Source organism: Coptis chinensis, chromosome 1 (genome assembly GCF_015680905.1).
Source record: "Coptis chinensis isolate HL-2020 chromosome 1, ASM1568090v1, whole genome shotgun sequence".
Taxonomy (NCBI): Eukaryota; Viridiplantae; Streptophyta; class Magnoliopsida; order Ranunculales; family Ranunculaceae; genus Coptis; species Coptis chinensis.
In genome coordinates this window covers 13447962-13592140 of record NC_141456.1, presented here as the reverse complement: position 1 = coordinate 13592140, position 144179 = coordinate 13447962, and the positions used below count along the sequence as shown (strand labels likewise).

The 144179-nt window shown below is 37.9% G+C and overlaps 13 protein-coding genes, 1 long non-coding RNA gene and 1 pseudogene across 27 annotated transcripts in view; 7 read left to right on the top strand and 8 right to left on the bottom strand.

The window, feature by feature from the left end:
• Positions 1-17197: 17197 nt before the first annotated feature.
• Positions 17198-21015, top strand: AGO7 (Argonaute family protein). The gene is made up of 3 exons (XM_086592651.1): positions 17198-17726; positions 18078-19308; positions 19492-21015. The coding sequence occupies exons 1-3, from the start codon at positions 17369-17371 to the stop codon at positions 20945-20947; spliced, it is 3045 nt and encodes a 1014-aa protein (XP_086448777.1). The 5' UTR covers positions 17198-17368; the 3' UTR covers positions 20948-21015.
• A 42702-nt stretch (positions 21016-63717) lies between these two features.
• LOC147522304 (SNF1-related protein kinase catalytic subunit alpha KIN10-like) lies at positions 63718-69460 on the bottom strand. 2 transcript variants are annotated; one of them, XM_086592588.1, is made up of 11 exons: positions 68984-69460; positions 68709-68907; positions 68447-68631; positions 68167-68349; positions 67912-68043; positions 67449-67634; positions 67191-67280; positions 66985-67068; positions 66117-66257; positions 65516-65761; positions 63718-64120 (listed from the first exon to the last, which is right to left on the bottom strand). In XM_086592588.1, the coding sequence occupies exons 2-11, from the start codon at positions 68902-68904 to the stop codon at positions 64007-64009; spliced, it is 1557 nt and encodes a 518-aa protein (XP_086448714.1). In that variant the 5' UTR covers positions 68905-68907; positions 68984-69460; the 3' UTR covers positions 63718-64006. The 2 variants fall into 2 exon arrangements, with proteins under 2 accessions (XP_086448714.1, XP_086448716.1); XM_086592590.1 differs by having other exon boundaries at positions 68990-69460.
• LOC147522305 (U6 spliceosomal RNA) lies at positions 64590-64698 on the top strand (annotated as a pseudogene).
• Positions 69461-69553: 93 nt separating the features above from the next.
• On the bottom strand, positions 69554-73723 carry LOC147522303 (transmembrane protein (DUF872)). Of its 6 annotated transcripts, none has more exons than XM_086592614.1 (4): positions 73587-73697; positions 71242-71273; positions 70721-71051; positions 69554-69965 (listed from the first exon to the last, which is right to left on the bottom strand). In XM_086592614.1, exons 3-4 carry the CDS (start codon positions 70986-70988, stop codon positions 69886-69888), a joined length of 348 nt encoding a protein of 115 aa, XP_086448740.1. In that variant the 5' UTR covers positions 70989-71051; positions 71242-71273; positions 73587-73697; the 3' UTR covers positions 69554-69885. The 6 variants fall into 6 exon arrangements, with proteins under 6 accessions (XP_086448740.1, XP_086448744.1, XP_086448733.1 ...); XM_086592618.1 differs by having other exon boundaries at positions 70721-71140; positions 73587-73696; XM_086592607.1 differs by lacking the exon at positions 71242-71273 and having other exon boundaries at positions 73587-73723.
• An 86-nt stretch (positions 73724-73809) lies between these two features.
• On the top strand, positions 73810-76660 carry LOC147522302 (Prefoldin chaperone subunit family protein). Its single transcript, XM_086592637.1, has 6 exons — positions 73810-73942; positions 74011-74040; positions 74127-74228; positions 74313-74420; positions 75572-75626; positions 76316-76660. The coding sequence occupies exons 1-6, from the start codon at positions 73848-73850 to the stop codon at positions 76358-76360; spliced, it is 435 nt and encodes a 144-aa protein (XP_086448763.1). The 5' UTR covers positions 73810-73847; the 3' UTR covers positions 76361-76660.
• Positions 76661-76776: 116 nt separating this feature from the next.
• Positions 76777-80817, top strand: LOC147522301 (nuclear ribonuclease Z-like). Its single transcript, XM_086592631.1, is given in 9 exon segments — positions 76777-77128; positions 77236-77398; positions 77470-77540; positions 78076-78171; positions 78375-78446; positions 78448-78489; positions 80047-80115; positions 80249-80323; positions 80511-80817. Coding segments are annotated over 9 exon segments (876 nt in total). The 5' UTR covers positions 76777-76915; the 3' UTR covers positions 80586-80817.
• A 214-nt stretch (positions 80818-81031) lies between these two features.
• Positions 81032-83893, bottom strand: LOC147522300 (uncharacterized). The gene is made up of 2 exons (XM_086592626.1): positions 82831-83893; positions 81032-81476 (listed from the first exon to the last, which is right to left on the bottom strand). The coding sequence occupies exon 1, from the start codon at positions 83798-83800 to the stop codon at positions 82841-82843; it is 960 nt and encodes a 319-aa protein (XP_086448752.1). The 5' UTR covers positions 83801-83893; the 3' UTR covers positions 81032-81476; positions 82831-82840.
• Positions 83894-87475: 3582 nt separating this feature from the next.
• Positions 87476-91422, bottom strand: LOC147522299 (uncharacterized). 3 transcript variants are annotated; one of them, XR_015212948.1, is made up of 5 exons: positions 91321-91342; positions 89135-90811; positions 88931-89050; positions 88429-88538; positions 87476-87786 (listed from the first exon to the last, which is right to left on the bottom strand). It is a non-coding gene; the product is annotated as an uncharacterized LOC147522299 (long non-coding RNA). The 3 variants fall into 3 exon arrangements; XR_015212949.1 differs by having other exon boundaries at positions 89135-89564; positions 91321-91335; XR_015212947.1 differs by having other exon boundaries at positions 89135-91422.
• A 2983-nt stretch (positions 91423-94405) lies between these two features.
• LOC147522298 (uncharacterized) lies at positions 94406-94822 on the top strand. The gene has a single exon (XM_086567473.1). The coding sequence runs from the start codon at positions 94406-94408 to the stop codon at positions 94820-94822; it is 417 nt and encodes a 138-aa protein (XP_086423599.1).
• A 1500-nt stretch (positions 94823-96322) lies between these two features.
• On the top strand, positions 96323-97990 carry LOC147522297 (uncharacterized). The gene has a single exon (XM_086592585.1). The coding sequence runs from the start codon at positions 96581-96583 to the stop codon at positions 97613-97615; it is 1035 nt and encodes a 344-aa protein (XP_086448711.1). The 5' UTR covers positions 96323-96580; the 3' UTR covers positions 97616-97990.
• Positions 97991-98737: 747 nt separating this feature from the next.
• Positions 98738-104280, bottom strand: LOC147522296 (F-box protein At3g07870-like). The gene is made up of 4 exons (XM_086567468.1): positions 104189-104280; positions 103530-104045; positions 100216-100333; positions 98738-100076 (listed from the first exon to the last, which is right to left on the bottom strand). The coding sequence occupies exons 1-4, from the start codon at positions 104278-104280 to the stop codon at positions 99792-99794; spliced, it is 1011 nt and encodes a 336-aa protein (XP_086423594.1). The 3' UTR covers positions 98738-99791.
• An 8895-nt stretch (positions 104281-113175) lies between these two features.
• On the top strand, positions 113176-114748 carry LOC147522295 (uncharacterized). The gene has a single exon (XM_086592580.1). It carries the CDS (start codon positions 113424-113426, stop codon positions 114390-114392), a length of 969 nt encoding a protein of 322 aa, XP_086448706.1. The 5' UTR covers positions 113176-113423; the 3' UTR covers positions 114393-114748.
• A 333-nt stretch (positions 114749-115081) lies between these two features.
• Positions 115082-120647, bottom strand: LOC147522294 (DHHC-type zinc finger family protein). Its single transcript, XM_086592575.1, is given in 10 exon segments — positions 115082-116187; positions 116504-116686; positions 116926-117006; positions 117250-117378; positions 117767-117838; positions 117925-117952; positions 117954-117991; positions 118342-118740; positions 120268-120381; positions 120474-120647. Coding segments are annotated over 10 exon segments (1821 nt in total). The 5' UTR covers positions 120516-120647; the 3' UTR covers positions 115082-115452.
• A 3497-nt stretch (positions 120648-124144) lies between these two features.
• LOC147522293 (formin-like protein 20) lies at positions 124145-138257 on the bottom strand. Its single transcript, XM_086592570.1, is given in 21 exon segments — positions 124145-124768; positions 125178-125549; positions 126688-126754; positions 126853-126921; positions 127997-128113; positions 128201-128272; positions 129476-129570; positions 129987-130068; positions 130158-130208; positions 130301-130381; positions 132182-132223; positions 132376-132474; positions 132941-133012; positions 134192-134324; positions 134414-134737; positions 134818-134848; positions 134941-135812; positions 135815-136392; positions 136464-136685; positions 136780-137483; positions 137966-138257. Coding segments are annotated over 20 exon segments (3936 nt in total). The 5' UTR covers positions 138039-138257; the 3' UTR covers positions 124145-124768; positions 125178-125397.
• Positions 138258-141517: 3260 nt separating this feature from the next.
• Positions 141518-144179, bottom strand: part of EMB1895 (ARM repeat superfamily protein) — a 5979-nt gene continuing 3317 nt past the window's right edge. For 2 of the 6 annotated variants that reach the window (XM_086592544.1, XM_086592565.1), the window contains 2 exons: positions 143022-144179; positions 141518-142103 (listed from right to left, as the gene is read on the bottom strand). The exon at positions 143022-144179 is cut by the window's right edge and continues 701 nt beyond it. In XM_086592544.1, the coding sequence (XP_086448670.1) occupies positions 141560-142103; positions 143022-144179 (1702 nt within the window). In that variant the 3' untranslated portion in view covers positions 141518-141559. The remainder of the gene's footprint in view (positions 142104-143021) is intronic. The other 4 variants (XM_086592556.1, XM_086592551.1, XM_086592546.1 and 1 more) reach the window with 4 other exon arrangements.

Sequence of the window (144179 nt, the reverse complement as noted above, 5' to 3'; positions counted from 1 at the left end):
TCCATTCGACAAACAAGATCTCAGGCACCTAATGACAAAGAATTGCAAAGAAATGGATTCTATGTGAAACTCGACATATGTTCAACACATATATTCAATTGCATACATCAATCCATGGATGCTTCGGAAACTCTAGGTAATCTTTCCTACTAAGTAACTCTCCGTGTATGTACGTATTTGCTAGAGACATTCAGGGAAGCGCTTAATTATTCGTGTATTTGAATAATTTTTGAATTAGATAGATAACTTTGTTATAAACAAGATGGCCAAAGCTTATATAATTATCTAGATTAATAAGGATCAGATTGGAAAAGAAAATCAACTTGATAAATAATTGAAAGTACAAATACAATTGTAATCAGATGTAATTAACTGAATGACAGACTACTTGCTTTGTAATTCTTTCTTCCCGCTCTTATCTTATGTATCTGAAGTCCTTACTGCCGTTGCAACTAATATTGTTCTATCATGTAATTTTCGCCAAGTACTTGAGTGTAGCAGCAAATCATCATCTGGTATCCATGTGTTGACTAATTAATTCACCTTCTATATATATATATATATATATACTGCAATTTTTCATCGATAAGAAAATGAATGAATGCGTATACCTTGATTCTAGCTACAACATCTGAGACATACTTAATTTAACGCGCATTTGGGGGTAGAAGCTGACGACTAAGTTCATCAGAAATTAGTATGAACCTACTAATGTTCATGGTTCAAGATGGTATGAAATCCGCAATAGTTATAATCTTTGTTATATATGCATGATTCTTGTATATTGCTTCTAGATATGAAGGTGTCTATATTTTATGTTACAGTATGTGTATCTCTATGAGAATAGGGTTTCACCTATTTAAATTCCTAGAACAATAATAATTGGACAGTATATTAAATCCTTTCAAGGAGTCTACTTTCGAAACTCCTTGATTTTCTTCGTCTTCTTGTTCTTAGCATGATCAGTAAGTTCTTAATACTGCTTTAGGCACAACTAATGGTTTATAAATGCGATTTGGTACTGTAGACTCAACCAGAATCATGAGGCTCTTAACCTTCATTTTGTTTTGTCGAATTACCTAGACTAGAAGGGCTTAAATTTGGTCACATACAATTAGCATAACTAATAACCAGATACTAATTGCATGGAGTATTTGTTAGGGTTAATACCAATACCAATTGATTTCCCACGACAGAGATAATTTGTATTTGAATACAATTCAACTCCAAACAAATTCTAAATATCAACTACAACCTATACTAACATGCCCAACTTGCTAAACAACTATTAACAACAGATAATAATGTAATTAAAAGCGAATTAAACGCATACCACAACACAAAGATATACCGTGGTTCGGCCAATAGTGCCTACTTCCACAAGAACTAGTCCTATATAAAGTGGGAAGGAAGATTATAATATTTCCTTTCAGTCTCTCACCTTACTAGATCACTCATCTCTCTTTAAAGGGTTGTCTCTCAATCTTGATTGCTTTCAAGATTGGATTTCTCTCTTTGTTCTTGTGTATTTTCGTGTCTCTTCTGGGTGTTAGGTTTTGTCAAAAACCCCAACCTTTATTGCAAACTCGCGGTCCACAAAAAAATAGAATTCTTCTGAAAATAGACATGAGTCTTGGTCGTGGGCAAGGCAAAGGCCAAAGTCGAGTCTTGGTCAAAGTGAAAATCTTGGAGGTCGACCAAGGCATGGCTGGTCGCGCCAGGCAAGTTTATGATCGAAGCGGCGGGTCGCTACCGCTTATCTGCACGCAAGAATAACACCTTTTCTCCTCATGTGAGGGATAACGCCAACAATCTCCCCCTCCCGAGTGGGGAGGGGATCAATTCAATGCAATTTCAAATCAAGCGGGATGAGTGCGCTACCATTAGGCGGTAGCACATCAAACATCAAACTTACCTTTCAATAAGACTTTGGTCATCATATCAGACCCATTCTTGTCGGTATGGATCTTCTCGATATACATATTATTGTCTTCGAGTACTTCTCTAATCCAATGATAACGCACGTGTATGTGCTTGGATCTAGAATGAAAACTCAGATTCTTGCTCAAATGGATGGCGCTCTAACTGTCACATAGAACTACAAACTGTTTTTGCTTTAGCCCTAGTTCGTCGAAAAACCTCTTCATCCATAACATCTCTTTGCAATACTTAGTGGCTGCAATATACTCGGCTTCTGTAGTGGAGAGGGCAACACATTTTTGCAACTTTGATTGCCAAGAAACTGCTCCCCCTACAAAAGTAACCAGATAACCGGAGGTGGACTTCATCGAAGTCAACATCACGCCATATGCTGCATCAGTGTAGCCTTCAAGTAAGGGCTTACTTCCACCAAAGCACAAACACGATTTGGAAGTGCCCTCGAGATATCTTAATATCCACTTAACACCTTCCCAATGCTCCTTCCCCAGATTTGACAGAAATCGGCTTACAACACCAACGGCGAAAGCAATATCCGGTCTTGTACACACCATTGCATACATCAAGCTGTCCATTGCGGATGTATAAGGAATCTTTTCCATCTGACTCTGCTCATGCTCACCCTTTGGACACATCTCTTTGGTCATGCGGAACTAGCCACCAAGCGGACAACTGACTGGCTTCGCTTGATCCATGTTGAATCTCTTCAACACCTTATCAATGTAGCTTTCTTGAGAAAGCCATAACTTTTCACTCTTTCGGTCACGAGTGATCCGCATCCCAAGTATCTGCTTTGCTTGACCCAAATCCTTCATCTCAAAGGACTTACTTAAGTCTTTCTTCAGTTTGGATATCTTGTTGATGTTTGGGCCAACTATCAACATATCATCCATATACAACAATATCACTATGAAATCCCCATCTGGAAATCTCTGAATAAACACACAATGATCAGAAGCAGACTTTTTGTATTCTTGCTTCGCCATAAAGGAATCAAACTTTATGTACCACTGCCTCGGTGCCTGCTTCAACCCATACAAGCTCTTTATCAGCTTGCATACTAGGTGCTCCTTGCCTTTGACCTCAAACCCCTCTGGCTGGTCTATGTAGACATCTTCAATTCTTCAAGGTCTCCATGAAGAAAAGTTGTCTTAACATCTAGTTGCTCAACCTCTAGGTTCATACTTGCGGTCATACCCAATACCACCCGGATAGAAGTCATCTTCACTACAGAGAGAAAATCTCATCAAAGTCAATCCCTTTTCTTTAACTGAATCCTTTCATAACAAAGCGAGCTTTGTGCCTTGGGTGAGGATTGTTCTCCTCATGCTTGACTTTGTATATCTACTTATTCTTGAGAATTTTTCGTTCTTGCGATTTCTCAACTAACTCATAAGTGTGATTCTTATGCAAAGAATCCATCTAGTCATGCATGACCTTCAACCACTTTTCTTTGTCTGTACCTTCAAGTGCCTCTTGATAGTACATATGTTCTCCACCATCCGATAGTAGCACATACGTATGTGGTGGATACCTGGTTGAAGCTAGTCTCTCTCTGTTTGACCTCCTTGCCCCATCTGCTGGTGCCTTAGGAGGATGCACTTTTGCTTGCTCTGGTGGTGGTTCATGCATCTCATCTACATCTTCTATACCAATAGGTTATATCCCATCATGAGCTTCAAGCCCATGGTTCTCACCCTCCTCAAAGTCTGCTATGGTTTGGTCTTTTAAGAACACAACATCTTGACTTCGGATTACCTTCTTGTTAATAGGATCATAGAGTTTGTAAACAAACTTTTCATCTCCATAACGCAGAAAAATGCACTGCTTGGCTTTGTCATCAAGCTTAGATCTCTCATCCTTCGGAATATGTACAAATGCCCTGCACCCAAATACCCTCAAGTATCCATAATCAACATCTCTGGCTGACCATACTCTCTCCGGATAATCACTATTCCCGAGGAGGCTTTTGGCGATAGGTTGATCACATGCACGGTTTGTGACGCATTGCTTCTACCCAGTAGGTTCTAGGTAGCTTAGAGTGAGATAGCATGCATCTCATCCTCTCTACAATGGTACGGTTCATTCTCTCTGTTATTCCATTCTGTTGCGGTGTCTTGGGAACGGTCTGCTCATGACGAATCCCATGACTTTGTGGCAATACTCTTCAAATGGCCGAATGTACTCACCCCCATTATCTGAGCGAATACACTTCAACAACTTCATAGTCTCTCTTTCCACCATGTTGTGGAATTTCTCAAACACACCAAGTACTTCATCCTTGTTCTTCAAACTATAGGCCCATATCTTTCTTGATGCATCATCAATGAAGGTCACGAAGTATGAAGCTCCCCCATGGGACTTCACTTTTATAAGACCACATAAGTCTGTGTGCACTAGTTCAAGGACATTGTCCTTTCTGTGAGACGGGAATCTTTGGAAAGACACCCTGTGTTGCTTTCCTACCAAACAGTGAGTACATGTATTTAAATGTGAACCTTTGATGTCTGGCAAGGCCTTTTGCTTAGCAAGAACTTCCATCCTTTTTATGCCCATATGACACATGCAGTCTCTTATGCCACAGTTCGGAAGAAACTTCTTCTTCTACCGCATTCACTTCTGCTTTACACAAACTAGTCTGTGTTTTGTAAAAAGTGCAAGTTTTCTTTTCTCTGGCTGCTACAATGGAACCTCTACTCAGTTTTCCATACCCCGTTACCAAACGAGTTTACAAAGCCATCGTCATCTAATTTTCCAACCGAAATTAGGCTTAGCCGAATGTCAGAGACATGTCTTACATCCTTGAGTGTTAAGGTGTGACCGACATTGGCTTCTACATGAACATCTCCAATGCCTATAATTTTCGAGACGTCACTGTTAACCATCTTCACTTCACCATATTCACCACAGCTGTAGGTAGTGAAAATTCCCTGTGCGGTGTGACGTGATATGATGCTCCTATATCTATCACCCACTCGTATCGACATGAGGTACTAAGACAAAGACACACCACAATCGACCACAATTCCCATTTAGGTCGTCTACTAGATGCGCGGTATATCTGCACTTTTGTGTTTCCGTTTCTCTGCACCATGTCTTCATGTAATACGGTTATTCTTCTCATCCCTCTTCGATTGTTCGCACTCATATCTCGAAGTGGCCCTTGGTGGCACAACAATAGTAACATTGCCTCTGCGCGCCCAGAGTTCTAGCTTCACCTCTAGATTTATACGTCATCACCTCTAGAGCGAGATAGTTTTCTATATCGATCTATCTCTCCCCGTTTTCTGTGACAAAGGATCTCGGCGAGAGGAGAAGCTTCCTTTTGAACTCCTTCTAGTCTCCTCATTCAACAAAGGCGTGGTAGCCATCTCCATGGTAACAATTCCATCCTTGGTCGCTCCGGGTGTAGAGGCGCTAATGTCTCTCAACTTTCGGGTAGAGAGCCTAATAGAAACAAAGCCTCAACTTCGTCTCCTAAATTAATCTTCATCAAATGCATCTGATTGATGATATTATGTACTTCGTTAAGATGCTCAGACATTGAAGAACCTTCTTGGTACTTCGTGTTGGCAAACTTTTTAACTACCAGCACTTTGTTTCCGCCCGACTTCCTCTCATAAAGGTTTTCGAGTTTCTTCCACAAGCCAAAAGTTGTTGTCTCTTGGGATACATGGTGAAAGACACTGTCATCAATCCACTATCGAATGTACCCAATTTCTTTTCTGTCAAGCTTGTTCCACTCAATCGCAGCAATCGCTTCCAGTCTTTCTCCTCCATTCTCAATGGTTGTGCCAAGTTCTTGCAATAAAGCAAGTATTCCATCTTGGCTTTCCAAATAGTGTAGTTCTTCCTATTCAGACTCGTCATGCGAGTGTTCACGGAATTGTCTATTTCTACAAGTTATTTAAACTCAAATCTTCTCACAGGAGTTTTGTCAAACACCTTCCAACCAAAATTTGGATAACACCCTAGGCTAATCTAACCAAGACTCTAATACCACTTGTTGGGGTTAATACCAATATCAATCGATTTCCCACTACACATATTACTTGTATTTGAACACAATTCAACTCCAGACAAATTCTAAATATCAACTACAACCTATACTATATGCCCAACTCGCTAAACAATTAATAACAACAGATAATAATGTAAAGCAAAATTAAACGCATACCACAACATAAAAATATACCGTAGTTCGACCAATGATGCCTACTTCCACAAGGGCTAGTCCTTTATAAAGTGGGAAGGAAGATTACAATCTCTCCTTTCAGTCTCTCACCTTACTAGATCACTCTTTAGGATAGATATAAAGTTGTCTCAATCTTGATTGCTTTCAAGATTGGGTTTCTTTGTTCTTGTGTATTTTCAGGTTCTTTAGGGGTGTTAGGTTTTCAAAACCTTAAAAGGTTGTAGAATTCTCCTAGAAAATAGATCTTGATTGCTTTCAAGATTGGGTTTCTCTCTTTTGTTCTTGTGTATTTTCGGGTCTCATTAAAACATAAGGGTGTTAGGTTTTGCCAAAACCTTAACTTGTTTATTACAAACGATGTAATCCCACTGAAAAACATGTTTTGAATTTAAACTTGACAAAGAAAAAAAAAACTAGAAATTGAACACCGACATTAAAGCTTGACTAAGTCGGGGAGCCGATATCTTATTATGCAAAGTCTTGTTTAATGGTCGACCAAAGCATGAGTGCGGATCGAACACGGGTTATAGCGACCTCCAAAGCATAACACCTTTTCTCCTCATGTGAGGGATAACGCCAACCGTATTATGGGCTGTACGTGGAGCATTAAAAACATAAGATGTGTATTCTACTATTCTTACACCATGTGTCTTCGGTAACATTTCGTAAAGGCGAGAAGAATGTTAATCTTGTTTCAGTGTATCGATGTAATCCAAACTGAGAATATGTACATGTTTTGAATTTAAACTTGACAAAGAAAAAAAAAAAAAGAGCATATGGCCGTGTAATGGATTTAACCATCGAGGGGGGGTAATCATTAACTTCGGTTGAAACTGACATCTGCACTTGACTAATCATATATGATACCAAAAACATAGTAATTCATCTTAACTAGTATATATATAGCGCAATGCAAATGATGAGAAAACGAGTATATAGAAAAGGGAGGAAGGATTACCTGAGAAAAAGAAACACGGTAGTAGTGACGTACTAGTGACTAAGGCGGGAACAAGGCTTCATCCAATTTTTTCTATTCGGGAACGAAGTTGAACAGTAGTACGTCCAGTTGGATACCGGCGTGGGCTTATAGGAGTTTTCACTTGTCCAATTATTTGAGCCCAATGGGGCTTCTTGAAAATAGCTTTGAGCCTTTGACATTCTGCATATGTTTTCACAAACAATATACACTACATTTGTCACCAAGACCTGAAGACCAACTCCTCCGAGGTAAGATAAGTGGGGCATAATACGATCACTGTCCGTGACATAACCTTTTTTTGTTCCCTGTATTCTACCGATGTGTACTAAAATCTAGATCCAATGCTTTCATATAATGGTGTTGGGAAAGGAAACCTGGAGACTGGCGTTAGGATTCCCTTTAGTAGCATTGAACCAAGAGGCAAGGACTAGTATATTTTCATGGTTGGATAGTTGCGAAATTTCTCCAATATTTATACAACAATGAATGAATAGTTTAAAGGGCCACGACCTTGTTAGAAAACTAGAGTTAATGAGCATCTTATTGGCTATATGTAAGTTGGGCTTTGATGTATGTAGGAGTAAATTAGATCTGAAATTGAGATCTGATCGTGATAAATTCATAAACTAAACTATTTGGGCATCTCTAGAGTTGAAGTAAAATTCGTTGGTCAATCTTCAGTAATTACCAATGCTTGCTGCCGAAATTTGCTGGTAAAAGCTTGTAGTCGTTCCATGATTGATTTACATATCCCTCTCGAAATCATAGGCTTGTACTCTAGGAGCCGAGGACTTACTAAAGCAAGGCGGGTCCAGCAAATGCGAGGGACTGATTGCCGATGGCCCGATAGAATGCTACTGCCCTCCAAATTGCTGGACTGTTAAAGATGATTTTTCAACCACGCCACCAAATTTTCGTAGGTGACACACTGACAATGATATATTTGCTGCACCATTTGAGATGCTCTTAGTAGAAATATGATTATGACCATACCGATAGGGCTGAAGATAATGTTCCCAAATGAAGAGGGAATTAGACACACCATAAAGCGTGTAAATTGACTTGTGCATAATTTGGCTTCACAAGAGGAGTACCCACATTTCAAGCCGAGATTTGGTCGGGTGTGAATTCCATTTTCTTTTTGCAAGAGCAGTAGTGTGATTGTGAAAGTAGTAATTACTTGGTCTATCTTAATAATGATGTTTATGTGTTGTGAATAAATAACTGCGGAAACAACATTATCCACAACAAACGGATTAATCCAACACAAGAATCGATCATTCTCAATAGACAAGACTTCAACACCCTCCAAGCAATATCCCAACACTTACCGATATCGAATATGGCGTATATAAAGTAAAAACAATTAATGTAAAGAGTTAACAAACCACAAGAGCGAGATATATATCGTGGTTCGTGAATTTGCTCACGCCCACCGGGCGAGTTCCAAGCTTTACTAGATGTCCGGAATAACAGATTACAAGTCTCTCAATTCACTCACAAAGAATGAATACTCAACTCACAAAGAATTACTCTCTTATAATCTCTCTCTTTCTTGGTTTTGGAAAAATTAGATTTCTACAGAAAAAACCTATTTTTATACTATTTCAGAAAAGCTTCCGAAACAGTGAATTTCGAGCTCAAATTGGTTGGAGCGCGGGTTGCGCCCATCGTAGGCGTCGGAGGCGCAGGTGCGCTCTAGACATGAAAGAGAAAAAAAATCCCTTTTTCTCTACATTCTCCACCTCGGTGAGGTTTTAACACATAAAACCAAACCGAACACATCCAGCAATAACACATCCAGTAGGAACACATCCAGCAAAGAAGACTCGCAGTCAACTACCCCGAAGGACTATGCCCACACAGGGCTCTTTCAAACATGTAGGATTTGGAGCAAGTCCAAACAGTGTTAGAACTTAACTCCGGTGACAACTTTCATCAGCATATCAGCAGGATTGTCATGGGTGTCCACTTTCTCAAGTGCTACATCACCATCCTCAGCGACATCACGTATAAAGTGATAACGGACATCAATATGCTTTGGTCCGAGCATGATGAACTTGGTTCTTCGCCAAATGAATAGCACTCGACTATTACAATACAAAGCAACACGTTACGCTTCAATACCCATATCATCTAGAAGACCGCCGAAGCCATAGTGCCTCTTTCATCGCCATATACTCGCGGTAGTAGTAGATAGAGCAAGAAAGTAACTGTAGCATAGACCTCCAATTAACCGGTGCACCATGCATCATAAACACATAACCGGTGAGTCGATTGTCGTCTATCTAGATCACTCGCATAATCGGAATCCACAAACCCATCGACATAACAAGTGCCTCCACCATAAGCTAATCCCACATCCATCCAAGGTACCGCTTCAAGTACCTTAGTACCCATTCATAACATACATCAAACCAAGGCCAAATATTTTTGGGATATTAGGATATATCGGAGGGCCAAAAAGATTTGTCGGATATATCGATATGTCGGAGAGATAAATCGTTTTTTTGCCTATTTTGGTGATAAAATAAAAAAAAAAAGCGAAAAAATCGGAATATATCGAATACACGATATATAAGCGATATACATCGGGAAACTACCCGCGTCCAACCAAGTCAAGCGATATATATCGAATATATCGAATATGTCGAAATATATAGGTGATATATACATCTTTTAACCGATATATATATCGATTAAAAATATCAAATTTTCGAAATTTGGATTTTTCGAAGTCGGATCCAACCGATATTTTCGGACTTTGCATCAAACTAACATTTGCATAAGGAACATTAACCATATGTTTTGTTCCTCCACCTAACTAGGAGAGAACTTATTTGAAAGTCTAAAATGCCGACTAAAGGTGTAGAAACCGACTTTGCATTCTTCATACCAAATCGTGAAATTACTTTCGAAGGTATTTCTTCCGAGATACAACTATCCGCCGCTTCTTCCTATCTCTCGTCAATCTCCATGCCCGTATCTTCTTGGCTCCACCTAAGTCTTTCATCTCAAACTCAGAGCTAAGTTGAGATTTCAACTTGTCTATCTCCACCATGCTTTTGGAAGCAATAAGCATGTCATCAACATAAAGCAGGAGATAGATGAAGTCATTACCACGAAGCCTTTTAAAGTAGACACAACAGTCATACTTACTTCGGGTGTACTCATGTTGCATCATGAATGTGTCAAAGCGCTTGTACCATTGCCTGGGCGATTGCTTTAACCCATACAGTGACCGATTCAATTTGCATACATGATCTTCTTTCTCAGCAACAACAAACCTTCAGGTTGTCTTATATAGATCTCTTCCTCCAAGTCCCCATGCAAGAAAGCAGTTTTCACATCAAGTTGCTCTAACTCCAAGTCGAAGTGAGCAACTAAACTCAATAACACATGAATGGAAGTATGTTTGACCACCGGAGAAAATACCTCATTGTAGTCGACTCCTTCCTTCTGTGAGAAACCCTTTGTTACTACTCTTGCCTTGTACCCAATACTGTCGGACTCAGGAAGGACCTCTTTCTTTCTGAACACCCATTTACTGTCAATAGTCCTTTTGCCCTTTGACAATAAAACTAGGTCCCATGTGTGATTTTTATCAAGAGACTCCATCTCTTGTTGCATAGCAACCAACCAATCTCTGTAATGAGCATCTCTAACAACTTCCTTGAAACTATCTGGCTAATCATCTTCGATATTCAGTGCATATGCTACTAAATCCACCTGACCATAGTGTTTCACCGGCTTCTCGTGCCCATACTTGTGCACTTTTTTAACTTGTCTCTTTGGCCTAGGTTCAGCCAATACAAGTTGCGGATGCTCTTGCTCTTCTTCCTGTTGCTGTGTGGTTCCATAATTTAGTACCTCATCATGAACCAACCAGTCATCTGCTGCATCAGACAACTCAAGCTCAGTGGCTTGAACTTCTATAAACTCACCATTCTGCCCAGCTCTTTCCGGCGTACTGAAAGATAACATGGAAGTCTCATCAAACGTAACATCTCTACTGACCAGGAACTTGTGGTCTTCTAGACACCACAATCTGTATCCCTTTACCCCATTTGCGAAGCCTAAGAATATGGCTTTCTTAGCTCACAGGATCTAGCTTGTTCTCCTTACATGGTAGTAAGCGGCCGATCCAAACACTCATAAAATACTATAATCGGTGGGTTGCGACCACACCTCATAAGGTGTCTTGCAATCTATAACGAACGGTGACCTATTATACAGGTAACACGCCATGGACACTTTGCATCGCCTAATACTCTTTTGCCTAGGCGGCATTAGACAAACAAACATCTCGCTCTTTCAAGCAAGGTTCTATTCATCCTCTCTACCATTCCATTTTCTTTGAGGCGTGCCTTTCGATCGTCGATTAATCCGGCAATTCCATGTTGCGCACAAAACTCTTGGAAGGGCCCATAGGTATATTCTGTACCATTGTCAGACCGTAGTGTCTTTACCTTCCTATCTGTGCGATTCTCAACCCTTGCCTTCCACTTCTTAAATATCTCAAACACTTCATCTTTCGTTTTCATCATATACACCCACACATAGTGGGTATGATCATCAATGAATGAGACATAATAGCGATTACCTCCTTTTGAAGCCACTCTAGAGGGTCCCCAAACATCCGTATGCACATAGTCAAGGATGCCTGTGGTTGTGTGCTTGCTTAACTTGAACTTGACTCTGCATTTCTTCCCATACATGCAATGCTCACAGAAACCCATACTTGGCTTCTTCAAGTCTTTCAAGAACCCCCGCTTGCATAACTCAGACAAACCTTTTTCACTCATATGCCCTAGTCGCATATGCCACATCTTAGTACATTCAGAATCATCACTACATGCACCCACTGCTACATCGCCTATCACCGTACTACCCATCAAAGTATACAAGGTTCTGTGTCTTTGACCCTTCATAACTGTTAAAGAGCCACTGACAATCTTTAGGACTCCACCTTCGCCCACAAACTTGTGGCCTTTGGAATCCAAGGTACCAAGAGAAATAAGATTTTTCTTTAGCTCAGGAACATGCCTCACGTCAGTTAAAGTCCTCACTATACCATCATGCATCTTAACCCGTATAGTTCCAATTCCTACCGTCTTACAAACAACGTCATTACCCATAAAAACGGAACCACCATTAATGCTCTCATAAGAAGTAAACCACTTTCTATTCGGGCACATATGGTAGGAACATCCGGAATCAAGAATCCACCTTTTCACCATATAGTCTTGTGTGGATACACGAGACTCAACTCGTCCCCTTTCGAGAGCCCTGAAGCATAACTTGCCTCAATTTTTGCCTTACCTTTCTTCTTACCATCTCTCTTGTTCTCTTTCTTCGGGTGAGGACAATTACTTGCGTAATGTCCCTTTTCATCGCAATTGTAGCACTTCACATGTGTCAAAGGCTTCTTTGACTTGGACCTAGACTTCTCATTGCTTGTAGAAGCCTTTTCATACGACCTTCCTCTTGCCACTAGCCCCTGACCTGCATCAATGCTATTATCTACACGTGTCTTCTTCATTAACTCATAAGAAAGAAGTACACTCTGAACCTCGTCAAGATCGACGTCTTCTCTGTTCATAAATGTAGTAATTAGATGTTCATAGCTTTCTGGTAAGGAGAATCTTAAATATGCCGCTTGATCCTCATCATCCATCTTCATACCAACATTCAAATAATCCGCTAGACATCGATGGAATTCACTAACGTGCTCTTGCATCGTTGAACCATCAACCATCATGTACCGATAAAGACGCTTCTTAAGGTATATCTTGTTCGTCATGCTCTTGGTCATATATATAGACTCTAGTTTGAGCCAAATACCGGCAGTGGTATTTTCTCCCATCACACTATACATGACCTCATTAGCAAGACATAACCGGATTGATGAACAAGCCTGAAGATCGAACTCTTCCCAATCATCATTACTCATACTCACCGCCTTAGATTTAATCACCTTTAAAGCCTTGTGCAAACCTTGTTGGATGAGGATGTCCTTTACTTGGACTTGCCAAATCCCAAAGTTATTCTTCCCATTAAACTTTTCTACTTCAAACCTTGCGTTTGACATCTTGGCAACCATCTTTCAAGTTACACACAATAACCCAAAAAAAAAAATTTCACCTTGGAATTTAATCGAACACCTTGTCTACACAAATTTCGAGCACTAAACTCAAAATCCTAAGTCATATACCTACGCTCTGATACCAATTGTTGTGAATAAATAATTGCGGAAACAACGCGTTACCCAGCGAACAAAGCGGATCAATCCAACACAAGGATCGATCCTTCTCAATAGACAAGACTTCAACACCCTCCAAGCAATATCCCAACACTTTCAATATCAAATAACAAACATATAAAGTAAAACAATTAATGTAAAGAAGAACAAACCACAAGATGAGATATATCGTGGTTCGCAATTTGCCTACGCCCCACATCATGCGAGTTTCAAGCTTTACTAGATGTCCGGAGTAACAGTTACAAGTCTCTCAATTCACTCACAAAGAATGAATACTCAACTCACAAAGAATTGCTCTCTTATAATCTCTCTTTCTTGGTTTTGGAAAAATTAGGTTTTCTAGAAAAAACCTATTTTTATACTATTTGGAAAAGCTTCGAAACAGATGAATTTCGGGTCGAATTGGTTGGCTGGTCGCTTCATCAAAAGCTGGGTGCTTCAAAACACTGGAGGTGGTCGCCCATCGGTTATGCTAGCTGCGCTCTAGACATGAAAGAGAAAAAAAAATCCTTTTTCTCTACATTATGTTTCATTACCTCGTTCTTCCTCCAATAAAAATTGTAAAAGATAGTTCAGTTTCTTCTAAAAGCATCTTAAGATTCATCATTCACCTAATTGTCTCTATTTTTAAAAGAAGATGTCACTTGAATCTTGATGAGGTAACTTTGCTACAAATTTTGAAGAACCACAACACAATTAGGTATGTTGGCAAAAGATGAGGCAAAAGTGAGGTTAAGACTTGAGAGTAGGGAGGAAAATATATGAAATTTGAAGATTGGATGAGTCAAGAGACAAGAAAGCATTGGACTTGTGCATTATTTGAGCAGGATGCTTTGGGTATATGTATAGTTCTTGAATATATATATATATATATATATATATATCATGGCCAATGCTAAAATTAGTAAGCACATGTTCGATTCATTGGATAGTGGGTCAAAAGGTAGCCAAAGGTTGGAGTACATTTTTGTTTCTCGGCAAGATGATTTGCAACCAATTTGTTAATGCTATAAGATTCAAAAAAGGTACTTAATGTCATGGTGTGGTCATGGGTATTTGGGCATGCTTACTAAAAATTAACCTGAAAGCCTCCCTTAAAAGACAGGCGACAAGCTACATATACTGTCGGTTCCATAACACCTTAACACCTTACTGCTTGTTGAAGTGGAGAGAGGCACGGGTGCTACAGAGTAACCTTTTGAAGTGTGGTGGGCGGCACAAGGTTATGGTTACAATCATGGTCTAAAATATCCTAAAACATAGGAAATCACCTAGAAAACAACTCAAACCTTCTCCCACCAAAAGTTAGGTGATTTGGGTCATAACTCATAAGTAGGATCCTATTCACCATGTTCTTCAATAATAACATCGCTTTCCACAACCCCACCTCAAGTCCAAAGTTAAATGTTTGAATGCCTACAATGAGGTCTATCCATCTATGTTAGGATCCAAGAAACTGTTGGATACTGTCAAATTCTAAATTGCGAATTCGCAATGCATTATTCCCGCATTATATTTTCCTTTATGAATAGTGGTCGAGGTAATTTGTTTTTCAATTTACATCTCCAGTTGATAAGTTGATTGAACAATTCTGTCTTTTTTATTTTCCTTTGCTGTAGTTTTGCATCAGGGTTATGTTGGTGGCAAGTGGCAACACACACATCTTCTGAGTTATGTCTTTTTCTGTGAGAAGCTCTCCCATTTGCACATTTACCCTTTCTGGTGTCAATCAAACAGTCCATATCTTTACCTAAAAAAAACAGTCCATATGCATATTGGTGTTGACGTCTTGTCTGCTACAGCACTACGGTGCAAAATAGGTTCATTCATCAGTGGCTCAGTGCAAGCAGAGTTTCATACTGGCACCTATCCTCATTACATCCAAACATTTAGAACAAAATTTATGGGTCCTGTATTGGGCACTCATCAAATTGGATTGGGGAACCCCCCAAAAATAAAGAAATATTACACATTTGCCATATTATAAGTTTGCCATTAAAGCCCAGGCCCAACAACCAATTCAACCGGTCTCGCCATAACGAAATCCTCAGGTCGTTTGAGTATATACTCAAACGGTTTATCCATATCGTTTGAGTGTACACTCAAACGGTCTCGCTATGTCATTTGAGTATATACTCAAGCGGTCTTCACGTGTCGTTTGAGACAAAACTTTTGGTTTTTAGCTAGACAATATGGCTGGGTCATTTTGGTAGTTTCCAGGACAACATGGCAGGGTTGTTTGGGGACTCTCTTGGGCGACATGACTGGGTCGTTTGGACTTAAAAATTCGATTTGTTTGTCACGATGTTCATTTTAAAAATCAACTTTCACTTAATCAACCCAAACTCGAACTCAAACTCGAAATGACTTCATCAAGCTTGGGCAAACTCGAACTCAAATTTAATCAGCCCAAACTCCAAAAAAACATCAAGTTTGAAATCATCAAATTTAATCAACCCAATCTTCCACCCAATCAAATTTAATCAACCTAATCAAGTTTAATAGTTTGAGTATATACTCAAACGAGACACGACTCGGATTGGGTGAAGTCACCAACTTCAATTTCAATTGTTAATTTACAACTCAACACTCGAAGTATGAACACGACAGAAAAGTTTTTTTTTTTTTTTTTTTTGGGGTTCAGTCTCACAAGAGAGATGATACCGGCTAAAGGTTTGAAAAAAATGGTAGATGGTATGCGTTGAGGGGAGGTGTATTGGGTTGTTGTTGGACTTAGTTGTCGGGCTTGGGTCGGAGGCTGACAAATACAATTTGATAAGTGCCCGACTAAATCACCAAATTTATTTGAGTAGCACTGTAGCAGTGTGAGTTTGGTGGTCCATTGAAGTATCAGTCCTAATAGTTTGTGATTTCAACGGAATTTTGCAGTATATTTCGGTTTTTGAGAAATTCAAAATTGCGGTTCAAGAGTCGAAACATATAGAATTTTGGAACGTGCTCGGAATATAACGGAATAAAGCCCGGAATTCCGAAATCTTGAACTACAACTCACAAGAGACTATTCTAAATTACAAGACAGATGTACAAGGTTTGAGATCAGAATCCCCACTTCATGGTTGTCAGAACGCTGAAGTGGACAGCAAATACAACCGGTGCGCAAGTTCAAGACCATTAATCTCATCATCTTGTGGAATTCTTTCTGTTGAGTTTTAGTGGTGCTACAATTATTATGTTGATAGGGCCACTTACTATGTTTTCTGCCACAATTCTGTAACACATACCTTGTGTCCTTGACTCCTCGTGACACTACTATCAAAACAAAAAATGTTCATTTTACACACTCGCAAGGTGATTTTGAACTTCAGGAAAACCTCCTTGCCTGAGTTCAGGTAAATTTTCTCATTTGCTGCTTTTTATTGATTTCATTTGTCAGAGTAATAATAAAAGAAAGGTGCAATGCCAATAAAGAGAGCAATTACTGTAGTGTGTAGTAATTTTCATACTGAGCTGATCTTGAACTGTATTGCTGAACCCTTCCCTCTTCTTTTTGACTTCAAATTCTATTCAATATTATGATACTCAGGATCTCAATGCCAATAAGATGATAGTGACCTTAAATAGGTCATTAATAGTCTTATACACAAACTTGTACTATAGTTCCACATAGCCAAGTCCCTGCCTACAGTGATATGGTCTGCACATTTCTTTGAAGGAAATCCAACTCCAGCATTTTCCACTTGGAATTTTTTTGACATCATCAGTCCCTCTTCTTCAGAAGTAGACAGAAAGAAACTAAAGTACTGAAAAACAAGAAAAAAAAAACCAACTTCTATAAACACCAGAATAAACCCAACCCATCCCCATCTCTCTCTGCAATAATTACTGATGCTTCTATGACACTTCACCCTCATGGTCAGCAAGAAGCATAACTCCATATCCTCTTTGGCTTCTTTCTTATTTGTCTCCCTTTCTCACACATACACACATATATGCTCTTCATCTCTGCTACTCACCCTTTGCTACAAAGAAAACAATGGAAGAAACAGAAAACTCCAAAACTACTAAGAAATGGAATTCTAAGACTAAGTATATAAAAGGAAGGGCTGACTATCAACAGCATCAACAGCAACAGCAACAACAACAACATCAGTTGTTGCAGCATTCTTATCATCATAGTAATGGTTTTTTCTGTCAAACTTACCCAGCTCTTCTTCCTCTACCTTTACCTCCACCTCCATTGATACCTTTCCAACTACCTTGGACTCCATTTCTTCCTCAAAACCAGAGGTATAGAACAAATACCCATTTGCACAAGTCTTCATGGAAGCAGCAGAAGCCTTCTTGTACCTCTTCTTCTCATACCCAAGTCCCAGTTTTCACTGTTTCACAAGGTAAGTCAGTTTCTTATATACTTTATAAACTCTGCTTTTCATTTGTTGTATTTTGCTTATGTATGTGTATGGCTGTTTGATTTTGGTGAAATTTTATTGGTTTATGAATACTCTTTTGTAATAAAAAAACAATCTTGAAATTTTATCAATGATCCCAGAATAGTTTTTGAAACAGAATGCAGCAGAATATTGGTTTTATGTTAATAACAAACTTTCTTTGAATCACTGGGTTGTGAGTTCTATCTATACACATGTATGTTAAGCTTTCTATGTTCTAGCTGGAATCATTGGTGTGCTTCCTTTTTAAGTTCTTTATATCTTACTCAATCTTACCACATACTATTTAAGCAGCACCACAGAGGCTACAAGAGAAAACCAGCTTACCTGTTGTTAATGGGGACCTGCTTACCAGTTCTAGACCAAAATCACATGTGGCAATGAAGAGACCAGACACCGGCGGCGTCGATGGGTCTGTTATTCCTATTATTGCTAATCATTTTCTAGTACAGTTTGATTATTCCCAACGAATTTTCCATTATGATGTTGAGATCACACCACATGTTTCAAAGGATGTTGCTAGAATGATCAAACAGAAATTTGTACAAGACAATCAGGAAGCCCTTTCTGGTGCTTTACCGGCCTTTGATGGTCGTAAGAATCTGTATAGCTCAGTTGAGTTTCAGAATGACAAGCTTGAGTTCTTTGTTAGCCTCCCTATCCTCACAACCAAGTCACTTCTTCCTTTGGGAGACAACAATGACATGCTAGGCAAGCAACAAAAACAGCACAAACTGTTTCGTGTGAACATTAAACTTGCTTCAAAGTTGGATGGAAATGATTTAAGAAGTTACTTGAGTAATGAGGGGGGTGATTGGATTCCCCTTCCGCAGGACTATCTCCATGCTTTGGATGTAGTACTGCGGGAGACCCCGGCAGAGAAATGTATACCAGTTGGGAGATCTCTTTATTCAAAATCTATGGGAGGAGTCAAAGATATCGGGGGCGGAGCAGTTGGTTTGAGAGGATTCTTTCAGAGCCTTAGGCCAACTCAACAAGGCCTTGCTCTTAATGTTGACTTCTCTGTGACAGCTTTTCATGAAAGCATCGGCATAATTTCCTATCTGCAGAAGCGGCTAGAGTTCCTTCATGACCTTCCTCAGAGGAAAACGAGAGGTTTGGCAGGGGAAGAGAAGAAGGAAGTTGAGAAGGCCTTGAAGAATATAAGGGTATTTGTCTGTCATAGAGAAACTGATCAGAGATACCGGGTTTTCAGCCTAACAGATGAAGCTACTGAGAATCTATGGTTCAGGGACAGGGATGGGAAGGATTTGCGAATTGTGGATTACTTCAAGGAACACTACAACCATGATATACAGTTCAGGAACCTGCCATGCTTGCAGATTAGCAGGAGTAAGCCATGTTATCTCCCAATGGAGCTTTGTGTGGTCTGTGAAGGCCAGAAGTTTCTTGGGAAGCTTTCGGATGACCAGACAGTAAAGATCCTTAAGATGGGCTGCCAGAAACCGAGGGAACGAAAAGCCATTATTAATGGAGTCATGGGAGGAACAATAGGACCAACAAGGTAACTTGGTTAAATTTAAGCAAATCACTTGGTTTGAAAGCTTTCAATTCTTACTTGTTTCTACTTTGTTTTAAATAATTTCTCTCTCGAATTATAGATAGTATGCATTTCCAGTACTAGAATTTTCAAAGAGGATCATGACTGGTAGTTGCTTACTTGAATTACGTTTACTTATCTTGGCAGTGGTGACCAAGGACAAGAGTTCAAGCTTCATATCTCGAGAGATATGACCTTGTTAAATGGGAGAGTCCTTCAACCTCCAAAGCTGAAGCTTGGAAATGGTGGCCATATAACGGATTTAACCCCCTCCCGCCATGACCGCCAGTGGAACTTTCTGGATAGCCATGTCTTTGAAGGTACTCGAATTGAAAGGTGGGCACTACTAAGTTTTGGGGGAACTGCAGAACAGCGGTCTTACATCCCAAGATTCATAAACCAACTATCTCAAAGGTGTGAGCAACTTGGCATCTTCTTAAATAAGAATGCAGTTCTTCATCCTCAATTTGAGCCAATCCAAATGCTCAACAATGTCCCACTATTGGAATCCAAGCTCAAAAAAATCTATAGAGCTGCGTCGAACAATCTCCAGCTGCTGATATGTGTAATGGAGAGAAAACACAGAGGGTATGCAGATTTGAAGCGAATTGCTGAGACAAACATTGGAGTTGTGAGCCAGTGCTGCTTGTACTCAAATCTTGGGAAGCTGGGATCACAATTTCTGGCTAATCTAGCTCTAAAAATAAATGCCAAGGTTGGGGGGAGCACTGTGGCACTGTACAACTCATTTCCCTCTCAAATACCAAGGCTTTTTGGTGATCCGGCTATCTTCTTAGGTGCTGATGTGACTCATCCACACCCTCTCGATGATTTCAGCCCCTCAATTGCTGCTGTAGTGGGAAGCATGAACTGGCCTGCAGCTAACAAGTACATTTCAAGAATGAGATCACAGACTCATCGCCAAGAAATCATTCAGGATCTCAAGGAAATGGTGAGAGAATTGTTGGAAGAGTTTAAGCAGGAAGTGAACATGCTCCCCAAACGAATTCTCTTCTTCAGAGATGGAGTGAGTGAGACCCAATTTTATAAAGTGCTTGAAGTCGAATTACAAGCTATTAGAGCTGCTTGTTTGACATTTCCCAGATATAAGCCTACCATCACTTTTGCAGTCGTCCAGAAGAGGCATCACACTAGACTGTTTCCTAATGAAACGGACTCCCCATCCAGTGGAACCCAATATTCCAATGAAAACATTCCTCCGGGTACAGTTGTGGATACTGTAATTACTCACCCAAAAGAGTTTGATTTCTATCTATGTAGCCATTGGGGGATGAAGGGAACGAGCCGGCCAACTCATTACCATATTTTGTCGGATGAAAATCAGTTCACTTCAGATGAACTACAGAGGCTAGTGCACAATCTATGTTACACGTTTGTAAGGTGCACCAAGCCAGTTTCTTTGGTTCCTCCGGCTTACTATGCCCACCTTGCTGCTTACAGAGGCAGGCTCTACATTGACAAGTCAGACTCAATAGGATGTGGTAAGACACCTGCGACAGTATCGCGAGCTTCCCCTCCATTGAAGGCTACACCATTGCCTAAACTTAGTGAGAATGTTAAGAAGCTCATGTTTTATTGTTGATTATCTTGCATCCTCCTTGTTAAGAATTTTATTTTGGTTTACAAAAGTAGGTGATTTTTTGTTACAAAGGTTTCCTCTACCATCCATTTATCTTTGTGGAAGATCTTATGATGAGTTACATAATCACGTCAGCCCAATGATTTACGAAGAAAATGTTTACTACTATATATATATGCATAAACAAAATAATATGCCGCTAAAGTCATGTCATGAATTCGTCTCTTAGAGGCTGGCCTGCATAGAGTATTATCTCTGCTATTAGAGTCACTCAGTCACATCATGCATATCTAGATGACAGCACAACTGCACTAGGATTATACTAAACGAGCTCTGCAATATGTTTAGGCTGTTGAGCTAGAAACAAATGGGCATCAGTAAAGAAACACAAGGAGCATTGCTGATGTATGGACGGTTGGGTTTAAAGGAGGCATGAAGTCAAGAAGAGGATTGAGAGCCTATTGTTCTTCCTTAGCTTGGTGAATCTTGTAGTCCACAGCATTAAATCATTTCATAGTGTCGTCGGTTGCTTTTGTAGGTTCTCCCTATTTCTCTTTTAACGTCTCCATGACTCTAAACCAAAATTTCTTTTAGCAGTAACTATTGGTCCATCTTCCAATATATTTTGTTTATCTTTTTCATTATTGCATCTAGAGTAATAGTAGTTCTCACCAATTGAAGTGTGATTTGATCTTTTCACCTTTCACAATTTCGCTGAGCTTTCATTACGAAGAAGGTTTAATTTTTAAAGCGTTTGGGGGAGTAGTGCATTGGAAATTTCTAGGTCTTCATCAAGGAAGTGTGAAGGAGATGTCACTTTATGCTTGGAGAAGGGCTATTTGTAGGTGCAAAATAACTTATTTTTGCTGTTTAAGACTATATTTTCCGGTAAGAAAAAGTTTAAGAAATATGGAAAATGGAAGTTATCTAACAAAAAACTGGAATGTCGACCCAAAAGAAGCTAAAAATGAAATAACGTTACACATATATTGGTTGAGTAGTAGTTGACTAAACTCCCTAAGAATATGTCAGCAAGTACAAAGTACAAACACAGTCCAGGAAAAAAAAAAAAAAAAAAAAATGGTAGGCAGAAGATACGAAGTTCCATCTTTAAACTGATCTGGGGCTAGCTCTAGGCACATGCTTAGGATTTATACCAAAATTAATGAGAATATACCTGTTTGAAGAAATCTATACTACAATGTATACTGATCAATTAAATCAGGTCGGTATTGGCATGCCGCATGCAGTATTAACTGATCGAAGCCTTTACACATGGGGAGAAAGTTAGTTGTCTTTTGCTGATCTGGCGTTGGCATGCCGCATGCAGTATTCAATGAAGCCTTCACACACATAGGGAGAAAGTTGTATTTTGGTGATCTGGCGTTGGCAAATGTAAGAGGTATGATGTAACATAAGATTGAGCTAAAGAAAATTGAGGGAATTAGAGATACTATACACTGTATACCCTCGGCACCTTGAACATTGAACATTGGGATCCCTTAAACATTAGGAATTTAGGATGGAGCATGTGATGTACATTCTCCTGAACAACTGCGCGCGTTGCAATTTGCAAAAAATAGGATATTGGGGATTTGGGCGGCAAAACAGAAATAAAGAGAATCAAAGGTTCCTGATGAGACAGCTGAATTTTTCGTTTATAAGAATTCAGAACTGCACATGCACGCTTAATTTGCATGCATGGCAACCTATACTCCTTTTGCACGCAAGACCCAAATTAACTACTCGGCTCAAAAAGGGTTAAAGTTTGGTACAGGTCAAAGTTCTGAGCGTTTCACACTTTCACTGGGAGAAGTAAGAAAAGTTGAAATAAATCCCCGCTGAAACTCTGACTTTATTTGGTTTCAACTCATTTTGTAGAGGTCGCCATAATTAACACTCCTCAGTCTTCATACATTGAAGTCAATAACCACATCTCCCTCTCTACTCCCTATGGGTTTGTGGTTGCAGAGTGAGCAATTGTTACGTTTGCAGTGAAGAAACTTTGCTAAACAACGAGTAGGAGTAATACTATACGTACCAATGACTCCACCAACAAATTACACAAATTACAACAACACAGTGCATGGTCAGTAAAAAGAGAGGATTCAAAAGCAGACGTAAAGTGGGGAAAAAGACTGAACAAAAAGATAAGCTGTGTATGCCTGTTGCCATGTACTAGAGACTTTGAGATTTGTGTGACTTGAGGATATCTATGGTTGTACGTATGACTTGTATCAGTGTAAAGGTAACTATTATGTATTTTGGGCTTTGGACTAGTTAAGTACGTTTTGTCTGCTGCTTTGGCTTTTGTTCTGCAGTTTTATGGTAGAATTTATGGATTGGAAAGCTACAAGTGCCTGTTTTACAGAAACAAAGTTTAATTTGATATAGACAAGTCTTTATAGAAATTTTAGACAGGCATCTCACAAGTCACAAGTAAATATTCCAGGTACTACTCTGTACTCTCTCCCATAGTCACAACTTCGACTATGGATGAAATGGTTAATTTGTACAAATTAGTTAAAAAAATTGAAAAAATTCAGAAATTACATAAATAATTAAAACATAAAATAGTATGTAGTGTACTAGTGTGTGATTGTGCATTATGTCATGGTTATTATGAACATATATCAAATTCAAAATTCACAAATATATATATATATATATATATATATATATATATATATATATATATATATATATATATATGTGATTGTGCATTATGTCATGGTTACTATGAGCATATATCAAATTCAAAATTCACAAATATATATATAGAGTGTTGTTATTCTTTGCAATATCTTACAAATATTTACAATTAAAAAAATAAAATATTAAAATAAAAGTAAATAAAGCTAAAAAATAGGTAAACATGGAGAATTATAAATTTCGCCCTAGTGGAGATTTTGAACTATACTCCTAATCCGATCCTACGTATTACCTATAAATATATATATGTTTTAGATAGTGTGGTGAAAACTATGTTACATGGTGAAGTCGTAGTATAAAATGCCCCTTTCGATTTGTCATCTCCTGAAATCTGAAGATTACTGTCAGTGACTTGGAATCTCGGTTAACCTATATGCCGATTTTATGGGTTTATAATGTTGAAATTTCCAGAAATAGTATATAACGCATTAAAGCGTCTAGATTTTGGCCTATGCTGGAGCTTGGATGGATTGCATGGTATCCAAACTACACAGAAATCTATTTTCTTATTATTATTATTATTTTGGTAGACAACACAGAATGATGTCCCTTGGCCTAATTCATCAGAATCAAAACAGTTTGTCCAGTTTGCGTAGTTAAAAGAGATTGGACGTTGAGTTGTCGAATCTTTGTCATTTCATTCTTCTCATCAATCCAATCTGTCACCCCATTTGGTCGGACTGATCTAAAGAGACAATACGTACGTCCTCAAATTTAGCTTCAGACGCTCATTCAAAGAAAAAGTGTCCAAGTCCATTCCACTATTTGAAGCAGCACTACGACCTACCCTTGTCATTTGTTAATACAATGCTTTGATGGACTGGCCTCCATGGGCAGCAAAAATCTGTAGTGGGATCGGAAACACTGTGCTAAAGAGCCCATTACAGTGTTCATGGGCTCGGTAACACTCCACTACACTTCATAAATTGGTGCACTTGTATGATTGTATCCAAAAGCCCACCAGCACCTCATTTACATCTTTTTCCATCTTTCGCTTTATTTCTTTTTTGAAACAGAAGTTCATCCACTTTCTGATTTTTTATCATCATCATAAGTTGTAACCAACTTATTTTATCTAAGAATCAAAATAGTACAAAATAGTCGTACTATATTCTTACCGAAGATAATGTCAAAATAATGAAGAAAACTCAGCCAAGTTGAGAAGAAAAAAGCATTACGCAATTTTAGATAACTTGAAGTCCAAAATAAATAGTTCTTCAGGTAATTAATTAAGTTTTCCTGTAAGGGCTCCAAATTGCTACGTAATTCTTAGGGGTCTTTTCCTTGCATAGTTGTATTTGACCCCTCCCTCTAACAATCATACTAGGGAGGAATGTAAGTATTTTGGTTTTGATTAATGATACACGCTCTATCGAAAACAAAAGATTAATGACACACACTGGGGTCTGCCTTAACCCTAAACCTTTATTGAAAAGAAAAGAAAAACACTCTAGGCGGCGGTTCATTCTTATCAGCTATACTCGAGCTAGAGAACATTATAAAAAGTAAAATTCCAACAATAGAAGCATAAAGGTACTCTGATTCTTGTTTTGCAATAGTTTATTCCCAATCCTTAATGCTAAATCTAATGATGCTGCAAAACACCAAATGTGAAGGAATGATATTCTCATTCTAGAATATTAAGCACATGTCCAGCAGAGCGGAAATACCACATTGACCTCGTCTCCCGAGCTGCCTTCAGAGCGACCTACATCATTAGTTCGTGGATCCGTTCTACTAGATCGGTCCAGAACAGATCAACTCGCACATATTTATATAGAGCGTTTTATATCATGACTCAGCCTATCTTCTAGAAGCAATCATTGCCAAAGCCTTATTTACACATTATATTATTGCAAATTATGAACTACTGTAACCACTCCCCATTATTACAGAATTCCTACTAACACCATTTCAACACTCCTTTTCAATCTGGACCATACATTTGTATTTGTCAGTACACGTGTTGGATAGATATCCACATTCACCAGCTATAAATACCTCCTATATGAACTACGCCAGACCTGATTCTTCTTTCTCCCCAGAATTGAGAGATAGATACGTAGGCAGTTTGCTTAACAACGAACTCGATCTTTCCCATTTCTAAACCCATTCTTCTCCCCTATCACATTTGTAAGGGATAGCTAAAACACTCCTTTACATTGGCACCGTCTGTGGGCTCGATTTCTTGAGAAACCACTTTCCAAAAACAAAAATACTCAAGCCCACGAAGCATGACAAGCCTCGAAGCTCAAATCCAAAGCTTAGTAGGTCAGCTAGGTACCATGAACGAGCACATCACCCTACTAAGGCAGGAGAATGTTGCCCTGAAAGCACAAGTAGACGCGCAGACTCCACCTGGTGCTCTAGCAGAAGACGGTATTAACAAAGTAAATCAGCAGATTAACGAGCTTTTACAAAGAATAGATCAGAGCGCAGTCAAGAAGGACGCCACCCAGATCGTTCAGAAGATGCTAAAGACGTACCCTTTTACTGATGAGGTACTCAGTAAAGCCTCCCCTCCAGATTTCGTCCAACCAAATTTCGTAATGTACGATGGCAGCACGTGTCCAGGTCAACACGTAGCTTACTACATTCAGAGGCTTGTACTCTATAGTGCTCAGGAGTTCGATTATCTCCATTGTCGTTTGTTTCCGGCCAGCCTACAAGATGACGCTCTCGATTGGTTCTTTTCACTCGAGCCAAACTCGATAAAGAACTTCAAGAATCTCACCGACCTATTTGCTAGTCAGTACATCCACAACAGGTGTAAAAAAGCAAATCTAGATTCACTATTCCAATTCTCACTTGGCGAAAATGAAACAATTCGCGCCTTCTTAGGTCGGTTCAAAACCGAACTATTTGGCATGGAAAGCGGCCTCAAAGAGTCGTTCGCCACATTGGCATTCTCTAAAGCCTGTCAAGTATGCAACACAGTGCTATCCAGATCGCTCATGAAAGAAAGACCAGAAACTTTATCTGAGCTGTACGCTCGAGTAAACAAGTACATTAAGTTACAAGAAGGCCTGAAACGTCATGGCTTAACATAAGAACAAGAAGTAGCAGCAATCTCTTATGACCACCCAAGCTTCAAAAAAGCGGCCCAGACAGCAAAGACAGAAGACTGGGAACAAACCAAGCAACAACCGCGAGTTCGATGTACTTACCCAATCTCCCAGTTACATACTGGACAAGATCAAGCGAGCTGCTTATTACCGACCTGACGTACGGCAACCAGAAGATCGCCCTGGCAAGCCTTACTGTGCCTTCCACCGAGCAAAATGTCACGAGACCGATGTGTGCTGGGGGCTTAAGCACTACCTCCAAGACCTCATCGAATCAGGACATATCAAGCATTATACCAATATTGCTGACAACGACCTGTGCCATAAGCTTATGGCTTGCAGAGAGCGCAGTAGATCTCCAGCTCGCCATAATCGCCATAGTATCCAAGCTCGCTCGTAGGAGGACGCCCGGACAAATCGCCATGGCGCCATCGGCCTCGTCGCCGACAGAAAATGACAGAACGATACACATGATCACGTTCCAGGATGATTCTGTTGCATCCTCTAGAGAAAAAAGGAGGCGCGTAGGCGCTCTCCAAGAAGTCTACCAGTTCTCTTCACAGGCCGCACCTGCCCCACGCAGTTCAGGCCGCAGATTAGGTCATATAACTTTCACAGAGGCCGACCTCAACAAGGTTTGCCTCCTTCATAATGATGCTTTATTGGTCCATGTCAAAATCAGCGACTGGACAGCCAAACATGTCTTGATAGATCCTGGTAGTTCGTGCGACATCTTGTTATACCATACCATCCAAGAGATGAACCTGCCAAAATCGGTCTTTATAGACCCAATAGCTCCTCTATATGGGTTCAATGGCTCCAGAGCCTACCCAATTGGTGACATCATACTACTAGTCTCTATTAAATCTAGGGAAGACAAAGTTAGCTTCAATCCGTGTTTCAGCGTTCTAGACATCCAATCGTCCTATAATGCCATCCTAGGACGACGTTAGATCCATCAAATGCAAACTATACCATCAACACTGCATCAGGTACTCCGCTTCCCTGGCCCGAGGGGTATGATGGAGCTTCGCAGCAATCAGCTCGAGGCTTATCACTGCAATCAGATCCTCTCAGCGAACAAGTTCGGCTGACCCGTCTATTAGCACTAGGAGTGAGCCCACCAGCTACACGATGGCCAAAGATTTAATCACTGAGGTCAAATCCAAAGCACCAAAGCAGAATGCTGGGGGATTCATAAAAAAAGTCCATTCGTCAGTCAGGACCCCAGAGGTCGCCCAAATTCCTATTAATCCACCAGTTAAGACCCCAGAGGTCGCCCCAACACTTGTTAATCCACCAATACAAATTCCAGAGGTCGCACCAGCCCCGACCCTGTTGTCATGACCACAGAGGTCGTATCAGCCCCTGTTGTCATAACCACAGAGGTCGCTCCAACTCCTATTGCCAAGACCTCCATTCCTCAGACCGACAAAGCATCACCAGAGACCAGTTCCCCAGAGGTCGCTTCATCTTCAAAAGCAGCAGTTCAAACTGAAGAAAATGAGCGAGTGAACTTAGGAACAGAAGACAATCCCAAGTTCGTCTATGTGGGGGCTAACCTTGACCCTACACTCAAGGCCCAGCTTGTAAACTTTTTATCAATGAATAAAGATGTTTTCGCTTGGTCGTATATCGATGTGCCTGGTATAGATCCTAGTGTTGCATGTCATAGGTTAAATGTCAACCCTAATGTTAGGCCAGTTCGGCAGCGACCTTGAAAGTTATCCCTGAGATTTCAAAAAGCAATCAATGATGAGATCGACAAACTCAAACAAGTCAACTTTATCCGGAAGGTCGACTACCCAGAATAGATCGCTAACATAGTAGCAGTTTCAAAGAAGAATGACATAGTTTGCCTCTGCGTTGACTTCACCAACGTCAATCAAGAAACACGTAAAGATAGCTTCCCTTTACTTAGAATCGACCGACTTGTGGACTAGACCTGTGGCCACGAGCTCCTATCATTTATGGATGCATACAGTGGATACAACCAGATCCCACTCGCTGAAGAAGATCAAGAGAAAACGTCATTCATCACAGAACAGGGAATCTACGTACTGCTACAACGTCCTCCCGTTCGGCCTTAAGAACGCTAGAGCTACCTATCTGTAGAAACCGTTATTTCATAATGCAAATTTCTACAAACCGCGAAAACCCACGCGCAGTTGAATTGATGGGGTTCACAGTTTTGGATAGAAAACATACCTTTAAATCCGGCTAATCTAATTCTGAGAATCCAATAGCTATGAATCCGAATCAACAATCAATCCCTTAATCTTCTGTTGTATTCCTTTAGAATAGATTGGACGTTGTGTGGGCAATGATCTACCAACCCCCTTCTTTCTCACAAAGCTAGGTCCAATTTTAGATCTATCTTTCCTTGCCTCTCTTTTCAATCCAGTGAATAGTGATTTCGGCCAAGAGAAAAAAGATTCTATTTATAGGCTACAATAGGGACCATGAGGAGAAATTAGGGTTGGGCCTTCTGACGGGCTTGGGATTCCCATGTTCGCCCAGAACACACGGCCCAAGTCCGTCAACAAATGGCTTATTCCACGAAAGGCCATTGTTGCACTACCGCCCTAATCCCAAATTGCGTGTCAGCGTTTATGGGTTCCATATTATATGCTCGATGATCTCCCCGTGTTTAAGATATCGAATGTCCGTTGATTAAGTCAAGTTACTGACAACAACATCAATCAATTTCTTATGTCCTTGAGTAGTACCACTCAACCTCATTGTCATGTCAGATCAAATCCACCTGCAAGGTTTACATGACAATCCTTATGAGCTCTTCAAGGGGACATCATCAACCCGACTTCTTGCGGGACATGGATTCCTTCTATAATCAACAACACACCTTACATACAATGTCATTACCCAATCCATCGAGTTTGTTGATTCACAAATGAATCTCATTCATTGATGATTTAAAGCAATGTACAATGCACGTAAGTGCCCGTTATTATATTTAGATTAAGAGGACAAACATCCATAATAACAGAGGCATGTGTTCTCTTATATAGTCAGTATAAAGAGAAACAACCTTACTTGGTCCTGTTCAATACACACAAAGTGTACTAGTGTAATCATATAGTCAAGATAGACTAATACCAGATTATACTACAACCGCACCAATGGTTTGTCCAAATCCATCTAGGTTGTGAACGATTACTTATACTTTATAAGGTACTGATGATATGATCTTCTGTGTGTCCACACCATATCATTTACAACATAAAGTATTAGACACATGCATATAACTAATAACATATATAATATGCATAATATTTGCCCATATGATTCTCATTCAAAATATATAGAATTAGAGTTAATACAAAAGTAATGCTTTTAGTATATAATCCTATCACTATCAACGGCTCATCACTAACATGTTCCAGGACATGTTAGGTGACATTATAGAAGTCTATATCGATGACATGGTAGTCAAGAGCAAGAAAGTGGTTGACCACCTCACTCACCTTGAGCAGGTGTTCTCAGATTACACCGAACTCAGATGAAGCTAAATCCCGAAAAATGCCTTTTTAGAGCGTCCTCCGGGAAGTTTCTTGGGTATCAGGTATCACAACGAGGGATCGAGGCCAATCCAGACCAGATCCGAGCGTTCTTGGAAATGCCCGATCCAAAGACAAAGAAGCAAATACAGAAACTATCAGGAATGGTTGCAGCACTCAACCAATTCATATCAAGAGCATCAGACAAACGCAGACCTTTCCTGCAGCTTCTCAAAAAAGGAGAGCAGTTCTCATGGAACGACCAGTGCCACCAGGCGTTCTCCACTCTCAAAGAATACTTGACAACACTGCCCGTCCTAGCAAAACCAACAGATGGGGAAACGTTGGGGCTCTACCTTGTGGTGTCAGACTTTGCTATCAGTTCGGTTATTTTCAAGGAGGACAACAATTCAGAGAAGCTGATCTACTTTACAAGTAAGACATTAACACCAGCTGAAAAGAACTACTCTTACATTGAAAGAGCAGTACTCGCATTGTTATACTCTGCAAGGAAGTTCATGCCGTATTTTCAAGCACACCCAATCAAAGTACTCACCGACCTCCCACTGAAGAAAATCCTTCTTAAAGAAAATAAGACAACTCGCATGGCAATATGGGCAGAAGAGCTCGGGGAACATCATATCGAGTTCGTCCCACGCACTTCTCAGAAAGGACAGGTCGTTGCAGACTTTCTAGCAGATTTTCCTGTCGATGACCTGAATTGGGAACCAGAAACAAATATCCCATCCACGAAAAATAGGACAAGTCCATCTGGTCACTCTCTGTGGATGGTTCTAACAACCCCGGAGAAAGTGGAATCGGAGTCATATTAGTATCCCCAGATGGATCTATGGTTGAGAAATCAGTTCGTATCGACTTTGCAACCTCTAACAACGAGGTGGAGTACAAGGTACTAATCATGGGGCTCAGAATGGCACTACAACTCGGTGTATAGGAACTTCAAGTCTTTAGTGACTCGCAACTGGTTGTTTGCCAGATTGCTAAAGAGTACACTACCCATGAAGGTAACCTTTCTAAATACCTTCAAGTTGTTTATCAATTAATTCTTTCTTTTAAGAAAGCCACCATACATCACTTCTTGCGGGACGAGAACCGTCATGCAGACAGTTTAGCTTATCTAGCTACCCAAACACCGAACTGCACCCCTAAACAGTTACTCATCGAAGTAATTGACCGACCTACTTACCAAACTAAACACATACTGGAGATTAGCGACCTGTGCCCACTCTCTGACAGTCAGATGTGTCAAACATGGATGCGGCCCATAATAGAGTACATCCAACATGGTACAACCCCAGAAAAACGTACTAAAGCTAGACAAGTTCAATATCAGGCACGTCGTTATTGCCTAATCAACAACAAACTATTCAGAAAGTCTGCTGGCGGACCTCACTTGAGGTGCATAAGCCTAGAACAAGGTCAGTTGATTTTTGTAGAAATCTAGGAGAGCGAATGCGAGAACTATGCTGGCGGACGCTCTTTGGCCCACAAAGCGATCTCCCAGGGGTACTTCTGGCCACGAATGCAGGCCGATGCCAAAAAGTACCTACTTAAATGCATCAAATGCCAAACTTTTAGCCACAGTATCATTCAGCCAGCTCGCGAGTTAATCAACATTGCCAGCCCTTGGCCATTTCACATGAGGGGTTTGGACATCATGGGACCATTCATCCCACAAAAGAACACTGGTTTTCGATTCGTCTTGGCCGCAATTGATTACTTCACTTAGTGGGTCGAAGCAATCCCTTTAGCTCATGTCAAGGAGTCGCACGTCAAAAACTTCATCTGGACACACATCATCATCAGGTTTGGCTTGCCACACACACTGGTAATGGATAATGGTTCCCAGTTCAAGGGAAAAATAGTCAAGGAGTTTTTGGCCAAGTGGAAGATCATTCATGTATTTTCCACTCCCCAGTACGCCCAAAGCAATGGCCAAGCAGAAGCCAGCAATAAGGCAATCTTGGAAAACTTTAAGAAAAAGATTGAGAAGATTAAGAGCTAATGGCCATATCAACTAGAGAACATTCTATGGGCTCACCGAACTACAGCTCGTTCTAGCACAAGCGAGTCACCATTTTCATTATGCTATGGCACGGAAGCCGTTATTCCTACCAAATTGACAATCACCATGACTCAGTCAAAGCTCGTCACATCTAGACAAAATGACTCTGTCCTAGCTCGAGAGGTCGACTTACTGGAAGAACATCGTGACCTAGCAGCCATCACAGTGACATCTTACCATCAGACTCTAAAGAAATCATACAATAAGCGAGTCAATCCTCGATCCTTTCAACCTGGTGACCTAGTTCTGAAAAAGACTCAAGATGACTCCAAACTGGCACCAACATGGGAAGGTCCTTACATAGTGGAACGAGTCGTTGGCAATGGGGCGTACTGGATCAAGACCCAAGAGGGGAAGCCATTACCACGTCCTTGGAACACTTACTTGTTAAAGAAATTTTATCAATAAAAGTGTAATAATGTGTTGCAATCTATATTTCTATTTACAGCAAAATTAGATATACTATACTTATGTTCTTTATCACCACCCACTCCGTTCAAGGTCATCAACAGACATGGAACTCGCACTGAAAGAGCCACCAACACACGCAAACCACAAACACTCTCAGCAAGCACCACACTTTCTTAAGCTAACACGCTTTCAGTGAGCAACACGCTTTCTTAAGCTAACACATTCTCAGCGGGCAACACGCTTTCTTAAGCCAACACGCTCTCAGCGAGCACTATGCTTTCTTAAGCTAACACGCTCTCAGCGAGCAACATGATAAGCACCCAAAAGTGTATTATGAAACCCCATTGAGACATATAAATTTGGTTAATTATGTGTTTAATAATCATGAAATAAATATGTTTTCATACTTTTGCAGGTATTTGCAGTAAACATGGAAATATTGATTAAACCTGAAATAAAGCACGAGGAACGGCGTATATACGAATTCTCCCAAATCCACACAAAAGCATCAAACTTCCAAAGCTCCTACCTCTTGAACCGGGACTCGAATGCGACCACGAGAGATGCTCGGACATTAATCGGGCGATGAACTCTACGCGATAGGCTTAGAAATTGTAACAACGCCCAAAAAATACCCGGACCGCCATGGATCGCACATGGACCCACTATGCGGGGCCACAAGATTGGATGAGTCATCAATTATGGAGCATGTCAAGACAAAGATAACAAATTATTGGTGCAAAGTTGACACCTTGCATGTAATAAATTAGATTAGGTGTTAATAGTGAAAAAAAAGGCAAGATGTCACTTTGTTTTAATGTGGTGGATAAAAATTCATTAATGTGGTTTGATAATTCACGTGGGAGGAAATGAGATTTCTCTCAAATGGAGAAGAAATTAGACAAGGGTGGGGGACACTCCATTTACTCCCTTGACTTATTTTCCTCACATGGCATTATTTTAGTTCCTTAGTGAAAGAAATGAAGTTAGTTTTAGTTTTTATTAAAAAGCTTGTAATAGTTTTAATAGTTCTTTCTTCTAGAAAAGAAATAGAAGTGAGTTTGATTGTTCATCTTTTCTCTCTCTCTCTCTCTTTGTATTTTTCTTAGTTTATAAATCCTTGTCCCAAGGATCATCATGAGCTAACTTCCTTTTGGGGAGTTAATCCAACTCATGTGAGGGTAAACCAATTGTTGTTGGTTTGGTAGGTTTAGGAAGAACAACTAACTCTACATCCTATCCCAAAATGGTAGTTGGTGTAGAGTTTAGTTAGGAATCAAGCAATGAGTTTAGAGATAAGTCATTGTTTGGTTTCACTTGCTAGCATGTATAAGCTATTTAGTGAGCCATGCATGCTAGGGATCAAATCTATTTTTCCGTTAGGGACTTGTCTATGAGTCTAGGAAGAATCAAAACCTTTTTCAAATCAACACTAATGATAATTTCACATGATGAGGATTAACTCTCCACCTTCTCTTTCAAATCTCTATTTCGGTATTAAGTGAATGTTTTCAACGTTAATGTTTTCTTAATGTTTATGTAGGAAGGAAAAATCTAGCATTTATATTATGACCTTACTCCTTAGTTTTCCTTAATTGTAAATTCCAATTTGTAGTTGTTCTAAGCTTTAGTTTAGTTGAATCTTTATTCCAACTCTACTAAACGAAGATCGTGAGTAAGGAACCTTGAGTGCTTTTGCATCAATTCTTAGAGATCAAAACTCTAAGTAGTAGTAAAGAGCATATATCAAATGGCATATTTGCTTTGTTCTAAAGCCATAGAACTTGTGGTAAAGATCGGAAGTTGCATCAAGGGGAACCCCATTCTCTTCCTTCCTTTCCTTTTTCGTTCGTTTACGTTTTTTGTTGTTTTTTCGTATTTTTGCCTCGCGATAGACCTGTAATCTAAAAACAATTTCGTTCCACTTTCAGGTACCAAAAGTTAGGACTGGGAAAGATAAACACAGGCGATTATAAGACTTCTGAGAAAATTTGAAAGTATTCTGAATTCTTGGGACGCGGCGTCTTGTGGTGTGTAGTCGTACAAGCAGTGTGACCCGCGTCTGCGAGTGATTTTTCTTTTTTGCTGCTCCTGTTCAACCACCAGCATCTCCAGATCTACCTTGATCCATTTCCAGGCCTAAATATCTGGTCATGTACCTGAAAAATTCGATAATCCTTTGGGATTAATCGCGTCGACGAATTGAAACGTTTGTTTCAAAGGCTTAAAACGGGAAGAGGTTCAATTTTCAGTATTATTGTAATTTTTTTATTATGTGTTTTTCTGCATGTATGCCATGTATATAGTATTAGGAAATATTTATGGATTATTATTTAAGTTTTAGCCTCGAATTATGTATGAATCAAGTTAGTATACGGTAAATATTTATATCACGATTACGGACATGAATTGCATATGAATGTATATTTACATATTAATGGAATGCTTGTATTGCATGGGTATATGTCTTTCTATTATAAATATTTCTTGTTACATGTTTGATATTTCTCTCATTATCATTACCGCGGTATTGTCTAATAAGTCGATTTTGTCAAGAAAGAGGAGAACATTCCAACGAGGGATAAAATCTGAATTGGGTAAGTTGTTTCTAAACCCTACGGGGTAAAGCTGCTCTCTATATGACATTCGCAATCTCAATGAGTATTGTCGAAATCGAATTATTATGCAATACAAAGAGTATATTTTAGTTTATGTATAATACCTTGCATGTTTAGTTTTGTATTATTTCTCTGCGTATGTATACTATCTCACGCATGCTAATGTATTTAGATCACGTATGAGTGATTCAAATTTGCATTCTTTGTTGATATCGTTTACGTAATATCGATTTATAAATTAGCGCATACATATCATTATTCTTGATGTATATTTGCCCTGCAGACGTATGGAAATATTTATCGATGACACAAGCTTGCCTATTTCAGTATAGCTATCATTATGAGTAGAGTATCTTCACATGCTACTGCACTTAGTATTGTATGAGTAGATCGTATTTGCATGTTTGTATTTTAACCCTTGCATAAATCTTTAAAAAAAAAAAAAAAAAAAAAAAAAAAAAAAAAAAAAAATTAAATTAAATTAAATTAAATTAAAATTAATACCACCTTTGCATAAATTTTAATTCCATAAATCTTAAATCATATTCCAATGGTGTCTAGGAAACTTGAAAGATTGAGGTTACTTAATTAGAACCGTTTGCACGGAAAGCCTCCCTCATATATCTCTCTTGTGACTGGTTTTGTTGGTTTTATGCACGCGTATTCCTAGCTTCACTTTCGTTAGCACCAGCTTAGGCATATGTTATTAAAATATAATGCTTAAGATAATAATAAAATTCGAGTCCTACTAAATTCCTTTACGCTAATTTTTGCATGAGATTAAGGTGCGGTTCCACTAAAGAAATTGAACATACCTATCGTCGAAAAAAATCGATAAGCAATTGCGTAAGTTCTCACATAAAAATTGTTCTTCTTACGCTAATTACCTTCATCACAATCCTTCGCCGCCATCAACTTCGTCATTATGGCCGACGATCCTCCATCAACAGAGAAGCCCCCTCTCGGACTTCTATATTTGCATTCTGGGGAAGGACCTTCTTCTGCATCAAACTTGAGGACATTGTCGGTGATTTTTCGTTATCCCACCAAAGCGTTTTCAGTTTGTTACCAATATATCATGGTTTGGAGCACGAAAAATTGTACAATCATCTTCGTGAGGCTTCAACAAGTGGCAACAACATTTCATCATCCGGTGATCTCTAAGGAACAACTCTTGCCCATTTGTTTCCATTCACTTTAAGCGGAAAAAGCGTCAATCTGGCTAGCAGGACAACAATCACAATCCATAGACACATGGAATAAACTAGTTCAGGCTTTCATGCTTCAGTTTTACACTCAGAAAAAAACAACTGAAATGCTTCAGAAAATTCAATTCTTTCGTCAAAATCCTCATGAATCCTTTACAGAAGCATGGAGTCGTTTTACTGATCTTCTGTTAGAATGTCCTCATCACCAACTGGAAAAAGCTGTCCTTGTTCGTTCATTCTTTAATGGTCTTTTTGATCATCAAAAACAAACTCTTGATATAATGAATGGCGGTTGCTTCATGGACAAAGGAGCTCTTGAAGCTTATACTTTTCTTGAAAAACAAGCGAAAAAGGGTACACTGTTGGGGGGGTAAACGAGTCGTCTAGGTCATCAAAGGACAATGTTACAAAGGCCACATCTATTTTTGAGGTAAAACCCGATCCCGAAATAAAAATTTGATAGAATCCCCTAACTAAAAAGTAGATGCCCTTGCGGTTCAAGTAAGCGATCAACTACCAAAACCGGTCATGAGCGTTGACGCGCCTTGTGTCCTTTGTCTTAGTCGACCATCGATGCATATTGTCCCTTGTTATATGCTTCCCCTACTCAACAATCGGAGGAGGCATGTGCATTCAACATTCCCAATGCACCGTGGAGACAACATCCGAATTTAAGCTTGGCAAAATAACCAACAAATGGGGGCTCCTCCGGGTTTAAGCTAATAATCCACTGTTAAGCCCTACCAACAATTTTATTCCATACCGCCAAGGAAATAATCAACAATACCAACAAGGTCAATTTCCAAATAATTCCAATGCTAATTATCAAACCAACCGCATGCCTTGTTCGGCTAATCCGGATCCCAACTATAATCAACAACTTCTAAGCAATAATCGAGAACTACTACTTTGCTTTGCACAACTGCGCGCCAACCATTACGGATAGGACAAATGAGACTTTCTTGGCTTACATGAACCAGCGGTCTCAAATTTTAGCGTCTATCCAACAATCACTTCAACAATTGTAAAAGAAAGAGTCGAGAAAGGCGTGTTTCTGCCTGGCAAGGTTCAAACCCTAAACCACAAACCACGACCTTTGAACTGACCAATGCCCACGGTACAAGCACCCCAACCAAGGTGAGGTGCATGCAATCACTACTCTACGATCTGGAAAAGCTGTAGACAATCGGATCACGTATGCGGATGATCAACCAAAAGAAAAAGAGGGTTCAAGGAATCTATTTCTAATAATGAACCTACGGAAGATTCCCCAGATTCAACATGAGTCAACACCTCGAATGTAGGAAACAAGCAAGTAGACCCTTTTGCCAAATTCAGCCCTAAGGCACCATTTCTGCCGCTTGGCAAAGAATAAACGATGAGAATTTTCTTTGAAATTGAGAGACTTTTCAAAATTTAACAATCAACTTACCTTTTCGATGCCTTAAAATTATTACCAAAACATGCAAAATTTCTGAAAGATATGTGCACCACAAAAGGAGAACTAATGTTCCTCAACAAAGCGTTCCTCATTTGAACGGTTTCCCTCCATCCGAACACAATGGTATAGTAAAATACACAAGGACCACTGGTAGACCGGCGGTTCCATGCACCTTAGGTGACAAATACGGCTCTCTTGCACTACTAGACCTAGGAGCTAGTGTGAACTTACTTCCATATTATTTATTTAAACAACTAGGTCTTCATGAGCTCAAACCTACCACCATGACTCTACGGTTAGCGATCGTTCCATAAAGTATCAAAAGGAATTGTGAAAAGCGTCCTTGTAAAGTCAAGATTTCTTCTATCCTGTAGACTTTGTTATTTTGGATCTGAAGTTGCATGTGATTCCATTCCGATCATCTTAGGGCGTCCGTTTCGCCCTTTGCTAATGCTCTTATTAAGCTGTCGAGATGGTTCCATGACCATGTCCCGGAAATCTTTCGGTTGAGGTGAATGTGTTCAAGTTGATGAAACAACTTCGAGCGACATTGATGGTGAAGTCAGCGGGATTAATGACATTCAAGAGTATTTCACAAACTCTTTCACGAAGATGAAGTGTACCAATTTCTTTCCTTTAGCGAATCTGAATTTGAGGGCGATGATTACACACAAGAAGTAAATGAGTTATTAGAGTCGATTACCATTATTTGACCCTACAGCGGTGATGTCAAGTAACTTGGATGATCATCAATCTGTTTTACTACATGGATGATGACCTTCCTCAAGAATCTTTAATACCAGCTCCGCCCCCCTGAATTAAAACCACTTCTTCGAATTAAAATCGTCTGACTTGATCTTTGATGGTCGTCACCCAGTTATTATTTCTTCACAATTAACTGACGATAAGGAAGCTCGTTTATTTAATGTCATTCAACAACATCGTTCTGCTATTGGATGGTCCCTCGATGACATTAAAGGCATTGAACCTAATGTGTGCACCCATCGCATACACCTGGAAGAAAATGCTAAGACGTCGCGTGAACCACAGCGTCGCCTAAACCCTACCATGAAAGATGTGGTCAGGGAGGAAGTGTTAAAATTACTAGATGCGGGTATTATTTACCCTATCTCTGATAGTGTTTGGGTGAGTCCTGTACACGTGGTTCCAAAGAAATCTGGCATTACAGTTGTGCGAAATGATAAAGATGAATGCATTTCCGCTCGTATCCCAGTAAAATGGCGAATATGCATTGACTATCGCAAACTTAATGCCGTCACTCGTAAGGATCACTTTCCACTTCCATTCATCGATCAGATGCTCGAACGTTTAGCCGGTCATGCCTATTACTGCTTTCTTGATGGTTATTCAGGTTATTTTCAGATAGTCATCGACCCTGGCGATCAAGAAAAGACAAGCGTTCACTGTCCATTTGGTACATTTGCATATAGGCGAAATGCCTTTTGGCCTTTGCAATGCACTGGTACTTTTATTTTGCATGCTTCATATTTTTGATGATATGGTTGAGCGGTTTATGGAAGTATTTCATGGGCGACTTCTCAATTTATGGAGATTCTTTTCGATATTTGTCTATCAAATCTTGAAAAGGTCTTTACGTTGTGAAGAGAAAAACCTTGTTCTTAATTGGGAAAAATGTCATTTCATGGTTACTAAAGGAATAGTTTTAGGACATATCGTTTCAAAGGGCCGGAATCGAAGTCGACAAAGCTAAGATAGAAAAAAATTGCTTCACTTCCTATACCAAAAACAGATTCGAGACATTCAGCGCATTCTTAGGACCGCGAGGTTTCTATAGGAGATTTATTCAAGATTTCTCAAAGGTTGCTAGACCTTTAACCAATCTCTGCTTAAAGATGCGGCTTTTGATTTTCGGTTTGGTTGCAAACAAGCCTTTGAGGTATTTAAAACCGCATTAACTACGCTCCTATAATTCAACCCACGATTGGTCTAAACCTTTTGAATTAATGTGTGACGCGGCGACTATGCTATTGAGCTGTACTAGGGCAACGCCGGAAGATAAGCCCGGTTGTCATTTACTATGCGAGTAAAACCCTTAATGAAGCTCAGCGTAACTATACCACCACCGAGAAAGAGTTTTCGCCGTTGTATATCGTTAGATAAGTTTCATCCTTACCTAGTGGGTTCTCCAACTATTGTCTACTGCTTGACCATGCGGCGCCTTTGTTATCTGTTAGCGAAAAAGATGCAAAACAAAGGTTGATCCGATGGATTCTCCTTTTGCAATAGTTTACTCTCGAAATTAGAGATAAAAAGGTAGCGAAAATGTGGTTGCAGACCATTTATCAAGACTTGTCGATTGATGTTGATATTGATACCGAACCTATATCGTGATTCCTTTCGGATGAACACTTGTACTCTATTTTTTTGTCCCTTGGTACGCGGACATAGTAAATTACTTAGTTACCGAGGAAGTTCCTTTATCTTGGTCTCGTAATGACCGGAAAAAGTTTTTATCCACTGTGAAATTCTATTTACGGGATGATCCCTACCTTTTCAAGTATTGTTCGGACCAACTAATCCGCCGTTGCATTCCGACGGGGGAACAACGCGATGTGTTATCCTACGCCATGAACAATCTTGTGGTGGTCATTTTAGTGGTAAGAAAACTGCGGCCAAGGTTCTACAATGTGGTTTTATTGGCCAACATCTTGTTTAGAGATGCACATGAGCATTGCAAAGCATGCAATCGCTGCCAGTGATTAGGTCACATTACTCAACGCAATATGATGCCCTTAAATCCCATTCTAATTGTGGAAATCTTTGATGTATGGGGCATCAACTTCATGGGTCCATTTCCAAATTCTCATGGCTTCCTATACATACTTGTAGCAGTTGACTATGTGTCAAAATGGATTGAGGCATTGGCATGTCGTGTTAATGATCATAAAGCGGTCGTTTTGTTTGTAAAAGAAAATATTTTCTCTCAATTTGGTGTTCCAAAAGCTATAATTAGTGACGGGGGAAAACATTTCTGCAATAAATTTTTTGAATCATTAGTAAAGAAATATGGAGTCACGCACAAAGTGGCAACTCCGTATCATCCTCAAACCAGTGGTCAAGTAGAAGTCTCTAATCGAGAAATAAAATCCATTTTGGAAAAAACTGTCAATCCATCTTGCTAGGAAAGACTGGTCTCTACGATTATCTGATGCCTTGTGGGCATACATAACAGCTTTTAAGACACCTATAGGGATGTCTCTGTATCGCCTCGTTTTTGGAAAACCTTGTCATCTGCCGATTAAACTTGAGCACCGTGCTCTATGGGCCATCAAAAGCCTCAATTATAACACTAACGTGGCAGGCGAAAAGAAAAAATTACAGTTAAATGAGCTTGAGGAAATTCGGAGTGATGCCTATGATCTCTCGAAATCCTATAAAGCCAACATGAAAAGAGTGCATGACAAGCACATATTGGGAAAAGAGTTCAAAGTCGGTCAAAAAGTTTTGATGTACAACTCAAGATTACACATTTTTTCGGAAAATTAAAACTTCGATGGTGCGGTCCTTTCCTTTGTCTCTGCTATCCCCCATATGGGGCTATCTCTGTGAAAAACGTAAATGATGGTAGCGAATTTCAAGTAAATGGGCGGCCTTAAACATTATCATGAGTTAGCTCTCGGATGTCGAAGAGACTCTTCTAAATGATCCGGTCTACGACTAATAGATTATTTGGTGTACTTCTTTCCATGTATTTAGCGGGGAAAAGTATGCCATTAAGGTAGCCGGGCCCTCTTCTATTTTCTTTTCTAAAAATCCCTAGAGAGTGTGTGGTTGCAAAGTGCGGAACCTTAGTCCACAAAACTCTATTTCAGAAGGCTGAGTATAAATGTCTTCGATAATCGAGCAAAGCGTGCCTCGGAAAACAATGGGTACCAAAATTTCAACTCCTTCTTTCTCCTCCCTTTTCTATTCTCTTCCTCGCGAACTCCAACTCATCATTTGGTCCAAATCTCACCCATCTCGAATTGGTAATGGTCGTAGTACTTTTTGCTTTCGAAAGCGGCAAGCGAAAAGGATGGGGTGGTGTATGGCTATCAAACTCCTTTCTGTCCGGTCTTGATCTTCTATCCGAGATGAGCGGTATAAGGTATATTATTATTATGCGACACCAACTCAGCGGGATAAACCGTCGTCGTCCCGTTATTCCCCGGGTTTGGGAATCGTCTTGAGATCGGCGTTAAAAGACTCACAATCGTCTTGAGGATCGGCGTTAAAAGACTCACAATCGTCTTGAGGATCGGCGTTAAAAGACTCACATTCGTCTTGAGGATCGGCGTAAAAAGACTCAACATGTATATACTTTTTTTTTTAGCACCCGAATGGTGCCCAAAGAGAGTCGTGATATGCACCATCGGAATTTCCTGGTTAAATGCGGGCAATGGATTCCACCGGGCCAACCCGATCAGTTTTCTATGTGACTATTTGGGGTGGTTTGAGGCTATACCATATGTACTAAGGGTAATATTATTATTAGACCATTGCACATTGGTCAAGGATGATGCCGATCCCGAAACCCTAGGCCCCAAAACATAAAGGATAAGCCCGCGATCGGCTGGATTGGGTTCGCCAGAGCCGACATGAAAAGTTACGAGTTAAAACATGTTATGATGTGTTGTTTTATTTGGATTTCGGTGTTGTTGACCGCGTTCTTCTCGATTTGTACATTTGTATATAAAAGTGTAAATAAATAAAACCAAAGATTGTTAAAAAAAAAAAAAGATTGTTAAAAAAAAAATGTTTGAATGTGATTTTTTTTTTCATATTCTAGTGGATGGCATTTTTAATCTTTGATCGTTTTGATATCTCATCCGTTCAATTTGGGTTGAAGCGAATCAATTTTCCGTTTGAAATTTGAACATTTCGGGACATAAGGGGAATTTCTGAAATTCATTTGTACTTGGGCCAAAATTTTGACCCGACCCCAAAAAATCAAAACCGGGTACAAAGCCCCGGTGGGGGCACCCAGCGTCCACCCCCTCATTTCTTCTTCCACAAAATCGGATCTTGGTCCCCCACAATCGATCGATTTTGGCGTAGCCTACCTACCCCGATGAATTGAGGCGCCGCGAACAAACTCCACCAACCTCAACCCCTTCCTCCCGGCACCACCTCCTCCACCTCCTCTTGCTATTTGCACCATCAAAAGTTAATCTACAACAGTGGCTATGGCGCACGAAGGAGAATCACGGTTGAGAGAAATTTCACAAATCTCTACAATTAGGGATGTTTCACCCATTTTTCGATGAGGAAATTGCTGTAGAGAGTGGGAATATCTATTGCATCGAATTCCAGCTCAATATTCGAAGAATTGGTGTTGAAATTTTACAACAATGGAGGTTTCGGGGTGGCGAATTTTGGATTCTGGCGGATGGGTTGGAGCGTGAACTCATCTTTGGAGTTGATTTGAATACCGCTTGATTCGATTAACTCGATAGCCCGACCACTGTTATTGTCGAAGTATCCGACCACGAGGGATTTGATGTTTGACGCTTCTTCGAGGGGAGTACAACACTGGCTCGAGCTGCGTGTACCAAAGCATTCGCTCGAGGCGTAACCAATTAGCCGTCACTTTCGATGGGGGCGTACAAGCGTCATTGGAACTTCAAAGGCGTTTGGCGTGAACAAGACTTTCTTGCACCTTTGTGGATCCTGGGAGAGGAAGCACACTTTCTGTATGGTCCATTTCTGGGCCATATTCTTCGACAGCGTCAAGCGGGTTGACTCCTCTTCTTTGTACTTGTTACTTTCGGCTTATGCTTAACTTAGGGTTCGATCTACTACTCCTTTCATTGAAACAAGGTCTTTCGAGAATTTTGGAATTTTTGAGACTTGTGTTTTAGACCATTGGGACCCGGTAGCTAGAGATGACATTGAGCATGATAACATACCTCCTCCTCCTCCTTCACCACGTTTTTTTAATGAAGATACCATCGCCCGAATCAATACTCCTATGGATGCCTTGAGGAACATGAATTCTAGTATGCGAGGATGTTTCTTCGCCGAGGAAGAGATGATTACTTTCGAATGACTTCCGGCCAAGAAATGAGAAATTGCCAAGGCCAATTCAGGAGAATGATGATGGCAAATCGGCGGCAATTCAAGATCGGTTCTTCTGATCTATAGGCCACATTCGGACCGGTCATTTCGGCTGAAGTTAAATTGCGTGGCGAAGGCGTAGAAACCGGGTTCATCTTACGCTAACCGGAGGATTCCACGATAGTTTTGTTTATTTCCTTTGGTTTAGAAATGACTATGTCATTTATTTCCCTTATGCATTGCATTTTTTATTTTTAGTGATAAATTATTATATATCGGTTGATTTCTCATAATTTTGTATCTCGAGACGGTTTGAATGAGAAATTATTTATGTTATGCGAATATAGTACTTTCAAAATATGAGTTTGCTCCTTGATTCATTGGGCCTACTCTCAAAGCCCAACGATCGGAACCAATGATTTGATCCAAGCGGTCGGATGCCCACGATGGAGAAATCAAGTTATAAATACAACTCTCCTTTCCACTTTCACTCATTCCTTCTCTCACTCTTCACACATTCTTCTTCACAAATTTTCAATTTCTTGAACATAATGAATAAAATAGAAGCGATGGGAAAAGGGGAACAGCTTGTGAATGGACTATCACATTAATTGTGATAACGGTGTTTATCATTATTCTTTTGTCACTCATGCACAACATGATCGAACATCTAGATCTATGTAACCGTTTTTTTTTTTTTTTTTTTTTTTTTTTTTTTTTTTTTTTTTTTCATTTTGTATATTAGTATGGTGTGTTAAATAATTCTCACACATTTTATGCGGGTTTCGTATTAAATGGGAAGTTCATTATTAAATATTTGTGTATATTAGTTGTCTTTTCCTCATATATATATATATATAATAATAATAAAATAATAATAATAATAATAATAATAAGTAAATAAATAAACAAACCATAACAAAGAAAGGCCATCCAAAACTCACCAAAATAATTAATGGATACACATAGTGTTCAGAGAAAATCGCGCACGCTACAAGGTACACATAACACTTGTCACACATGCAGCTCGATTATTCTATCCATATTCTATTACTGAGTTATGATCATCATTTCTGAAATTACGTGTAAGTTTAACTACCCTGTGAAACTTTCCTCCGTATTTTCTAAACATTAAACCATCTCATTAATTGTATTTGGATATCTGACATGACAAAGACTTACTGTGGATCCCCTATGATCTTTGTTCATAATCACATGGGTCATTAAATACACTTGGACTCAGATTGGTATAGCCTCATAGATTGCCTATAAATCTCTTCTTTTTAAGCCATTCTTATTCATACAATTTTCACTATCCTTCCCTCGAATGGCTCTGAACCAAGAAAAATAACGGCAGAGAAAGACTACCTAAAACTTTCGAAGAAGGCGTTTTTTCACCTTATTTTGACACCGAAAATCATCGTCGCGGATGGGCGCCTCTTCTATATCATTCATTGACTAGTTATTTCGAGAATTGGTTTTGATGTTCTACCAATTTAGCGGATATGAAGATGGAAAATTCTACTTCAATGCCTATGGACAATGATTGGAATTGAATAAGGAAATGATCTCCGACATACTTCAAATCCCAATAAAACCGGGGAGTCCCTTGTTCAAGAGTCATCATTCGATTTCATAAAAACTTTTCTCTGCGAGCTACAGGTATCTCATGGCGGCGTCGAAAATACACATCACATGGTTCTTCAACGCTCTTTGAAGCGAGAATCAGCGTGTTGTGCTCCACTGGTTGGGACATAATGTGGTAGGTACATCACACCAATCTGAAGTCACAAAGCCTCAACTTCACCTACTTTGGATTTTGCAAACTCAAAGAGATGACTTTTGTGCGATCCAACACCTCACGGAGCGTAATCACCAAGAAAACAAGAAGGTCGGCAGCTCTACCCACTTTGGTTACGCAGATTATGATCGTTGGGGTTATCAATAATTTCTCGAGACACCCTTCAAAGAGCATATATAAAGGTACTTCAAGCGGACTACTCCGTTGGTTTTGGACCCACGATACTCACGATAGATGAAGCGAAGAACACCCCAAGCTCAAATTGACCATTTATTTGATGAAAATGCCATCTTTGAATATTATTAATCCCATGGAAGGCATTAAACTTCTTCATCGGGGTTTGAGGGAACTACGCTCGTCGAGAATATCATCATCACAACTCTTGGGATTTCCAAGATCGTCAAGCAGCGTAATGTTGAGCAGGGAGGAGATCTTGGAAAATCATTCTCAATTCTTGCAAAATCACGCTCTCTAATGGAAAATCAAAGCGTACTCTCTGCCCAAGAGGGGACATTCGGATGCATTTCGGCCAACAAATAGAAGACCTAAACAGTTTGGTGCAAAATATGCATCTCCAAGAGCAATATAAGAATCCATGATATTACTAAGTCAATAAGTATATAATCATCTATGTTATTACGTTTTTTCGTCTTACTATGTATTTTGTCTTATCTTTTTGTCTTCTTTTGTATGCAATGCTTAATAGGATTGTCATCATTTCCATTGTGACTAATATAATTTTAACATGTGCTACATGAGGGTCTATTTTCTTACATACTTATTTTTCCATCCAGTTTGCCTGTATCGTTACCCATTTCTTTACTTCATCCACCATGGCATCTTCATCAAACATTGCATCTTCATCATCCATGGTACCTCCCAAACTCATTCTGAGCAATCCTTTTTCGATCTATGATGGATTCCAATGCCTATGGCCATCTCTTCCATGATTACATCACAAACATTGGGTGGTCTTCCCTAATTCTTCAACCGACCAAACTTATTCTCGAGTTTGGCTGCATACTTTATGCTAATATGGATGACACACTAGCATTCAACCATGCGCATGGTTTCTACTTAGACGGGTTCACAATCCGAGTTGGTGACACACCTCATATCTTTTACGAACAACAACTTGCCCTATCTTTGGACCTTCCATACCCACGAACCCATTTGCATCTTGGCGGTACATCTATCATAATTCTTACCGTTCTTTTCGGTGGCAAGCGTTTAGCGACTCTTATGGTGATGGTCTTGAGATCAAGCGAAGGAGATGGCCATGTGCCATGGCGCAACATCACCATTCCATTAGCAAGCATGACAATGAACATGGGGACTGCAATGTTATTTGTACTCCTAAACATTATGGGAGATTGGCATTTTTCTCGCCAATGAGAACGCTTGCGTTGTATTGAGTGCACTAGCTTCGAGGGTCATGCATTATTTAACATTTTAGGTTGTGTTATCTCCGGCTGAAGCGAGCTCGCGACTTTTCAGGGATCGGTATATACTTTTACCGATCCACCGCTTGCGGATCATGAAGACACATTTTCCACGGTTTGCAACCACTTTTCATGGATGGGTCAAGGTAGATTCCATGTGCCCGACAAAGCAGAATCATTCACTCATTGAGGTTTCATCAATGGAGCGTCGTCCTTCGATACGAGGCATGTTCGATGTTACCCAAAGGGCGAAAAGATGAAGACCAATTTGAGGGAATCGGAGACAAAGAATGGGCAGAAATTTGGCGGACTATTATCTATTGGTAGCGATGCTAAGGAAATGCATTTCCTTAAAGAGGGCGCGCCGACCTTCCGTCTTCTTTGGATGGTAAACTTGAGTTTGCCATTGTACATATATCTAGCTAAACCTTCGTTTGGTGTGCTATTGTTTTTCATGTTTAGGTATGCTATGGTTCATTATTTCGGTGTGCTATGTATCGGTGTGCTATGTTTAGTGTGCTATTGAACATTTACTTGTTCTTTCTGAATAATATATTATGATCTCCACCTCTCTGTTCAGCAATCTAGCCCTAATTTTGCTCCACGGTTCTCGGTACTTTCTCTCTTTAATTATTGATCCTTGAGGACTAAGCATCATTACGTTTTGGGGTGCTTTAAACCTCAGTAGCAAAAATTAGGCATCTTGTAGCCTATATATAGTTTTATTTTCATATTAATAATTGTACTTAGTGACAAAGTCTTGTTTCCTTTTCAATGATGAAAATTGTCTAGAAATCTCACATTAGTATCCGAATTAGGATTTGTTTTAAGAAACTTTAGATATCATTATGCAATAGTTTATACATCTTTTCATGAATATTCATGTCTTGAGTATCATTGATTGTACATAGCGGTAAGTTTCGGAACCAGCGGTTAGTTACTTAAACTATAAATCCTGTGAGAATCTAACCAAAAGCCTTGATATGAGTGATTTTGTGTGATGACCACAGGAGGAGTAGTTTTTCGATTAGAGGAAATTACGCATCTACTTACTTGATCACCACCCGAACCCTAGGCGAGAATTTAGGCCTTCTTTGGATCGACATAGCTAAAAATTCTTACCTGTTACAAATTTTACCGCTAGTCACTCCACTGAACCGTTCATCAAACCTTTCACTTTCACCAAAAATTCCTTACCCATTTATTAAACCAAATAAAAGAACCTACCTAAGTGATGAGTATGAGAAATAGGATGAAATGTGGAAAGAATAAAGAGAAAGACTTGTCCCAAATAAAAGTCAGTTACTTGCTTCAGGAAAGGAAAATAGAATCATGTTCTTATATATATATATATAAAATCCTTAGTATCCAGAGGCTTAAGAACAAGGTTGGAAAAACTCAGTTAGAAGAAGGAAAGGAAACAAGGATTTCTCTAGTGTAAATATATGAAGAACCTATTCTCTCATACTCGTAAATTTTGATTATCCATTTCCATTTTCTTGTACACTATCACCTAAGCCCCACAATACCTAATAAAGACCTCTAGCTCAATTAGGAGTAGGGTGGTGTGATAATAAGTAGTAGATGTGATTGATCGACATCGGCTCCTCATTTGTCATTGAGATGTAAGGGGCGTGTGCCCACTGCACCTTTGGAGTTAACAAAACCCGAGTGGTAAAATTTTGAGTGGAATTGTGTTTTGACACATACCGTGAGAACCCATTTAGGTGCGCTCTCCAAGGGATCGAGGAAACAACCCCCGCTAGTATAGTTCAATGAAAAGTTCACTGCATGAATAATCATATGTAGATGTTTTAATTATTGAATATAATACATATTAACTTGAGTTTCAAAGAAATCAATCCTCGTTCCTGCTAAGGAGATGTATGGATATCGAGATTAATTTAGGAAACGAGTTTACATCCTTCGAAGTCGTTGTAGTATAAATGAAGTTTGTGAGTATCTTTTTCGAAAACTCTCACGAGGCTATAACTTCGTCCACTAGGGAATTCCTAGTGGTTTAAGGCCTTGTTGCATATGGTCAATGCAACCCGCTCTGCTAAACGAGAATTAGTTTAGGACTACACATTTTTTGGCCACTTATCTATTTTAGTGTCTCTTAACAGCGAGGACAAGCAAAGTCTTTTTTGGGGGTAATGTGATAAGCACCCAAAAGTGTATTATGAAACCCCATTGAGACATATAAATTTGGTTAATTATGTGTTTAATAATCATGAAATAAATATGTTTTCATACTTTTGCAGGTATTTGCAGTAAACATGGAAATATTGGTTAAACCTGAAATAAAAGCGAGGAAGCACGTATATCTGAATTCTCCCAAATCCACACGAAGCATCAAACTTCCAAAGCTCCTACCTCTCGAAACCGGGACTCGAATCGACCACGAGAGATGCTTAGACAATCGTAGGCGATGAACTCTACGATAAAGGAAATTATAACAACTTGCCCAAAATACCGGACCGCCACTGGACTGCACATGGACCCACTATGCGGGGCCACAAGATTGGATGAGTCATCAATCATGGAGCATGTCAAGACAAAGATAACAAATTATTGGTGCAAAGTTGACACCTTGCATGTAATAAATTAGATTAGGTGTTAATAGTGAAAAAAAAAGGCAAGGTGTCACTTTGTTTTAATGTGGTGGATAAAAATTCATTAATGTGGTTTGATAATTCACGTGGGAGGAAATGAGATTTCTCTCAAATGGAGAAGAAATTAGACAAGGGTGGGGGACACTCCATTTACTCCCTTGACTTATTTTCCTCACATGGCATTATTTTAGTTCCTTAGTGAAAGAAATGAAGTTAGTTTTAGTTTTTATTAAAAAGCTTGTAATAGTTTTAATGGAGGAACACTTGTTTCTTCTAGAAAAGAAATAGAAGTGAGTTTGATTGTTCATCTTTCTCCTCTCTCTCTCTCTCTCTTTTGTATTTTTCTTAGTTTATAAATCCTTGTCCCAAGGATCATAAGATAACTTCCCTTTTGGGGAGTTAATCCAACTCATGTGAGGGTAAACCAATTGTTGTTGGTTTGGTAGGTTTAGGAAGAACAACTAACTCTACATCCTATCCCAAAATGGTAGTTGGTGTAGAATTTAGTTAGGAATCAAGCAATGAGCTTAGAGATAAGTCGTTGTTTGGTTTCACTTGCTAGCATGTATGAGCTCTTTAGTGAGCCATGCATGCTAGGGATCAAATCTATTTTTCCGTTAGGGACTTGTCTATGAGTCTAGGAAGAATCAAAACCTTTTTCAAATCAACACTAATGATAATTTCACATGAGGAGGATTAACTCTCCACCTTCTCTTTCAAATCTCTATTTCGGTATTAAGTGAATGTTTTCAACGTTAATGTTTTCTTAATGTTTATGTAGGAAGGAAAAATCTAGCATTTATATTATGACCTTACTCCTTAGTTTCCTTTAATTGTAAATTCCAATTTGTAGTTGTTCTAAGCTTTAGTTTAGTTCGAATCTTTATTCTAACTCTACGAAACGAAGATCGTGAGTAAGGAACCTTGAGTGCTTTTGCATCAATTCTTAGAGATCAAAACTCTAAGTAGTAGTAAAGAGCATATATCACAACACACTGTCTTAAGTTAACACGCTCTCAGTGAGCAACACGCTTTCTTAAGCTAACACGCTCTCAGCGAGCACTACGCTTTTTTAAGCTAACACGCTCTCAACGAGCACCACGCTTTCTTAAGTTAACACGCTCTCAGCGAGCAACACGCTTTCTTAAGCTAACACGCTCTCACCGAGCACTACGCTTTCTTAAGCTAACACGCTCTCAGCGAGCACCACGCTTTCTTAAGCTAACACGCTCTCAGCGAGCACCACGCTTTCTTAAGCTAACACGCTCACTCGAGCTACCAGGCTCCATAGCATACATAGTTCTTACTAGTTGACGACCTACAACTCTAGGAGCAACTAAGTAAGAACGCTCTCTACGAGCAAAACGTTTCTTCCAGCTAATTCTCAGGTTCCTTAGCCCCTACATACCTTATTTACTATGGACAAAACAATAAGTACAGGCAGTTAAGCATAGGCAAATGACATGCATTCCAAAAAATCCATAATTTGAACTGCCTGAACAAACTCAGGAAACCAGTTCACCAATCCACCGATCTGCTGGGACTACCCAGAAATCCAGATCGGTTTGCATACAATTTTTGGAAATATCGAGTTGCCACTTACGTGGAAGCCAGTTCATTCTGTAGCGATGTAACCATAAAGCAAAGCGAACTGCCTAGACGAGCCTGGGAAACTAGTTCTATAGTTTTAATCTCTTCCAAGGAAAGGAACAGGCAAAACATTTCAAGTATTTCACAGCTTACATTCAAAATACAAGTCCATAAACCATAATCAAGAACCAGGAACAATATGTTTATCATCAGCAGGCACATCGGGAGCAACACTGGTCGAGGGAGCGTTCCTCGCATCTCTTGGTACGACATGCATACTCGTACCTAGAGCCCCACAATCACACGCCTCTTTCAACTGCAAGTTTTTCTCTTCCAGCATTGCAAATTCGCTGCATGCCCAGTCGTATGCACCTTGCGCCTTGCGTGCAACGCCCTGGCAATGCTAAGTGTACTTCGTCACAACAGCCAGCTTTTCTTGCAAGTCCATCATTGAAATAACCAACACCAACCTCTCATCAGCTACGTCAGGGTGTTTTTTTGTCATAGCTTGCAATTTCTTCTTATCATCCTCCCACGCAGCTCGCATCCTCGCCAGTTCTTTCTTGGCCTTTCTCACATCATTTTTGCCATTATCAGTACATTGGACGGTATTCTTTAACTTATCATATTCAGCAAGGAACTACAAATGGAACATTAATGTTATATTCGACAACAAGACAACAAGAAACCAGTACAGATAAGGAACTCACCAAACAACATGCCATATCTATGGTCTTCAGAGTTGTCTCCAGGGTTTCATCTTCAAGCTCTGCCTTGTCACCATCCAACACAATCCCCTCCAGAATACAGGTCACTATGGGTGCTGAGTGGAAGCTACAATTAGAACGTTTCACCATACATTTCTTTCCTATATTCCCAGTGTAGAAGAACTCGCTCCCCAGATCGCCAATACACTGCACAGAGCTTTCACCAGCAACACGTTGGCCCCAACCCAGGTCGCTACGTTCCTCACCAGCCAAGTCGGCCCCATCCCTACGACTAGGGGACCTAAATATAATACCTCCAGCAGAACAACCTGAAAATTTAGGTTGTTTTCTACTTTTTGATTCAGGAGCAACCACCTTTCGTTTGCCACGATCGCATTGACAACGAGGTTTAAATTCTATATCTTCCATCACAAAGGGAGAGGTTTCCCTCGCCCCCTCATCGTCAGCAACACTTTCACGTCGCCTGGCCATAGTATATTTTACAAACAACCCAACGTTTAGCAAACAATCACAAAAACAAAGCTATCTTATTCAAAACGTAAGGAAAACAATGAAAGACACTTACCTGCAGCGAGCAAAGAGCAGACACAAGTACCTTGGAGAACAACTTGAAGAAGAGGTAGAGCAAATACCATTGAACTTCTAACAACAGTTCCTATTTATGTTCAAGTAACGTACCTTCCCAAGACACGTCATAATTACATCGAGATGCCAAACGTCAGGCCACTTGGCAACCATCATCTGGTATCTCCAACTGTTCATATTCATACATGTGCTACAGTCTCCTCTCACTAGAGCAATCTATAAGGGAGAACGCTTCACAAGAGCAAGACGTTCACCCGACCTTTCATAATTTGAGCCATACAACGCTAGAATTAAGCAGCAAAACGCTCAATTAGGCTCACAGATTACGAAGCCTCACCCATTTTTACTAAGGGTCGCATACACAGCCAAACAATTACAACAATATCAAGAATCACACATTCAAACCATCAAGGAGCTTAAACAAAACGAAAGAAGCAAAAACAGGCATTTCATAAAGGCAAAAGACGAACTGCTCGACCAACCTTAGGTCCCAGTTCATCTACTAACCGAGCTGCTGAGTCTACTCAGGAAATTCAACTCGGTCAGTCACTATTCATCACCCCACGAGCTTCTCAAAATAGTTCGGGAAGCCAGTTCGTTCAGTATTTTTACAACCCAAAAGAAAAGAGAACTGCCTAGGTTACCCCAGGAAACCAGCTCTAATGTATCACAACATACACCATCAGAACAAGCAGAAAGCACTCACAACTCACAAATTCAAAGAAGAACAGACAAATTTTCAGTCGATAGAGGATCCAGTTCAACCTCTACAGCGTTCCTATCACCCACAGCAATAGAGAGACCAGCAACTTCCACATCCACAAGCACGTCAACAGCAACTTCTTCAGTTTGGGACTCAGCGACCTTCAGATCTGGTGCAGAGAAGATAGGAGCATCACATGGATCTCCCAGTACGGGTACCACTGATGTATTGGGAGCCCCGCGTTCATGGCCCTCTTTAAAAGCTTTATACTCTTCCTCCAACTCGAGGAAATCCACGTCCAGGGTTTCGTATGATTCAGTAGCCTACCGAGCGACGTCTTTACAGTGTTGTGCATAACCAGTCACTCTGGCAATCTCCGCCTTTGTAGCACCAAGTTCTTCACTTACAGCACGAAGCTTCAGCTTTGTTTCGTCCAACTCGGTGCTCATCACCATATTTGTCAAGCAAACGTCCTGATGTGTTTTCTTCAGGTCCTCGAACTCCTGGCGATCAATGCCATACGCCTCCTAGACATTCTTAAATTCCTCCTTTAGCTTGGACACCGACTCCCTGTCAGACTCAGCGATCTGAGCAATCTCCTTTAGCTTCTGATATCCACTCACAAGCTACACACATAAACGTACAATAACAGTCGATATTTGCGATGCAGATACAGAAGTAATAAACAAGATCTAAAGAGCGTCACTTACCAGGCAGTGAGCCACATCCATTCGCCTAAAATTGCAACAAGGCCTTTGGAGTCCAGTTCCTTACGACTGCCATCCAGAGACAAGAAATCAATAAGACAAGACGCAATCTTACTCGACTTGAAGCTGACATCGGTTTGCTTTACAGTTCACTGCACCCCTGGTCGTCCAAGTACACCACTTGGTGCTCCAAATCATCATCAGCCATAACAGACTTCCTACTCACCTTACTAGAGACTTTCAACCTCGCAGACGAGCTAGGCTCTCGGGACACTGGTGGTGGACTCTAACTGACCCCAAAGGTCTCCAGATCAAGGAGACTCAGGTCGGGCACAGGCCTCGACCTGGTGCTACAAGTGGTTTTACCCCCAACTTGCTCACCACCAGCAGCACTACTAGCACCAGAGCTGCCCCCAACAATGAGTTCCGCAGCCCTTGCAACCTTAGTAGCCCTAGGCTCAGCCTCAGCAGCTTTTCTCTTCAACCAGCTGCTCTGCTCGCGAGGCTTGAAGACCATCTAATCCAAGTCAAGGGGAGAGCTACTAGAACCCCCTCCCCTTTCAGATCGCCTAACCGACCCACCAGCCCCCGAGGCTCCAGCACCTCCGGCAGGTCGCTTAGGACCAGAGCGGCTGCGATTCCTGTCCTCCCTCGTCACCAGGTCGCTCTTATTCTTCTCCATCGCTGCTTCACTAGACGAGTCACGAACAGTTTGGCCCCGAGCCTTTTTCTTCTGATCTCTCCTCTTCTCCCTGATAACGCGACCTCCTCGCTCTACAAAATAGTGCGCGACCTCTGGCAGTTTCTCCCGTTTATGAGCCCGAGTTAACTTCGTAAACTTCTCTATCACCTCCCGATTAGTTCGCTTCTTTATAACGAGCTCTACAAAAATAGCACGGAACCATGTCAGTTAACATATCAACAACTCAAACATCGAAACAACAGAATAATTCACTCCTACCCACCCGAAAAATTGCAAATCCTAGTTTGCAAACTACATCCTCAGGCACGAAAGTTCCCCACTAACAGCAACAGCCTCCTCTCCCAAGCCTCATTGCTCACACCATCCAACACGCTAGATTTTCCTGTTACCATTTGCAAGCTAAAGTTAAAAGCACGATATCACTTTACTAAGTAATGCTCAATAATGTCAGCAACCCTATGCGGTATTCACCACTCGCATTCAGCAGATCAAACACCCTAAGCAGCCGCCAGGTATTACTCACAAACTGGCAGGGCGCTTTCCAACAGAACGTTAAAAAGTCACAAGTCAGCTTCGAGAACGGTATCCTCATACCAGCCCTCAGCTGCCCCTCGCAGACTATTATCCCATAGTTTGGTGGTGTGTACCTTTCACTGAACACCTTTATGTTCTTGTCCAGTTCGTATATCTCCAAGTATCCCCCCTGGATACCATACATTTCCCTTAGATCAGCGAAAGCTTTTGTTGCACGTTTATCTACAGCCCTAGGGGGCAACCCATTAGAGGACGACCCCTCATCACGACTTGAAGTACTAGCTACAGCAGCAACAGATTCAGATCGTATTTCCTCCTCCACATCCTCACTCTCAAACTCTACTGATTCCTCCCTCTTATCCTCCATTTCCCCACAACTCAACGACATTTCTCGAATCTCTTCAGATCGAGTATCGTCCGAATCAGACATTCCCTTTTTTTTAGTGACTACATATCCTAAACAAGACAAGCTAAAGACGACCTAACAACTGAACGCAACAAACAAGAACACAAGAAAAATAAGCAGCAACAATGGCGGAAGCACTAACCTGAAGAGTTCTAGTCTCTGCGGTTCTGGAAACGAAACAAAAAATGGCTTTTCGAATCTCCAAAAGTTGTTTTATACAACCGCCCCTCCAGTTCCCAATGCATCATGATTACAACCTAAGTCCTAGCTCGCACACGTCTACCAAAGACCTGTCTTTTCAAAATTTCTGAAAAAGCGGCGACATGTTTCCTCACCAACTGCTCAGATTCTCTCACGTGCTAGCAACGTGCCAACTTTCACCCCACATCAGTTCATCATACAACACGAACTGACCTCCATAGCACGGTGGGTATTTCCATTCACACCAATTTGCTTCTTCACTCATGCTCAACACGCGCCACCGTTGTTTCTCAGCAGATCACTTCAATGCACAACACGACCTACTGAGAGGGGGTTGTGTGAGAGAGTGATATTCTCATTCAGGAATATCAATCACGTGTCCAGCAGAGCGGAAATACCACACCGAACTCTGACTCTGACCTCGTCCCCCGAACTGCCTTCAGAGTGACCTACATCATTAGTTCGCACATCCGTTCTACTAGATTCTTCCAGAACATATCAACTCGCACAACTTCACATAGAGCGTTCTATATCATGACTCAACCTATCTTCTAGAAGCAATCATTGTCAAAGCCTTACTTACACATTCTATTACCGCAAATTACGAACCACTGTAACCACTCTCCATCATTACAGAATTCCTACCAACACCATTTTAACACTCCTTCTCAATCTTGACCATACATTTGTGTTTGTCAGTACACGTGTTGGATAGATATCCACATTCACCAGCTATAAATACCTCCTATATGAACTACGCCTGACCTGATTCTTCTCTCCCCCCAGAATCGAGAGATAGATACGTAGGCAGTTCGCTCAACAACAAACTCAATCTTTCCCATTTCTAAACCCATTCTTATCTCCTATCACATTTGTAAGGGATAACTAAAACGCTCCTTTACACCAAATATCACGGAAATTTTGATCCAATAGTGCGTCAAAACGCTAATCCACCAACGCTATCAGTATAAGTTTACCTATCTATAGCGCCAGTTTTAACGAGATAGCATCAAGTCTACACGCCAGTATGAGTAGCAGGTAGAAGAAATCTATGCCACATGCCACATTGTGTGGCAGTTAGAATTAAAAAAATTTTGTTTCCCACATGCCTTTGAGAATGGCGGTTGGAGAGTCCAAAAAAAAAATCCTATACGCCATTGGTACTAGTGGCTGTGAAAAAAATCATTGGCTTTGGAAACGCTAACCCGCTAACTCTATACATTATACTATTGTGGTTTGGTGGGATGGCGCACCAAACCATTGGACTTAGCCTAACATCTATGTTTTCAATACTCCTTAGGTTAAGTCCAATGGTGTGGCCAAACACCAAATATCACAAAATTTTTGATCCAATGGTGCGCTAAAACGCTAATTCGCCAATACTATCGGTATAAGTTTACCTATATATAACGTCAGTTTTAACGAGATAGCATCAAGTCTACACACTCCTATATATAGCGCCAGTTTTAACGAGATAGTGTCAAGTCTACACACCAGTATGAGTGGCGGTTAACAGAAATCTAAGCCACACACCACACTGTGTGGCGGCTATTTTTTATTTTTATTTTTAAATTTTGTTCCCACATGCCTTTGAGAAATGAGAAGAGAATGGTGGTTGGAGAGTCCAAAATAAAAAATTCCTATATGCCATTGGTACTAGCGGCTGTGAAAAAAACTATTGGATTTGGAAACGCTAACCCGCTAACTCTATACACTATACTATTGTGGTTTGATGAGATGGGGCACCAAACCATTGGACTTATGCTAAGCCCAATAGTGCGGCAAAACACTAAATATGACAAGAATTGTGATCCAATGGTGCGTCGAAACACTAACCCACCAACGCTATCGGTATAACTTTACCTATTTATACTACCAGTTTTAACGATATAACGTATGGTCTACACGCCAGTACAAGTGGCGACCAGAAGAAATCTAATCTATATGTCATACTGTGTGGTGGCTGGAATTTTGGTTCAGTAGCAAAAGAAGGAGATATAGTTGGGAGAAATGGTAAAATGGGGAAGGGGTTTGAAACAAAATTACTAATGGCGGATACAAAACAAATTTTTTTTTCCACCCGCCATGTGGCTAGATGGGCCGACTTTTTTGGACTTTCCTCTACACGCCTATGCCACTGGGGGTAAAAAATACAAACCATTGGATCCAATCACGCTATCCCGCTAACCCTATCCACTGTTGTATTGTGGTTTGGTGTTTTAGCACTCCAAATCATTGGACTCAGCCTTAGCCTTAGCCTTAATTTTGTGGAACCTCAACCTGATTGTTTCCATTACAACACATTATATGATTCCAACATGTCTAAGGCAGCCCAAAGTATAGTTCGGGATTTTGGAATTCTCGAAATTCCGACAAATTCAAAAACCGAAATTCATTAAATTTCAACCCCTATCATTTGGAATTTCAATTGATTTTAAAATAATCAATATTTCTACTCTATATTCGAAATTCCAGTTTTTTGAAAACTCGAAATACTGGTCGGAATTTCAAGATTTCGTTTGGAATCACAAACACTGCCCCAAAGTAAGCAAAATAAGAAAAACGCATAATAATAATAATAATAATAATAATAATAAAGAATGAAAACAAAAGACAATAAAATTTAATTTAGATTCATTGATTTGGTATAAAAAATGTAAAGACTGACGAGCCATACTTCAAATGACGCCTGTCCTGACTCCTGACCGTAGTGTAGTTCAAACTAGATTTTGGACCCGGGCATACGCCTGGGATCTATTAAATATTTTGTGTGCTGAAAAGGCTTTACAAAATGTCTGACACAAATTCTATTTGAAAATTACGGCGGCAAATTTTTGAATCAGAATATATTTTTATTGAAAATAAACCAAAATACGTTAATGAGTAGCGATTATGGTGCATAATTATTTGGAAACTAAAGGATCAAATTGAGATAACTTCTTCACTTTGTGGTTTAAAATATTAATCCGTAATTTTCAAATGAAATTATCTTAAACTCGATCTAGCGTGTATAATAGTTTTATTAGATTTATGGTAATTTAGCGGTAAATCATCACCGTTCGGCTTACGTACTAATGTGTACAAATCACTAAAACAGATTGATTGTTTTTATATCCTCAAAGAATACACTACTCCCACTTGAAATTTTTTATCACATGAACGTATCCTACGAATAGGTGTCGTTATATTAAATTATTCTAAAAAATATTAGCAACTATGCATAGCTATGAGATATGAAAATTATATTAATTACTCATTTAAATTTCTTATACCACTCTCTATAAAAAGGAAGCATCAAACCTTGATAAAACTCATCAACTTCTTTTTATTGTTAGGTTTAATAATAAAAGTTTGATTGAAGTTTTGTGAGAATGCCCAATGTGGCGAAGATAATATTGAAGCTACTTGAATAGCAAGGCATTCCCAATCACAGTAAAAGAATTATAATAAATACTAGTTGAAATGCAAAACTATATTTGTCGAGACATTTATTCCCCCTACATATAATACAAATATGTTTTAGGGTTATTAGTTAAATGCATTTGCATCAAGTTTCTGATTTTTCATTCATTATTCTTTGAGATTAGTTTAATGTATTACGTTGCATCCAGTTTCTAATTTCTCATTAATTATTCTTTGAGGTTAGTTCAATGCAGTTTAATCAAATTTCCGATTTTCTGTTAATTATTATTTGAGGTTAGTTCAGTGCAATTACATCAACTTTATAATTTCCCGTTAGTTATTCATTAAAATGTTAATTCAGTATAGTTGCATCTAGTTTTCGATGTTTTGTTAATTAGTGTTTGAGATTAGTTCATTGCATTTGTATCCAGGTTCCAATCTCCCGTTAATTACTCTTTGATGTTATTTCAATATATCTGTATCCAGTTTCTGATTTCTCGTTAATTGTTTTTCTAGGTTAGTTTACAATTTCTATACAGTTTGCATACATGTAAGAGTTTGTTTTTACAAACTCACTTTTGTTTTAGGTTCCTAATTACTTATAATTACTCATGTGAGAAGGCTAAAAAAGTTGACATTTATGCTTTGAGGTCAATGCGATGTAGTTACATCCGACTTCCGATTTCTAGTTAACTATTTTTTGAGGTTATTTCAATACATTTGCATCCAATGTTGGATTTCCCGTTAGTTAATCTCTGATTTTAATTTAATGCAGTTGTATCCAATTGTTGGTTTTCCGTTAATTATTCTTTGAGGTTAGTTCAATTTAGTTACATCCAATTTCTGATTTTATGTTAATAGTTCTTTGAGGTTAGTTCAATGCATTTGCATCAAGTTTCCGATTTTCCGTTAATTATTTTTTGAGGTTAGTTCAATGCAGTTACATCAAATTTATAATTTCCCGTTAATTATTCATTTAGGTTAGTTCAGTGCAGTTTCATCCATTTTTTAATGTTTCGTTAATTAATCTTTGAGATTAGTTTATTGTATTTGGATTCAGTTTCCGATTTTCCATTAATAACTCTTTAAGGTTAGTGCAATACATCTGCATCTAGTTTTTTATTATTTATGTTTTTAGGTTAGTTCGATACAATTATATCCAGTTTCTGATTTCCCGTTAATTATTTTTTGAGGTTATTTCAATGCATTTGCATTTAGTTTCCGATTTCCCACCAATTATTTTATGAGGTTAGTTCAATGCAGTTGCATTCGGTTTTTGATTTTCTGTTAATTATTTTTTGAGTTAAGTTAAATGCATTTGCATCCAGTTTCTGGTTTCCCATTAATTATTATTTGAGGTTTCTTTGATGTATTTGCATATCATTTCAGATTTTCCATTAAATATTTTTAAAAGATTTGCATCCAATTTCTAATTTCCCGTTAGTTACTCTCTGTCGTTAGTTTAATATAATGCAATTTGCATAAAGTTTCCGATTTCCCGTTAATTACTCTTTGAACTCAGTTATATATGTATTTGAATCCAGTTTTCGATTTCCTTATAATTATCCAATGAGGTGTATAATATTAACGTCTAGTGATTCATTTGTAGTGTCCTTGCAAACATGACATAAAAGTAAATTATGCTTAATTTACTATGTGCATGGGATCATCAAAGATTATCCAGTTCCTGATTTTTCATTAATTATTATTTAAATTATGCATGACTCACTATGTGAAATCTTCAAAGATTATCTACGAACGGGTGTTGTTATATTAATTACTCTTAAAAATATTGGCAAATATGCATAACTATTATATATTAATATTATATTGATCACTCAACCAAATTTCTTATAACGTGAAAACCTTACTCTCCATTAAAAAAAAAGAACTCAGCTTTGATAAAACCCTTCCACTTCATTTTGTTGTTTAATAATAGAAGTTTGATTGAAGTTTTATGAGATTGCCTAATAAGGCGAAGTTCATATATATTGAAGCTACTTGAATAGCAAGGAGTTTCCAATCATACGGAAAGAGATAAGATAAATATCATTTTAAATGCAAAACTATACTTATCGAGACATTCCCACAACATACAACCCAACTATATTTTGAGGTTAGTTCAATGCATTTGCATTCAGTTTCTGATTTTTCGTTATTTATATTTTGAGGTTAGTTCAATGCAGTTGCATCCAATTTCCAATTCCCGTTATTTATTTTTTGAGATCAGTTCAATGCAGTTGCATCTAGTTTCTTATTTCTCGTTAATTATTCTTTTTGGTTAGTTTAATACATTTGCATCCAATTTCCAATTTCTTGTTGTTAATTGTTATATTATTTGAGGTCGGTTCAATGCATTTGCATCCAGTTTCTGATTTTCCGTTAATTATTCTGTGAGATTAGTTTAATGCATTTGTATCAAGTTTCCAATTTTTCATTTATTATTTGATAAAGTTGCATTTTCATCTAGTTTCCGATTTCCCGTTAATTATTGTTTGAGGTTAGTTCAATAAGTTTGCAGTCGGTTAGGCAGCGCCTAGAGACTTCCTAAGCGGCCGCCTAGACCGATTTTTAGAACAGTGCTTTTATACGATGGGACGTGGGCCAATGTTTGAGTGGACTGGACTGCATATAATTTGACTGGACTGAACAACCTTGAGTCCTTTACATGTGGTCTAGTGGGTATAAAATTATACTTGGGGGCCCAAAATTTAACTAACAAACTGGGGACCTAGGCGGCCGCCTAGTTGGCCTGTCTTCATAGTCGGCCCTGAAAGTAATATTAGATCATTAGCAATGATGCTCAACACTCCTCCATCCCATGGAAGCCCACTTCCCAAACCTTCCTAGAAATACATACGGTTTATGACGCCCACTGTAAGGCAGCTGCAAAATGCAATCTATCAAAAAATGGTAATATATAACGTAACCTTGCATGTAACCACAATGAATGCACAACAAACAGGTGATAAAGATTAACTTGGACAATTCAAGTTATGTTTTTCGTTCAGTTCACTTTGATTAGCATTTAGCAATAGTCTTGTTTGTATATCAGTTATAGTCCTGAACTCCTGATGTATATTAAGAGTCCTATTATTATGTACTCCATATTGTGTTGGGCAGACTCAAAAAAAAAACAATTATTATAAGTGTGTCATTGGTCTTAAAAAATCTAAAAAAAACAAATTACAAGTGTGCCATTGGTTTTAAAAAATTGAATTCGAAAACCCCAAGCTTAAACGACCCGGCTAGATCGTTTATTGTGTAAACCCAACAATATGGTCACACCGTTTGGACTAAGTCTCCAACGATATGGCCAAATCGTTTGGACTAAGTCCCAAACGACTTGGCCACACCGTTTGGAACTTAGTCCAAACGATGTGCCCACACCGGTCAAGAGGCCAAAAAACAGAACTTTATATTTTTTCAAAGTTCAAATCCCAAACGGTGTGGCCATATCGTTGGACCTTTTAATTATTTCTTGAGGTTTTGCATCAAGTTTATTTTTTGAGATTAGTTCAGTGCAGTTGCATGCGGTTTTCGATTTCTCGTTAATTACTTTTTAAGATTAGTTCCACGCATTTGCATTATGTTTCCAATTTATAATTAATTTTTATTTGAAGTTAGTTCAATACAGCTGCATCCAGTTTCTGATTTTCCTTTAATTTAATCTTTGAGGGTTAGCTCAATGCATTTGCATCCAGTTTTTGATTTTTCGACAATTATTTTTTTATGTTAGTTTGATATATTTGCATCAAAGTTTTAATTTTTCGTTAATTATTCTTTGAGATTAGTTTAATGCAGTTCTATCCATATTCCAATTTTTTATTAATTACTTTTTAAGATTAGTTTAATGCTTGCATTTGCATCCAGTTTCCGATTTTCCGTTAAATATTATTTGAAGTTAGCTTCTACAAATCACCTATTGTTTTTAATATATTTTTTTTATTTGATCAAATATATAAAAATTGAAAATACACTCAAACTCTCCAAAGAGGTTCCATGTATGTGGAATTGTAGGCTATTAGAAAATACTATCTTTCATATTAGAGTGCCACATATAATAGAAAAAATACTAACTCTCATATCTCATATTAGAGTACCACATAGGAGAGAGAAAATCCTCCTTTAAACGTCTCTGCTTTAGTATATAGATAGTAGATGTTTTTGATCAGCAAATCATGAAAGAGTTACGGGGAGAAGTTCAGCGCCACAAAGGTATTAAAATTTCCGGATGAGTTCAATTCCTACTACCATTTTCCAAAGTTACATAAGTGTTTTTTTCGCTGAAGTTACACAAGTGGCTGACAGCTATAGGCCGGCAATTAAAGCCAAAAGCTCCACTAGAGTCGGATGCTGAAAGTGAACCAAACTCACAACCAGCCAAATAACCCATAATTTAAAATTTAGGGTGCAGTGGAATGAAGCTTTACGGATTCACATATACAAAACAAGCACACAAGCATGCATAAAACTACTTGGGCAGAATTTCACTCATGCTCCTCAGTTCAGAGAACACGAAGCTGAGCAAGGAAAGCAGCGCAAAGATCCAGGAAGAGAAACTGTGGTCCGGTGATTCTTTGTAGATCAAGTAGATACTTCTCCTCACGAGTCTTGTATAGCTGCATTCATACAAGAGACGCATATCAGTAAAAAGTTCTTAATCAGAATCACCATCAAACAGATGATTGCCAACAATAGTCTCATCAGTCTTCAGTTTCAGGGAACCTTAAAAGGAAAGATTTTAACTATATCCACAACAAAATAGGAAGCTGATGGCAGTACAATAAGAACCAAACAGGAAATTATGTGGAGTAACCTGGGAGATCTCTTAGCTTAACCTATGAGGCATCTTTTGTCATATAAATCAAACTGGAAGATCTAATCATCCACTAAAGCGGGTGTACTGTCCACTACAGACCACTTCCATAAAACCATTCACCAATCAGCCAATGCTGGTGTTACAAGTGATATAAAATGTTATACTATTTTGTGTATTATATTTTAGTAGTTATAATTAGTTGCAAGTATCTTGCCTAACATAACACATGTCAATTTGAGCAAAATGATATGTAACATATGACGTATCCTGTCCCTTCAGGCCTTCAGTGACATCCGTTAAAATTGGAATGATACGGAAAAAATTAGCATGGCCCCTGCACAAGGATGACACACAAATCGAGAAATAATCCATTTTTTCTTATTTATTTTAATAATAATCTATATAACAAAGAAGGGTGGAGTGGGTTGACAAATTCCACCTCATAAGGTGATACGTGGTTGTGCCATCCCCTAACCATAGCCACTAAAATGTTTTTCTGGGGTGAGTTAATAAGTTTTTTTGGGGTGAGTTTAAAAGTTTTTCTCACCTCACCCACCTCACACAAAAAAGCTCTGGACTGTTTTTGGGCTAAACTTGTATGGATTGTTGGGCTATGGAAACATGAGTATGGACTCATTTAAAAAAAAATGGGGGGGGGCAGATGCGCGTCGGGGGCGCAGAAGGTGCTCGTATCTGTGCCGTACGGCACGGGAAAATACTAGTAATAATAATAAATCATGTATCCTGTTTTCCTCGTATCTCATTATAACTAGTATATGTGTATATTGCAAAACAAAGCAACAAACTACAAATGAAACCTCGACTTGTTAGAGTTTGCTCTTTAAAGAGGTATCTAAATTCTAAGCTCTCTAGCCCTTCCACACTCAAAATGCCTATTCGAAAACTTTAAGGTGTCTTACTAAGAGTTTTGAGAATTCAATATTTTTATACTCTCAAGTCTCAACTATTCGTGGAGAAACAATACACTTGTGTTACTGTAGGCTACAACTTAAGGGGCGACAGAGAGATTATAGAGCAAACTGAAGGGTGGGTTGACTGACTGAGGCAACTTGTGTTACTGTAGGCTACAAATAAATGACAGTTGCAATACACAATATAACAATCTTAGCTCCCATAACTACAAATTCCAGTAATTCAATACAACAGTGCCTGGAGTGATGTAGGAGAGGCATACCTGCATTTCAAACTTGACCACATATTGTGCCTTCATGCCAACCCCGCCGTTCTCAACAATAGCAGAATCATCCCCAAAATAGTGGCTATTTTGTAGTAGACTGTTAACCATTCCCCCAGTACTGCCAGAAAATCCAGGAGACCACCTGCACTTCATGTTGTAGTGACCAACTTTTTTCCAAGCCACATTCAGCTCTTGGAAAGCTCTGAGAACTTCTGTCAGTATCTCACGAGGATTGGCTCGAGACTATCAAATATATCAAACATCAAAATAAAAATGATAGAGTGGAAGACGCTAACTAGTGAGTGATGTGGCATGGATAACATGTTCAAAACTTATTATTTTAACTCAAGTTCAAGACCAACATGATTACTTGGATCAGTAATAAGTCCAGATTTTTCTCCAGTGAAATACATCTGCAAGTATCATCTGGTGCTTTGTGTTATTGCGTTACAATATTTCAATGACAGCGGTGGTAGCGTAGATTTCACTGAGCAAAGAATTCAGAATTCCGCACCTACTCCGTTATATCGACGAAACAGATCCAAGAAACAGTATATGTTTTTCATGCAAGGATAAGAAATATAACATAAAAATTAACCTGAAGTCCAAGAGCCCATTTCCGCTCAACCGGGAAGTGAGGTCTCAAGCCGATTCCCTGATAATCCATATACCCCACAAAGCGATGCCCCATGGCTGAAGCTGCAGGTTCACTTGGATGCATACGACTGAAACTGCTATCCTGTTTAAGTACAGTCACAGAATATAATATAAAAAGTGTTGGGAAACCAAAGTGTAATAAAACAACATATGCAACAATAATATAAATAACACTTTTGATGACAATAATGACGACGATAAGGAAAGAAAGAAAAAGAAACTTAAGTGTCCATATAAGAGGTCCCAAAAAAGATGGATCACAGTGTGTACATGTGGAAGGACAAAACCAAGGGTCCTGATAAAAGGAAAACCACTTTGTGGTTTATATACAGATTAGTCGTGCCACATGCCTAGGACATGATGCCAGTGAGAAAGTTAACCATGCTCCCAATTCTGAGTTTGTACATGCACTTCAGAGTGTGTGTGTGTGTGTGCACGCGACTGTGCCTGTGTCTAAGATACACATACTGAAGATAGCTTGCCAATTGAACAGCGCAAATCAACGCCAGGTATCACGGTGTCACCAATAAGTAAGTAAGTCGCATGATAAAACTGATACCACAGAGTATCTTGGGCAGCGAGTATTTTGACCAGAGTGTTGATGACCTAAACTCACTTTGTATTTTTGTAGTGTCTAGAGTATAGATTATCACACTTTACATACAATTCCTAATCATGTGATTTAGCATTCATGGTATCTTCGAGCATTCCTATCTACACTCTCAGGTCCCCGAAACGAGAGTGGTTTCACATGGGAAATATTATCTTAAATAAATATAAATAAATAAACTCTTGATGGAGATACGCACCGCTGATTCCTGAAACTCTGCCCCTAGATAGCCGCTGGTGGAACGAAACCGATTGTCAAACAGCAAATAATATGCAACAGTTGCCTGAGTCAAATCTTAATAAGTTAGCAATCATAGTAACTTTAAAAACTTCAAATACAAATAAATAAACAATAGTAACACAAGAAAGTAAAATTAGCAGTCAATAACTTATGGATTCAGAATACCTCATTTTGTACTCTATTGCGAAGAGATTCAATCAACTGGTTCCTGTCAAATCCCATCCTTATCACTTCCTGAAGAATGTCCTCATCAATCTGTAAAAAAAAAAGTTTTCAAAATCGGTTAACTAAAAAACAAGAGTCATGTTCAATATTAGATACGCTTAAAAGTCACCATCCATAAGACTAGGTACTTTCATAATGAAAATATTAGCACATCCGTCCATAAAGAGCAAGTGCTAGCGCAAAGCAATGAAAGCATACCTTTTTCGCCTGTTGCATTGTATCCGGTGGAGGCACAGCTAAATAACGGGGAAGATGGGCTTGGAACCAAGGGTGCTGACGAATCTCTGGGATAGTCATTCGCTTCATGGGATCAACTATAAGCATCCTAGGAATTAGATCTCTTGCTCCAGGTGATAAATGGCTCGGAAGAGTGTATATTCCACCCTGGAGGACAAGATCATGTAAGAACAGCGACTATAATAAAAGAATTAAACTTTCGACAATAATATCTAACTAATCTATCCAACCAATTTCGATAAGAAGATAGGAAAATGTCCAGATCAAGTTACAGTGATTTGGTAGTTGTAGACATTTGACATACTGGTTTTTGAAGAAAAAAAAACGAAGTAAGTGAGACACTGGGTGGACATAACAGATGATAAACTACATCCTCTCACTATATTATCTGTGCGTGCTAGTTACTCTCAATAATAATAAGTACCTTTATTTTCTTGAACAGGTTTGGAATATTTTCATCATCAAAAGGAAGTGTGCCACAGAGAAGAGCGTACAAGATAACACCGCAACTCCAAACATCAACCTCAGGCCCAGCATACAGCTTTCCCGAAATAACCTGTACCAAAGGTTAAACTTAACAACCTTGAACTTCACCTTTAGCGTAAATATAAGTAGTATCTAATTTTGTAGTCTCCAAACATTATGCACCCATTAGGATTCAACGAGATTTCTTCCTCACCTCAGGGGCAGCATAATTTGGGCTTCCACAACTTGTCTTCAGAAAATGCCCATCCCGCATGATATTGCTCAACCCAAAATCAGCAATTTTCACATTGGATTTTGAACCCAAAAGAAGATTTTCTGGTTTAAGGTCCCGATGAACCACCATGTTCCTATGGCAGTACTCCACACCAGATATAATCTGTTTGGCAGATTAAGCTTTTAAAAAAAAAAAAAAAAAAAAAAAAAAACTTCCTACTTCTAATATAATTGTTAATAATTCATTACAAGTGAGTCACCTGTTGAAAAAAGTTACGGGCTTCATCCTCTTGTAGCCTACCCTTCTCAACAATGTAATCAAAAAGTTCTCCAGATTTAACATACTCCATAACAACATATATATCTGTATGTGTCTCTATAACCTCATAAAGACGTATAATATGAGGATGCATAAACAATCTCAATATTTTGATTTCTCGTCTCACTGCCAAATAATAAATAGTTACTAATAAATAATAATAAAATTAGCAATTAATAAATTGGGGCCGGGATGGGACACACCTTTTTCTTCCATATCCATATTCTTAATCTTACGACGATTAAGAATTTTGATAGCAACTTTATGCCCAGTCAAAGCATGTTCAGCAATTTTAACCTTACCAAATGAGCCAATACCAAGTGTCTTCCCAAGTTTATAATTCGCTAAAAATGTTTCATTACTATTACCACCTCCTCCTCTACCAATCGACCCATCCATTTCCTGATACACACAAACATATCAAAAAATCTATTTGAACAATTCATGGAGATATATAGAAATAAATAAGAAGACTTACACTTACGGAGGAGAGAGAAATTAATTAAAATTTAGTTTTGGAAGGAGAGGAATGAGTTATTATTTATAGGGCAGTGCTATTTTTTTTTTTTCTTTTTTGGCTTCGGTAATTCCCATGCCTCTTTTGTTATATATGCTAGTTTGACACATTAATGAGTCACCACACATTTTATATCGTTTTCAACCAATTTATATTTCCGTGGTTTTGTTTAGGATCGTTAAATTTTCTTCATTTCAGATGCCCACTAGATTGCCAAGATTTGATGTAGACATGTAAACCGAAAATATGATGAAAAATTAAAGTTGGAAAAGAGTAAGGCACTGAGGCTGTCGATGAAAACCAAGAAAATGTTTTGGTTTTTTTCAAGGATTTGATCAAGTCGTATTGGGAAAAAATTCATGTCATTATACATTTGCATAGTTTTAGTACCCAGATTTGGCTCAAGATTTCGTTTCTTTGGAGTAATGATTGGTGATAAGCATTATTGATGTCACCCATCCAATACTACTTACATAGTGTAACCTTGTACGGAAGTACCTCAAAGTCAAAATATTATGAATGAAAGGAATGTGAGACATTGAAGCGCCGTCCAATAGGCTTGGCACACAGAAAATTATTATATCATTCAGACAACGCCAACCAGTAGCAGGTCTATACAACCATCCAAGTAACACGATTTTTTAAGCTGCCAGTGCCTTCATAAGGTCCTCCACAGCCAAAACTAACAGTGTCAGTATTTATGTAAATTTATAAGAGCTATTATTACACAGTTATTATTATGGAATGACAATAACACATTCATGAACTATTTTGTCAGTAAAATGACGGATCCAGTTTCGAGTAACACGATTACAACATAATTCACACAAACGTGACAATCCGATTGTTTTGAGAAACCACACCTAATAGCGAGGAATCGATGCAAATCGGTATCCTTGGGCACCCCTCCATGCATAGTAAGCAATACGGGTTTCATAAAAACCTGGAAACAAACAAAGTAATAAGCTAACAATCATGCAAAGAAAGTTTAAATACAGAAACATGACAAATTGTATAAGGTGCTTCTTTGATAGGAAGTTGTAAAGAACACCTAACCAGGCTACCATCATTAGAACTGTCCAACCAAAATGGATTCTTAAAATGCCAAATATACGCCATTTACTGAATTTTCTGCTCATAATATTAAAGAAAAACTTTGGGAAATTTGTGTTTAGCATTATACTTATCTTTAGAAAAAGTTATAATACAGAAATAAAACCTCTACATAATTGATTTCCAACCACTAAGTAAAGGCACAGAAACATTAAAAAAGACCATTAGCACAATAAAGCCTTTAAATCAAAGAAGATCTGAAGGTTGACATAACCAAAGAGATCAAGCAAGATGATATTTCAATTGAGGGGCCAAGATCTATGGTAAAAGTCATATGAGAAAATGACAAGTTGGAGTATTGAGCACAGAAAACTTTTTTGTGTCTGTTCCAAGTGGCCAGTTGCATGAACTGATCTTCATACAGAAAGTTTCAAGTATGATCAAGCCTTTCTTCCTCATTGAAAGGAAAAGACCAGAGGTACTATTGCAACTTCCAAGAACATATGGAAAGAACAGATGAGAATAAGAAGATGCAAAGATGCATGCATTAAGGGAATCAAGCAATATAACATCAAACTCCAAATTTAGAATTGCTAATACCAAAAAGATAGATATAAAATAATTGATAGATTGTGTTTGCTATACCTGGAAGAAAGGCGAGAATTCCAAGACCCAGGAGGCCATAAACCTGTGATCGATCACCTCCCATGTGGCCTGTGAAGATAAAGAAAGAGAGAAAAAGTAGAGATGATCCAAGAAAAAGCAGAAAGAGAGCAAGAGCAATGGATTTCCACGGGACCCTATCGAAGGACTTTGGAGTGTAAGCAAAGCGGGGGTCATCTTCACTTCCATTGTAGTCCCTCTCTTCCTTTCCAGAAAGAGGGCTATATTGGACATGGCGTCGTGTAGCCATATGAAATTTAGCTACAAATATTTCTTAACTAGAAAACGGCTTCACACACAAACCAAATGAAACCTGCAACAGATCAAAGCTGCTTCAAATCAAATAAACCTCAAGGCCACTTAATGTGAATGGAAACTAAAAGGAGGCTTCAGAAAGACAATCTGCGATGATGAGATACAAAAGCTTTGTCTGAATGAAAAATTTAAAGAGAAATTCCACAACAAAAAAAGGGAAAAAACCAAGGAAAAGCGCAAACAAATACCACATCTGCAGCTTCAATATCATAATTTCTTACTGCAAAAAAAAGTACAAGCACTTAGGACCGCAACAGATATTTATACTTAATACCATCATTTGGTATTTATTATAACCAAGCAAGACCAGTTAGTCATCACTAACACATGAATGCTACTGTATCAAAAAACCAGACAAAAGCGAAGACCTGATACGTGTCACAAAGCCACCTTTTGTCCTCATGTTTTCTATCAGAAACCACTTGCATTCATTCTCTTTTTTAACAAGGACAAATGAGGAGGTACACCACAAAACAAGAGAAACTAAGAGGAGAAATAAACCCCCCCGGAAAGAAGAAAAATAAACAAACTCAGCGATGATGTCTCACTCTCAAAAGCAAGGTCAGGATACAGCAAAATGCTAGGACAAAGATGGATCTGGTAAGGAAAACCTGTAGGCAACCTAACAAACCTTCAATCCTTAACTAAGAGCTGCTAGCAATCGAAGTGGGACTGCACCTTTCTAATGATTTCCTTTCACTATCTCGACTTATATATTTCTACAAAAAAATAATAATAATAATAATAATAAAAAAAAAAAAAAAATCATTTTGAATAATAAGTTAATAACATAGCATTTTTGTTTTCATTAAAACATATCCTAAAATTCCGATTACATCAAACATAAATTAAACATAGATACATTTTCTTTTATCAGCGACAGAGAAAGCAGTCTAAGTAGATCTAAGAATTACACCAAGACCTCCCTCACTTTGACCCCCACTATTTTCTTCACCTTGTAACACACTATGCCCCTCATTTGACCCCCCAACTTGTCCAGTTGTAGTCCACCTAGCCAATATCTCTCTCTGACGTGCTATGTAATAATCACGTTGCATAGGAGGCATGCCATTGAGATCCGTATCCATAACTCTTTGTTCTCTCTCAATTTTACGTTCTAGCATTTTTTGCTCTTTCAAGTGCAATTCTCTAAGGGCAATCTCCTCACTTTTCTTCAAGCGTGCATCAAAAGCAGTTAAAAAGTCCTTCAAAACCAAGTTAGCTTCATCAACCTTGGCCATGTGGTGGCCACACTCGTCAATTCTCCTCTCATTCTCCACCTTCCTTCTTATAGGTCGTTCTTTACTGGGATCGTCTAAAGAGATCGGATCAACATCTGAATCAAAAGGAACTGTGCTAGGTGTTGATGGTGTCGATGATGGGGTTGCAGGATTAGAAGATGGTACCAATCCAGTTGCACTAACATCAACGTCCAAAGTTGGTTTGGCCTTCTTGGTATTCAGTTTAGTCGACCAAAGCTCCTCCCACTTTGGAGTTCCTTTTAGAATATTCCAACAACTCTCAAACTTGAATGGTTGGCCTTCAACAGAGTGGTACACACGTTTTGCCTCATTTATCTTGGGAGAAAAAAGGACGAGAATTAGGTAACGATTATCACATCAAACAATGTTATGCGCAAACCGAAAAAAATGTGTGCTTACCTGCTCTAATTCAGTGAGACCCTTTTTATCATTCGTCTCTAACTGAGTTAGAAACCCACAAAATTTGCTAACGCTTTGATGGATTCGACACCATCGAGTCTGCACGGAGGTACTTGTTCTTTTAGTTACACCTCCCATCAACTGATTGAAAACTTCCAGAACACGTTCCCAATATGTTTGATTAACTTGATTTGACACAATAACAGGATCTTTTCCAGTTGCCAACCACGCTTTACATATGGTTTCATCCTCAACTACCGAGAAACTGACACCTCTATGGGTCATAGCTGTTTGTTTGGATACTTCTGACTCCACCGGGAAAACTTGTAAAAGACAAGTAGTAAGTGACTGCGAGAGGGAGATAATAAAGTGGTAAGTTAGAGTATATACCCCAACTTACTTATATATAAACAAATAAAATCAAGTTCCTCGTACCATAAGAAATTAATAACCTATCGCACTTGTCAACCAGAGATTGACAATGCAGATAACGTTCACACTTGAGAGCACTATGTCTTCTTCACACAATTTTGGCATCAAACAACTTAATTACCCAAGTCTAGCACTACTTCGCTTCATAGGAGCACACTTATTTCACTACTACTACTTTCTTCCCCTTATGTTTGCGTCATATTAGCTGAAGCAGCTAACACTATTGTGGTTAATACTTGATACTAATTTTTATCACGAAACGTAATTGCGGTTCACAAAAGTGGCCGATCAAGTTCATAACTATAGATTTCTTGTTTATATCCGTCTAATAATCACAAAATGAATTCTAATCTGAAATTTCATATCTATATTTGACTTAGTCAAAACATGCAACCAAAATTCACGTAATATAAGTGGCAGAAGAATCATATAAAACATACCTCAAGCAAATAAAGAGCGAACCGACTCGTTTATGTGTCGGAAACAAAAAAATTAATAGCGTTTTTAGGTTCGAGATCTAATAAAAAAAAAAAACGAGTTGTCTCATCGGGAACCTCTTTTATCGTGTCGGAATATATCGGTTTAATAAGTCACGATATATCGATTTTGACTTTTTCATCAACGTTGACCAAAATTTATCTTCTTCTTCTCAGTCCTCTCAAAACCTCAAAAACAGGTACGTCCTCATTTTCGACGGCAAGATGGATATTTTTGGACGGCAAGAAAAAGTGCAAAGATATGAGGACTTTGTTGACCGCCGCTTAAAGCCTGATCTCGTACGAGCTGTTGGGGAACGGTATTTATACTTCTCTGAGTCTATATATAAAAAAATTAATATAAATAACTGAATCTCATGTTTTGCAGGGACAAGGTCTTTGAACACCAAAAAATTTAGTATCCTTTTGTTTCTTTATAGGATGGGCAAATTATTTTTTTTTTTTTTTTTTGGTGTTTGTTATTTCTTTGACTATGTTTTATAGTTCAGACCTAAGAAAGAATATAGAGAATCTGGAGAAGAATGGTGTCAGTAGCCTCCGTTCATTGGTCAATCTTGGTTCTGAAGTGTACTTGGAAGCTGATGTGTATGTTTGCATCTACTGACATGTTATGCTGTTGATTGCTTGTATTCTGTAGTTACTCATTTATATTCTTTTGCATCTCTACAGGCCGGATACACGGCATATATTTGTGGATGTTGGTCTTGGATTTCATGTGGAGTTCACTTGGTCTGAAGCTATCAACTTCATCTTGGTGAAAGAAGCAAGCCTAAACACGTAAGCAATTATATTGATTAATTAATTCAGCTTACATTTATTGAGCATTTGAGCGTATGAAAATAGAGATTGCAGTGATAATCATGTCGTGTATATTCAATTTCATCTTGCCTACTTCTCCACAAGATTATAAAAGGACAGATTTAAACCTCTTGTATCGTTATATGGTATTGTATATATTACTGTTACCACTCCTCAGAAACTAATGTGACTGCAATTATTAGCTTCAAAAGATTTTGAAAATTTTGGACAGAGAGGCAATCATTACATATAATTGTTGGAGTTATCCCTCACATGAGGATGAGGAAGAGGAGAGAAACTGGTACTGTTCGTGTGAACAAGTCTGAGCGCGCATGCACTCAGATTGGCTTTGCCCAAGGCACGTCCCCTGGCTCTTGCCGTGAAAAAGAAGATAGTTTTTTTTTTTCAGCCTCTCACGAAACAAAGTTACTGGACTTTTTAAGTTGGGAAAATAAGAAGGCGCACGCGCGCTCAGATTTGCCTATCTGAGAGAGCGCCCGCGCTCATGCCTAAATAAGTCGGGTTTTGATTTTCTCCACAGTAACGCGAAATTTCACAGATGCGTCGAAATTTCAGATTATTATAAAAACAGAAGTTAGGTTTTGGAAAACCAAATTTTGAATAGAAACCCAATTTTGAGAACAATCAAAATTGAAAGAAAACTCTTGCAAAGAGAAAAACTTGTGAGGAGAGAGGAGTGATCTAGTAAGGTGGAAAGACTTGAGAGGAGTGATTATAATCTTCCTTCCCATACTTATAAAATGATTAGCTCTTGTGGTAGTAGGCATCATTGGCCGAACCATGGTACATTTTTGTATTGCTTGTTTGTGATAGTTATATCCATAGATTAAGATTGTGGTTGTTGGTTGTTGGTTGTAGGTTGTAGTGAAAAATTAGATTTCATATTGGAGTAGTAGATTGTCCAAGTATAAGCTATCTTAGTGGGGTGGAGATCGATTGGTATCGTTTTCCCCAACAATAATGCACCTTAGGCATCCTTTCGTCCCACATGATATTTTTGCCTGGTTACTCATTTGTTGTTCTATATTGCATTTGAGTCCCTTAGACATATATCTTTAAACCTGATGGAGCTTTAATTGACATATTTTACTTCTGTTGCTATTATGCAGGGAAATAGAGGAGTATACAAAGTTAATTGCATCTATTAAAGCCCAAATCAAGTTGGTAAGCATCTTTTTGGTAACTATAATACTATATTTCATTACTTTGTATTTGTCTTCTTATGGACTACACTGTCCTACGTCCATTGCCTAGGCTATATATTCACCTTAAGCCTTTTGACGATACTATCCCCTAGGCTCACACTGCAGCGCCTAAATAGAACTTGCACCTTTGTTTGCATAGCTTATGGGCAGAAAGAAGTAGCTCAACTTTGATATAGTGCCCCACTGCACCCTCTAATTAGGAGAGCAGAGCACTTAATAGGATTACAACAATATTTAATTTTCTTTTCCCTGCTTAGTAGAACTTATTGTACATTTCTTCGTTATGTACTCGAGAAAGAGAGGACCAGTAGTTTCAAATTTGTTTATGTAGTGAATATTAGAAAATTATACTTGAAAGTTTGGAATACTATTTGTAAATTTGAGGGATGTAAAAGCCCCTTGATACTAGGAACGGTTTCAATTGTTGACCCCATGGATGATGCTGTTGCATCCCTCCCTGCGGGCATGTGACAAGTGTGTTTTCCATTCAATTTTTTCAGAAGAAACTTGTGAACACAAGGGTCTTTCAAATTGGAAAAAGAAAAATGTATAGGCAGATATTCATGGTATACCATTTGGAAAGAATTAAGAATTACCCCCCTGATCTTCATTTGCTAATTGCTATCACTAATTGTTGAGCTTTTGCAGGTTTGTGAAGGTATTAGAGAGTTGCTCCAACTTCATGCAGAGTGATACATACGACGCATTTTCTGTCTGTAACGGTGCTGCCCAGAGACAAGTTCTCCTCCCAAGTCCTAACAACGCAAATGGATCCTAATTTTTGTTAGATTGTTAGCAGTGTTACCTTTCAAGGCTCTTGTACAACAACACTGTTACAGACAAACAAAGAAACAGGAACCAAACAAACAATCAAACTTCAAGATCATGATATCGTTCAATTGTGGTACTTGACAATGTTTTAACCACGGCACAAATTGGTGCCGGAACATCTTGATCCCAACATCAATATCCAAATTCAACAAGTTCAGTTCAGTACTTCTGTTTCAATTTCAATCGCTGTTCTAAACATGATCCACTCATATGTTGCGTAAATTATAGTTTTGTTTCACAAGAGTACAAGACATAAAACACTGTCAACGAATCACCCGCTGTTAAAACTTGAGAAAAGGCAAGGCCCCAACGTTGAAAAAATGGATATGGGACCATTTTTTCAACTATAACCGAGTACTACCAAACTACCAACTCTCCTCTTCCTCTCTAAAACCCAAAAAAAAAAAAAAAAAACCAATGGAAAAACCCACAAACTCATCATCATCATCATCAAAGAACAAGAAAGTCCTAGAAATTGAAGGATACCCAATAGAAGGACTATCAATAGGAGGGCAAGAAACATGTGTAATATTCCCCACACTCAAATTAGCATTCGATATAGGCAGATGTCCACAACGGGCAATCTCTCAAGATTTTCTCTTTATTACTCATGCTCACATGGATCATATTGTAAGTTCCCCACTTCACTCCCTTAGCACACTTTAGTTTTTCTTAGCATATATTTACTAACTTGGGCTCCTTCTGTTTTTTTTTTTTTTTTTTTTTGATAATTTCAGGGTGGGCTTCCAATGTATGTAGCTACAAGAGGGCTGTATAAAATGGAACCACCTACTGTTATTGTACCTGTTTGTATTAAAGAGAATGTGGAGAAGTTGCTTCAAGTTCATAGGTCAATGGATCAGTCAGAATTGAAAGTCAAACTTATTGGTCTTGATATCGGTAAGTTTTGTAATTTTGTTTGTGGGATTTGGTAATTTGAGTTTGAAGTTATAAGTTTGGTTTGTGTGTAGGAGAAGAATTCGAGTTGAGGAAGGGAATTAAAGTAAGAGCATTTAGGACTTATCATACTATTCCAAGCCAGGTAATGAAATGCACTTATATTATTTGTTAGTTCATAGGGAAAAGGTTTTGTAAGATGTGTAATGTGAAAGAGAAGTGGAGTAGAGTGTTGAAGTATTTCTAAACAGTGGAATGTGAGGAACCAATAGAGAGATAATGGAAACGTTTTTATTTGATTTTTCGCAGTTAGTTTAGTGTAGCCTTAGGTGATTTAGAACATAGTGGCGTCGTGTTTTGCCAAGCATCACCAGGACGGTGGCAGGACACTAATATAGATACTACTTTAGGACCTAATTCCAGTTTTGGTATCGTGACGCTTTCTCTGCTTCTAGCTTGTTGAAGTTTCTTGTACTTAATCTTTTTAGTGAAGTTGTTTCGTTTGCACTTGTACATTATGGCGCTTTTGAATGGTCATGGACTCCTGGTAGTCTGGTACTTTTACTATCCAATTTCATTGTTAAGCATACCATTTTAAGGATCATAAGTTTGTCATTGTGTGCATTCATTTAGTCTTACTCTTGTCTTGTTCCTTAAAGTCTTAAACACATTTTTGGCAGGGGTATATTGTTTACTCTATGAAGCAGAAACTTAAGCAGGAGTATGTTGGCTTTCCAGGGAACGAGATCAAGAATTTGAAGTTATCAGGTGTGGAGGTCTGTTTTAGCAGCACAATCATGAATATGCTAAACTAATTATCTACACAAAGTTTTGTTTGCCAATTTTTAACTCGCATCAAATCTAGTTGTTTGTGTTTATTCTTTTATCGGTTTCTTCAAGTCCTTTGATCTTTCTTGATCTCTGACCCTATTTCCTTTGTAGTGCTTGTGGTTTTTGCTGATATTGTGCATTTTGGCAGATTACGGACACGGTAACAGTGCCGGAAATTGCTTTTACTGGAGACACTACGTCCGACTTTATAGTTGACATAAAACAATGCAGATGTTCTAAATGCAAAAATTCTCATAGTAGAGGTATTCCATCTCTTAAGTTCTCTTGCAGCGTCCTCTTGTTGCTCATGCTTTTCAATTGATGAATTTAATGTGATTGTTGTAGATTTCTCAAATCAATAGTCTTTTATTTCAGATCCTTAGGCATATAGAGCCGCTTATGTCCATCTCATTAGTTCCCAAATAATGTGTGCACTGGGACTTTTTCCACTTTAGTTTTTCGGTTTAGCTTTTAGAGGATTGTGCTTCAGTTCAATACTGGACCATACTTGGCCTACTACAGTATCTAAACCTGACATAACCAGTTGTGGATATGGGTTAGTTTGAGGTAGAGTGCCGTGTTTTACTTATTGATGGCAAACGTGAACCCATAAGTTCAATACAATAAGAGTTGCAAGTTGCAACTTTCCTTTACATTGATAAATGTATTTGGAGTGGTGCATCCTCTGGAGACTTCATGTATGATAAACGTCAGTGGACTTCAACATGAATCCACAGTTACTGGCCAGGTTCTGGGAATTTGTTGGTTTCTCAGGGAAAATGGAACATTAAATAAAGATGACCACACGTCAGAGTCTCACCTCCTAAAATCAATCTTAAAAAACCCCTTACGGAATCCGTGTGGAATGATAAATGTGAGAACCTAAGATACAGGCTTATGCCGTCAGAAATCTACAGATAGTGTAATCGACACGTTGGGATCAAGAATGGTGCAGGAAATTGCTCATTTTGATTTTCGTACATGATCTTATTGGGTCCATGGTAAGTGCTTCACAATGTTTTTAGGGGTGTAACCAACCTGCTGCAATTCTCTTGCTTTAAGGTGGGATCATTATGAACATATTCATAGAATGAGCACGCTAGATATGTGAATTATGAGATGGGCAAGGTCAGTCATGTAAAACAAAATCTGAAGTGAGCACATTTTAAAAACTATATTTAGACGTACAAGTAAAACATAGCCAGTGAAGTGTGGTGCTCGCAAGTCACAACAAAGACCAAAGGATGTCCTGATAAGGCTCGAAGCTGAGAGAACATATATCTATGACATGGATTGAGTCATTCAAATGGTAAGATGTGTAAAACATGTCTTGATCCTGATAGAGTTGAATAGAGATCAATTAAAGAAGATAGTATTGAATAGCAGTTCAATTTTATTAAATTAGTGGTGATAGAAGATGATTGTACAGCCCAAACGAGGTTAAATGCTCCTAGTTTTATTGAGCTGGAAGGGAGAAAAAGGAACACACAGAAATCCAGATAGACATACAGACTGAGACACTCTATGTATTATGGGTTGGCTTGAAGATTTTAAACTTAGTAATGCCTTAATATGCCATTTTGAGAATTCCACTACTTAAAACATGGAAAATCAGGAATATAAGATAATTAAACCTGGTCCTTGTTTCCAGTGATAAGTATGCGTGGGTAATATAATCCTCAAGTTTTTGAACTTGCATAAAATGTTATTGTGTTATTTATTATGTACTTACTTGCGAATTGTGACACAGCTATTATTGTCGGAATTGGGATCAGCAAACATTCTTTTGATGTTTCTTCTTTCTCTGTGTTCATGTGCAGAGTACGTTTGTTGACAACGCAAAGACAGTGGAACATGCAAGGGATTATGGTCACACCCATCTATCTGAGGTAAACCGTCTGAAAAAACTCATGAAACAAATTGTCGTTTGTACAGCTTTTGATTTTAATATATTCTGTATCATTCTTACAAAATTCAAAACTCAAAATCAATTTGTTCTGATTAGTGGGAATTCCTGTGCAGATAGTCGGTCATGCAGATAGGTTATGTAACAAAGCAATACTTCTAATCCATTTTTCTGCTCGCTACGAAGCTGATGTATGTTTTCCAGTGATATATTATCTCATTTATTGGATATTTATTTATTCACTTTCTTGGAGTAAAGCCAAGTAGACCTTATGTGCATTAAGAACCATTATACATTATTGTTGTCGGTATCCAATTTATCTTCCAATAGCATGTCCTATATAATTATTCTGAACTTGCATTTATTTTTGGTCATCAGGAAATCCGGGCAGCTGTTTCTGCACTGCCTCCAAATCTAGCAGGTCGTGTTTTTGCACTCACAGAGGGTATCTGACACACATAAGTTCTCACATAGCTTTATAAGGATTCATCATGCGAAGTTTTGGTTTGAATCACAATACCCTATGGAGTGTGGAGCGACGTTAGCGAGTAAAGCTGTAAAGGTGGTATTGATCCATATCCATGTGATAAACTTGGGACAATTTAGCAAATGTGTAATGTTGAATCCTTCGAAGATGTCAAACTATATCTTGTATTTGTTTTAAGGAGTGAGGCCAATTTTGTTACGTCACACTTGTCACGGATCCGTTGCTTTTTTTTTTTTTATCATGGGTTTTCAATTGATAGACTCAATCTCCCATTTAACAAAATTATTTTCTGAATCAGATATTTTCTTCCCTTTTCTCAATTATATATAAAAATAAACAAAGTAGGAACAGAATGCCTACAAATGCCAAGAAGCAAAATGCAGACGATAAAAGAAATATATAGTAAATGTGATTCTGAAGCAGAAGAGAAGAGATTCGAATTGGTTTTGCCTTCAGTAGAACGCTGTATGTTCGATACAGAAAATGTAAACGCAAACTTGGTGGTGTTTAAACAGAAAAGGAGAGAGTATTATGTGTCTGCATCTGTCACGCAACTCCCCTCTCTATATTGTAACTTCTTCAGATTTAGTATATCAATAATAAACAGGCTTGAGTTAATAAGAACAAAAGAAAAAGGATTTGTTTTATTTTCAATATACTGGACTGGAATCTTTGATGCTATGCGAGTCATGGTACAAAGCTTCCTTTGAGTCAGGTGGACATTTTTCTGAGTTCACCATGTGACATGATATAGAATCTCTTGATTGATATGATATCAGAGTTTGCAGTTTGTGCTCTGTTGAAGCTATAAATCTGGCATCAGCTTCATGCTTCCCCGTTCCTGGACGTCCAAATTCCTGGAGTATATGTCATAGTGTAAGTTTGGAACTATAACAACGTATTTAAAGTTTAGACCTGGTAATAAAAGATCAAAAGTTTTATAGATAAGTAGACATCTTAAGCTAAGTGCACATGCTCTAGCGCAGTAGAGCACTCAAGAAGAAGCACCGCAAAGCAAACTCAAAAGCTGCATTGTAGAAGGTCATTGATAAACAACTCTTAAAAATTAACATAAACAATAATTAAAAAGTGCTTTTCCCTCTGATATCAACTGACAACCGCAAGCATGTAACTGAGAAATGCATCATTGTATAGTAACTTAATAGGGAATTGGGTGCACCCAGATTCAACCACCCTTAAAAGTAGGCTAAATGTGAAAATGAAAGGTAGATAGCACAAAAAGAACCAAGAATAGGTAATTCCTCACTGACGAACAATATTGGATTGTTCACATTTGCCTAGTGAACAGTTCACATCCTAAAGGCCATCCATCAATTTCTTAGTCATTGAACTTCCTTCTGATACAAATGTACCGAAAACTGTTTCCTGAAAGTGTCCCAAATCCCAATGGATACTTCAGTTAACTAGACGTGGAGGGAGAAAAAACCACAAGTGTTCGTGTTCCCCACAACAGCTGGGAATTCTACTTCATCAACAGTACTGTTGTAGCAATCATCCCTTTCAGAAAAACTAAGGTATTTTTTAGGGAGAGGGAGGAGACACACTCACACATTGCAATCACATAGGCTATTCAGCACTCCTATCTGACTCCTTATCAATGTTTCCCCACAAGATTAATGGAGGTTTTATATGAACTTCTGGAGGATACAAGATTCAAGAAGAATCTAGCTTTTCGAAACAATGATAAACGCCAATCACATCCATTGCTCCTAACCGTATCAAGAATTTCAACGATATCCAAAATCTCACCATACACTTAAACTGCTCTTTTACGTCTAGTATTGGTAGGGTATGCATCTTTTCAATGCAGATACCTGATGTGATTTGTGAAGTTTGTAGCCTACTTTGCTGCATTGAGCTTTTAGAGTAGAACAAAATAAATTTACAATAGGTTGATTCAGCGGGTTACCATCTCTTTCATTCCTCGTTAGTGAGATTTGTAAACTTGTGAATGGAGATTTAACTTGGCTAGAAGCCCAACCAGTTCACTCTTTTAACAACTTAACTGCAAAGTGATACGGACCTAATGATTTCAAGCAGAACGCAATCCAAAACCACTCAATGCAAATACGTATAATCTTTCTTAACATACACAACATTGAAGTTCATATTGATTCACATAGTAACTTACAAGTACATAAAAAGGAAGAAACAAATACTGAAGCACAATAATAAGTATCAAGCACCGACCTCGCATTCTTCAAGGATGAACAAAAGAAACAAGATGAGGAACCTTCTCATCATCAAAAGGCAAGGTCACATACTCCCTAGCAAACTCCTCCGCAATCTCCCCAGCAAGCTCCCCATGCAAAGCTTTACAATACATATACAACACAGTATTTGCCGCAACACAATGCAACATCATCATTGTCAAAGCCGCAGAAACCAAAACAGTCTGCACTACAAACATCACCCCCCTCAAAACACCCTCACCAACTGAAGATTGCCAACTCCCCCAAACAAACAACCACCCAATCCCACCAAAATACAACAACATACAAACCACCACCCACCTCATCTCCTTAACCAAATACGCGCTCCGCCGCAACGGTTCCAACCCCCAACTCGATTCAACCACTACAATCACAGGTGCTAAAACCCAATTCACCTGTAAACAAAAGAATACAAATCCCAAAAGTCCAACACCAATCACATACCCAACCTTAAAATCAGCAATTTCATAACCCAAATACTCAAATCCTCTAACCACTCCAAAACAAACCAAGCCCAGAACAATCAAAGCAGCGAAAACCATAACCTGGCCACAAAAAAACGTAGCAAATAATCGAAAAAAGGAATTGGACAAAGAGGCAAGAGCAGAAACAAGCTTAACAGGTCGAGCATAGAAAGCATGATAAACACTAAAAGTAATTGAAGCAGAAGCAGAAAGAGTGAATAAAATAAGGATAAAAGTATAAAGAAGAGAGAAGAAAGCAGGGAAACGTTGTAAAGTATGGAGATTGTAACGGAGGAGAGTTTGGGGTTTGGTTGTGACGGGGTTTGTTATGGTGGATTGAAGAGTGGGGAATGCGATTAGAGAGAAGGAAAGTGGGAGGAGGAAGAGGACTGATAGTGCTAGGAAATGGCGGGAATGAGATGATATTAGTTTTCTTGATTCTTTTAGGATGGAACAGAAACTACTTAGATTTTCTGTTGCCATTTTTTTTTAACAGAGAAGAGAAGAGAAGAGAGAGATTAGTCTGCAGATGAGAATGGAGAAATGAAGATGACTACTTATTATATTCTCGCACATAAATATTGACAAATGGACAATACATTTATTACTAGTTTAAATGTTACGAAATTTCGATATAAAAATCGTTTTGCGTAACCGAGTCCACTCAAATAGTACCTCTACAGGTCGCTCCTTACTAGGTCAACTAAAACGTTGGTTCAACCAATCTCAAACAAAAATTTTAGAGTATACTAATCTATAGACCTATATCAATGAGGAGAAGCGCACACCAACACAACTCATCATAGAGCTATATCAAAACCTCAGCCAGATCTCATGCAAAGACCTCTGCCAGGTCGTCATCAGTCATGTCGTCCTAAGCCAGGTCATCCTTAGCAAAGTCGTCCATCAGATCAGCGCATCATCTGCTCAGGTCGGACAAAAACAGAAAAGGTGAATTTTCAAGAGAAAATAGTGGATTTTGACCTCGAAAATGACCACCACAAAGTGGAACTAAGTGGTGACAGCGTGCATGCCGGTGAGATCTTTCCGAATTGGGGTCACACGCGTGATTCTGACAACTGTAGCCAAAGTTATGGCTAGAATACCAAAACGCATCCAAACTTACTCCAATTAGCTAAATATCACGATTACTTGCCATCTTTGCACTGATCCGCCAACTCATGATACTTTAGTACCATCAATGTGCAATCTGACAACTCAGCATCATCTTACTCAGATCCTCCTGCATCACTCAGCCAGGTCGTCAATCAGATCAACGCATCATCAAGTCAGATCGTCCTCAGATCAGCTCATCCTCAAGTCAGGTCATCCTCAGATCATATCATCCTCTGATCAAGTCGTCCTCAGCTCAGGTAATCCTCAACTCAGGTCGTTCTCAGATCAAGTCATCCTCAAGTCAGGTCAGAGCAAGTCACCCTCAGATCAGGTCATCCTCAAGTCAGATCGTCCTTAGATCAACTCATCCTCAGATCAGCTCATCCTTAAATCATCTCATCCTCTGATCAGGTCATCCTCCGCTCAGGTCATCCTCAGGTCAGGTCGTCCTTAGATCAAGTCATCCTCAAGTTAGGTCAGAGCAGGTCATCCTCAGATCAGCTCATCCTTAAGTCAGGTTGTCCTCAGATCAGGTCATCCTCAGATAAGCTCATCCTCTGATCAGGTCATCCTCAGCTCAGGTCATCCTCAGGTCAGGTCGTCCTCAGATCAAGTCATCCTCAAGTCAGGTCAGAGCAGGTCTACAACCTGGAAGAAGCAACTAATATTACAACTATCAGTTCAACTTGAACACAATCACTGTTAGTTCAGGTTGTACACAGGTTGTCATTAGTTCACTGGAGCTTGAACGAACATCAATATTCCAGGTTGTCCTAGACTGACCACACCACAAATCTCGCATCGATGATGTCAATCAATCTAAAAATCTCGCTCGCCATGGAGTTATACCACTTACAAAAGGTTGCCAGCATATCCATCATCAATTGAAATAACAAATCAAGGGGAAATAATACTTTGTCGAATCAAGGAATCAACAATTCCAAATCGAGAAGCATCTAAGTGTTCTCGAATCAGATATAACAATTCAAAGCACATAGTTCCCTCCTTAACAGTTCGCATATACTACAAACCAGTGAGTCGCTCGAATTGCAAAATGGAAATTCACTCCCTTGCAGTTTATTGCAAGCCAATCAAGCTGGGGGGCTAGCCATAACCATCTCCGAACTAGGACAAGTTATTGCCATCTAAACATGTCAATCAAGCTCAAACACTGGGGCTAAACAACATTAACACCCACAAAGAGTTGCTTTTATTACAAACTGGGGGATAGCTACAACCATCTCTAACCTGGCCGCTCAAAGCTCCAAAACTGGGCCTAGCAACATACAGTCAATTCAAGACTAATAACCATAGTGACGCCCCCAAAAGGCTAGCTATCAACTATAGTGACGCCCCCAAAAAGCTAACTACCAACAAAATCGCCCCCAAAATGCGTACAAATTAACTTAACACCAACGCTAGGGTTAAGCTTGATTCAACTGTAATTACCACTCAAAGGCTAATTATCAGTCAAATCCAATCCACGGTACCCCCAAAAGGACCACAAATTAACTTAAGGCCTCTGATATGGTTAAGCTTAATTCAACTGTAATTACCACTCAAAGGCTAATTATCAGTCAAATCAAATCTACAAACTACGATCTACGCACTATGAGCTACGACGTAGGACCTACCACATCAACTCACAACAAAGCTCTAAGCAACAAACGACATCTAGCCTACTAACATAGAAAATTCAATTCGTAACAATCTCCATTTTTAACCAAGTAAGACACGCGATCTCCTTTATTATCTTTCTTTACACCACTATTCTACAAACAGTGATACAAAGAAAGGGGGCTGTGTCAGTACCCTCCACTCTCAACCACTCGTGGCAGACCACGTGTCCAGACTACAAGCAGGTCATGCATATAACCTAAGGTCAGGTCGTCCAAACAACCTAGGAAATGTAACCGCTGCAAGCTAGTCAACAACATCATTAATGAAAGATCATTACTTCGTAACGAAAGGAGTAAAAGCAATCATCAAGACAGCGCAAAAGGGGGATCAACGCCTATAAAAGGAGGCGTCTTCTCCATTCTCGAGAGAGGACCAATTCTCTATCTTCTCGATCATCTATCTCCATATCCCTTCCAATCAACCAATCAAAAGCTCGAACTACGTCCGACTTGATTCGAGTTCACTAAAAAACTCAATACGTTGGCAGCTCGACATAACCGAGTTCAGTCGAACAAATACTACCTCTACATTAATTTGACTCTTTCAATTAGAAACATTCGTATTAACATTACTAGGTTTTGGGCCGGGGCATACGCCCTGGGATCTTTTAGGTATTTTGCTTGATGTAGAAGACTTTGTTAGTTAACTCCTCTAACATACTAAAGGTTTCAACTACACCTTAGGTGGCAACTCCCATCATACATCCTCTATACTATATAAGGCTTCTACTTCCCATATAAGGCTTCTACTTCCCAAAAGACTTAAAAAAGTATCCCCATAATTAAATTCAGATATTTTTCTCCGTCTATCCTTATCTTACCCGAGAGTCCTCTGAATTTCATTTGGACTGTTATACAAAACCAAGCTCTACATTCCCATACACCAAATTTTATAATTTTAATATTAAAGATCATGTTTACAGGATAAAATATGCACTTCACACTTCATATGTAAATTACAATGACGTAGGCTACTCCAAAATGTGTTGCCACATTAGTTGCGAAATGAATCATCTTCATGCCCTGTGTTGGTGAACATCATTTACGAAACTTTATGGCTGCAACCAAAGTCTCCAAAATACTTTGTTCAATTTTTAGCATAGAGTAGCAACTCTATCTGTCTACATTATGATAATTCCCTTAAGATACAACATTTGAGCTCCCATCACTTCTTGAGCTCCCTGTAAGAAAATATGGTTGGCCTTCCTAAAGTGTAATTGTGCAAAACAGTCTCTATTGATCCTGCAAGTGTACAATAACTTTTATTTTTTGTTCTATCATTTTCTTCTGGAAACAAAAGGGAAAGCAAGGAGATATCATCAGTATTTTGGGGATGGTTGGCAACTCAAAAGTACATCACACAGACATTAATAGTATCGTTCGTATACAACTATAGAAATACATAGATGTAAGCCAAATTAATTTAATAGTATAAAGCTTAGAAGTTGGACAAAACAAATCTACAATGCTATTGGCTAATTACAGTACTTGCAGCAACTCTATTTAAGAAAATGAGTACATGCCAATATTTTCTAACATGTACAATTTCTGTTAGGGACTGCATCATCTCCGTTTTGTGTCTTTGTCCCATAAAGGTAGTGCTTCAATACGTGCTTGTCTCCACCTCTAAAATGTATCAATATGATGAAGAAGTCTCCCAAAATCCTTCACACACTTTTTTTAAGAAATTCAAAGTCAATGTGATGGTCAAATAATTCTTAACAACTATCAACTCACATATAAAAACATTGGTAATAAACAAATCTTGTCATACCCTTTAAGTGCTTCCATTTAGTGAAAGCTTATACTCTCCTCATCGTTCGTTTCAATCGGACTGCTTTCTATAATTCTTAATCACTATTTTACCATTAACCATTAGGGTTTGATGTGTCAGTGATTGTCAAGTCGTTACATGTATCTATCATTGTATCATTTTGCTAGCTAAGCCCACATAATATAACTTATTTGCAAAATCTGAATTCTATATATTGGTACTCTTCTTCATCATAATGTCTTCCCAGTGGGTAAAAAACTAAATTCCACCTGGGACAACAAAGTAACACGTCGAAATACAAATGCGTGGAAAAGCTCTATTGTTATTTCGCAAGGCAATCCACATCGATGTAATGAAATAAAATAAACACCACTCCAAATTAATATGGTTGTCAGTTCATGCTGTAGTCCGCCACTATAACTAAGTGTAAGTAAGCTGGACATTACAAATTAGACCTCTCTTGCTATTCCTCTAAAGCCACAATTGTTTGAGCTTGAAGAGCCTTCAAGTATCGAAACCAAAATTCAGAAACGTATACTGACCTTTTTGTTTCAAATACCGAGTCCTCTTAGTGTTGCTTTGGGTTGCCTCAGTCTTCTCCTTCGATTAACTTCATTGCCATGTGTTATTCACTACCCATCAACTTCTGTGTCTATTTGAATGTAAGATGACAATCAAAAAATCAGAAATAACGAATATTCCACAACCTCCTGGATAAACTTCCTAGTCTTCCTAAAGTTAGAGATGCAACTGAAAAAGCTAGATCTCATTAAGTGGTATTATAATTCAATGAACAAGATTATACAAATATAACAAAATTATATAGTGAACCGCCTGTTTATCATGAACCATGTTCCTATATGATTAAGCCATCAATATTGTCTTTAATTATCTTAAAGCATTTGGTTCAACTTATACACTTAAAAAGCTTAGACCAAGCACTCCAATGATAGATCATTAATCCCCATTAATTAACTCCATATGCAACTCTCAAATTAAAATAAAAAATGAGAGAAGAATGGAATAAGAAATTAAAGACATTACCTTGTCCTTCCTCGAAAGAATGAAATAGAGCGATAAATGTTAGTGCATTATGTTACGAAACATCCAGTCATATTGCGACTACTTCCAACAGTCCAACACCTCCATTTCCATGTTCTCCTCCTGCAATGTTTCAAACCTCTTCAATATCCAATGCTCTACTTGCAAACCTAAGACCAATAGAAGTAGTAGCACCTTTGCCCCTACCTGTAGAACCGACATGTCTTGAAGCTCATGCTCTATGTAATTCCATTTGGTGCGTGCATATCAACTCTGAACTACGCTTATGATCAGACCTTTTTACTTGTCCATAAGCAATAGTTAGATTCTATGCTCCATTGGTAAGTTATTAAGAATTAAGTTATCCACTACCACTTTTCTTATAAATTAAATTATGGGGATATCAAATATAACACACTGCCCAGCTTCTACATTGTGGTCAAAGTATCTCAGCCCCCGCAATGAAAACATAGTAGTAAGATGTACAATTGCAACACGTTTCTTAATTATTTCATTAGATTTTAAAAATTAAACCATTATCGATACTTTTCAACTCACCAAAAGCTTTTGCAGCACAATATTATATGATGCCTCAACTGCTCCATATATATTGCTATTTCTCCAACTTACTCAGTCTCTACAACACCAACTGGTTATGATTCACTCAATCATTTATCATAATGACACTAATAAAATGGTAATATTTGTCAGGAAAAACCAAGGAATCAAAATGCAAAGCTAATTTTAATCGCAGCTCTCCTACTCGCAATTTACTTCAAAGTTTCTACTTCCATAACCAAAACCTAAAAGCATTAGTGCAATATTCTTGAGTTAGGTATAAATAAGCCACCTTTCCGAAAATTACCGTGTCCTTGTGATTCTCAAATCGAAACACCATTAAAAAATCTGGGTGAGCTAAGCTCAAAGCTAGGTGGGTATAGTTCTCGCCGAACTTAATAATTATAAGCTCGCAATATTAATTAGTGGACAATATGCGGAACATTGGTTTTATCCAATTCTCAAACAAAACAATTTTACAAAGCTGGAGCATCCATCAATCTGCTAGAGTGTCCTAAGGTCCCAAAGGTCAATATACCTCTTTGTAGCCCCTCTTCGAGAATTTCAATCCTGAATCTTGAAATCTTAGTTGTAACTTGTCTCTTCAAGTGAGTTCACGGGGACATATTATCCTTAAGCGTTAAGACTTTAAGACGAAAAGGGTATGAAGCCAACCATAACCCACAAACTTCACATTGTAATAGGTATATACTAGGAGGGGGTTGTTACACAATTCTAAGAATAAAGACTTCCAGCAAACAACACGATGGCAATTTACTCTACCTAAGTTCAAGGCAGCAGCAAGAGAGTGGCATTTAACACACAAGTAAATATTAAAATATAGGCTAGTCCTTATTTTCTTTTTATTGCCTACCTAAGCCTTATGTTTACATAATCAGGCATCGCATCCCCTCCTCGACTTGTGAATACAGAGCATCAAACTTCCTCTAAGATTCTAGCATTAGAAATTCTTTAACCACAATAGAATGTAGGTGTGCCTGAAGATGACTCGTAAAGTGGGTATTACGCAAATGGACACCCAAAGTAAATCTCCTGATAATCAAATTATTCTAGAGTAAGGAATTCTGCTTCAGTAACTTTCGTTTGTGAAGAGTAACTTCTACAAATTTCCTCGGAATGCTACAATTTGTAAGTATTTTGATGTTCTCTTTGATCCAATTTTCAAACCCCATTAAATAAATAAAAAAATGCAGAAAAAAAAAATAACATTCCCAATTGACAAACATGAAATAATGAATCAAATAAGAATAAGTAATGAAAGAAACAGTCTTCTTACCTTTTGTTACTTGCTTTCTTCTTCTTCTTCTTCTTCTTCGTGATTTAAAAAGAAGAAATTAGCTTTCATGAAAAAAACACGTTAAGCAATTTTATTGGGGGTTTCTTTTTTCTGTTGAGAAGATAAAAAGGTTTGATTGAATTAATTTGATTGTTGTTTGTATACTGATAAGGACGAATTTGTTTGACAGAGAAAACATGGGTAACGAACATCTTTTTTCTTCCTCTTGTTTTGATAGGGTGAAGGAGGTGGTGGAAGTTGAGGATGATGGCTCGGAGTTGAGCAGCTAGGAGAACGTAGGTGTTGCATCATGGTTGGAGGCGGATGGACACCAGATAGGCTTAGCAAGCTAAAAATGACAGATGAGGAATGGGGTTAGGATAAAAACGTGGTGCACGGCTAGCTCGCCCACGCCTCTATGTGCTGGTGGCTCAAGCTACATTTGTCAACTCAGGTGCGCCTCTTTAAAGGTGTTTAGATAAAGTCCAACGTTATATAATAGGGGGAAAAAATTATAGTTCATGTTAAAAAAGAGTACCTAGAATATTGTCAAATCCAAACTCCAACTACAAAGCAAGCTGTAGGGCTGCAATAGAAGTACCCTGAAGCAAACAAAACATTAACAGCATGAATTTGAAGATGCATGATCAACCGAAAATAATAACCCAACCAATGATTTTAAGCAAAATGAAATGAACCATAGCTTAATCTCAAGAGACATCCTACTAGTGAATATTCATTCATACGCATGCGCAACAACAAAAGTGGGACATTAATATCAATTTCAAGGGGTTTTCCATAATGGTTAGTTGGTAGATAATAAAAACAAGGGTTAACTAGTATTACCCCCCTACTAGATGAGCCAATTAGGATTTCCCCCAACTAGATGGGGAAATTAGGGTCTCCCCCCTAAGTACATACTAAAAAAAATACGGTCAACCCAAGTTGATATTTTTTTTTTTGTGTGTACTCAGGGGGGAGACCCTAATTTCCCCATCTAGTTGGGGGAAATCCTAATTGGCTCATCTAGTAGGGGGGTAATACTAAAAAATCCTAAAAACAAAACATTAGTTCCAAATAAGAAGAAGATTTATTTGCGTTAATTTGGGAACACAATTTCATAAAAAGTGCAGAAAATCAGTTTGGGTCTTTAAAAAATGTATCATTATATTCCAATTGACAAACATATGAGGGGGGGGGGGAGAGAGAGAAGGCATTTTCTCATTATTGGGATCCTTTAGTAAAAGAGGGTGATGTCAAACTAATCATGAGGGTTAAAGTAGAAAATATCACATTAATAACAAAAAGGAAACTAACAAATACAACAAATCAATTAAATTCAGAACAAACTGTGGTCATGACAAAGCACAATATAAAAAACAGTTGTCTACAATGACTTCAACTAAGGACATCGAAATAGAACTGAAATTTAATGAGAGAAAAACACAAAGGACAGCCTAACAAATCCATAGTAATTGTTAGCAGTGTCGTAAGGTAGGAAAACGATATGAAATGCATTTGGATTGAGCTAACTATTTATAAGGCTCCACTAAAAAATAAATATTTCGCCAGTGTCTAAGAAGTTGAGCTGCGAGTTTTCGTTTGCTACAAAGCATCATAACTAAACTTTATCAAATAAGATGTTTCAAAACACTATAGACCATACACGATTATAAATGTAATCGTTGTGCTTGCACATCACGTAATTGATGGGATTCCTTTACATCCACATTAACATTACTGTACAAAACTCATGCTTCAATACTTCAATATGTTCAGATATATGGATAAAATTTTCAATTTAGCAAGAAAACAAAGAAAATAACAACTGTGTTGGTGTTCTACCATATTTGAGTTACATCCCAGTGCAATTATTGGTAATAAATATGCACGCTACAAATTGCGCCACGGGTGTTTTTTCAATAGAAAAATCCTAATATATAAAAACAAGTAAGTAGAAACATTCGTCATTACATTACTGTCGAGCTTTACTATTTCAATATGTTCAGGTAGGGACTAACATGAATGAGCCAAAATAACTTGTTTTCATTCACCATGTCCATCTCCACTCGTGTCTGAGTCATGTGCGGCATCTTTATGTGGTTGAAGTCAGGTTTTGCAATGCAACTAAAACATGTCACGATACCATAAACATAGTTGGTTCCAAGTTCCAACAATGGATATTAAAATTGTTCATAGCAGGGGCGGGGGTGGGCTGCAACACACCCAAGCTTTCGTAAAAAAAAAAGTAGTAGTGTTCAAAATAGAAATTTAAGGCTAACAAACTTAGTCCAGCCCATTGACTCATTGAGCCCAGTCACTTAGGAAGTTAGAAATTTAGAAATACAACAACGAATAGAGAGAAACTCTCGGGTAACTCAGAACTTCTGAAGTCTAAACTCTCAGGTGATGGCACTAACGGGTAGTATCTCAGTATCTCACACTCTCTGACTGTCGGTTATTCTTCCTCGTTCTTGGCCTCTTGGGAGTATTTCAGTATTTGCTTATTCTTTTCTTCGGTTCTTCACTTCTTCGACTCTTGCAAACTCTTATTATTCTCATAAGGTAAATTTTTTAGTTCAATTATTCTCAATTTATTAACTTATTATGATACTTGTTCAGTTGTTTAAATGTTTGTGCATTAGACATTAGTTTAGTTAAGACACCAATTTATTTAAATTGTTTATATGAATTTGTTTATTTGTCTAGGGATTTAGTGACACCAATAGAACTATTTGTTTGAATTGGATTTTGTTTTTATGCATTAGAAATTTTGGATTGTGTGGATGATGTGATAACGCCCAATGATAATTATTTTCTCTATCTATTGTATATCGATAATTATTTAATATCTCAGGTTACAATGTCGCATCATCAAGCGCCCAAAAAATCATTAACTCTTCTATCGTTCTATAAGCGAAATGATGATAAACCAGAAAGTGGCAAAACTTCAACATCTATTCTTGATAATTCAAAACTTGATGGGGATGAGCAACGTACTACCAAAGTTCAAGTTGTCGAAATTAAAAGAGTTGAACCTTCCTCTCGAGTCCAAAGAGTTGGAGTTGAACATTCTTCCAAAGCTCAAGAAGTTACACCTATATGAAAACTTATGTCACTTCTTTATTTGAACGTGATCCAGGTAAACGTATTACTATATATGAATACCCTCTTAACAAACGTGATGAAGTCCGAGTAGCTTATCTTAGAATGGGACCTTGTCGACCGGCTCATGAGAACGAAAAAAATTATCCATTGACTATGTTTGGAAAGCAAGGACGTCGGTTAAATACTAATTGGTACAAACTATTTCCTTGGCTAAAGTATTCACTCCACAAGGATAGAGCATACTGTTTCTATTGTTTTCTCTTTGAAACCAATCCTCCGAAGCATCCAGTGTTTACCATTAATAGGTTTCGAAATTGGAAGAAAGTTAACAGTGGGAAGCAATGTCCTTTTTTGAAACATGAAGGTGGTCTTTGTTCTCCACATAGGTTGGCAACATTGTATTGTGATAATCTAATGAATCCTTCTCGACATATAGATAGTGTTATCAATAGACTTTCTAATGAAGCGATTGCAAATAATCGATCCTACTCCGAAATGTTGTTCAATGTATTCAGATGATTGCACTACAAGGGTTTCCTTTTAGAGGCCATGATGAGTCAAAGAAATCAAGGAATTGTGGAAGCTTCTTTGCAATGTTCGAGTTTTCAAAATTGTTGAACAAGAAAGTTGCTGAAATAGTAGGTAATTGTTCGGGAAATGCCATGTATACTTCACATTGTATTCAAAAGGCACTTTTGCATATATTTGCCGAAAATGTGAGAAAGAAAATACGTGAGGATGTTGGTGATGCAAAATTTTGTATCCTTGTGGATGAAGCACAAGATAACTCACAGAGAGAGCAAATGGCAATTATTATAAGATTTGTTAATCGTGATGGTTTTGTTAGAGAGAGGTTTTTTGCAATTGTTGGTGTTGAAGACACTTGTGCATTAACTTTGAAAAAAGAGATTTCCAAATTAAGTTCTTGCTAGTAGGAATTTGCTTATTGGAAATACGAGAGGCCAAGATTATGATGGTGCTAATAATATGCGTAGTCAATGGAATGGATTACAAGCACTATTTCTTAAGGAGTGTCCTTATGCATATTATATGCATTGTTTTGCACATCGACTACAACTTGTATTAGTTGCGGCTTCTAAAGATGTTTTCGATATTTGGTTATTCTTTTCAAAGTTGGCATCCATTGTTAATCTCCATGTTCCGCCTAAGAGGAAGAAAGAGTTAGAGAAAGCTTAAAAAGAGAAAATTGAAAATTTGTTAGCAATTGGTGAGCTTAATAGTGGACAAGGTGCTAATCAAGTTTGTACATTACAACGAGCTAGAGAAACTCGATGGAGTTCTCACTATGAATCCATTTGTAGCTTGATGGAGATGTATGATGCAATTTGTACGGTTATTGAACTCATCATGAATAATGGGTCTAGTAACACCATGCGTGGGGAAGCTAAGGGTTCTTATGTTGCTATGAGAGACTTTGAATTTGTCTTTATGTTTCATTTATTGCATGCAAGTGAAGTCTCAAGACATTCTAAATGTCATGGGTTTAGTCTCAAGTACGAAAGAGCTTCTTCAAGAGTTTAGAGAAACAAGTTGAGATAGTTTTCTTGGGGATGTGATTTCTTTTTGCAAGAAGCATGACATTGATATTCCTAATATGAGCTCTCATCATATGATGGGTACACATCGTTCTTGCCAGCAGAATGATTGTATTACAGTTGAGCACCACTACCACGTTGATATATTCAATGATGTAATAGATTACCAGTTGGTGGAGTTGAAGAATAGATTCTCTGAGATTACCAGTTGGTGGAGTTGAAGAGTAGATTCTCTGAGGAGGCAATGGAGCTTCTTTATCTTAGTTCGGCTTTGGACCCGAAAGATGCTTTTAAGCACTTTCATATTGATGATATTTGCAAGCTCGCCGAGAAATATTATTGTGAAGACTTCACGAAGAATAAAATACTTATTTTGAGAAGTCAACTATAACATTATAAGCTTGATGTGACTTGTCATCATTGTTTTTAGAAATTGTCTATCATTTCTAAGTTATGTCGAGCTTTAGTTGAAACAAGAAAGTCAACTATTTATCATTTGATTGATAGATTGATTTATTTTGTCTTGACTCTTCCTATCTCCATAGCAAGCTGCTAAACAAGCCTTTTTAACTATGAAATTTGTCAAAATATGACTCTGTAACAAGATGGATGACGAGTTTCTTGCGGATTACATGGTTATATACATGGAAATGGAGTTTGCTAACGAAGTTGATATAGAGTTAGTAATAGATGAATTTGATAAAAAACCTCGCAAGTGACGATTTCATTAGTATGTCATGTTTTAATTTTTGGATGTCTTTTGTTATACTTGTCAAGATCTACTGGGAATAATACTAGTTAACCCAAAAGTTTTCTACTATGGAGTATGCTGTAAGACATGGGTTGCAAATATCCTAAACGTGTAAACTAATTTTTCTCCTAGAACTACAAGTGTAAAAAAAACGTATCGACCAAAACGAATGAAAAAAGCACGAGTAAGACAGAAAGCAGAAGAAGAATCTTCATTTCTCCTCTCACATATCACATGTCACATCTACTTTCTCATTCCTCTTCCATTTAACCTCCGTGCCAAACTCGTGATCGAATCTCTTAAGCCGTGATTAACGTTTTTCCCAATCTGTTATTACAAGTAACAAGTAGATCTACATTTTCAGCTTACCACTCAACAATAAAATGGATGGAAGTTCCGAAGAGAAAAATGAGCTGGCCTCCCCGGATGCTAATCTACGGAGAAGTTTCAGTATAAACGAACGGTTTGATTCAATGAATGCAATGGAAATATTGCGAGAAACGATTAGAATACTACGATACAATTGCCCTGGTTTTATGGTAATTGCAGCACTTTTAATATGTCCAGTTTCAGCTATTATTCTATCTAATGTGTTAGTGGATCAGTCTTTTTTTAAAAGACTTACTATTAGATTGTTATTAGTAGCACAATCATGTGGACTTCCTTTGAGTAATTTAATCAAACACTTATGTCAACGTTTATCCGAGATTATACTTACGGCTATATTTAGTGTCCCTTTACACATTACATTCTCATTGTTATCCAAAGCGGCTGTTGTGTATATGGTAGATTGTACTTATTCGAGGAACAAGTTTTATACGGGGAAGTTTTTTGGGATTATTTTGAAGATATGGAGGCGTCTTGTTAGTACTTATGTTTGGGTTTCTATGATTGTTGCGGGCTGTTTAGCGTTGTTTCTCGTTCTGCTTGTTGCTGTTTGCAATGTGTTTGCTCTACTGCATTTTTCGTCTGAGTTGGAAATTTATCCTGCTATGGTTATCGCGTTTGTGTTTTCAATTATCTTTGCGAATGTGATTATTATTTGTAATCTTGCGATTGTTATATCGGTTTTGGAGGATGTTTGTGGCCCACAAGCTTTGCTTCGGTCTAGTGTTATTATTCAAGGTCAGACTCAAGTAGGTCTTTTGATATTTCTTGGATCGACAATTGGGATGGCATTTGTGGAGGGATTGTTTGAGCATAGAGTGAAGACTTTGAGCTACGGTGATGGGTCTTCGAGAATATGGGAAGGGCCTTTGCTGGTGATTATGTATTCATTTGTGGTGCTTATTGATTCTATGATGAGTGCAGTTTTCTACTTTGCATGTAGATCGTCTAGTATGGAAGGTTTAGAGCAAGAATCACAAACGATATTAGAAGCAACAGCTCCTTCCTCGGGGTCAGTGGATATTCAGTGATGTCGTATGTCAAGGTAATCCTGTTCACCATCAGTTGGATAATATGCAGAAATTGGGGCTTGAGACAGATGAGAAACAATAGACCGCTTTCAGCTTAATCTGCAATGTCTTTGATGCAAGTATGTGATTGCTGCTGCATTAAGCTTCATTGACGTAACCAAATGTAACCAAATTACATGCGGATGAAATTTTGGTCGGCTCATTTCATATCAGATTCTTTGTACACCATGTAATTGTCATTTACAGATTTACTTGAAAGTTGTTGAGAAAATACTTTTAATTCTTGTTGGCCTTTTTAAAACAACTTAACACTAGCCATGCTTCAAGATGTTTGTATAAAATTTTGATCGCATGTACAAGCTTACAGCTTTTGCAGTTCTTGAAATTGTCCTTTTCTGGATTCTGTTTATACCTCTCGTTGAATAAAAATGCTCAAGTATACGGTTTTTTTTTGTACTGAAAATGTAAGAACACTATTTAGCAAGAGTTTGTAGAATGAAGTTGTGAACGATCTGCTATCTTTGTGGTCTGCTCTTCACAATGGAAAATAAATATGCTTCATACCAGCTAAAGGGACGCTTTTGGTAAGTCTAGTATATTGTATTTCTAAATGCTTCTTATGGATAAAATTAGTAAAACAAAGCTCACTGCCTGAGTGCCTGTTGTTCCAGACAACTTTTAGCTATTTGACGTGGTGAAAAGGAAAAAGAAGTCTTGGGTGAACTTGGCAGAGCTCTAGTTTTCTCAGGTTGGCTTTGGCTGAATTTGTCTTACTTGGCCAATGCAATTTGCTCAACGTGATCGGTGTGCTATCAAATACTGTTATTATGTTTCTTGAAAGCTACACTTGGGATTAGGAAGAAAACAAAAAGTCTGCCGCTCATATTCTCACAGGTGACAACCTTAGGAGCTCATTATGAAGTGTTTTTAGCAGGTGGAGAAGCTCTTATACCGCCGGAAGTTCGATCATTTCACGAGCTTTGCCGATTTGGAGCCTCATCAGGTAACTTTCATCTCTAATGATTCTTGCTTGGAGGCATCTGCATATCATTGTACTTGAGATTCAGCTCAGCTATTTTGCCTTTTGATTTTTGATTTTTTCTCGTACTTAATTTCTGTAGGTTTGTTCTTCAGTATGGACATCTTATTCTAAAACTCCACAAGGTTTTCACATTCACTAGGTACCTTTTAACATTAATATCTCGATCAGTGGCATGGGAAAATAGCATTTAGTGCTTGGTTTGAATTTTAATGAGTTAGGTATCCCCTGGCACATTTCCTATTAACCTACTTTGCAGATGAATCTAGTGAAAACCTTGCCACCATGGCTAAAGCAGAAATTTCAATCTAATTTACCATCCATGACATGACCATGAAATGAGATTTATACCATGATAACATCATAACCCCTCAAAGCCTTTTATTTAAGACAGTCAATTGATGTATACAGTCTGCTAACTTTTGTTTCATTCCAAGCACAGCCTTGCTCCTCAAGTCTGCTCAATTTTACTTCTGAAAAGGAACTTCTGCTACTGGCTGTTTCTGCCACTTTATATCCGGTCCGCGTTTCTGCTATTGAGTATTTGAGTCTTAATACAACATCGAAAAGCACCACAGTTAGGCACGTAGGCTCCATTTGGCACTGCTGAAATCAGAAAGTGTGTGTTTGATTTGCAGTTCACTCTTCTTTAATTTCTAGCTCCCTGCCCTCCGATACGTTCCTTCTTGTGCTGTCTATAACGTTGTTATAATCAGTAAAACCCAAAATGGTGTTGGAAGGAAAAACAAAGAAGCTCAAAGCAAATATTGGAAGTAAACTCGATAAAAGGACCAAAAAGCATTTTGATAAAGCAGAAGAAGAATAGTACAACTAGTACTTTTTCGCTTTCCTCTCCAATCCAAAATGATATCCGGTTTTCTCAGTTTCTTCCCCAATTATCCTTGGGTTTTCTCCGATAGCCTTTAGTGATACCCAACTCTTGATGTAAGGAACCATTTCAATTCTGCTTACCCGCTGTACCTCGTGATCCTGAATTTTCCCAAGGCTTCCAATTATTGGATCATAAGTAAAAAGAGCAATGTCATTATTGCACCACAACAGAATTTGATTGTATGCATTGGACAGAGCTTCTCGATGAATGTTGTACTTCTTGCTCCACACTGTTTCCTTACTGCTCTAATTGTTCAATATCCATATCTTAATGTGTCTATAATGTCCAAAATAAGAATCTTCAGTCACACATACACACCCTTCCAACTTCGTTAGGTTGTATACCTTTCCAGAACGAAGACAAGGTGGCGATGGAACCACACGGAACTCTTCATGTGCCAAATCAAACGCTACAATCTTATCACAAGTATTAACGTCTTTTTTGGTATATAAAGATTTTGTGTTATCCAGTGAAGAGCTCCATTCACAAGAACACTCAAGCAGTCCCACCTCAACCAGTAGGGAGCATTGCTATTCCTTCTCCATCTAGTATCCTTACCTAAAGTATAGATGTAAACTCGTCCCAGGGAACTTCTATCCCATGATTTATGCAATATTACAACTACCTTGTATTCATTAGTATAGATGGACTATAACCAAATCCTCTCGCAGTATCTCCACCAAAAATATACTTATTGTTGTCATCATATGGTGGCAGATTGATGCATTCCCGCGTTACTGGATTACACACGTACAGAGGACTAGAATCACCAGTAAAGGTAGCCTGTCTGTGATAAACAAATCAAACTATTACAAGAACCAGCTACTGCAGGATAGATAAGATTGTACTTAATTGGAGGGTGATTCATCTTTGTAATTTTAGGATTTTGACCATCATCATATTCCACGTAGTAAAGCTCACGGTGACAGGTATTATCCTTCTTAATGAGAAGGATGTGACCCGAGTCTCTGTTTTGAGTGTACAGCTGAAGTTGATGATCGTAAGGAAGCAAGGGTCATGGATTGTGTTGGACCAAGACTTGCAAACGAGCCTAGTTTGTCCGAGGGAGTCAGTGGGTAGTCTTGAAAGTATCTTTGATACTGATTCTGAAGGCAGCTTCTCCATCTCCAACCCTCAAGTGTGTGTTTTTCTTCTTCTTCTTTTATTGTTTAGAAAGTCGATATTATAGGTTAGCCGGTAAAGACAAAACCTAAAACCTCAACTTTCGTGTCTGTTTCACAATGGACTCAGTGGAAGATATGGGTTCCTATTTGGAATTGTAATCTCAACTTTCTTTAGGAAAACATTAAATAGAAGTTCTTTAGGATTTTATTAGTGCCAAATGGGGACAGTCTCTCCTTCAAAATGATTTTTCGCATGTAATCTCAAATGGACTTTCTTTTCTCGCTAATCTAATTAGTGAACTTTTTTGTATGGATGGTGCAACTTCTCAAAAGAAAAGACTCGACTTTGCCAAGGTTTGTGTTACTATCCCCCTCGATTTTGAGTTTCCAAAATCTGTCAAGCTAAAGCTTCATGGTAGACATGTTTTTGTTGATGTGGAATATCTATGGAAGCCTCCTTCATGCACGAGATGTTGTCATTTTGGGCATTCAACGGCAAAATGCCTGGATTCCCCACCTTCGCGATCAGTTTGGGTGCCAAGAACTACTAATGGCAATATAAATGGGGCTGATACATCAGTACAAGGAGCAAACACATGGATGGAAGGGCACACTACTACTAGTGGTGCTATTGTAAACATTTCTACTGGTCAGACTAGTGGCACTGCACAAGGAGTTACTACTCCGCACATTCAAGTTGAAAATCAGAATCATGTGAGGGGAGTTGAACAATCTACTGCCCAGGTAACGGTTCAACAACTCAATACTAATCATAGTATTGTGGCAACTTCTCCTCCTGTAGTTAACAATGCTATAGTGGTTATTCCTGAGGCTGGAGAGCTTGTTATTGATAGTAATAAGGCATAATCCAGTGGCTACAGGGGAAGCAGAGGTTAGCATAGTACAGAACAGTTCCGGTGGTGGTGGTGGAGATATGACTACGCCTACCAGGTATCAGTCAAATGTTAGAGGCAAGGAACTGAGGACAAGCCCAACAACTACTGTTGGAGCAGGAGACTTGGTAGCGAGAGAGGATAGTATACCTACTATATTGGATCTACCAATACAAAGGCACCAGCAAAGAGTTACTCCTCTTAACCAACTCCCAAATAATAGAGAAATAAACATATTTGAAGGGTTAGTTGTTGGAAATGAGGATGTAGATGACGATCTCTCAGAGAGTGAATTTGAGTTGTTTGGGGATACGTATATAGGGGCTCCAACGCTTGCATTGCCTAAGAGCACATCAAAATATGCAGCGACTTCTGAGAATCAATGGACTACTGTGAAGCCAAAAAGAAGCAAAAGGATCCAAGAGCGTTCTTCAGGAGAAATAGAGCCTACACTTGCAATGATGAAGAAGGTTAAGTCGTTAACCAAAAACAAAAAGGTGAGACATCTTGAGGACTACACAAAAGAGTTTTGGGATGACACTTTGGGACTCACTTATGTGTGTTGTGCTTGCGAAGGTTTCTTTTGTAACTATGAGAAAGCGCAGACTTATCTTAGGAAAGATCATCCTAAGATTGTAAAGGAAATCATGGCTAGGAAGTAGGATTCCTAGTTCTACTTTCTTAGAGTTTGATTGTAGCATGTCTAGTGATCTTAGGTATGTTAGGCTTATAGCGTCTTTGTGTGCCTCCTTTTAATGATCTAACTCTTAGGGAGGCTTGTAAGGTTTACCTTTTTGCAATATAAACCGGTGGGAGTACTGAGTACTCATCCTGATTCATACCGAGTACTTTTAGAAATACATACATCATCCTGATCACTTTCGCAGAATTCATGCATTGAGGATAAATTGCCAAGAGGATATACGGCTAAAAGTAATCTCTAAATATTAAAAATTGAGTTGCCATTGCAGGCAACCAATCCTCAATATGAACAAGTCGAGTATGAATCGATTTGAAATCTAATGATACACAAGAACTTGATTCCACGACTTGGAATACAAGATTAGATTTGAAAAGTTTACACTAATCATTAAGAATGGTTTGCTCAATCAATAGATAATTGTAATGAGATCACCTGTTCCTTTCTCGCTTCCCTTTCCCATCTAAAATGATTTCCGGTTCACCCATTCTTCCTGATTATTCATTGGGTTTTCTCCGATGGTCTTTAGAGATACCCAAGTCTTGAGGTAAGGACCTGCTTCGACTCTTTTTACTCGTGAGTTTTCCCTAGGCTTCCAGTTTTTGGATAGTAAGAAAAAATATCAACGTTGCCACTGTACGACAGTAGAACTCTACTGGATAAATTCATCTGGCGACCTTCCAACTCTGTACTTCTTGGTCCATAGGGTTTCCTTCAACATCCATATTATCAATGTGTCCATCATGTTGATGAACCAAATATATCTTGGTCCATAGAGTTTCCTCCAGTAAGCGATTTTCAGTTAGGTAATAATGATTTACAGGACGAAAACAAGGTGGTGATGGAATCACTTGAAACTCTTCATGCGCCAGATCAAACCGCTACTATTTTGTCGCAAGTATCTGATTATCAGTGAAGTAAAGTCTCATGGTCAGGCAGTGAAGAGCTTCATTCACAAGAACACAGGAATAGTCGTGCCTTAACCAGTAGGGGGCGTTGCCGTTCCTTCTCCATTTAGTGTCCTTACCAAGAGTATAAACAAGAACTTGTCCCTCAAAATCTGTACCACAATATGTGCAGCATATTACAAAAACCTTGTACTCATTAGTAGGACTATAACCAAATCCTTTCACCATTTTTTTTTTTTTTTTTGTTAATCATTCTTATTTATTTATGTTAACCAATAATTACATTGTCCTGCTCCAGGTTATGTTTCAACCATATTGGAGCTATACTAAACCATACAGTAGGTACTAAAGTTAAAGCAAAGGTTGCCAGTTTCTTGGCTGCATTGTTTGCACTTCTTGGTGTATGTACAATAGTAGTAGTATAGAAAATCCTTTCACCATAGTGTGCAGAAGATACTCCCTGTCCCCATATTTTGGAAGGTAGATGCATTCCCGTGTTACCGGATTACACATGTAAAGAGCGGTACAATTACGGCTAAAGACAGTCCGTGATAAACAAATCAAACCATTACAAGAACCAACAATTGCAGGAAACGTATTGTACTCAATTGGAGGGTGATTAATCTTTGTAATTGCGGGTGTTTTACCATCATATTCCACATAGCAAAACTCGAAGAGACTAGTGTCAACAATATAAATTAAAAGAGCATAACTGGAACACTTGTTTTGAGTGTAATTCTGCGGTTGATAACGGGCCAGAAAGTAAGGGTCATGGATTGTGTTGGACCAAGACTTGCAAACCCGCCTAGCTTGTACGAGTGAGTCAGTGGGTAATCTAGAAAGTATATTCGTTACTGCTTCTGAAGGCAGTGTTCTTCATCTCAAATCATCAAGATACGCTGTTGCTTGCTTTTATTCTTCTTTTACAGTCAGGGAGGAATTTATATAACAAGAACACTGGGGCCAACAATTTAGGGCAATCAAAATAATGCAAAATAAAAACACCAACCCATAAACCCAGCCCAATCCACATTACCCTTAAACCCTATATGCAAACGAATATTCAATCTTGGCAACCCCACCAAACCAAAACTATGAAAGATGAACATGTTTATGAGAAGTGAGCATTATCTTTTCCTTCAACTATACACCGTCTGATTTGGCTGGTTGTGATGATGGAGGTGGTGCACTGGTGCATACAAGCATAAAAACAGAAATGAATCAAGAAAGAGTGAGTGTTGTTTACCCTTTTCTCTGTGAAGATTATCGAGGTTTGAAAATGGCAGAGTATGGCATTTGGAGGTGAAGACTGAATAGTGTAGACAGTAGGCACTGTAGAGTGTAGAGAGTTGGCAAATAAAGTTAATGGAGTTTAGACTGGACTGCAGTAATATTAATACGCCCATTATATACTGGGCCTATAGCCTTGGCACCTACTGTTGAGAGTTGAGACTGCCTTGCGCCGTGCTCGGCTGGCAGCTGGCTAGCTGCTGTACCAAATGAAATACCAAATGAAAATTCATGCCAAATAGAGTCAATAGATAATTAAAAAACTTAAGAAATGTGTATTGTGTTATTCTAAAATCCCGGCAGTTGTGGAACATTAGTTTGGTCGTAATATTATTATTAGTTTAAGTTATCTAACACAAACAATAGTGTGTTAGCTTCCTTCTTTGACTTTTGAATTTATTGCATACTGGTTTTTTATTAGTTGGTCAGGCTACGTTGACACCCCTAAATGACACTTTGAATTGACACACTTACTAAAATCCTCACTTCTATAATGAATTAATGGCTGATATTTGATGAAGATGGCCTTCTTACCATGTTGATCATGTCTGCAAAATTTCAATTTATTTTGACATATCTAGCCTTATCAAATTTATTTATAAAATTGAAAAAATATAGATCGTTAAAAAAATTACAAACTTCAACACAACTTTAACAAAATTACACATATTGAAATGAGCTGATTTTTTTTGGATATCATATCCATAGTGGGGAGATCATATCTATCAAAAATCGGCTATTAAATCATTGTGTTTAGTAAGGGTGTCAATTTAGAGTGTCATTTAGGAGTGTCAACGTAGCCTGACCGTTTATTAGTGAATGATAATATGAAATGGTGGTTAATGGTTATGCTAGTTTCATGTATTTCTTTTTCTTTTCTTATTTGGGTAAAGATGAAAGTTTCATGCAATGGTGACTTCAGTCATCGAGACATCTAGTGATCTAGGACCAAGACGAATAATTGATGATTAAGTATACAATTAATACATGCTTTTAGATTTCTGAACCACTATAATTTTGTATCCTTTCACCAAACAATAATTCTAAAGTGGGGGCATGTTGAAGCTCGATGTGACTCAGGAATTTGTTTGGAAAAAGCCCGTCTAAGGTTCCATTAGTTTGTTGAGTTTACTACTACATCGGTTAGTAAAATTGAGTAATTGACCATGTTGTTCGATCTGGGCAAAATCAGCCTATATAGTAGTTTACAACAGAATTGAGTAATTGACCATGAAGAATTTTTCAGTAGCAATTATATAAGCATATCTACAAAGAGAGGGGTTCTAGGAACATATTTTATCTTGACACATAAACAAACTCAAAATCGTTAGGGCATTTATAAATTTCATATTAGGCTAATATTTTATAGATATGATCTCCTAACTATTCTAAACATTGTAATAATAAAAAAAAAAAAAAAAATTAAAAACTTGCCAAATATAGTATAAAAAATGGTGAAAATGAACGGTTGATAATTAGCCAAATTTTGTAAATTGTTAACAACATTTGGTAAATTTGGAATTTTTTGATTTTTTTGATTATTTGTGACAATGTTTATAATAGTTAGGAAATCATATCTACAAAATATTAATTTTAATAAAACTTAAAATCTTTATTTTTTTTGAGTTTGTTTACGTATCAAGATAAAATATGTCCCTAGCTAGAACTCCTTCCATCTACAAATTATCATAAGTTTCTTGGAAAAATAAAGTCTAAGTTAATAAATTACATGAAGCCACAAGGGAGACCAAATATCTTTATAAATTATAACACATCTCGGATACATTTATTCCCCTTAACAAAAAATTCTATCCCTTGCTCTATTTTGTATTCACATAAATGCCAATTCATCTATAGGGAATATATATATATATATATATATATATATATATATTTCAGTCACATTATTTGTTGTGGTGTTGTATTTATTTGTTTCAAATTTTCTTTTTAAGATGAAAGGTATAATGGTTTTCAAACTAACTCCATTGGACTGGTAATTGATTGGCACAATTGGGGGATTTTCATTATGAAAATGAAAGATGTTGTATTTAACGTTAAAAGAAGAGACAAATATATCTACATAGACAAAAGTAAAGAGTACGAAAAAACTCATTTCAACTGAAAAATTCCAAATATCTAAGTGTTGAATTATTAAGTAGGATGAAGATCCGCTAACTAACAATATAATTAAACTTTATAAAGACTTAACAACAAACTCGTGATTCATGATTCCTTTAACACCAAACTCCTTCCCACCTCCCATGGCCAGCTCTGCTCTTGGCTGCACTTTAGTACTCAACCAATATGAATTTGTTTCTCATTATATTTTTCATTTTTATATTTCTGAATTAATTAATTCTTATTGGATCAATACAATAATTACGTATTTCGTGGCGGTGTATAATTATCGAGAGTCTTTGTGATGTTCATTACAAGAGTTTATTTTCATAAAATGATTAAGTGGTGATCATCTTGAAAAAGAAAATAGTAAAGAATATTTGATTACAAGAGTTTATTTGTTGTGAATTTTTCATGGGGACAAAACTGATAAGGAAGAAATTTCGAAATAATGAACCCAAAAAACCACCCTCATTTAAAACACTCTCAAGGACAAATAGTTGACTCTTGTCCAAAAAAAGACAATAGTATCCGGTATGCACAAATATAAGTGCACATCATCTTAGATATACAATATGTGCATACCAAGCATAGAAGGGTAAAATTGGAAAGAATGAAATATAAAAAGTCGGTTTGTCATTAATAATTAATACATGAAATCTGGTTTTTCTAGCTGTTATAAGCCAAAAAAAAATATCCTTATCAATGGTTTCAAAACCCAGACTATCCCAGACTACGATTAAAATTGGAAAGTGAGTCTTTTGAATTATTTTTTGTTTTTTCATTTACAAACTTTTTCATTACATGAATGTTGTTACTGTTATCTTTTCAAGTTCACCAACCATCAGATCAAGCTCTCATCCTATGATACATAATTGAACCAATAAATTGATCGATTGCCCATCAAGCTGAAGTGAAGGGGATCTTGAAAAAAGATAAGAAATAAATAAATGGAGAAATAAATATATGGAGGGCTTCCATGCATTAGGGATTTACAGGGAGTAACTCTCAAGGACAAATCGGACAAAAGAGTCACTCTCAACATCACTTTTTTTTTAATCACTCACAAGGACTGGGTAGATGAAATGTCAAGTATACTCTTGATGCAAAATAAAAAACGGCTCGGGTAGATGAAAGGTCAAGTATACCGGGATTTTCAAATAAAAACAAAAGATCAACCCAAATAACCCAATGTATATAGTATGAACAACCATTGTTTATACCTTAACATAATGCATAATCAGTAAGAATTATTAGAGTATGAACATTAATTGTTCATATCTATTTGGGGTATGAACAATCATACCTCAACATAAGCTATGAACAATCATTGTTCATACTCCAACACGAGTTATGCACAATCATTGTTCATGCCACAACATGAGATATGAACAATCATTGTTCATACCTCAACATACTGTATTATCAGTAAGAACACCTATTGGAGTATGAATGAACAAGCATATATTGTTCATACCTCAATCATTGTTCATACCTATTTGGGGTCACTGTTCATACATCAAACATGAGCTAAGAAAATTAATTGTTCTTACCACCTCAACATGAGCTATGAACAATCATTGTTCATATGTTCATATGAACAATCACTTTTCATATGTTCATATGAACAATCATTGTTCATACTTCAACATATATAAGCTATGCACGATCACTATTTATACCTCAACATAATGTATGATTAATAAGAACACCTATTGGAGTATGAACAATCATTGTTCATACATCAACATAGTGTATGAGGTATGTTCACCTATTTGGATACGAGTAATCACTAAATTTCTCTGTTTTATAAACATAACACAAAGGGTTGAAACTGGTATTTAAAAAATAAATAAAAATTCCTATACTTTATATCTATAATAACATAAAGAGGTAAAACTGATATTTTTAAAAAAGTAAAAAGATCGGGCCAACTTATTTTGTCCTTGAGGGTTATTAAAATTGAAATCGTGGGTGGGTTCGTAGGTTATTTAATGCTAGAATTTGTCTTTATGAGTTACAAAAAAAAATGGCATCCTCTAAAAGTGTTTTTCCCCGAAATTGGTCTTATATATATTTTTCTTGAGGGATTTATTATGAGCTGGTTTATGCTAGCCGCATTGATCTTTTGGGCCTGGGGCTTGGCCCATGTAGATAATTACTTCTGTCATCTGTACTAGCCAGGTAAAAATCCAGTTTTGTCTGAGTTCGAAAAGAAAACAAACTTTTTTAGATAATTTGTTATAGGCTTAGAGCATCTCTAGGTGTTAGTATAACCTGCCTTTTTCTTCATATTTGAAGGAAAAGTTCGGAATATCTCGGAATTCCATCTCTAGGTGGTAACAAATCCAGTCGCATCACCTGTTTGTTCGCATTCTTTTTCGCAAATTTTGCAATTTGGTTGCGGATGTGGAACGACATTGGTAATGTATCAACATTAAAATTTTGCAAAGGTCAAAAAAAAAAAAAACATGGCTGATATTGAACAATCATGTTCATACCTCATGAGATAGGGGTGGGCAATGGTATAATTCGTATAAACATTTATGAATAAATATTATATATTGTTCATACCTCAATCATTGTTCATAGGGCGGGTCACAAGTCGAAATACATCAAACATGAGCTAAGAAGCCCTCTTTAAATTGTTTTACCACCTCGGGCTTTAGAATTGGGGCTTTAGAGCTATGAGCCTATATATTTTCATTTTTACCACATTCATTTTAAAACTCACTTTTATATTACAAAAAAAAATGTATGAATAATCTATTGTTCATCCAACCAATCATATAATAATCTGTATAAGTCCAAAAATTTAAAATGCACATCCACAATCTAATGAACAATACCATCAACATTGAATTTGATTCTTATTGACTCAAACCTCACTAAAATTACATTTAACATTGAAATACATAGAGGTAAATAATTATATTATCATTTTAAATGAAGAAGTAATATATATAAAGAAGAAACATAATAGTTTTGGTTAAGGGTCATGGAAGTTGTTAAACTATTTGTAATATCATAAATTATTTCTATAATAGATTCAAACAAATATAATATTACCTTTCTTCTAATTTAAAAGTGATTCAAGCTTTCTGCTTTTATATATGGAAATGAAAATATTGGCTTTTTAACTATAAAGTGATAAAAAGGTTTGAGATATTTTTAAAATGTAAATTTTTCGGACCCAACTTATTTTGTTTTTGGTTTTAATAAAACAAATCGTGGGTGGGTTATTTTTATTTAATGCTAGAATTGAAATCTTTAGTTTTAAAAAATGGCATCCTCTAAATGTGAATAAAAATATAATTTGGTCTTAAATATATTTTTCTTGAGGGATTATTAAGTTATGGTTTATGACTTGATGATCTTTTGGGCTGGGTCTTATTTTATTAGATAATGCTCATTGTTCTTCGTACTAGCGGTAAAAACAAGTTTTTTGTTTATATAAAACAAACTTTTTAGATAATTTGTTAAGGATAAGCATCAAAGGACAATGTTATTTTAATTGAAAATATTTAACAAAAAGTTCGAACAATTATGGAATGTCCATTTATAGGTGAAAGCAAATGAACCGTTTGGGCGGATAAGGGCTTTTTGCAATTTTTTGGTTGTGGGTCGGACCTATGTTTTAGAATCTTAGCCCGCCTCAGAAATTACATTTCGTAGGGCCCGGCCCTACCCTAAAAGTTGTAGGGCTTTATAGGGCTTAAAAAAAATGGGGCGGGTTAGGGTCGTTAGGGCCAAATTTGGCGTGGTCTTTGGTCAAAATATTAAAAAAAAAGTGGGACGACATTGGTAATGTCGCGCGCCATTGCAAATGTCGCCCCACTTTTTTTTTTTATATTTTGACCAGCACCACGCGCCAGTAGTACTATCGCGCGCCACTCCTAATGTCGCATGAGTTTTTTTTTTTAACTTTTGGAATGGTTGCGCGCCACTCCTAATGTCGCGTGAGTTGTTTTGGAATTGTACTTTGGCGACACTCCAACTGTCGCGTGGGTTGACTTTTGCTTATCGAATTTGCGACCACCTAGAGTTGGTCAAAATTTACGACCAACTTCTTCAAACTTTTTCTTCAAATATAAAGAGTATGCTACCACCACCTAGAGATGCTATTATAGCTTTTATTTACAAGTAAAGTAGTAAACTACCAACATGATTCACTTTGGATTTTTCTCAATCACATGTCCTTGTTTAATCAGAGCTATCCGAGTCAAGTTGGGCGATTGAGAATAATTTAAACCCAAATGATTCCGAGTTTTGATTTAAATATCCAAATATTATACTCAATCAATGATATAAAGTTTATAAACAAGATATATAAACAATGCTGCAACTTTGGATAATTATCTTTGGAGAACTGATATTCCAAGAAGGTATGAATCCCATCGATAGTATATGTGTATCAAGATCTCATATAATGAGACGAGGAATGCTAATATTGAGCAATCAACTAACTCTAGCTTTTGAATGGTACGCGCCACGCGGACCTATTCTTCCAAAAACAATGTTTTCTATTTTGCGTTCTCATAAAATAATTATAAGCCATAGTGAAGATCGAAAATGCTTTTTGTTCTCATAAAATAATTATAAGCCATAGTGAAGATCGAAAATGCTTTTTGCGATATCTGAAGATACTACACAAGAAACGTCAACCCTACACCCAATGACATGCTTAGATCCAGCGGCAATAACCTGGTCTCAGTCTGCAAGATCTTGAGGATATGGAATATCAAAATGCTTATCTTTGAAAGTGACATAGGAGTATAGACCAGCCATCAGTCACATTCCTCAAAAACTAAGTATGGAAACTTAATCACTCTAATTTAAGTAGTGAACTAAGTATGGAAACTGTACCACTCTAATTTAAGGAGTGAATACAACTGCAACAAAGGAAACTAAAACTAGCGTGGTTTATGGGCCGGTTCGGTTTTTATCGGCTTCAGGTTCGATTCTATTTTTAATTGTTCGGTTGTTCCTATCAGGTTTTTGTTTTTTTTTTTAAAACTCGGAACTATACCCATTAATTAAGTCAATTCTGATTCAGGTTTCAATTCCTTCTCGGGTTATACATTTTTATTACTAAAATTACATTTTTAATTACGTAACCGATATAAAAGTTAGTTTTTAGTGCGACAATAACCCTTGTAATGGTCCTAAATTCAATAATCTTTGAAATTTTTCTAAAAACTTTAAATACATCTCATAAATTGTATGTAGTTATGTACGCATATTTTAACTTACATTTCAAATCGAACACGTGTACATTATATTATATATATATATATATATATATATATATATATATATATATATATATATATATATATATATATATATATATATATATATATATATATATATACATACGTCATATATAAATATATATTACACACTAAATTTAAACATGTAGAATAAGTACATGTACTTTTATTGTTAACATTGCACGCATTCATTATTATTATTATTATTATTATTATTATATATATCAAGCATGTTCACTTTTATAAATATTATCATGTACACGTTTATTAGTTAATATTTACATTGTATTAATTAATTTATATTATACATGTGTGTAGTCGTTGACATTATTATTAATATTTATAATACACATGTTCAATATAATGTTACAAAACATGCATTTAAAAAAAACTACAACAATATATATTCACTATTATGCTACCCCTATATATTTAGTAGATTTTTACACCTAAAAAAAACTATATATATTTATAATACACATATTCAATGTGATGTTATAAAATATGTATTTAATAACATTTATTTACTATTATGATAGTCCTATATATTTAGTAGACATTTACACCTAAAAAAAACTATATATTATAATGTTTGGGTTTGTATTATTTATTTAGTGTAATATAATATTAAATTTTATATATCAAAATCATAATAATTGGTTTCGGTTCGGTTTCAGTTTCAGTTCAGGTACTCACCGATTTTTTATTATTCCGTTTTAACAGGTTCTTAAAGACCCGGCCACTTTTAATTTTTAATGGGTCTAATATTTTAAGACCCAAAACCACTATAAACTGTTCCGGTTAGGTTTCAGGTAGTTACCCCATCCACACCCCTACCCTAAAACCAATAAATTCCTAACTGTTCCGGCCTATATCAGCACATGTAGCATTCATATTTGGTGTATGACCCACTATTTTTTCTTAAGCTCCAGAATCAGCTATGATTATAACCATCAAACGACCCAATTCAGTGACCCGTACGCAGTCATGACAACGGTTTACCATTTTTGTGCGACTATAATGAGTAGCTTAGCTGCCTTGAAGAAAAAGTAAATATTATAGAGTTCCCTTGTCAAGAAATAAAATATTTTTTTCTTGCAAACTACGCATCATTATCATATCGACCACCAAAGATTGATGTGGTTGGAGTTGGATTACATCCAAAGATACCCCAAAGGCCAAAACAAACTCTTTTTGCCAAAAGCAAAATAGGCTCAAAGCCAAGCTAGTTTGAGGCATTAAGCTAATAATATACTACGCATGCTCTTTTCGTGCTACTCACTTCAATAACAAAAGCGAAAAAAAAGAGTGGAGATCACAAAGAAAGAGCCTCTATGTGTGTTGTTAAAAACCATGTTAAAACAACTCCAAGTTTGCAGCAGCTGAGTTAGTTTAGTAGTTGACCTATCTATTTCATCAAAAACACCAAACCAATCAACCAAACCACCACCAAAGCAGAAATTCAATAAAGACTTCCAAGCAGGGAAAACACATAGCCTAGCTCTCTTTTGTTATACAATACACTTGTGAGACATTTTTAGTTCTTCTTCATCTGTGATCGATCAGTCCCGATGGAGAGAACAAGCACGATCATCAGGAGATCAATCCACATATTCCTAAAAAACTACCAGTACTTCACCTCCACAGCTACAGCACTTGTGCTGCCTGTATCTGTGGCAATTCTCCTGTCACAGGCTGTTATGCCATCAATGTCCCCGTTCATGGCAACCATTTATGCTCGTCTTGAATCCCTCTTTGGGGCTGCAGGATTCCCATCTTCATCAGAGTTCTTCTCCCTTCTCAATATCAAGATTTCTCAAACCATCTTTTCCTCTATCTTCACTCTGCCTTTTACCCTTTCTTTCTTGCTCTTTGCAAAAGCAAATATTATCCAATCTCTCAGCCACCTCAATACACCTACCTTCTCATCAGTCTTACCCATCTTCAATAACATCCTCTGCACTCACCTATGTAATTCATTTATAATTGTTTCTGCAAACGCTTCTGCTTTCTTTCTCTTCTTCCTGGCTTTCAACTCTCTAGACTCCTTTGGTTTATCTTCTAACAACTTCGTTCTCTTCCTCTCTGCCGTAGGAGCAGTTCTTTACTCTGTCATTCTTGCCAACACCTTAATAACTTGCAACTTAGCCTTGGTTGTCGCAGGTATGGAGAACTGTGGTGGTTTTCTAGCAATCCTCAAGGCCTGTGTGCTCATCAGAGGCAGGGCCGCAATTGCACTTTCGTTGGCTCTCCCTGTCAATTTTGGTTTTGCTGCTCTTGAAGCCTTGTATCAGTTCCGAGTGGTGACAGCTTACCGTCTTTCTAATAACCTCACCCCGTCTGTTGCTTTTGAAGGACTGTTGGTTGCTTATCTATACGCAGTCCTCATTCTCGTTGACACTATCACCACCTGTATCTTTTACAAGAGCTGCAAATCAAGCTCTCTTATAGATGAATGCACATACTACAAAATTGAACTTGCAGATGAAGAAGATAATGGTACATTAACAAACTCGAAGATATTACACGAACTCCCTTAAAGAGCTTGTGATAGCAGTAACAGAGGTTGGACACACTACACTACTTCGCGCCAGAAAGAATGCACATTATTGGAACTCAATCTTACACATGTTCCAGTTGATTGCCCGGGAAACTTGCAAGTTTTTAGTCCTAAAAAGGACACAATGGATAGGTAAGCTCAAAGAGCTAAGTTGAAAGAATGTCATACTGTTCCATTTGCCTCCAACTCAATGTGTGCATATATATGTTTTCTTTTTCTGGAGTGCAAAGTTAGATGATTTCCTTAGCACAGCTTTGTTTTGTTCATCAAGATTGTACTTGAAAAAAAATTGAGAAGTAAATCTTATTACGCCCTGGATTCGAGGCATTAGCTCAACACATTTTCAATTCAGAGAAACAAAGCACTTAAAACTTGAACACTGCATATATATACGATGTAATGCAGCAGTACACATGATGAACATTTCTAATGATTTACATAATTTATATTTTTCTGTTATCTATACAGTGATATTTCTCCATTTTAAACTTGAATAATTGGCCATAACTAAAGAGTAGTTCCAAGTTTCCAACCTTACATGTTAAACGGTGGCTTTCTTCTAGGACAATAACAAAAATCGTATGAACAATAATGAAACACAATATACTTCTGTGATCGGAATCACATCACGACCAGTAAAACTTCATCTAGAAACAAATAACCAGTATAGAAATTTGGCAAAAGCCAGGGGTGAATATATTCATTTCTAACAGAATCCAGCACATGAGTTTTGATAAATACAACGGCAAAACCTATCTGGTAGATCTTGATGGCGATCAATAAAAAGCATGTTTATACAGAGAACCCAGATGCCAACGTACTTCAGAACCCCTCTTTCTCACCAACAAAAGAAGCTCAATCCCAATACTCATTCGAGCAGGACAATCAGATATAGGCTGACAAGTGTTCGAGAATACATGAATGAAGCCTACTGCAAAAGGAGGAAAGACATCAAAACTTTCCTTTCAAATTTCAACACAGTACATCCCAAGTTAAGACCTCAGTCAAAGCTTTCTATTGTTGGCTTGATTCAATGAGAATTATGTCGACCTGAATCCCCTATCATCATGTCCAGAGCTGAACAGAAGGTTACTCCAGTTTGTTGGCCTGTGCATGATTCTGGAGGAAATTTGATCACTATCTTCACCTCCCGATGCTTCGTAGCCATCACTGGTGGACCTTGATAGAGGAACTCCCCTCTGAATACTAGAACCAGAAAGAGTTGTAAGGCCTCTTGCTTCTTCTGCTCCTGATGAGGAAACACGGAACGGATGGAGATCAGGAGACTCTAAACTGCTTTCAGGAGAAGAAGCAACAATACTGGTAGACCCTGACATTGCCCTGCTTGTGCGAAAAGCACTCCGTGCTTCGAGCTGCAGAGGAGCCAAGCTAGTTGATGTCTCTGCAACTAGAGTATTGTGGTCGATGGTATTAGCTGACATCTTCCCAAGGGGCTCAAGGGGAAGGTCAGAAGGAAGCCGCACCCGTTTATTAGGGCGCTTGCGGTTCTCAGGCCTTGTGGTCATACGTCCACTGCTACCAAAGCTGCTGTCTGTTTCAACAAGTTCTTCACGCCTCACCACAGGCTGAAGAACTTTTGACTTCTTCCGTGCCTCCGCAGCAACTTTTGAGACTTCCTCTGCATTCAAGCGTGCCAGTGCCCATGGACTGATCTTCACAGTCCCAGGATTCTTTTTCTTCATAGATTCCTCACCCACCATCCTTTTCCCTGAAGAACTTAAAGAAATACCAGTCTCGGGAGGAACCACATCGAACTGGATTAAAAATCAGAGAACGGAATGAGTTGATTTGAACAGAGCACTAAACATGTTTTCTTCAAAATATCTGTATTTTGAAAAAACGCCACCAAGGGAGATGATTTTGGTTGGCCAAATCATTGTGGGCAAGTGGCAAATTAGAGAAGTATCCAGAATGCTTGAGTTCTTTTACACTAAACAGGCAAGGTTTTTATGAGCCCTTTTACCAAGTGAGATATTTTCTCACTGGATACCGATAACAGACAGAATATAAATCTCCAAGCAGGAGTGGAAAGTAAGAAAATTCAAGTTTCGAAATTCAGCAAGGATCTACCTGATCTTCAAGAAAAAGTCGTGGAGGGGTACACCATGCACCACGATGGAAAGTGCTGAAAGAGCTTGCACTACTTAGCCCTGTAAGGGAGCTGGCAGGAGACATCTGAGGACTCTGCTGACCTCCAACTAATTGCTGTTCCTGCTCTCTCAAAGCTACAATGTAATCATACGTGCTGATTCCCTGTGAGACATGGTGAGACATGGTTTACATATTTTCACTCTATTTGAGACATCCAGAAGGAAGAGGGAAAGATGAGGGGAAAAAAGGGTGACTGAATGTGGGAATTGTTTCAATAACACAAAGTAAACAGTAGGAAGAGAGACTACACATTTGTTTTCTCTTTATGCACAAGGACATGTAACCTGCTATAAAAGCCTAAATAAACAAATCATGGAGAAAATGATGACTATTAAACTTGCCTTTTTAATCAGAAGAACATGAAAGAAGAATAACTGAGCAAGTGGCAGGGTAGCAATCATGGCCAGAATTGTGCAAGAAGCCTATTTAAAAGCAAACCAAAATCCTGTTAGTTAGGGATTAGATACCATTAATAAGAAGAAAACTCTAGAAATTTAATTTTCACAAACTCCAAACAGTGGATGAGTATAAGAAAACATTGATTTTTTTTAAAACAAAAAGAAAAGAAAAGAAAAATCCAAATAATTAGCCAAGCTTATATCATATAAATCTAAATCATATATATATATAGTGGAAGAAGAAAGGAGGAAGGATCAAAATCTCACCACCACCACAACAAAGGGAAGGAAAGAAAAACTGCTCCCCAATTTGGTTCTAATATCCACTGAGAATTGCTTTCGCTCCAAAAAACAGCAGATCATCACTAGGATCCCAATAGACCATTGTACTATAAGCTGCAATCTCAAGCCCAATGTGCACAAACCACGAATACACCTGTCAATATTCAAGCAAAATGAAGAAAGACTTGAAAAGAAATTGCTTACTCTTTGAATGGGGTGATCGTTGGGATGTGGCATCTTGTATATTTACGTCAATTGTAACTTGGAGATGGTTACATGGGATCAAAAAAGGGAAGGATACTGTGCAAGCATATGCTATGAATTGAAGGCATAGCTGAAATTGGATCAACAAGGATGTGATGGAGTGAAACTTTATAAGGTGATGTGTTCATTCAATTCATATGAGTAAGGATTGGTTGGGCATGACTAGGAAGGGAGCTCATATGGAGACTGTTTGAAGACTCTGGAAATTGAGCCTAACAAAAAGGAGGCTCATGCTTACCAAAAGAAGCGAAGAGACCATGAGGGTGAAAAACTGCCGATAGTTCTTTTTGCCTATGCAATTGTTGAGCCACTACAGAAACAAGAGGAAGAAAAAATAAGATATGTGAGTAAGTGACTAGAAGCCGAAGGCAGCTTGATAACTAATGTTCTTTATACCCTGCAGTGATGATCAAACTGGTCCACGCTTGTCGCAAACTCTGCAGTGCTTGCTGTACTTGAAAACCTGAACAAGAGTGTCACATAAGGATTTATCCGTCTCAAAGAAGCTAACATACTGGCCTACAATTTGAACAGGGACAAAAATAATACCACATTTACAGAGGACTCTAGGATAAGGCATCAATCTACCAACAAATAAGACAACATGCGGAGGGCGGGAGGGGGGGAATGGATGATCAAACCTTTATCTCTTGGATGAAAAGTATTTGCAATTGGATTAACTAATATAGATTTTGGAAGCTATTTCAAAGATCATTATTTGCATCCTGTAACTGTTAAAACTCAAATTTTGAATGCAATGAATATCAATTTTTTAAGGGGAAAAAAAAAGATTGCTAATGGTTTAATGCGTACCTCCACCTTGCACAAACTGCAAAAGAACATGCCATCTTCACTCATCTGTTGATCAGGTGATTTTTCATTCCGACCTGAGCAATTCAAGAAAATTGCACAAGGACACCATCCCAACAATACCATGCAACATGATGGATGGTGAGGGTGAGAGGTTACACTCTTCTTTCCAATTTCTGTGGAGTCCTCCCCAATGGACTCCATGCCAACCACACCCTCATCCAAACTCTTTTTGCTGGCTGTGTGTATCGACGAGGTTGATTCCTCTTGTAGCTTAGATTCTTTGAGGAGAGCATGTTTTCTATATTCATCAATGTTTATATATTTCTTTGACTTGAAGACTCCGGAATCTGCAGGATCAGCTGCTGCACACCAAATGTATAGGCAGAAGACGCATGTAATCTGACAAAAGAAGTACATGTCAAGTGAATGTACGTATATCTAACCAGACATACATGTCAAGTGGATTGTATGTATGTCTAACAAAGACTCAATAAGTTCAAAATACTTTTAAGAAGACAAACCTACTTTGTTTTTTCGCAACAAATATCACACAAATAGGCATACTGCATATAGGTTATTGCACAGATATACATAGCACGTTACAAACAAAACCTGCCATAATATTCCAAAACTAATTATGCATTCCAAGATTAGATATTATAATTCAAATATCTGAAATTTTAGTCAATAGAAAACATACATCAGTAGTATAATTCTTAATTTAGTTAGTGAGAAATGATGGCTGCGTTGGAAAGAAAATGTGCTCCCTGGTTTCCTGCTATTGTTGTTGGTTTCTAAGAAATTTGCTTTCCAAGATTGCACATCATGTATTTCATACATTACTGCATTGCTGTGAAATGGAAGTGCCCTCCCAATGTTGGAGGAACTTGACCATACGTTAATCAAAATGATGCAATTAATTACCAACACTGCAATCATATACAGCACAGCAAGTATTTCATCCTGTTATCCTAAACATTCAATAGAATTTGTCATTTAAAATAGTCAGGAGCTTCTGAGCCTGTAGTAAATAGAATAGAATCAAGATTTACTACCATAAGATCCATTTAAAGGAACGTCATTATCTCTCAATTGGACCGCCTATAGGGCAAAGTACGCCATTAAGATGAGGATCCTCTTCACACTACTCAGTGCAAGGAAACACGAAAGGTAATATTAATAGAATCCATTAAGTGTTGTTCAACACCTTGGGTTCATAGTTCATACCACAGAAAACCCTCAAGGAAGTTTCCTCCCCCAAGTATTTTTCTTAATCTGATATTTCAATGATATTCCTCCTCCATCCCCAACTTCTCTAGTTCATATTCACTACACATTAAATATTGGTCCAAAAGATTGACTCCGTGCACATGAACGCCTCAAATTCGCTTCCTCTAGTCTTTTTACTGCATGCTACATTTCAGTTCTCCTCTCCAAGCACCTCTCCTCTCTTCTCAATCCTTTGGTAGTTAAGCTCACTCAGAGCCATATGTGTTGGAATACACAATCAAATCGTTATCTCCAAAATCCAGAGGTCCAGAACCAAGGGTTGCTACGATTACAACAAGTTATAAAGTAACCTATCTCTATTCCCCCCTTCGGAGTTTTATCAGGTAATGCAATTCAAAATTGTACTTAAAAAGTACAAAGCCTATATAGCAAGATCCAGATAACTTAGTTTACAACAAGCCACATTATCGGAAAAAAATAGTTTACAACAAGCCACCATTTTTCCTTCTGAGCTAAGAGTGACAAACTTCAAAACAAAAAACAATAAATAAATCACGAAAAATGTAAGGGACAAAATTTAGGGGACTGAACCCAGCATAGAAAATCACACAACCCAATCAAACAAACAGCACATCAAGCAGATCTCAGTTCATAAATCAAAAAAAAAAGAAACAGTATAGAGTTATATGAGCTTACAAGGGGTGTATAGATTCCCATCACAATGTACTGGACAACCTTCCTTCCAACAAAGGGTACAAAAAACACATAAAAAGCAAAACCCAATGCTAGAAACACAGCCACAGCAACCACCTATACAGCAGCAAAAAAAAATGAAAAGTTCAGAAAAATAAATAAATAAATAAAATTTTAAAACTTGAAAAAGAAAATATTATGATTATTACCTGAAGAGGATGGTAAGGAAGTTGCCATCCATGTTTCCTCATTTTGCTAATTCAAGTGTTACAATCCAAAAATGCACAAATGAGTATAAGCCCAAAAGTAAAAATTTCAACAAAAAACACTTCTTTTTTTTCCTTTTAACACTCTCTACTCTCTTAGCAAGAAATGGGGATCACCCCATAAAAAGTTCACAGTTCACAACAAAGCTTAAAAGCAGAGCAGAAAGTTTCTCAGTCCAACACCAGCTTTACTAAGTGATGGAAGAGGAGAGAGAGAGAAATGTTGGGTGTTTATGCTGTTTGTTTCTTGTGAATCTCTATAAGATCTGTCTCTATGTTTTTTTTTCTTAAGCCAAACAAGGAGAGAGTAACTAGTTTTTCCTTTTCATGCAAATAATTACCACAACAACTTTCCCTTTCTCTTGTTCAATGTGCAAACTCAGTTTTCTATTTGGTTTGGTCAAAAAGTAAGATTTAGGTTTCATATTATTTTACTGGGAAAGCTTCCCAAGAAGAGGTTATAGTATAGTCCAATTTTTTTTTTTTTATCTAAATATAAAATACGTCCCCACTACACTAATGGCATCTCAATCTCTATGCTCCCAAATATATACAGCCAATCATAGTTTCATGCCATGCTTTTTGATAACAAATACACCTTTGGAAGCACACTAGTCCAAGAAATAATTTTTCTGGCAATGCTTTTTCCCAGTTTCCCTATAGGGGTGGTGGTTTAAGCTTAGGCCAACACCTAGAAAGGAAAATTATATATCTAGTCGCCAAGTGCTTTGTCTATGGAATATTGGAATCTGCAGTGTATTTTATTTTTTTTTTTCCTAAAATCTGTAATCTGTACTTACTCCCAATCCAGATTCCAGAGTGTATAATTTGAGAAACCTCATAGGCTCAAGCTTGTGAATCACATTTAAAGACAAGACTATATACTGGGATGGTTGTCTACTATGAGAATGTCTTCGTAGGGATGAGGTCCGTGACCATTGAATGTGTGATCTAACGGTCTAGAAATACAATATTTTTTTATTTTTTGTTCTCATTTTTTTGTTATTGATTTTTAGACCATTAGATCATACATCCAACATCCAACGGTCCGTGGACTCTTATTCCTATGAGGATATCATCCCGGTAGCTAGAGCCTAAAGACAAATAGTACCAACATCATAGACGTTATAAAACACATTTCTAAATATTTCCTTAACATTTGTAATCCAAAGTCATATTTTTCATGTATACTGTCTTATTATAATACAATCTTTTCCTTTGAGATAGTACACTTGTTATTAACATACATGAAGATAGAAACATCCAAAAGAAAGAAATTATTGGGCCATTTACTGAAGCTTGGTCATTTATAGAGCGTCCATGGACCATGGGCCATGAACAGTACTGAGAGATCTGAGAAGGAGAGTGACAGCTCAGAAGAAGATGAGGTATTTAGCTAATGTGAGTGAGATCAGACAACGGGGGTACCATGGAGCGTTGTGAGACTTGTAAGAGAAGTGGGGTTTGTTTGGTGTTGGCGTTTTATTGTCAGTTGTTGGAGTTGATGAAGGTCAAGCAAGAAAAGCAAGTGGGTTGGGTACTTTGTATAGTCGTATTTTACAAACTAATTGTCTGTCTCTTTGGTACTCTTCCTTCTGACACTCTTTCGCTGCTAATCTATCTATGTTTTGACTTCTCTGGAATGTGGCTACCAATCTGTCATTCTGTCCTCCGAAAGTCCCAAGTACGTAATCCTCCATGCTACAAGCCTTAGACGTGCCCAGCATGCATTTCTATGGTATATTGGCAATTCGGCATCATGCGTATCTCATGGCTTCTTGTGTGGCAATTGAACATCACCAATAGGTTCACCTAGTATGACTGGTCCATGTAAAATCATCCCAAGGAAATCTTTAGACCCATGGAAGAATCTAAAAAGTGTCTAACAATGAGGCTTTAGTATAAGTGTATAACCCATCAAATATCTTTACAAAAAGCTGAGTGACATGAGTATATGACCCCATTATATCTCACGTCTTAGTCACTTTAGTTACTAAGCAAATTAGCAATTGCATGCTTTTAAGTACCTAGTTGGTGAGTTTGTTCTACTTACTTTGACGAACTGGCTTTGAAACAAGAATATTATATCCATTTAAATCACGTATTAGGCTATTCGACCAAAAACTTTGTGATGGCATTTTCTGTAAGGTGGCTCAACGTACAAAGAAGTTAAAGAACTACAGATCTTTTTTGAGCACAATCGTTTTATTGAATTATAAAGTTATAATACACTTTTCCATTATCTTATCTCCAAACTGTGAACTACAACGGATGAACAGATTTTATATGTAATCTCTGAATCTTGCGTTGTACAAAAGCTAAAGGTGGGCCTGAAGTATACACGGGCCTTATCAACTATTTCCTTCTATGGTGACAAACACTAGAAACTTGTCAAGTTGGCATCTTCCATGGCCTCACTCACATGTGATTATGTGACCTTCAACAGACACGTGATACCATTTATTACTACGAAAAATACCACTGCACCTTAATTGTCAAATGTTTAGTCATCCAATTCCGAACTGCGCTAAAGATTAAAATTTCCTCTCAATTTTCTTTGCTGCATTGCTAAGAAATTGAGACGTTGTAGGCGGGTATATATGGTAGACGGTTCACCTTAACATATTTTGGGAAGAGACCCTTTTTAGAACTTTGAAGGGTCCTTCAACCCCCATGCCCCAACTATATTAATTAATTACACAACAAAAGCCTACTGCTTCCTTAACGGACAGCTCAACACAACACCTGAAAAGAAGTCGCAATTTGATGCCGCAAAGTTTTCTAGTTTCAAGTCCATTTTACTTTCTTTCAGAAGAAATTTTGTCTAATTTTGTACTCCTATCTAATTTTGTCTGAACAAATTTCAAGTACTTAATTCTGATCGTCTTCTAAACTAGAGGTTGCATTCATCAAGAGTATACTGACCCAACAGAGTACTTAAGCATCAGTTAAAATACTCCATGGATTTGTTATCTATCTATTCGAGAGCTAATAATACGAGTTTTCATATAATTTCAAATATTACAAGAATCGCATGAAGCCTTTCAAATGAGAACACACTACTGACAATAACAACTATTTTTCTGACCACAAGATAAATTTTCAGGCACTAAATGAAGGCTCTTGAAAGCTCTGAAAATATAGTTGAATTGAACAGACATTGTGCACACCACATCAGAAAATATCTGCAACTAGGATCCGAAACATGGATAACAATGGAAATTCCTGATAAACAGGGAATTTTCGGTTCTCGGTTTATGACCAGATAGGTTTACTCATGTTCATTCGGCATGCAAGCCAGGGGGAACATGCAAAATCAACCACTCAGTACAAGGAAAAGGAATTAACTCGTACACAAAAAGTCGTAAATGTATACAAGTTGAAACTCCCCAATAGTTTAACCTGCACCTGAAAATATTGATTCATGACATACGTAAATAAAATATACAAATAAAATACCTGATGAAGTTGCAAAGCCTTTCAAATCTTCCCAGAATTAAGAAACATGACCTGACCCTTGAACATACCTTTGTTTAGCAAAGGGTTGAGCTAAACAAAATAGTCATAACGGCAAGCATACTAGCATGAAGTAAAATTCATCCATGCTCTAATGGTGGAAGGAAAGGATGATATTATTAGATTTGAAAAGTGTTACATACCAATAGTGATAGTAATTCATGACAAAGCACAATTATTAGTACAGGATGTTTGATGAACCACAACTCCAAAACCTTAGTTCTATAGACTAACAAGAGATAACAAAGAAAAGGACCCAAAAAGTGGAAACATTATCTGCTTACAAATGTCTATTTTTTTAGATGTGTACTATGGGAAATTTTGGGAAAGTCATATATCGGGCAGAGTATAAATCTACCCAGATTCTATGCTTATTACAACTGTGAACATTTTAACTACAAAGGAGGTTAAAGAAAAACAGTATTATGATCACCATAACTTTCGTGATACTATAGTACACTTATAAGAGGACTTGCTTCCCCATTTTCTCTAGTAGTACACTTATAAGATGACTTGCCTCTCAAATATATTATACAACAGCTTCTCGATGTTTCCTGTCAAAATCTCAATAAAAAAAATTTAAGGAAAAAATCACCTTTACGTCACATGAAAAGAATGGAATGTGAGAAGAGGGTTAGAACTTTGTACACTGTTTCTAAATACAATCCTAGCGTGTGCTGTACAGTCCGATGGGCATCTGCACTGGTTCTCAAAAAAATAACCTACAATAAGAACGGTAAAATGCCATGTTAAAACAATAATTTGACCTTAATCTGTAGGTTTGACAATTTCAATTAAACTGAAATCATGGGGACAGAAACCACTTTATCATGGACTCGCGCAAAACCTTTCCACGTGTAGAACGTAAGGCAGACGCATCAATTTATTAGGATGAACATTTTATTAAAGAAAGTATGACCATAAACCTCCAACCTAAAGAGTGATCCTCAGACCATATGAGATTTTTTTTTCCTGGGATGCAATAGATCATACACGAACTCCTAAATATGGGTTTTAGGTGGGATCCCTCCTGGGGATACTTGTCAGTGTTCTGGCTCAAAAAAATCACACCTGCATCAACCAATAGAAATGGCTACTTCGTCATTATCTAGTAGTATTTAGAAAGTTTACCATTGCTAGATTTCCTCGGAAAATAAAGGGCTCCAGTCTAAACTTTGAGCAATATCTTTTGTTGTCGAGAGCCCCGGTCTAAACTGTTGTGCAGTGCGAACGTGGCTTCCCCTGTAGAGCGGAAGAGAGTACTAGCCTCGATCACTTCCTCCGCGAACACTTGTTTTGGGAAAACCCCTCCATTTACGAGCCACATGAAGTGGGAAGAGAGTACTGTTAATTATTTCACATTTTTCTTTGTTATGTTCACACCCTTTGCCTTCTCCATTTCGGCTTCCTTCTGAGCTTTCTTCCTCTCTAACTCTGCCTGCTTGCAATTCTCCTCGTGTGCTCTTCGGAACAACCTCACAAAATTTAGTAAAGTTGCAGTAACTGCAATTTTCAGAACACATTTTACGTCATCACAGACATGAAAATGTTGGAGGACTCTTTAACTGATGAAACCCAGATCATAACAGCCAAGAAGTCAAGAACCATGTTAAGAAACAGACTAAGAAAATCAAACATTTAGACTAGGTAATCATAAGTAGTAACAGAATCACATACGGACGACAGCTAGATGTAATGACATGTCTGTGGAGCTTGTGACATTCTTTTCGTGATTATGACAAAGGGAAAGCTCAAGGCACATATGAAGATAGATCACCCTGATGGCCTGATATTGTTAAAAAGTTGTCAAGGAGGAGTATTAGGAGAAAGAAGAGCTGAGTTCTTGCTTAGGTTTCAGTTAATTCGGAGATTTGCGGGAATGAACTTTAGGGCCTTATTGGTTTCTTTCTGTTGGTTATATATTCGCTTCAGGTGTTTATAATGCTTCCTACATCCTCATGGTATAAATTGTTTAGGGCTAAAACTTTGATGACTTGAGTGAATAGGGGTCAGCCTAATCCTATAATCGTTTCAAGCATAATTATTTAAATAAGAAAATAAATAGATAAAAACTGAATCGGGTTTTCCTCCCACAGTTTGCTCAGAATAAAATGTCTATGAAATTCTAGATGTTTTAGTCTTACATCAAGTTTTTCAGCAAAACATTGTATGCCAGATGATTCCTAATTATCAAATCTCTAATTGGACACTACAACATAATTCCGTGACTATGAGAAGCTACTTCTTCATCACTAGTGCCTAGAGTTGGAAGCACATTCTTTTGGAATAGGAGTACTATTCATCAAATAAGAAAAAGGATATAAAGCATGACACAGAGAACATTACTCTATGTTAGATTTTAAGCATTACTTCACAAACTCTGTTGTATAATATCTTGTTCACACCGATTAAAGATAGAGCCCAAACCAATCCCCTTTTTCATGGTTTAAAATCTTATTTCTCTGTAGAATACTTAGACCAAGATGTCCTGCTCTTCATGGTAGCCAGAATAGGACTTTTCAGGAATCTCCAAGAATAACCCAGTTGAAGTACTAATTCATATATTTTATTAAGTAAAGTATCTAATTATGAGACAGTAATGGAATTCAAGAAATTCTGAGTTGCAATAACCAAAAGTTACCTTGTTCGAATGGGCAGCGGGCAGGGTCTTCACCAAAATATAAAGCAAGCGCATCTGCATTTCTACCCTGTCCACCAGCCAAACATCATGAAAGAGAAACATTAGAAAAACTAGAAAAGCACTAGGTGTAAAATCAAGAAGAAAGTTGAGTGTCAACTGACATACCACTCCAGCATACAATGACGTTAAGGAAGTCACTTCTCTTTCCGCAAAACCGATGAATTCTTTCAAAGTCTAAACAACATAATCAAATAGTTAACAACCATCATCATGATCATAATGAAAACTCTTTTCTAAATTAAACAGTGAACAGCCAGTATCATACATACTGGTAATACAAGATACGTACATCGCTCTATTCTAAGGTAACCAGCTAATTTAAGCCTGATCAACCAAAATACTGCTGATACTTTAGCCATATAAACACCAACAATATTCTCTAGATGGATAACTGATAGAACCAGTCTTGACACTACAAAGTCTGGACATCTGTGGAACTGTAGGAATAACCTACAGGTGATAAACTAAGGGGAATCCTATTGGGATTGTTTCCTCAAGTAGACCATGTTATGCAAGTCAGACCAAAACAACAGGGAGCAATCTATAAAAGGAGGGAGTCAGACAATGATGGGAATTCAGAGAACCATGAACCGCAAAAGGAATCTGTAAAAACTGAAGAGCTTAAAAACATATATGATTGTATCAGTATGATGTTTCATATGGTTTTTTAGATGATGATGGTTATGTCTACTAACTCCAAGTAGTTATAGTATATGTTTACTTCTACAAACAAAAAAAAAGAGAATTTATAATGTGAAAAAAAAAAAAAAAAAACACTACAAAACAATGTGAGTGTGTCAACAGAGAGATATATACGCAACAGAATATAATACATACGAGATAGTTGCTAGTTACTGACATTATAAGACTTGCATTTTAAGAGATAGTCATCAAATTGGAAGAAATAAAGTAATGATAATGGAAAAATCAGAGTCCTTGCTTGTGCTAGCATACATACTCAATGTATGGGAGAGTATGCATCCTTATTGTGGTTGTCAATCTACAATTATCCTTCTTAGTGATATAAAGAGAGGCAACAAGAAGAGGGAGATGGATAGAGAGTTATATAACATTATTAGGATTACTTCTTACCCAATAACTTTCACGTCAATGCACTCACATTCACATCACTAAAACTTCAGCAATTCCTTTTAATGGTCAAAATGAAAATTGCAGGGCACTAAACTTGGCAAATTATTGACATGCAAGCTGTAATAATAAGAAAATTCATAAAACCATCTCGTAGTACCTTGCGGAACACTTCCGACACCGGGCCATCATTTTCCGAGGAAGCCAATTCTTGCTTAACCTTTTCTAAACCCTTAATTATGGCTTGCATTTCTTCTGCCAAGGACTTTAATTGTATCTACACACGCATAACATACTTGTGAGTGTGCTACTATAGGTTGATTATAATACAAGTGATCAACAAAGAAAAGTGAAGCATGATAACCTTTGATGCTGCCTCAAGGCTCACAAGATCTTCATGGAAACTTAAAAGTGCTGGTGATTTGGAAGCAATACCCTGAAACTCGTGAAACAAACTATGCATATTAGATAATAGAGTACGAATGATCCTGACCATATGAAAGTTGTTATGTATTTGATGATTTTAAATCAAACAAAACCACATAACATCTCAAAGTCAATGATTTATGGAAGTCTAGTAATGGTTTTAATAGGCTAGAGAACTGAGATGCATTTCATAAATATGAGGAACAGTACAACCTTGATGACATACAAGTATACAACTATTCCAAGGAACCGAACAAATATATTTAACTGAAAACAAACCTTTTATTTACGTTATTTTAAGTAGCAATGAGACATTGACGCTACAAAAGAACCACTTTCTAGCATGTTCATAACCAGGAGGAAGTAGTGACGAGAAAGGGTTAGAAATTAGAATGACAATTCCAGTAAATTTAGGTATTTTACAGGGCACTACTAGTAGGTCAATCTTATAACCCTATAACCCGTGGCATTCAAGTCAACAATCAAAGATCCAGATTTTTGTAATGGATTACCCAAGGAGAGAACTTATCCTTGGGGGAAGAAATACCATATAATCCCTCCATGTGGACGCAATGTAGATGTCAAAGTGAGTCAGAATTGACACTATCTGGTAATTCTGTCATATGAATTCCAGTAATTCATTAGAATTTTTTTTCTAGAAACAGCTTTAGAGTAGCGAACTGGCCCACTCTCCTAGGAATGTCATGGTTGCTCATGACATTCACTCATGCTTTGAAATATTGTATAACCTTCTATATCAGTAGAATAAGTAAATGTTGTAGGCCATGGATCGATCTCTGTATGAGTCTCCCCCCCGCCTCCTAGTTGGGGGAAGCTCCCCGTTGCTTAAAAAAATAAACAAGATCACCCTCAAGATATCAAAACAATGTGTAATATTTTACCAGTTATGGAGAGTTGAGGCAATGCCATTCATATGTACTAACTTTGAGAGAGCTTATTGTGGTTGTGATTAGGGTATTGAAGATTAGGGTCAACTTCATAAACTATATTGAAATTTGGGCTCTTTTCTTCCTTTCTTAGGCCTGTTCAAGTTCAAATATCAATTTTGACGCACACTTCAGGAGTTCAACCATCCACAGCAAAATATGGTTTGATTATACAAATTGGTATTCAATTCCATAGAGCATCAAAGAACCAGTACTAATAACATAATAGTAACTTCTATGAAAACAAGTAGTAAATTTAGACATACCTTACAAAGAAAATTCATTAGCGTCATTTTATTGTTAGAAGCCCGTGTATCAGAAAGTTTTAGTAGGCTGTCCAATCGAAATCCAATAGCAGAACCTGTATAACTAAATTTACTGAGTACGTCGCAGAAAGAGAGAATCAAAGAGGAGGATCTAGCAATTTCGAGATCAAAACTTACTAATGGGAGAAGGTTTTTCAATTAAAGAAAACCAAATTTACGATTTGCAAGAAACACGAAATAAGAAAAATATGTCAAAGTTCAACAATTACCAAAGTATTATATCCATCAGTAAATCCTAAGCACGAATTTTACTGATCACAAAAAAAATAAAAAATAAAAATACTAAGCATGAATTCCAAATGCAAATATAAATAAAGATTATGGGAATTATGAAATAAAACTTCTTCCAAATATGTAATACTGATTAAGGCGCTGACGCAGTTTGAACCAGGTCTGATAACATGTCCAATGAGTTTTCAGTTGTTGTAGCTGCAGAAATGTGAAAGTTTACCTCTTGCAGTTCCCTGGTTCAATGTGTTCCCCAGGTAAAGAATTCTCTTCATTATCTCCTTCACTTTTATGGAATTTCGAGCCTGATTGCAGTCACTAGTAAGTAGGACATAATCATAGAATGTGTAAAAGAAGTTTTAGAACACAGGTCAGATCAAATTAGAAAAAATACCTCTTCAGAAGCAGAATTTACAGTGTTTAAACTTTTCCTGAAATCTACTACCTTCATAAAAAAAAAGAATAGGTCATCAATTCATGGAAAGTTATGTTGACTATTTCAATAATGTCAGAATAACATTAAGAATAGCGTCCAACCTGAGAGCCAAATTGAATCTTGAAAGAGAAAACTCTTAACTTAGATTCCACCCGTGGAACTTTCATTAGCTCCAGGAAGAACTACAACACATAAAATTTATTAAATTGACAACTTTAAATCCATTTGTACAGCCACATGAGAAATAAAAAGACAAGATCGTGTCACTGCAAGGTCATTGATTTGCTAGACGTAAATCTTTACATAAAACATGTGAACGAGTAGGGATCAACAAAGTTAAACAAATATGGATTATAACATTCCTAATGAATTCTCAAAAGCAAAGGAGATAGTATTGTATAATTTACTACAAGAACGAGCATTAGACAAAATTTTCTCGTAATTGCGTATTGTTTTCTTGATTACATATTTACAAAGAATACTATTAAAACATAATAAATGCATGGCAACTTTTTTCAGGAGCTCTACCAGTACAAGAAAGACTAGAAAGGTACTCACTGAATCAAAGTGTTGTTTCTGCAATGCAAGAGAAAACTCAAAGCACTTATTCTTTGAGTGTGAGTATACAAGGAAGATATGGAGAGAAGTTAAAGACTTTCTGAGGCTAGATATGGGAACACAAAACAGCAACACTGAATGGTGAAGGATATTCAAGCTTTGCAGGTCCAAATTCCCGGAGATAGAGATGTATAGAATATACATTTGTGCAGCTATAAGTTACATATGGACAGAAATGAATAACAGAATTTTCCGTAACTTACAGCAGCCATGGGAGGTACTAAGGAACAAGCTTATTTCAGAGACCAAGGACTACAAACAAGCTCCATTTTCTTCATTGAAGCACTCAATTAAGGCAAGTATACTAATGGATAGATTAGGAGTAGAGCTTAACTTGATCCATAAGCCAACAGTAGAGTGCAAATGGACTCCACCAGAAAATGGGAGTGTGAAGCTTAATGTGGATGAACCATTGGTACAAAACAGAGGAACCTATGGAGGAATGATCGGAGATTCTCATGGAGAAGTGAGAATGGCATTTGCAGGCTCAAATGATCAAAAATCAGTATTGGTTCAGGAGCTTAAAGGACTACAAGAAGGCTTGAAATGTTGTATGCAAATGCAACTAACCAAGGTGGAAGTTGAGTCAGACTCTTTGAGGGCAGTAATGGCAATCAATGATGCGGAGAAGCCACCGCGGCATTGTGTAAATTTAGTGGCTGGAATCAAGCATATGGCAAGTAGCTTTGAGAGTATTACCTTCAAACATGTATATAGAGAAGCTAACTGGTGTGCTGATTATTTAGCTTCGCTACCCTTATGTAATGAATCTTGTAAGTACGTTATACCTCCCCTAGACAGTTTGTTGTCAGTATATGTTGAGGAGGATAAAGCTGGAAAAACTATATTAAAGAGTTAATACAGGTTAAGGGTCTACCTAACCCAAATCAACTTTTCAAAAAAAAAATCCGTAATCAAGTGGTGCCAGCACCAACTATGCGGGACACCATATTGGGCGTGACTGCCAGGCTCATCCTCTTATCATTGATGAGACTCTTAAAAACCTATCCCTGACTTTCTGAGTAATATTTTCTTTCTTTAGCCAATAATTCCTCAGCAAATAAGGAGCAGGGGAGGGGGAAATCCTCTGCTGGGTTGGATATGCCAACAAGAATTGTGTTTGTGTGTTTGCAACTTGTGCAATAACTTTAATTTTATTGTTTCATTTTCCTCAGACATCAAGAATCAAGACTATTAACAAATGTTTCATCTCAGTAGTCAACAGTCAAAACGAATTGGGCATCATATCCTAAGTCATTAGTTTACGCTTACTAAGCGGTTCAGTAAAATGTATGCAACTTATTTTTGTATATGCATCAAATACTGGAAACTATTACAATGATTAGTATGTGAAGATTTCAAACCTGTTCACACTTTCCAAGTTTTTCCTTGTCACCGCTGTAGCCCTGACCAATAATGACAAACAATTCAGACACACATACAAAGCACCTGACAAAGTTGTTCAATGTAGATCTAAACAAATACTTATATATGTTTCCACAATGGAATTGAGGTAGAAATGAAGAAATGCAGGAAAAATATGAGAAAGCACATAAACCTTCAGAAGTTCCATCTCCTCTTTTGTAGGACAGAACTTTATGAGATTTTCCACTTGATCAACATCTAAAACTGATTCATCCATTGCAAGTGCTGCTGCCTATGAAGAATTGACATGGTCCGTTAGTAGGAATTTTTTTGGCAAATGTATTGCAGCATGAACTCAATGTTCCTACTTGGTATGGAGAGATGTCCTGATTTTCAGTTCTAATCAAAGAATTTTATTTTATGAAAAAATAAAAAGCAGACTGTAGCAAATATAATGAGAAGGCGTGAGATTCCTATATGATAGCAGGCAAGTTTCAGAAGATAAGTATTAACCAGGTGTAAGCTCCTGATAAAGAGATCACCAAACAGTGAGGTAAGGGCAAAGGTTAATCGTTGAAGTCAACAGAAATTATCCTATGTTTCCTTTCCGACAGTAATCCCCTCCTCCCTCCTTTGCACATAAAGTCATGTCAGTTTTGAATGATACCTCTGCATGCTTTTCTACCAAAATGGGTACTAGACGATCCACCAATTATAGAGACCCTTAACAAATAATCATTTTACAAGTATTTGCTTACCATCATATCAGAAAGTGGCATCTTAACTTTGGTAAGCATTATTTCACAGTTATTTGCCCGTCTCAGGTCAACCTACAGAAGGTAATAGACACATCATGAGTGAAAGGCTTGACAGTATAAAAAACAACAGATAACAGCTCTTACAGATTGTAGTTTATGTAATATACTACTTAGCAAAGACAAGTTTATTTTGATATATTACCCTGTAAAATGACAAATTGACAACTCTTTTGAGGATTTGAAAGTGTCAAAGCTCCAACAATATATATATACATATATATAAACCTTGTTCACAGAAACCAAAAGAAGTTCTACTTCTAGAACTACCTGAAAAAGTTGATTTAATATGGCAAAGGCAAACCATCCAATCAGATCACTAATCAAAATCGAGAATTGCAACATAGAACTAAAATTACATGGTTCTTCAGTAGAGATGCTTCTCATAATAAAAACTTCACATTAGACCTGTCTCCAGGACCGTAGATCATGAAATAGGATATTCTAGGTAAAGTATATGTTATGATGGGAAGAACTGATGCAAATACTCCAAGGTACACTCCTATGACTCAGTCTATAATTGCTCCATATTCCTACTTATCATTATGTAGATTGTGATAGACTGATAGTTAAACTTTAGTTACCTGCATAACCTTGAATACAGGAAGTTCTAAAACTAATTCACCTAATGAAATACTATTCCAGTTTAAAAATGAAGATTGATTCCCCAGATGCACTTTATTTTGGATTCACATGCAGTTCAAAAGACTTCATGCTTAAAGAAAATATATTTCATATAAAGAAAAAGTTTGTACCTTTGTAAAAAGGTTCTTGAATATCTTCTTATTTATTTTCAAAGGACATCTTGCCTTACTTCCCATTCTATTGCTTTCAGTATTTTTGATAGTCCAGATTTTTTTGTTATTGGAGCGTGTTCAAACTCTGAACTGACCGATATCTCATGCATATATACATATTGCATGTCTATCTATGCTGAAAGCTTGAAGGGTAATGAATTAATGATAGCAACACAAAAGTATACTCTAGTTCCATTTCCTTATACCTGCCGTGATGAAATCTTTTTTAAGGGAAAAATTCCAAAACATAATTTCTAGATCAAGTAACAAAAACTGAAGGCAAAAGGGCATAAAATAGATACAGATAGAATAAATACGTATTATAAAAATAAACACACAAAACTGATTGTGCAGGGACAAGAACATTCCAATGCAAATATTAATTTGCCAACTTTACCAGATTAACTTTTTCTGTTTTGGCCCCAAGAGACTTGCGACGCCCTCCGTCTTTACCTCCTGAGCTATCAACAGGCTTCGGAACCGCAGTAGAGAACAGGCTCTCAAGTTCTGATACATCAAATTCTGATGCACTAGTAATCAAGAAATAAACATTATTAATGACAACTGCATGAAGCAACAAAAGTGATAATAATAACTGATAGTCAGGTAGTTTCAATACCCTTGAGGTTCACCAAATCTTTGTAATTCGTCCCACAAGCTTCCTTGTACTGCCCTTGTAACCTTGATCCAATGCAATGGTTTTAACGATGATTTTCGAGGTGTTGAAGCAGAGCCCTGATAACCAGATCCAGTAGGACGTGCGATCCCACGCCCTCCTCCCGGTGGCAACCCTCTGGGATTTGCTCCTTTAGCACCAAAAGGAGGAGGTGGAGGAGCTGGACCACCTGGAAGTCGAGGTGGGGCAGGAGGACCAGGTGTACGAGATCCTGAAGGCGGTGGAGGTGGAGGTGTTGGTGATGCTCCACGCATAGGAGGTGGTGGTGGTGGTAGTGGTGCTTGGTGATGCTCCACGATAGGGGGGGGTGGCGGAGGTGGTGGTGGAAGCAGGTTCTGCCCAAGTAGCTAGGAGGTGGTGGAGGTGGAGGAGGAGGTGCTCCATAGAAGGTAATGACGGGGGTGGTGGTGGAAGGGGAATCGATCCAATAGAAATCGGAGGTGGAGGTGGAGGTGGAAGCAGAGTTCTGCCCGAAAGTAGCTGAGGTGGTGGAGGTGGAGGAGGAGGTCCACGCATAGAAGGTAATGACGGGGGTGGTGGTGGAAGGGGAATCGATCCAATAGAAATGTTTCTTGGGGTAATTTGATTGAAAGAAGAAATTGTCCCACCTAGGCATGACTGTGATTGTGGTGGGGGTGGGGGTGGGGGTGGCGGAGATAGTGGCAAGGGAGAGAGAACTATACCACTTGAATGTAATGAACGAGGAAGTGGGGGTGGTGGTGGAGGTGGAGGGGGTGCAGCACGAGGTAAAGGTGAAAAGGAATTACTTGAGACCAAATGTGGAGGGAGAGGGGGTGGAGGTGGGGGTGGGGGTGGGGGAGGGGGTGAGGGAGAGGGAGAGAGAACTGTACCACTTGCATGTGATGACTGAGGAGGTGGTGGTGGTGGTGGTGGTGGAGGTGGAGGGGGTGCAGCACGATGTAAAGGTGAAAAGGAATTACTTGGGGCTAGATGAGAAGACCGGCCATTTGAAAAATAATGAGGTACAGGGGTTAGTGGTGAGGGTGGAGGAAGTGCGTCAGACCACGGAGGCGATGTTATCTCTGGGGTCGGTGGTGGAGGAAGAGCGTCTGACATTTCCCCATCCTCCTCATTGCAACCTTTCATAAGTGAAGTAATGACTAAACCAGCTGGTGCACTGTTGTATCTTGACGGCTGGTGAGATGACGCAATTATGGATTTAGCATGTGTGTGTTTTCCTGGAGGGATCCAACGTGATATGACTTTTGGTTTTGTTGATTTCACAGGAGGGCCCTGGGATTCATTCTGTTTAACTCTTTCCTTTGCCACTACTGGATCTGAGGCTGGTTTAAAAGTGGTTGCTTCCCGTGTCTTTATTGTGGAAGGGGCAAACTGCCAGCTTTCTGTATACTAACATGATTTTCCAACTTCTGCTCTGGAACCTCAGGTTCTAAGTTTGTCTTCGTGTTAGTGTTGTCATGTTTCAAGTTACTTGATTCTTTTTCTGTTTGGTCATTGGTCTCTGTAATATCTTCCAATTTGCAGAGGACATCAGAAGTTGCTGCCTTTTTTTCTACATTATCAAACCAGTTATCCAAAATGCTTCCTTGGTCTCTAGGAGGCTCCAAATCCACATTCCGATTTAAATCATTAGAAATATCCACTTTGCTTACTTGCACTTCACGGGGAACAGAATCCCCCTTCCCATCTGGTTTTCTTTCTTGAACAGCGTGAAGTTCAGAATCCCCTTTTATATCTTCTATCTGATTCCCATTATCCAGTGTATTGAATTCAACCATATAAAAATCAGAATCTCCCTTCCCGTCTTGCCCATCTACATTGCTAAAGATCTCCTCCACCTCAAAGAACTCCTCTGTTGCACCTTCTGTTTCATCTTCACTTTCACTTACCACTTCAGTGTTGATATTAGACACAATAGAATCGAAGTCCGAAAATAGTACCTGATTAAGAGATAAACACTCAATTCCCAATTTCAACAATAGATACTCCCATTAAAATGATTGTCACGTACCTCTGCTTTGAAGTCCTTTGGTAACTGGTCCTTGGCATCCCACAGTGCATCAATCTCCTCACGAATCAGTAATAGAATATTTGATCGTATAAAAGAAGTGTTAAACATAACTCTGAACATCATTTCCTCACGTATGAGATCTTCATCTAAGTGGATGCATTCGAGAACCACATCCCCTTGAACACGACAACGGATATCTATCTTTACCAGTGTAGACTCTTCCTGTAGATACAGATCAGGATTCAGATAAACATTAACTGCTTAATGTGGAGAGTAGATGTACTTTCCAGGTTTCAAACATCTAAGAGTTTTATACCTGTCTGTAGTGGCGAGCGTGTTTCTTTGTTTTTGGTGTTGAAAATATAACTTTAGAACCTCTGCTGGCTGTAGATGAAGGATCCTGACCATATACCCGAATAATTGGCCGACAACCACTTTCTCCATTGAACACTGGAAGGACTCGAAGGATAAGACAATCCAATATCAACGGCGTGGCAGATGGAGGCCAATCTGAACCAAGATTTCTGCGGGAGATATACTGCAAATATCTCATTTGGGAAGGTTGTGGATTAAGAGGAGACAGAAGATGAAGCAGTTCCCTAGGAGCTTGCTTGTATACCATTTCTAGAGTCTTTTGCTCCCCACTATATTGCTTTCTGTATAACAATAGACCCGCGAGCATGAAAGCAAGCACAGGCCACCCGCCTCTCTCACAGTGCATCAGCAACACATTCTGTTGCCCTTCCAATGACAGCCAGCTCTCACTTGATCTTAAGAAATGATGGATCATCTCTAAAGGTAGTAGAGAGCATCCCTCATACTGTCGAGGATAGTCCATAACGGTCATGTCATACTGAGACAATATGTCCGAAATCTGGCTCCTCCTTTCTCCTTCCCTAAAGTTAAAAACCATGAACGAGGCATCCGGAAAGTGGTCCTGTAGCTGGGCCACAATGCCGCTCAGGTAAACTTTATACTCATCCTCTTCCAAAATGTCCGTGGAAAAGCAACAGTCAAACACTGTATAAAACAAAACACCCACATCAAAGAAGCTCAAAATAAGTGTATTATAAGAGCTTCCATATAATAGCATATATCGTAAACAAGGAGTTGAAATCATCCATAAAATGTTTGTCTTTCGCACCAGATATGAGAAAAAGGAAAGGAAAAAACAGAACAATTAAAAGGACAAGTTCTCTGTCAACATTCTTCACCAAAGATGTTTATCAGGGGAAGTTACTAGCATCACTAGCTATAATTCTAGCAAGTTCCTTCACACGTTTTATGTGATCTGAGAATACGCTACTTAAATATCCAAACTGAACAAATAAAATTCTCTCTCTTTCTGTTTAAAAGTTGGAAATATAACTAAAAAATGCTACTGAGTTTAACATTGGCACACATTAGCATTAAAAATGAACGTATAGACATAATGTAATTGGAGAATTGAATAGTAATGAAGTAAAGTAGAGATTCCAGATCTGAAAAGGAGAAAGACGTACCGTAAACTCTTTCGGAGATTTCTAATAACCGATCCGGTGGTTTTCTATAAAACAATCTTCTGAACAGCGCCATCTAATGGGCGCTGTTTCTTTATAATCCGATCCAATTTTGACCCAACAATCACCAGCCCTCTCCCAATTCAAACCAATTTTTTTTTTTATATATATATATTAGGTTAAAATAAATACTAAAAAAAATGTTCGATTATTTTTTAAAAATATATTTATTTAAAGTGGAGAGTAGAGTGATGATGGAGAAGGAATTGAAACGTTTTCTTTCTCTTTCGGACCCTGAAGCTGCTGCTGCTCCTGCTGCTGTGTAAGCTGTTTGATCAAATCACGGAATTGGACACGTGGAATGGATTTTGGATTTTGGAGTGAGGTGATTGGACTTATTATATATTTTTTTTTATTAGTTAGTTTTACAGGCTCTCTCTCTTCCATCATTTTTTTTTTCATTAATTAGACTAAACCACCTTTTTTTTTAATGACTTTGTATTTGGTTGATTTGTATTGTTAGATTTATATAAAAAGGGAAGTGCAAACCAAAATGGAGATTGCTAGATTTATATAAAATTAGAGAAAGTGGACGGGTGAAAAAACTATGCCGGATCTATGTAAAGGTAGTTAGGATATTAAGTGAAATACAAACGTTGGTGGGACATAGAGAAAACAGAACGGAAATTTATGTCTAAAGAATTATACAGTTGGGGGTTTAATCTAAATATGTATATAAAATGGAGAGTTTAGTTTAATTAACATTTTTTTTTTTTCTATGTTTTGGTTTTTGATTAGCTACGCTGTACTTCATTGCCAACACCAACAAAGTCTCCCTTTTTATCGGGTTTTGAGCAAGCGTATTTTGATTTTTGAAGAGTCTTACGTTGTAGTACCAAATATCGAAAAATTGTGTACTTTCTCAGTCATTTTTTAAGAGGAGATATCCTCTCGAATGTAGTTCTCCGTTTTTATCTTTTTTTGGTTTCAAGATTGTAGCCATAGCTGATTTTAATAAGATAGAATGATATATATATTATAAGAAATATATAAAACTGCAATTGTCAATATTATTAATATATAATATTACAAGACTTAAGGATCAAGTAAGAAAGGTGACAATGTATACCAACATACCAAACTCCGATGGAACACTAGATCCCAGACGAATCCTCAATACCTAAAATACTGTCCTGCACTATGTCATGTGCTCATGTGTGCTCGAAAGGCTAAATTGTTGGTGCAACAAAATGCCTTTGCGTCAGCTCTGATTGGCGGGTAACGAACTAACGATAAACTTTATTTATTTTACACTACCCCGCGAACAGTTTTTATTGGATGCGCGCTAAATTACACAGATTGTGTGTCAAATGATAATTCGAGCATGAGGAATTAAGATATCTTTCTCACTTTTAGTCAAGTCAGTAGGCCAATGTGATTAATTAGACTTAGGTCCCGTGTATGTGTCTGCTAGGAAGAATCCAGTGGGAAATTTGTAGTATGATTGGATGACATCAATTGTTATGATTGTAAAAGTGGACCAACGAGGGGATCCACTTGCGTGAATCTTGTGGTGGTTCTGTTGTGTTGTGTGAAAAGTCTGCAAAGGGATACGGTGAATGCGTCGTAACCACTAAACCGTTGGGGCAGGGTGCTAAAGTAAGCTAGGAAAACAAGGTGTCCTAAAAGCAAAGAAATGTCCCTGTGTGTGTAGAAGTAGTGGAATACCAACGTACGCTTTGTTGCAAAACCTTTGGGCTGCACTTTGGTTGGAGATATACAAAGTTTATTGGAAATTCGGGATTTCGGATATACCTTGTGAGATACTAGTTTTTTCCAATTTGCAATTGCCATATTGCCATGACAAATCCCTTTTTTGTGGTAATGAGTTAATGAACGTTTAATGCTTTTTTTTGCTTATTTTCACGTTGAATAGCATATTAAGCAGAAAAATGATGTCATAATGTCACATAAGACTAACGAAACCCTTGTGAATTTTTTATCACGTGTTTCATGAGTGACTTACTGGACAAAAACACCAACGAGACGCAGCACTCATCACATGCGTGCTTATTTGACCACGTTAACAAGTAGTGTTGTGATTTACATGTATTCTGAGGAGAATGCACACCCGGCAGACTAGTACATGGCGGCATGGCGCACATGCAGGACTAATCTACACAACCTATTGAAGCCACTTTTTTAAAAGGTTTAAAATGAGTATATGACAGTGTCTTAATTATATTCTTATATCTTAATTATATCTTTACAAAAAAAGAAAAAAATATATTCTTATATATGGACTTCAATATTCCTGCTTAAGTTTCTCAGCTATTGTGTTATTGGCTTTTTGATGTATGTGTGATTGTGTGAATACGGAATACGTGATTGCAACCTGGAAGGTATGATGATCTATGTGTGAACATGCTCCAGGAACATCTTTGGTAGCTGGTTCACCAGGTCAATTGCAGACAATGTTAAGAGTAGTACTCTCAGCTCTCAAAAGCTATGAACAACTTTGAAACATGCAGGACCACTGGACGCTGGAGATGCTAGACTGGCCACTACGACCTTTTTGAGTTTTGAGACAAAGGTTCGGTACCCGTACCATGCTCCAATTATTGATTTTCCCGAGTGTTTTGGTTATGCTAAATCAGATTTAAGTTACAACATTAAACTAACTGTGATTGGTGATTGTTGTAAGTAGCAGCGATTATTACTACTTGTGTATCATTAGTAAAAAAAAAGTATCTAAAGGTTCAGTTGAAATCAATTATCAATATAAATTCTTCATAAGATTTGTTTAACCCAGTCATGAAAACAGATCAATGCCATTTTGTCATCTTATCAAAGAAAGTTGTTGGGTGTCTCGTGGAAAGAAGGCAATGCATGCCGTAGAAATGATTTGCCATGTTCGCATTAGTAAAAGGGGATGGGTAAGAAATAAACAAATGATAATGTGATCCCCTTTTATAAGGTGGGGCATCTTATTGCGTTTTTGACATAATGACGGAACACCTTTCACTTATTTAGCAAAGAAAATAAAGAACAGCTTAAGTCGTCCAAATGACAGACTGAGTCTCAAACTCTCAATTGGTGAAATATTTAGGGAAGAGTGGAAATTCGATTAAGAGTTTTAGTTAGACATAAGTCATAACAGAAACAAAAAGTCGATTGCATAAGGCGACAAGGAAGAATCATCGACTCATGGAAACTCCATGACTGTGGTCACTATCAGAAGCACGTAAAAGTTTAGACTTATCAACAAACATCAACTTGCTAAGCTTTACTGAACAGGGTCTATTCCATTTTCCATGTACAGTTATTAGAACTTTAGAAGTTGAGTTCACAGTTCACTTGTATAGCGACAACTATAGCAAAAGTTTGGTAATCAAGTAGAAATTAAGTTAAGCTGGTCTGTGGCCTTTGGTTCTCAATCAGATGTGATGCAAAATTGAGTGTGGCCAACAGATTAGCTGGAAAAGAGATATTGAGCTTGAGTTGCGCTATGTGTAGTGATAGAAGCAAGAAAAAATGATGCAAACAGAGCAAAACTTTTATGCAAGCATAACATAGTTTATTTTATCGCGTAAACAATCAACCAGCAACTGTATCCCTATTGACACTAAATACAGGACCCATATTCAAAGGGACGAGATTCCAGTAAGAATCTTTACTATCAATACAACAAATATGCCACTTTATTTCGTAAGAACCCACTGGAAACGCAGAAACATCAAGCAAGCAAGATGAGAACCCCTGCCCTCGTCCATTTAGTACAAAACTCACACACGACCAAACCAAAGGATCTCCACTGCTAGCCCGCGCAAGCTTTTTGCCACTTCTCTTTGCACCTTCTGTCACATACATCCATAGTTTTTCATTCAGATCCACTGTATCATTAGAGTCCCAGGGTTTAAATTCTGACAGCATTTTCCCTTTACTTTCTCCATCATGTCCAGGTGTCCAATAGGATGGCTTAGAGGCTAAAATACAATACAGCTTAGTGACCCGGCTAGGTGGGACATGTTTCAACTGTAGGCAGATATTTAGTGAGAGGTGGAAGCCTGGGAAGACAAGTAACTTACTGGGGCTTTTGGTATCAGCATTGAAGACAAATAGTTCTGCGCCAATGCAAGATCTGAAGCAAATAGCATTTGACATTGTAATGTTACTAAAGAAAAGATATTAATATAAAGCAAACAGGAAGACCACGATTTTTTTATTTTTTTTCTATGATAACACTCGAGATATTTCACTCAACCATGAAATGAAGATAAATGAAAATGATCAACATACATATCAATTTTGAATGGGATTGGAGTGCCCATCTTTATTTCCAACATCCATGGAAGCTGGGGTATGGTGTATGGGACATTGGGACATACAACAGTCTATAATTTGAAATAATCTCTCATCAGAGTCTGCCCTGATATGTGAAGGGAAAGTCAGAAAAATTGGATAATCTCATTTTTTTTAATCTCAAACTTGGTTGGATTTGTGCACATCTCAAGTTTGACGTGTCCAATAAGATGGTGTTGTACTATTAATTATAGATACAGACCATAGACCTGTTCGGCATGTGCGCTAACCAAGTCGATTGGATCTTAAGCATAGCTGTGAGATCCATATGGAAGGTCCATCAAATTGAATGACTTGGTCTTTGCAAGTCCAAAAGTTATTCCAAATCATTCATCCTAGTTTCCTGGTAAGGAGACTAAATACTTAATTTAAAAGTAGAAACTAAAATTTAACAGATAAAAATTTGTACAAATTGATAGAGATAGAGATCGTCTTGTGCCTATGAGATATTGAGATATAAGTGGGAGTGTGGAATAATCCAAGATTGACGGAATGCTGTCATGGGAATGTCAACGACATGTTTTCCTAAGCTAATACACAACAGCAATCCCCATTCCCTTTTAGAAAGCTAAATGGCATCTACTAATACCAGCCAGTAATCTTTCAGATTATATACTTCTCCCCTTTAATAAAAAAAATAGTAACATTTTCCTATAAAATTAGAAAGGAATGGCTAGAATTAGTAGTCATATCATACCTCAATTCAAAGAAATACTTGGGTATCTGAAAGGACATGTTCATCCATCTTTCAAGTACACTAGAAAGAAGTTGCAATCTGGCAGTGGGCTCCTGGTATGATACTCCCTGAGCTTTAGTTTCCTTTGCCTCTTCTAGCATGCAAAGAAATTTAGATAGAGCAAACTTACAGATATCAAACAAAATTCTTTCTTCCTGACCGGCCTTGTATACAGGCACTCTAGGTGGTGGATGGAAGCAGCTATTTGGCTCCCCAACGAGTGTCAAAAGTTGAGTCAGAGTTGCACTCATCTCACTGTCTACATGACACAATCGCTTGGCCAAATCTTGTAGAAGCATTGAATGTGAGCACTTCTTCGAGTCCTCCACACAAAATCCAGTACAGAAGGCCAGTAGTGAGCAATTCAGTGCAAGTCTAAAGATAATTCTAACGCTTTTGGGGTCCATGTCCATGAAAGATGTGGCCAGAAGATCAAGTTCTTGAGCCAACTTCTTTAACCGTAAAGATATTACAGTGAAAGAATTGGCATCTAATGCAGGTCTGGAAAGTCCCACACCGGTGCATCCTTCAATTAGCTTAGAGTTGTGAATATCTTCCTCTTTACATGGATTCGGATCCAAGAGTCTAAGTATAACAACCAAAATTTCTAGAACCTTAGCTCTTAAATTCAAGAACCATCTCTGGAAGAAAAAGGTGTGATCAGTTGTGACAGCAGCTTCTAACAATTCCACTGCAGAGCAAACATCACCATAAGCTTCATTAGAACTTCCACAGTAGTCCCACAAAATGGCATTACAAGAAGCACCATCAGTATTTTTACCCAAAAGCCCACATGGCGTAGTCCAAATTTCGTGTATATGTGACTTATTTACTGATCTCTGGTCTTGTCCTGGAAGGAAGAGTAGCATGACAGTGCTTCCTGATTTTGCAAACAAAGAGAGAGATTTCAACCAGTTCTGACAAGCGTCTGACTGCACATTATTTATCAATTGCCTAAATATGAATGCAGCTGCAAACCAAGAACCGTGACATGCTGCACATTTTCCAGCTTTGTACGCAGCCCACTTATCCGGCCTGGCCATCATCTTCCTCACAAACTCACGGGTAATCATTTCAGACTCAATCCAGTAGTCATTATCTGAAATACCCAAATTATCA

What these genes read in the sequence shown, in the direction of transcription:
- AGO7 (XM_086592651.1), top strand. Translation starts at nt 17,369, where the DNA reads ATGGAAGAAACAGAAAACTCCAAAACTACTAAGAAATGGAATTCTAAG. An exon ending in AGTTTTCACTGTTTCACAAG is followed by an intron (nt 17,727 to 18,077) that starts GTAAGTCAGTTT and finishes CTATTTAAGCAG; the next exon opens with CACCACAGAGGCTACAAGAG. An exon ending in GGAACAATAGGACCAACAAG is followed by an intron (nt 19,309 to 19,491) that starts GTAACTTGGTTA and finishes TTATCTTGGCAG; the next exon opens with TGGTGACCAAGGACAAGAGT.
- LOC147522304 (XM_086592588.1), bottom strand. Translation starts at nt 68,904, where the DNA reads ATGGATGGGTCGATTGGTAGAGGAGGAGGTGGTAATAGTAATGAAACA. An exon ending in CCCGTAACTTTTTTCAACAG is followed by an intron (nt 68,350 to 68,446) that starts GTGACTCACTTG and finishes TCTGCCAAACAG; the next exon opens with ATTATATCTGGTGTGGAGTA. An exon ending in GCAATAGAGTACAAAATGAG is followed by an intron (nt 67,069 to 67,190) that starts GTATTCTGAATC and finishes GATTTGACTCAG; the next exon opens with GCAACTGTTGCATATTATTT.
- LOC147522303 (XM_086592595.1), bottom strand. Translation starts at nt 72,999, where the DNA reads ATGACCCATAGAGGTGTCAGTTTCTCGGTAGTTGAGGATGAAACCATA. An exon ending in GTCTCACTGAATTAGAGCAG is followed by an intron (nt 72,631 to 72,714) that starts GTAAGCACACAT and finishes TTTTCTCCCAAG; the next exon opens with ATAAATGAGGCAAAACGTGT.
- LOC147522302 (XM_086592637.1), top strand. Translation starts at nt 73,848, where the DNA reads ATGGATATTTTTGGACGGCAAGAAAAAGTGCAAAGATATGAGGACTTT. An exon ending in TTTGAACACCAAAAAATTTA is followed by an intron (nt 74,041 to 74,126) that starts GTATCCTTTTGT and finishes TATGTTTTATAG; the next exon opens with TTCAGACCTAAGAAAGAATA. An exon ending in GTGTACTTGGAAGCTGATGT is followed by an intron (nt 74,229 to 74,312) that starts GTATGTTTGCAT and finishes GCATCTCTACAG; the next exon opens with GCCGGATACACGGCATATAT.
- LOC147522300 (XM_086592626.1), bottom strand. Translation starts at nt 83,800, where the DNA reads ATGGCAACAGAAAATCTAAGTAGTTTCTGTTCCATCCTAAAAGAATCA.
- LOC147522298 (XM_086567473.1), top strand. Translation starts at nt 94,406, where the DNA reads ATGATTGCACTACAAGGGTTTCCTTTTAGAGGCCATGATGAGTCAAAG.
- LOC147522297 (XM_086592585.1), top strand. Translation starts at nt 96,581, where the DNA reads ATGGATGGAAGTTCCGAAGAGAAAAATGAGCTGGCCTCCCCGGATGCT.
- LOC147522296 (XM_086567468.1), bottom strand. Translation starts at nt 104,280, where the DNA reads ATGTTCATCTTTCATAGTTTTGGTTTGGTGGGGTTGCCAAGATTGAAT. An exon ending in GGTAATGTGGATTGGGCTGG is followed by an intron (nt 104,046 to 104,188) that starts GTTTATGGGTTG and finishes TTTGAGATGAAG; the next exon opens with AACACTGCCTTCAGAAGCAG. An exon ending in CCAAGAAACTGGCAACCTTT is followed by an intron (nt 100,334 to 103,529) that starts GCTTTAACTTTA and finishes TGTTTATCACAG; the next exon opens with ACAGGCTACCTTTACTGGTG.
- LOC147522295 (XM_086592580.1), top strand. Translation starts at nt 113,424, where the DNA reads ATGGAGAGAACAAGCACGATCATCAGGAGATCAATCCACATATTCCTA.